Source organism: Gopherus evgoodei, chromosome 9 (assembly GCF_007399415.2).
Source record: "Gopherus evgoodei ecotype Sinaloan lineage chromosome 9, rGopEvg1_v1.p, whole genome shotgun sequence".
Classification (NCBI taxonomy): domain Eukaryota; kingdom Metazoa; phylum Chordata; order Testudines; family Testudinidae; genus Gopherus; species Gopherus evgoodei.
In genome coordinates this window covers 46,264,696-46,382,479 of record NC_044330.1, presented here as the reverse complement: position 1 = coordinate 46,382,479, position 117,784 = coordinate 46,264,696, and the positions used below count along the sequence as shown (strand labels likewise).

At 43.0% G+C, this 117,784-nt stretch overlaps 2 protein-coding genes across 7 annotated transcripts; one reads left to right on the top strand and one right to left on the bottom strand.

Moving 5' to 3' along the window:
• The first annotated feature begins 5,589 nt into the window (after positions 1 to 5,589).
• On the top strand, positions 5,590 to 79,265 carry YEATS2 (YEATS domain containing 2). 6 transcript variants are annotated; one of them, XM_030574553.1, is made up of 32 exons: positions 5,590 to 5,651; positions 6,165 to 6,409; positions 7,796 to 7,913; positions 11,945 to 12,042; positions 12,148 to 12,240; positions 15,943 to 16,221; positions 21,268 to 21,383; positions 23,196 to 23,357; positions 25,309 to 25,420; positions 27,361 to 27,405; positions 28,954 to 29,140; positions 38,195 to 38,434; positions 40,352 to 40,510; positions 42,444 to 42,547; positions 45,191 to 45,298; positions 46,980 to 47,153; positions 49,456 to 49,714; positions 50,108 to 50,269; positions 52,391 to 52,533; positions 53,911 to 54,069; positions 54,801 to 54,974; positions 58,341 to 58,539; positions 61,213 to 61,347; positions 61,612 to 61,710; positions 62,664 to 62,775; positions 64,228 to 64,301; positions 65,652 to 65,731; positions 66,810 to 67,011; positions 71,244 to 71,470; positions 72,206 to 72,280; positions 73,088 to 73,161; positions 76,052 to 79,265. In XM_030574553.1, the coding sequence occupies exons 3-32, from the start codon at positions 7,814 to 7,816 to the stop codon at positions 76,158 to 76,160; spliced, it is 4,260 nt and encodes a 1,419-aa protein (XP_030430413.1). In that variant the 5' UTR covers positions 5,590 to 5,651; positions 6,165 to 6,409; positions 7,796 to 7,813; the 3' UTR covers positions 76,161 to 79,265. The 6 variants fall into 6 exon arrangements, with proteins under 6 accessions (XP_030430413.1, XP_030430414.1, XP_030430411.1 ...); XM_030574554.1 differs by having other exon boundaries at positions 6,165 to 6,448; positions 15,943 to 16,185; XM_030574551.1 differs by having other exon boundaries at positions 6,165 to 6,448.
• Positions 79,266 to 89,180: 9,915 nt separating this feature from the next.
• MAP6D1 (MAP6 domain containing 1) lies at positions 89,181 to 116,918 on the bottom strand. Its single transcript, XM_030576600.1, has 3 exons — positions 116,446 to 116,918; positions 96,363 to 96,480; positions 89,181 to 91,419 (listed from the first exon to the last, which is right to left on the bottom strand). The coding sequence occupies exons 1-3, from the start codon at positions 116,913 to 116,915 to the stop codon at positions 91,342 to 91,344; spliced, it is 666 nt and encodes a 221-aa protein (XP_030432460.1). The 5' UTR covers positions 116,916 to 116,918; the 3' UTR covers positions 89,181 to 91,341.
• Positions 116,919 to 117,784: the final 866 nt, after the last annotated feature.

The following is a 117,784-nucleotide window of genomic DNA, read 5'->3' as shown; positions in this document are numbered from 1 at the left end:
CTCTGTTCAATATCTTCATCAACGATTTAGATGTTGGCATAGAAAGTACACTTATTAAGTTTGAGGACGATACCAAACTGGGAGGGATTGCAACTGCTTTGGAGGACAGGGTCAAAATTCAAAATGATCTGGACAAATTGGAGAAATGGTCTGAGGTAAACAGGATGAAGTTCAATAAAGATAAATGCAAAGTGCTCCACTTAGGAAGGAACAATCAGTTTCACACATACAGAATGGGAGGAGACTTTCTAGGAAGGAGTATGGCAGAAAGAGATCTAGGGGTCATAGTAGACCACAAGTTTAATATGAGTCAACAGTGTGATACTGTTGCAAAAAAAGCAAACATGATTCTGGGATGCATTAACAGGTGTGTTGTAAACAAGACACGAGAAGTCATTCTTCTGCTTTACTCTGCGCTGGTTAGGCCTCAACTGGAGTATTGTGTCCAGTTCTGGGCACTGCATTTCAAGAAAGATGTGGAGAAATTGGAGAGGGTCCAGAGAAGAGCAACAAGAATGATTAAAGGTCTTGAGAACATGACCTATGAAGGAAGGCTGAAGGAATTGGGTTTGTTTAGTTTGGAAAAGAGAAGACTGAGAGGGGACATGATAGCAGTTTTCAGGTATCTAAAAGGGTGTCATCAGGAGGAGGAAGAAAACTTGTTCACCTTAGCCTCCAATGATAGAACAAGAAGCAATGGGCTTAAACTGCAGCAAGGGAGATTTAGGTTGGAATTAGGAAAATGTTCCTAAGTGTCAGGGTAGTTAAACACTGGAATAGATTGCCTAGGGAAGTTGTGGAATCTCCATCTCTGGAGATATTTAAGAGTAGGTTAGATAAATGTCTATTAGGGATGGTCTAGACAGTATTTGGTCCTGCCATGGGGGCAGGGGACTGGACTCGATGACCTCTCGAGGTCCCTTCCAGTCCTAGAGTCTATGAGTCCAGCTTGCCTGGGTGCCAAGATAGTCTGCAGTGCCCAAGGGACTGCCTGTGACTCCATGGTAAAACTGTTACAGTGATCCAGGAGTTAACATTTGTTACTGGGTTGGTGAAATCTAATTATAGAACACACCATCAGTGTGGAGTGTGTGCCCTGCTTTTTGACAGTCTGCTCTTAGGTTGGCACTCACAATCTTGAACCACTCCAGACAGCGTGAGATAGTATGAGGTGAATACTATTTGCTTAGTACAGATATTTATTCTTAATGTTGGCAAGCGGCTGGCAAATAACCAAAATGTGCCAGTGATGTATGTTAAAATTTGTTCATGCTTATCATTTGCATTATGATTACACCGATGGGCCCTATCATGGATCAGGGCCCCATAGTGCAGTATAAACACAGATCAAAGGATATGTCCACACTACCGGCCGGATCAGCTAGTAGCGGTCGATCGATCTATCGGGGATCGATTTATCGCATCTCATCTAGACGCAATAAATCAATCCCCAAATGTGCTCCCATCGACTCCGGAACTCCACCAGGGCAGGAGGTGGAAGCAGAGTCAACGGGGGAGCTGCGGCCGTCGATCCCGCGCCATGAGGATGGGAGGTAAGTTGAAATAAGATACATTGACTTCAGCTACGCTATTCCCGTAGTTGAAGTTGCGTATCTTACATTGACACCCACCCCCCACATAGACCAGGCCAAAGAGTATACCTGCCCTAAAGAGACAATGAGTGGTTACAACAAATAGACAAGTTGTCATAAATAGATAGTTAAAGGTTAATATCTCTTTCACCTGTAAAGGGTTAAGAAGCTCAGTAAACCTGGCTGGCACCTGACCAGAGGACCAATGGGGGGACAAGATACTTTCAAATCTTGGTGGAGGGAAGTCTTTGTTAGTGCTCTTTGTTTAGGGGGTTGTTCGCTCTTGGGACTAAGAGGGACCAGACGTCAATACAGGCTCTTCAAATCTTTCTGAATCAGTCTCTCATGTTTCAAACTTGTAAGTAACAGCCAGGCAAGGCGTCTTAGTCTTATTTTTGTTTTCTCAACTTGTAAATGTTCCTTTTTGCTGAGAGGATTTTACCTCTGTTTGCTGTAACTTTGAGCCTAAGGCTAGAAGGGGTTCCTCTGGGCTATATGAATCTGATTACCCTGTAAAGTATTTTCCATCCTGATTTTACAGAGATGAATTTTACCTTTCTTTAAGTAAAAGCTTTCTTTTTAAGAACCTGATTGATTTTTCCTTGTTTTAAGATCCAAGGGGATTGGATCTGGACTCACCAGAAATTGGTGTGGGAAAGGAGGGGGGGATGGTTAAATTCTCCTTGTGTTAAGATCCAAGGGGTTGGATTGGTGTTAACCAGGAACTTGGTGAAAAAGCCTCTCAAGGCTGCCCAGGGAGGGAAAGGTTTTTGGGGGACAGGAAGTATTCCAGACACTGAATTTCTGGATGGTGGCAGTGTTACCAGATCTAAGCTAGTAATTAAGCTTAGAAGTGTCCATGCAGGTCCCCATATCTGTACCCTAAAGTTCAGAGTGGGGGAGGAACCTTGACACAAGTGCTAAAAAATGAGACAATACTGGTCAACAGTGGAAAACAGTCATCACAACACAGTGGTTACCTAACCACTGTCCTGTTTTTGTATGCTTCATGTCAGAAGACAGTTTAAGGAGGGATTGGAAGGACAATGAACTAGCTTTGCAGATATTTACAGGGAGCTCCTCCCATGGGTGGGGGACAGCATGGGAGAAAGCAGAAAGGTGTACAGTTTTTCTTTGGGGAGAACTCGTAGTGCAGAAATACAAGCCTCCTCTAACTTGATCAGCTCTGGAATAGATACATACATTTTCCAGAATGATGAAAACCTTTGTGCTGCCTGGTGTCTTCACCAGCTCTCCCTCTTGACAAGAAAATATAAATTACTATCCTTATCTGAAATGTATCATCTGTCTCCCCTACTTTCCAATAAATACATTTCATATGATTCCAGTTTATGCTGCTGATCCTTTTAAAGAAAACATATCCCATGTTGTCAGCCTTAAACCCTTTTAACCAGCTTCGCAAAATGACTTCTCTTTGGCCTGGTCTGCACTATGGGGTTAGGTTGAATTTAGCCACGTTAGGATGATTTAAAAATGAATGCGTCCACAAAACCAACCCCATTCCGCCAACCTAAAGGGCTCTTAAAATCAACTTCTGTGCTTCTCCCTGGTGAGGGGAGTAGCAGTAAAATGGACTTTACTGGATTGAATTGGGTAGTGCGACTGTATTGGCCTCTGGGAGCTATCTCAGAGTGCTCCATTGCGACCGCTCTGGACAGCACTTTGAACTCTGATGCACTAGCCAGTTACACAGGAAAAGCTCTGGGAACTTTTGAATTTAATTTCCTGTTTGGTCAGCATGGCAAACTCAGCAGCACAGGTGACTATGCAGTCCCACCAGAACCCCTATCATCTCTGTCTCTGAGGTTATCGCAGATTAGAAGGCAAAAAAAATGCACTCGTGATGACATGTTTTCCAAGCTCATGCAATTCTCCCACACTGATAGGGCACAGCTTAATGCATGGAGGCATTCAGGGCAGAAGCCAGGAAAGAACTGAGTGCGAAAAGCAGAGGCAGGATGCGATGCTGAGGCTAATGGGGGAGCAAACAGACATGATGAAGCGTCTGTTGGAGCTGCAGAAAAGCCAAGAGCACAGATCCCTGCTGCATCCACTGTATAACTGCCTACCCTCCTCCCCATGTTCCATAGCTTCCTCACCCAGATGCCCAAGAACATGGTTGTGGGGTGGAGAGGTTCTGGACACGCAGTCACTCCACTCCAGAGGATGGCCCAAGCAATAGAAGGCTGTCATTCAAACAGTTTGATTTTCAGTGTGGCTACAATAAGCAATGTGGCCTTGTCCTTCCCTCCTCCCCCACGTCACCCAGATTACCTTGTCTATTCTCTCTCTCTTTTTTTTAAATTAATAAAGAAAGAATGCATGTTTTCAAAACAATAGTTACTTTATTTCGAAGGAGGGAGGGTGGTTAGCTTACAGGGAATTAAAATCAACAAAGGGGGCAGGTTTGCTTCAAGGAGAAACACACACAACTGTCACACCGAAGCCTGGCCAGTCATGAAACAGGTTTTCAAAGCCTCTCTGATGCACAAGCACACCTTGCTGTGCTCTTCTAATCACTCTGGTGTCTGGCTGCTCAAAATTGGACGTCAGGCGATTTGCCTCAACTTCCCACCCCACCATAAATATCTTCACCTTACTTTCACAGATATTATGGAGCACACAGCAAGCAGCAATAACAATGGGAATGTTGGTTGCGCTGAAGTCTGACCAACAGCGCCAGCGAGCTTTTAAACATCCAAAGGCACATTCTACCACCATTCTGCACATGCTCAGCCTATAGTTGAACTGCTCCTTACTACTATCCAGGATTCATGAATGGATTCCCCAAGCTTGTCGCTGGGGAGCAGGAGAGCAGAGTTGCAGGGGAAGTGGTGGAGCCCTGCACCATGCCCTGGAGGTTGCTAGGAGCTGGGTAGGGAAGACTTTTCCAGAACCCCTGGCCAAGCTACATGTCTGAGGACAGTTAGCAGTTCTACTGCACCGTCTGCTGCCTGCAGCATCCAGGAAGACCAGTACAGATCCCCTGAGCTTGTTGCTGGGGAGCATCAGAGCAGAGTTGCAGCGGAAGTGGTAGATGACGACGGTTAGCAGTCCTACAATTGTCACTGCACACCGTTGATTCTAGTATGATCCCAACAATACAAAGCTGGATTAGACATGGGACAGGTCAAAATCAGACGTCTGGCTGGCAGCCCTGCACATAAGCCAAATGTCTCTTTTCTGAGCAAAATATTTACTAGTTTCCACTCTGCCTTTCAGACAAACAACAAATCCCAACGTCTCCTAATCCCTCCAGCCTCTTCCAGCAGAGTTCCTCCTGCTCTCCCCAAATGCGGGTACTGATCGCTTTCAGAGGGGAAAAACTATGAGAGAGTGGAGCCGTTATTTTTAAAAGAACATTTCACTTGATCAGTGTGTCCCTTGGTTGTAGCAGGTCAGCCAGAGTGAAGGAGGCAGAGTTAAAAAGTGATAAGCCAGGCTGCCGATGGCTCGTTGACAGACGCAGCAAGATGTTTACTCCCGAGAGAGAAACTGCGATAGTTCCCTTCAAATCAGTCTCCTGTGTGACAAGGGCGCTTTGCCTTCCAGGCGCTGTGCAGAGCCGCCTTACCCCTTGCAGGGCCCTTCCTAACACAGAGACTGGGTCCCAAACGCGACCCTGGCCACAGCCCGCCGGTGTCTGTCGGGGGCTTTTCCTGACCCGTCCCGGGGGTCTCCAGCTGGGCAACTCGAAGGTCACCCAGGAGCAGCGGCCCCGCTGGAGAACGCCTGGCTGCGGCCCAGGCCCCAGCAGGTCAGGAGAGACCGGGGCCGCCCTCGATCTGCCCGAGCCACAGGCGAGCTGGGGCTGGCAGCCGCTCAGCTACGCCCGGCCCGCGAAGGCCGCCCCGCCCCTTCGCCGCCGTCCGCCTGCGCGGCTCCCGCCCCTCGCAGTGACGGGCGGCCGGAGCCGAGCCAAGCAGGTCGCTGGGCTGATGGCGGCGGTCGCTGCGGCGGCGGCTGCTGCACAGGGCGGCCGGGGGCCGCGCTGAGCGCTCGGGGCCGGCGGAGGCGAGCAGCGGACCCCGGCAGGCGGTGAGGCTGCCGCGCGGGGCTGGGGTAGCACGGCGCGGGGACAATGCGGGGGCGGCCGCATGGCTCGGGGGCAGCGGGCGGGGCCTGCCCGGCGCTCTGCCCCCCGTCCTGCCCTCCGTGCAGGCTCTGCAGGGGCAATAGCCCCCAGGCCGCTGCCCTGCACCAGAGGGCGCCCCGGCTCCAGCCCCCCCTCTTGCCCCGGGGCTGCGGCAGAGCTAGCTCCCCCCTGAGGCTGGGTCGGACGCGGGTCGGGTCCCTGAACGGGCAGGGGGGTTGCGGTACGTGTAGCTGGGGGGATGCGCGAGCCCATGAGCACCCCATAGCCAGGAGACACAAAGGTGGCACGTTTGCCTCCTCAACGGGAGACCTGAGTGGCGGAGGAGGGTCATGCCCTGTTTGCGAGTAGCCACGTTCTCCCCAAATCCAGGGGTCCCGATGACCGCGTGGGGCCCTCGCTCTTTCCACATAAAGAGCACCTAAGAATTTTTCTTTCCTTTCTCATTTCAAATTCAGGTCTTGTCTACCCTGCAAACTGTAAAGGCACCTGGAAGACTAGTGGCTACACAAATCACAATTGAAAGCTGAGGAATTGAAAGAAAATAACTTTTTTATTCTCACTGTTTAAAACGGCTTTTGTTAATATCCGTTTAACTGTAGCAACAAAGAGGACAGCTGTTTGAGATTCAACACTCCACTCCTTGAAAAAGGGCAGAGAGTTTAAAACCTTCATTGGACACCTCCCACACTCCCTAGCAAAGGCAGGGGAAACCAGACTTTACATTCCTGATATCTCAAAGGTAAAAAATAAAAGCACGTGCAAAATGTTTCTCAACTGTACCTGATTGTGAAAGGCACTTTTTTTAGACGTAGTTACAGCTGACATAAGCATACTTGCTGTCATATCATTTTTTGTGTAAATTATTGAATGAGAAATGCAGACTTCTATGTTAAAGCAAATCCTTACATAATTTCAGATTTTTAATGTCTTGTTTACATGGGAAACTTTTCTAGTTAATACAAGTATAACTCACTTTGTGAACTCTCTTATTCTGGAATAAGAATGGCTTTTTTGGGTTTAGTTTAAACCCCATCCAAAGCAACATAAGTGAAACTGGAAAAAGGCATTCTCGTTCTGGAATAAAAGTATCAAATTGGAGAGTTATACTTGTATATCTGCGGTGGTTTACATTCATACCCCAACTCATACCTGTATAACTTTCCTAGCTTTTTCTTCTGGTGTTGCTCTTTTTTTTTTAATCTTTGTTGCATATTTGGACCTCAGCAGACTCACAATTATGCTTGCCCAGTTTGTTGATACCAAAGAATGAATCAATTTGCGTTGTACAAATTACTGTATAATAATTAGATGATAAAGAAAGGGCATGACAACTAACATGCTGCTGATATCCTAGCTTTACTAGAATTTGGTATTAATCAATTAATCCAGACAAATGTGGATGTTCACTAAACACTGAAGAAGCAGAAACTTCAGTGATAAGGGATTGAATGATTCAGAGGACTAGAAACAGGATTTGGTGCCTTCACTTTAGTTGGTAGCGAACATCCCTCACTAGCTTGTGGGAGAAAAGTTGGTAGTCTCAGATTACGTCTGACTGGGCAAATGTCCCTATTGTAAGTCCATTACAACTGGCTTCTTTGTTAGCAGTCTTGGCGAAGGGGCCAAGAAAAAAAAAGCATGGAAAGCGAGCTCCACTCTCACCTGTAAAGATGTTCCCTCCAGGTGGGGGATGAGCTATCTTGCATTGCTGTAGCTGTTCAGTGGCAAGACAGATAACGTCCGCTTTCTGGCCTGCCATCTCAGTATAAAATTTACTTTTAAAAGGTATTACTGACTGTGTTTGTAGAGAGAAACAAATCTGGAGGTGGAGCTGCACTCTTGGATTGTATAGTAGAATGTAACAAAATTGAAACAGGAACGATGCAGAGTTTTGGGACCAGCTGAGCAGTTCGATAAATCACAACTAGGAGCAATAAGGGAAACAACCATTCAAAACATAGCCTTTCCTCTCTTACTATTTGTAGGGCAGACTTCCCCTATTAAATCATGTGACTGCAGAGGCCTGAAGTCAGTTTGAATGTCAGTGTGGGTAATAACATATGAGATTCTCTTTTTCTCCTGTCAGTGAAGCAATCAAACTACCATGTCTGGAATCAAGAGAGTGATTGAGGAGAAGGACCCGGACTATGAGGAGATTTCAGTCACACATCCAAATAAACGTCACAAAGCAGCTGAACAGTCAGGTAGGAACTCTCCGTCATGGAATCTTACGGAAGATAAAACTCTTCATATACTGTATCCTGTGGAAAACTGGAGGCATTGAGCTTTATTAGCTGAACAGACAAACTAGCATTACATTAGAGTTACAGTGACTACAGATGATAAGGAAGCAAATAATGAATGCACAGAATCTGGGAGAATTCTTCTGTCGGCTTAATGCTGTCTGTACTGGGGCTTATGCTACATCTCTGAAGGGTGTGTATATTTTTGCACCACTGAGTGATGTAGCTAGACGGACCTAAGTTTTAGGTGTAGACCAGGCCTAAGTAAAGAAACAAGGCAGTGCTGACAGACAATGCATAAGCTCACAGGATGTAATTGTATAGCAAACCATAGCTGGGAAGAGAAGGTTGTTGCCAATGTTTAGAGGTCTGACTCTTGCAGAAGGGTAGACAAATGATCATAATTCTGGGCAGGTGAAGCCAATGAAGTGAAACTTGGAGAAGCCATATAGGGGAGAGAGACATGGGAGAAAGAGGCAGACAGGGAAGGTAAAATTAATAGAGGAAAGCTGGATGGATGGAAGAATACAGTGGAGAGTAGGGAGGAAGCAACAGGATGAATGGGTTTTCATTCAGCACAATGGAAAATGCTCAGTTTGGGAACAATCCTATTGCCTGGCAGCTCTGGACAAGTTCAAGTGTTCTCTGGGCAAGAGAATGTCACAGGTTGTGGAGTGGGCTGAGCAGCATCAGGCATAGCAGCTCTGAGCTGCTAGTGGGAGGGCAGGGGATCAGAGGGGATGAGTGGAAGTAGAGCAGAGGGAACAGAACTGTCTCTGGGATATGAGGAAGCTAAGGAGCTGGAGCAGAGCAACAGAACTGAGCTGTTGGGAGGGGGAAAGATGTTGACAGCTATATAAGTAATGCCTTGGAGGTGAGACTAGGGGAAAGTGCACTACTGGGCATGTCTGAGGCAGGGATTTAGTTTGAATGTACTTGTCAGGTCTACTTCATTAAACTGGTGCAAACCTCTGTGTGGACAGTCTCCTAAATCTAGTTAAACCTGGATTATATTGATTTTTAACTTAATTTGGTAAGCAGTCAGTGTCAGTTTAGGAATGTTTGTTTGCACTGGTTTAACTAAGTTGGGTTTTAAATGGATTTACATTAAACTAGTGCAGCTTTGAATATAGACAAAATTTGAATGTTCTGATCCGAAGTTTGGGTGAGTGGGCGGAGGAGAGATTGATCTGGGCTTTCAGCTACTGTCAGTTAACTTGAACCCAGTTACTTTTCCTGGAGGGTACTTTAATTTTCCAGCCAGGCAAGAGTGCCGTGTTCCATTTGTAACATATTGCAGAAACTGAGTTGTGGGCTGATGTGATCTCCTTACGGGTGCCCTTAACTCCAGCTACATCAGCCCAATTTGTGGGCACCGTATTTCCCTGATGAACTCACTCACCATTGTGGCTGAAGTCTCTAACTTTCAGTTTCAAGGAGAGTAACTCTTAGTATTTGAGGTTTTGCAAAAATTAGATGTTGCTGTGCTGAGACTTGCATTAATGAAAGACTACCCTGCCCTTTATATCCAAAGTTAAATTACTTTGACATGTGGGTGTCTTACTGTGATACCGAGCATCTGATGCCCCATACTAGCGATTAAGGTGTTTGAGTGGGTCTCTGGTATCACAGTGAACTATAGTTCTAACTGATCATTGGGCAGTAGTGAGTAAAACTCCCCCAGTTTCTTTTTGTGAACCATGTTAGTTAAATTGCAGTTCAATCACTTCCATTTGCAGAGAGGCAGGGATATTATCCACATTAGCAACAAAAGGATTTTGAAATAGTCGATCACCTGTGTGTGACATTTAATTCAGAAAATCTGGCTTCAGAATTCTCATCCAGGAGGTCCAGTAATTTTACCATTTGGGCACATGGAACTGGAACACTAATGTTTTCATCCCAACTAAGTTTTTCACAGGAAGGAAAGTGAGATAGTGTTCCTCTATTGTCGCAAGAGTTTTGATTTTGATTTTGCTTGAAAGGCTTTCACATTTGAGTATAATGGGAAACAAGCCTTTTTTTTTCCTTACAATTTCAAATTGAGATAATTCAAATGGCTTGTTAAATCGGATCTGAGAGTTCAGATACATTTTTAGACTACTCATTCATGAAAATACTGATTTCATTCCACAAGGTGAAGAAAAGTTTGAGCACATTTCCACGATTAAGCCAATGTACCTCACTATAGTACATCACATCCTCGTATTCTGAATCAGTTTTCTTCAGGAATGTTTGAAATGAGCAGTGATTCAACCCGGGTGCTCTAATCGAGTTTACAATGGCCTCCAATTTAGAAGTTTTCCACACTGAGAATCATGGTGAATAATACAATGCAACGCCATTGTCCTTTCAGCCAATTAGTCCAACCTTGTGGCTTACCACGTTCTTAGTGCTGTCCATTGTTATTGGAGCAAGCTGATTCCAAGACAGACCAAGTTCCCTAATAGTATGGGCAAATCTCCAAAACAAGTCTTCACCAGCACTTTTCCCATGAAGTGTCTGGAGCGCCACAGACTCCTCAGTGACTTGAAATGCCTTATCTATTCCACGAATGAAAATTAGCACCATCAATAATGTCATTGCTTTCATCCAAAGTCATTGAAAAAAATCTCACAATTTTGGATTTTCTCACAGAGCTGTTCTTTTAAATCTTCACCAATCTCTTCTGTTCTTCAAGTAAAAATCTGGTGAGGCAGACTTACTGCTTCAATAAGATTCCTTTTGTCAGGACACATTTCCTCCATAACCACATTCATACAATTTTTTATGAACTCCCTATCAGAAAAAGATTTACATTTAGTGCCCAGTATTTACACAATATGGTAGCTTGCCTTCACTGCTGCTGCATTCTCTTCTTCTTGTATTCTTAGCATTTGCTGTAAACTTCCAATCGTTTTTCAAAGACATGATCTTTGTAGTTCATTGTGCATCATACTTTTCTCTGTGTTTTGTGTCATAGTGTCTCTTGATGTTATATTCCTTCCATTCGGCAACTCTTTATTTATACATGAGACATAATAATTTGCCTTGATGAGGACAAAAAAGAATTGATGGGTCCACTTACCTTGAAAAACATGACATTCAACGTTCATTTTCCGTTGTTTTTGTTGGAGGCATTTTCACTCATCATCTGCATTTACCTGCCAATCAAAAGTATTGCATCTGTGGCAGACTACAGCTAATCTGTGCATGTCTGAAGGTGTCTTCCTGAATTTTTGTAGCAAAAATCACTAAAGAAGTATGTGTTTAATTGGTCTGGTTAGTCTACAGCTGAGCTGTGAACGCAGAGTATTATGTACAGGCTTGTGCTTATATGAAACATGACACTTTTTTTTAATTAAACCCATTCTTTATCACATTTTTTGTTGCTTCCTTGTGTAAACTTAAAATGATATATACATGACAAGAAAGGCTAATAAATCAGCCGTTAATATATTATGTTGAAGCAGGCCATGGACCTTATGAAATGTTCTGGTGGGCCAAAGGTTGGGCAGCCCTGCTGTTTATCATAGTAGGATGCAGCCTTCCCTTTCCCATCTATAGACTTCCTTTTTGGTGTGTGTGTGTATGATTCTGCCCTTCATCCTCTCTGTATTGTATTTGCATATTGATGTGTCTGTTGTATTCTAATGACTATGTTGCAGTGTGTGTGGCATTTTTTTCTCTCTTAATATTTACTTCTTTTCAGATCTCATAGTAAACAATGTCTCATGACTCATTTCCCACCTCAGTGCTTACAAAAATAAAAAAAAATCCTTGTAAAAACCAACTTATGTACGTATTTTAAGAGAAATTATGTTCTGGTGCAGACCAGAAATAAAAACAAATTGGCACTCAGTGCTCGAGATCTCTTCCATTGTGTTGTGCTCAGTTACTGTAACCTATATTTTTCCTCCTTTAACATTTTCTTTTCACGTAGGACCTTTAGGATTGAACTATAAATCCTTGCCTCTGAAAACTTTTTATTTTAATGTGCTTTTTTTGAACAGCTCGAGATGCTGCTGTACAGAAGATTGAGACAATTATTAAAGAGCAGTTTGCTGTTGAAATGAAGAATAAGGAACATGAGATTGAAGTCATAGATCAGGTATAAAGGTCTCTCTCTTAAAAGGAGAGAAGTTAGAGAATCAGGAAATATTAAAAAGTGCTGCAATTGCAGTGCTTTATAATACAGTTTCTCTTCTTTTTATAGCGCCTGCTTGAGGCAAGGAGGATGATGGATAAGCTTCGTGCCTGCATTGTGGCTAACTATTATGCTTCTGCTGGTCTCCTTAAAGTTGGAGAGGTAAAAATTTATTTTTGGAACAATAAGACTGGAGAATATTTGCAAAGTTAGACTGCATAGTTTAGCCGCTGTGTAGCTTTCCTATTTTGCTTTTGTGGTACAATCGTAAATGCTTGAAAGCTGAACTGCAAAACAAACGTGGTAACTGAATTGCATGCAACTTGTGCTGCCACATAACAGGCTGCAGGGACATTCAGCACAGACAGATTTTAACTACGCCGTTAAATTCTTTTATTCCAGAAACGCTGTTGCCGCCTCTCTCTGAAAAACCATCACCACCCTTGTTTAACTTTCTGAAATTTAGTGTCTCGTCTAGAGTGCTCATTAGTACACAGGACTTTGCAACAATTAATGAATTTATCTGTGGAGTACTCTTTAGAATAGGACAGTATTATCCCATTTTACAGATGAGAACTGAGGTAGAATAGGGATTAATGATTTATCCAAGGTCACACAGAGAATCTGGGAGACTTGGGAGCAAAAACCCAGATCTCCTGCGTCCCAGTCAGTGCCTTAAATTCAAAACCATCCTTCCTTTCACACACGGAGTCCACTGTATTTATGACTTCACAGAATGATACCTGCAGTGAACCAGGGAGTACCAGGGAGATGTAATAGATGGGAGAAAATGAATTTAGAAGCAGCTAGTTAAAACTTACTTCCATGCTATGTGCCCCTATGGGCTAGCAAGTTGGAGTGTCAGGATATGTGCCTGGGTTTAACCTAAGTTTTGTTTTTAACTTGCAGTTCACCTTTAAATTGCTAATATTTGGATCTGAGTTCAAATAAAGAATGGAATTGCTGTGTCAAACTTCAGGCATGTGGATGGAAACCAGTAGGTTTGCCTTACCTGCCTAGAGAATACACAGATGCATGGTTCTACTCAGCAGGGATTGCTTTTGTTACATTAGTATCCTATTAGCACTTTCAAGAGGCTTTTTAACGTTTTTTATTTTTAAAATCTAACTTGCTTTTTGCCTCTTCAAACACATGTTGGTCAACTGGTGTGGGCAGAGAATTTGGTGGTGATGGGAGGAACGTTTTTTCTGGATTTCTGTGTTGACTATTCTGAATGGCTGAACTACTTCTGATCTTCAAGTGCTCCCTCTAGTACCAGGGGGAGGCACATTAGCAAGGGGTTTGTGCTGCCCCCCTCCTGCTTTCTGTATCTGCTCTATCAGATAGAGAGTTTTTTTCCCAATTTATCTATGTCTGACATGCTTCAGAAATATTACATTCACTTCAGAAGTTACTCTTATTCTTAAGATATCTTCACAAAAGTACAGCTATGGTCCCTGTTTTTTTTTCTACAGCTTTTGAGTTTGTGCTGGGTGCTGAAGTTCGGGTACATTTCTGATTGAATTCGAGTTTCATTCAACAGGTCTAACTTGCATGTTGGCTAAACCAAAGCTCCTTTAATTTTACAAGGCTGATAGATTTTTTTGCCATCCATGCAATGTTTTTAAGTAAGAGTTAATACCAGTTTGGTTTTATCAGCAGCTACCATAGTTTCACTTTTATGTCTAGTAAAGTGTGTCAGTCTGTTGTAGTTTAATTCATTGTGTTCACTTTTTAAATACCTATGAACTTCCAGCAAGTTGTGTTTACAACTTTATTGATCTGCTGTAATTTAAAAACAAAAAACAGTTTTTCTGACCATGTTAACTTACTGCAGTACAGATGGGTTTTGAAGTTTATGATTAAATATGGTTTCAGTTATTTACTTAACTTTTTTTCCTGAAAATTAGTATAATCTGTTTGCTTATAGGAGAACAAACAAAATGGGTTTTTGGTTATTTGCTCTTTTGATGCACAGAGAAGGCCCAAAAGTTTGTTCATGGAATATTTTGTGGGTAACTGGAGAAATAGTAGGATTATTACATCGCAAATACCATGGAAGTCAAAGGTCAGGATTCAGGAGGGGAAGAGATTGCCAGTCAGAGTCAATTTCTACACTAGCACTTTTGTCTGTGTAATTTATGTTGCCCAGGGATGTGAAAAAAACATCCTTCGGAGCGACATAAGTTACACTGACAGAAGCACCGGTGTGGACAGTCCTCTGTTGGCAGGAGTCATCTCTCCCACTGACATAGCTACTGATGCTCTTTGGAGGTGGTTTAATTATGTCCACGGGAGAGATCTCTCCCATTGGCATACAGTGGCTACACGAACGCTCTTACAGCAGTACAGCTGCATTGGTATAGCTGTGTCGCTGTAAACTCACTATTGTAAACGTGGCCAGACTGTCTGAAAAGTTTGTTTTAATTAGTGAGTATTTGAGGGAAGTGATTATTCCCGTCTATTAGGCCCTGGTGAGGCTACATCTGGAGTATTGCATCCAGTTTTGGTCCCCCCGCTACAGAAGGGATGTGGACAAATTGGGGAGAGTGTCCAGCGGAGGGCAACAAAAATGGTTGGGGGTTGGGGCACATGACTTATGAGGAGAGGCTGAGGGAACTGGGCTTGTTTAGTCTGCAGAAGAGAAGAGTGAAGAGGCATTTGATAGCAGCCTTCAACTACCTGAAGGAGGAAGGAGCAATGGTCCCAAGTTGCAGTGGGGGAGATCTAGGTTGGATATTAGGAAACACTGTTTCACTAGGAGGATGGTGAAGCACTGGAATGGATTACCTACGGAGGTGGTGGAATCTCCATCCTTAGAAGTTTTTAAGGCCCAGCTTGACACATCCCTGGCTGGGATAATTTCGTTGGTGTTGGCCCTGCTTTGAGCAGGGGGTTGGACTAGATGACCTCTTGAGGTCTCTTCCAAACCTAATATTCTATGATTCTATTTAACGCAATTTCCTAACAAACAGTTGGGAGGAAAGAGCTTTATTAGCCATGGGATTTTTTGGAAACACTGGAATGCTCCTCACTGCCCCTACGCGCTGTTGAAAATCCCATCCCCCAAAGATTCAAAACCCCCACCTCCTACCTCTTCAGTTCAGGGCTGAGAAAATTATTACTCCAGCTCGCTCTCTCTTCCAAGGAGACCTCCTTGATGATGCAGTTTTATATGCTAAAAGTTAAATGCAAGCAGGAAAAAACCTCCAAGGCTGCCTTTATACATAATAAAAAAGCCAAAAGAAGGGCATTAATCCATTGTTGTCCTTTGCAGGTCACCTATAAAGGGACTCTGTTAAGGAAGGTAGGTCTAAGATGAGATCTAGTATGCCTGGTTTGGTTTGCAGGCATGAGCAAGCATGTGACTCGTGACCCTCTGATTACATTCTGTGAGCAGGCAGGGCACTGATGCATGCAACTTGTCTCTCATTCATTTGAAGAATGCCAGTTGTATGAAGAAGAGGAGTCTAATGCATTTAAATACCCTGCCTGACCACAAGAATTGAGCAGCATACACAGTGTGACGTTACCACTTGTGTTATGAGAAAGTACATGCCTGCAAGCCTAAAGAAGCCAGTCTTGGTTTCATGTCATCCTGCAAAGTAGTCTGGGTACCTTGCAGTGCTCAGTTCAGGGACCAGATTTTTACCAAGGCATCTGTAGTCTTGGTGAAGGTTATTTTGGTCCTCTTTCCTTGAGCAGTAGTCAGTTTTTCAATATCTGTGGTGCATGCTTTGCCTGTGATTAAATATCGGTTCTTTGTTTCTATACGCTGATACTCTGCTCTTATTTTCTGGCCTAGCCCCAGTTTTATTTAAACTGGAAAAAAATAATGGATCTGCCTGGACTTTATTATTGCAGGGAGCCAAGACATGCGACTCTATGGTTTTTAATCATCCTTCAATCAAGAAGTTCTTGGAATCGCCGTCCAGATCCTCATCTCCTGCTAATCATGGATCAGAAACGCCATCTGCCAACCATTCAGAAAGTGACTCATTATCTCAGCACAATGACTTCCTCTTGGAGAAAGACAATGGCAATCTGGACATGGAAGAGCGATTGGCAAACAACCTGTATCAGAGACCAAGCAGAAATACCGGACGGGTAACGTTAAGCTGTGAAAAGGGGGGTGGACAGAAGGTGTGTGTGGTCCCAGAAATTCCTTCCCAACTACTGGGGTGGGGGCTGTCCAGCGTCGGCAGGGGAGCAGGGTCAGGAGTATAGGTTTCTCAACCTTGCTCTCTGGGAATATGTCTATATTGCAATAAAAACCCGTGGTTGGCTTGGGTCAGCTGACTCAGGTTGGCAGGCTGCAGGGCTATAAATTTGCAGTGCAGATGTTGGGACTGGAGCCCGGGTCTCAGTGCCCAAGCTTCTTCCCAAATGTCTATACTGCAATTTTATAGCCCTGCAGCTCGAGCCTTCTGAGCCTGTGTCAGCTGATCTGAGCTCTGACACTTAGTATGGAAGATTTTTTTTATCATGCTGTAGACATACCCCGGGGGTCCTTCCATGTCCCACCAGCAACTTGTTCTGTTGCCTTCAGCTGATCGTGCAGACTTACTGAGGATAGGTCTTCACTGCAGAGTTAACTTCTCTCAAGTTAGTCTAGTCCCAGCGAGAGCAGCCTCGCTGCGAAATAATGCTTGAACTGCACAGAGTGATCGGATTGGCAGCTAATAAGTTAGATCAGTGGTTCTCAACCATGGTACATGTGCCCCTGGGAGTACTCAAAGATTTTCCAGGGAGTACCCAACTCATCTAGATGGTGTTTCTCAAGCTGGGGGTTACAGCCCCCACAGGAGTTGAGGGCTGGGTTTAAGGGAGGTCACAAGTGCAGGGCTAGCGTTAAGGGGTGGCAAGCAGGGTAATTGATCCACGGGGCCCCAGGGTTGCATGCCAGAGGGGGCCCCGTGAGGCTAAGTCACATGCTTCAGCCCCGCTGCCTGGGTTCAGGCTTCAGACAAGGCTTGCAAGTGAAAAACAGGCTCAAGTATCACATTGAAATGTAAGTACAATATTCATATTCCAAATAAATTAATTTTATAATTATATGGTAAAAACAGGAAAGTCACCAATTGTTCAGTAACAGTATGGCTGTGACGCTTTTGTATTTTTGTGTCTGAGTTTTATAAGCAAGTCGTTTTTAATTGAGATGTGCAAGACAAATCAGCCTCCTTGAAGGGGTACAGTAGTCTGGAGAGGTTGAGAACCACAGAGTTAGGCTACAGATCCAGTTAGCACATGTTCTCTAAGGCAGGGTTGCAAACTTTTTCTTTCTGATACCCCCCCGCACACACATACAACATGCTATAAAAACTCCAGAGCCCAGCAGGGAATGGGGGGCTCTGGGCCGGGGTGGGGAGGAGCTCAGGCATAGGTCTAATTTGACTCTTATTTTGGGTGGGTACAGGCCAGCGGGGATCGAGCCAGCTCCACATGGCAGGGTACGTGGAGAGAGCGCCACCTCCACCCCCAACTCACCTCAGCAGGCCACCTACCAGTCTTGGTTGGGGGTGGGGCTGCAACCAAAATTTATAACTCAGAGGTGGAGGGCTCAGCTCAAAAAGTTTGAAAACAGCTCAGGGTGCAGGGAGAGAGGTACTTAGGGGCTGTGTGCAGGCGCAGGGGTAGCTCAGGGTGCAGGGAGAAGGGTACCTAGGGGCTGTGTGCAGGCACAGAGGTAGCTCAGGGAGTAGGGAGGAGATAGGGGCTGTGTGCGGGCAGGGGGATAGCTCAGGGAGTAGGGAGAAGGAGTCAGCCAGTTTGATTTAAAAGCACCACCACACTCAAGCTAGGAGGTTTGTTTGTGAACCGAACTCAAGTTAGTGGCAACACTTGAGTTAACTGTGCAGTGAAGACAAGCCCTGAGAGAGAGGGGGAAGTTTGTGGTTCCCAGCAGCGTTGTATCCAAGTGAGCATCCAAGTTGTCTTGCCAGCTGGTGGCTTTCTGTTGGCTAGTTGCTGGGACCCTCATTGTTTTGGTTATCTGTCAGTGATGCAGCTGCCTGGCTGCTAGTTGCTATGGGAATTGCATCACTTACAGCAATTCTGAAGACTTCATCTACTGTATCTGAGGTTTGGTCTGCTCAGCACCCCTTCAGATAATATGATACTGACAGGGGGGACTTCATTGATTAAATCGTCCTGAAGGTGTTAAAGCAAAAAACATCTCCTTCCCTCAGAAAGGGAGGGAAGGGGAAAAAAGCTCTCTTTCCTATAACAAGCACCAATTGTTCCCCTGTTTTCAGAGTGGTCAGTTGTCAGCTCACTTCCTTCAGAGGAATAGAAACAAATTAATTCCCTTGCTCATGGGGGTTGCAAGTTAACAAATTAACTCTTCTCTGAACAGTAGCAAACAGTCCCTTCTCCGGGGAAACAGATTCCTCATAAATAGCCTCAGTTAACAACCCTGCACAGGAGAACGGGGAATCGTCTTGTCTATACCCAGCTGCTCCTTTAGGAAATCATTAATTCGCCTAACTTGCCATCCATTTCCTTTCTGGCTGCAGCCAGAATGCTGCCAGCAGGATGGGATCTGTGTTTTGTTTTTTTGTTTTTGTTTTTTTTCCCCACTGTTCCCAGGAAAATGTACAACTCTTTTATAAATTCCTGGACTTAAGTTTATGAAGAATCTATAGCATCTTTTCACCTGAGGATCTCGCAGCCTTTTTTCAAATAAGAACTAAGACTTACACCATGCCTGCGAAGCAGGCAGTACTTATTACTGCACCCATTTTACAGAAGGGAATTCTCAGACTTGCTCGGTGCCTCACAATGAATTGGTTGCATAGCTGGCAAAGAAACTTAGGAGTCTTGATTCCTGGTATCTCCCTCTCCCACCACACATCCCCAACCATTACACAGCATTGCCTGAACCAAGGCATGATGGGTTAACAACATATAGACTAATAGAAATGTTCCAGATTCACCAGAAGAGTCATGTAAAGAGTCTCTCGATTTCCAGCAGGAAAAAAATCAGAGCCATGTAGTTACTATTATAGCAGAATCTCATTAATCTATACCAGTGATGGGTTGACCCATAGAAGATAATTGAATTCTGCAGTTTGGCATGTAGCAGTAACCAGTGATGGAGATAACCGATTCTGTATCACACATGAAGTTGAATAATGCCCAGTGGAATGGAGTAGTATGCTGAGCATGCAGGGAGGCAGACCAGCACCACCAGTCAAGTAGCAGGGCCCCAGCCCTGTTTTGGAGAGTTACTGACTGCCAGAGAGTAGTCAGATGGTGACTGAGTGCAACCCCCCCCCCCCATTAGGCTGCAGTAAGCCCCTTACTTTCCATGTCAGGATCTCACTGGTCTCTTCTCCAGTAAACTCAGCACAGAATCCTTTTTATTGCAGACATGGTTTGTCAGATTACTGAAGACCCTAACACAGCGATTCTCAACAGGGGAGCCAGCAAGCCCTTTCATGGGGGCCGTGGGACCTTGCAGCTAAAACCCAGAGTCTGATCCCCAGCACCTCCCTCAGGGCTGAAGCCAGGAGCAGTGGGGCTGGAACCTCAGTGCTCCCCACAGAGCAGAAGCTCTGAGACCATAGGCAGAGTTGGGAGGCACGGGGATATTCTCCCCCTCTCCCCCCCAACAAAAAAAACCAAAAAACAAAACCACTGCATGAGCAGGGCAGCTCTACAAACATCCCCCATTCCCCTCCCCCCTCACATACATCTTCACCTCCTTCTCTCTCTGCCACCTGGCCAGGTGGAGGCAGGAAGCCAGAGCTGGGTAGTGCGGGACAGCTGGGTGCTATGGAGCAGGCAGCTGCGGCATTCCCTTGTCTCCTGTTACTGCTGGTGCAGGGGGTTGAAGCTCTTCCTCAGCTCCCAGCCCCCTTTGCTCACGCAGCCAGTAAGAGCCACAGGCGTGAAGGACCTGTGGTTGACAGAGCCCTCAGGGAGCAGGGACCACAAGAGAGCCCTCCCGGCACACAGCCACTAGCTACGCAACCACCCCTTACACTCTGAGCTACCTTCCTTCCTGCACATAGTCCCTAGCTACCCCCTCCCTGCAGCTTGAGCTACTCCCCTGCCCACACACAGCCTATGGCTACCCCTCTCCCTGCACCCTGAACTGTTTTCAAACTTTTTGAGCTGAGCCAACTCACCTTTGAGTTATAAATTTTGGTTGCGCTTCCCTGCCGCTCCCCCTCCCCCCAAAAAAAAGACTGGTAAGTCGCCTGAGGTGAGTCGGGGTGGAAGTGGCGCTATCTCCCCATACCCTGCCATGCGGCACTTGCTCAATCCTCGCTGGCCCGTGCCCACCCAAAATAAAAGTCAGACTACACCTATGCCTGAGCTCTCCACCCTGGCCCAGAACTCCAAGTCCTCCCTCCCCAACTGTGCCCTGGAGCCTGCTGGGCCATGTTGTGGGGGCCCTCAGAAAGAAAGAAGTTGAGAACCCCTGCCCTACCATATTCTCAGGACAACATTTTTTAGCCAATCAGAGCCCAGAAAAGTATCTCCAGTCTCTTTGCAAATGACACTGAAGCACATACTGGTCCTGGACCTGATTACAATCCTACCTTCTCGTGTAGATTTGTCCTTCAGTTAATAAAAGATTGGTACAAGGTCACTTGGGTTGTTTATGGTTATACCTGATAATTGCTGTATATTCACTGGCTTTATCTGGATGTTGGTGCTCTGTTGTTATAGACCATCATTCTAACTGGAGTGGGGCCAAATTCTTCCACCAGACGTATATCTGGCACTTCAATTGAAGTAATTGTAGAGGCCCTGAGGGGCAGAATTTGGTTCTAGAGATCAGGGCTAAGATTTTAAAAAACAGCTAGTGATTTTTGGATGCCCAAGTTGAGACTCCTTGATTTTCAGACACCAGGTGCTCAGCACTTTCTGAAAATTAAGTATCTCTTTAAGGTATCTTGAGGTGGCCATCCAAATTAATTAATTGCTATTGTAAAATATTGGCCCAGACTAATTGTGTATATCTGATAACTGGACCCCAGCTTTCCCATATAGTGTTTATTTGCTGTATACATAAATAACTTGAAAATGGGCAGTTAGCAATTTGTCTGTTTTAGATTATTTTTTTTTATTGGTCTCTCGTTTTAATTGTGTGGGTTTCTTTTTTAAACATCAGCTTACTTTCTAGTACCAAAGAAGTGTGTGTTTGCAAAGTTGATTTTTGCTTTTTTCGTCGCTCAGGACACTTCTGGTGTTACAAGCTCTCATAAAACAGGCCAGCGAAAGGCCGGTCTGTTAAATGATGAGACTTCACGGCTCTATGTGAAGAAAACAATTGTGGTTGGCAACGTCTCCAAGTTAGTATCTAAGGTCTTAATTGTCTTAGTTGTTAGCCATTGAGTTGATTTGTGGATTAAAGTTAAGCAGCAGCTAAAATTGAGGCACACTCCAAATGATAGCTATATCGGCACTCCTAGTCCAGTCCCTCCTTATTGGCTTTGGGATGTGAGCAATAGCTGTGGTGGGACCCAGAGCTAGTGCTTTTCGTAATAACAGTTGCGGAGAATGATTCTGCACTTGCTTCAAAAACTAAGTTTTTAGAAATTATTTTGATCCATTCAGTACTTCCAGCCCTACCACCTGCAGCACTAGGCCCTGATCCTACAATAGGATCTGCCTGAGAAGCCCCTGAGACCCCACAGAGCTCCAGCTGCAGGATCAGAACCCTGCTTTGGTGAAGGGATGAGTCAGTATTTGATGGGATGTGGTTCAGTGAAGCTAGGATAGAGCTGAACTAAGACAGTAGCACTGAGCCGCTACGTGATTCCCATCATGTAAGAGATGCAGGCTTAGTTAGTACCATAGTGCTGTATGATAATTTTTTGAAATGTCATTGAATTAAGGTGAAGACAAATTAAGGAAATGTAATTTCATGTTTTTTGTGTTATTTCTTTCATAACTTTTACAAAGCCATTTAATTTTGTCAGTAAAGTTCTGGAAATGGGTGTGGTTAAGCATAGTTCAGGCATGCACTGTGCAAATACTCTTGCATCCTTTTGCTAGTGCAGCTCATCTCTGGTAAAAGCTAGTTAAAAAAATGAACACAGTCACAGAAATTTTGACAACTCAAAACTTCTTTTTAATTCCATTGTTTTCCAAAACCATTCCATTTTTCATTTTCCAGAACATTTTAAGTATTTTTTTTCCAAAATCCGAAATTTTCAAAAATGAGATTCCTTTATTCTGGATTTGCAAATCCCCCCATGTTAATAAAATGACCAGTCAAAAATTGACAGTATAAAAAGGATGAAACCAGCCCCAAAATGGGGGAAGGGAGAGAATATACCTCATTTAGCAGAATCACCAAAAGTCTCTTTTTGTATCTAGAGTTTCAGGAGACATTTTTTAAAAAATGGGAAATTAAAAAAAAGAATTTAATGTTTTCTCAACGTTGAAGGCTGAGCTTTGATGAAAAAAATGTTTTCATTTTGGAAAACTTTGAACATCTCTACTTCTGGCCAGCAGCACTACACATGTCAGAGTTTTTTTTTTTCCAGAGTAGAAAGTATCAAATTAGTGGTGAATGTTGGATGTTGTTTTTTCTTACCATTAAAGATGGGTTCTAAAAACACCCGTAAACAGCGAGAAATCTGGGTCCAGATCTTGACTTTGTGGGCCAACCCCTGTAGTTTATTATAAGTTAAGATTTATGTATATATTATGCTTGACTCTTACCAATCTGGTATTTGAAAAAGATTCTTCATGGTGATTTACATCTCCAAAACTGTATGAAGCGGATTTGATAGGTAAATTTCTCTCACTAGTGAGGGGTTAAAATTAACCCCCCTAATTAGGAAACAAAGATTAGATGGTGGAAATTTACAAAGAGCTATTTCACACAAAGGGTAGCATGTATATATTGAGATACCAAGGAGTGCAGTTAAAGCAAAGAGTATAAATGTACGTAAGAGCCATTCAGATTGTTTCTGGATGAGGGGGGTTGGAGGGTTTGATGAAATGTTGGACGATGCCGTTAAAATGCATCAAATGTGTCCAATAGTATAGGCATAAATTATCCTTTTACTGTTTCTAAAACTTTTCCAAAAAGAGGGGAGCAAAATCTTTTGTGTATGTAAATATATTTATTTATTTTTTACTTTTTCTGCCAGGTATATTCCTCCTGACAAGAGAGAGGAGAACGATCAGTCAACCCATAAATGGATGGTGTATGTACGAGGCTCACGGAGAGAACCCAGTATAAATCATTTTGTCAAGAAAGTCTGGTTCTTCCTTCATCCCAGTTACAAACCTAACGACTTGGTGGAAGTCAGGTAATCAAGAACTATTTGAGTCTTTGAGTTTGTCAAGATTGAAATACTGAAATTCTCAGAAAGATAGCACCTTCTTTTTATGGCTGCATTGTTGGTATTGTAACTTAACTTCTATCTTGGCTTAACTAGCTAATTCTCCAGGTGTTTGTCAGCACTTGCTAGTTGTTATGCTGCAGTCTTGCGAAACACATACCAAGTTGTTTTGACAGATTAAAGAGAGCCTTTTCTATTGGAGAGAAACTTAAAATGCTGTATTTCATATTAGCAGCATGGATTTCTGTATCCGTTGTTTTCATTACATCACTTTCATTGCAAGTTTGGCTGCATGCCAGACTAAACAGATGTTCTTTCCCAATGTGAAAAGTTCATTTTCTTTGCCAGAGTTTTTAGAATTCCCATTTGCTTAAAGATACTTGTGTGTTTCAGTAAAGAGTTTTTTTCTCAAATGCTTTTCTCCTGCTCTCTCCTGTGGCTAACTCATAATCTTGGGTTTAACCTCGTGCTTTGAGGAATGACTACAATAACAGCATGGCTGTGTTGACACTAGAGAAACACAGTGCCAAATGTAGCAGTGTCAACATTCCCTCCCCAAAAACATTGTTGAAAAATATTGCCCCACTGAGGTTAACAAAGTAAACTACAGGATTTTCCCTCCACAGTAGATTTCCACTCTTCTTTCTGCCACTAAGTTATGGGCATAACACACTCAGACTGATTAGGAAAGTAACTCCGATGTACATTTGCCTTAGTCCTTCTGCAGGACTTGTCTAAGCAAATTTTAAAACACTGATGTGAAATCACTGTAGATGGGATTTTTATAGGATCTGTTCCTCTCCCTGTCCCTTCTCTCCATGTGTGGGGCTATGTCTACACTACTGTGGTAAGTCGACCTACGCTATGCAACTCCAGTTACGTGAATAAGTCAGCGTACCTTAGGTAAAATTACCATGGGGTCTACACCACGGGGGGTTGATGGGAGAAAATCTCCCATCAGCATACCTTCCTCTTCTCATCTACCTTACTCTTTACTAGACCTGCTAAATTGCCTGCCAGTGTATTGATCTCAGAGCGTCGATCCCAGCTGTAGTGTAGACCTGCCCTTAGAACGAACTATCTGATACTATTTTCCCTTTTTTTCCACACTCCCTCAGTGAGAGTGCTGTGAAAATGAGGTTTGGGCAAATAGCATGCACTGTTCATTCCCTGCATTCTTTCCCTACTAATAAATTAACAGCCCTCATTCCCATCATTGATTTGTGACCTGGAAATCTGCATACATGCCAGAATCCTTGAGACTGCATTGCTCCTGAGCAGTCAGAGTTGAAAGGGGGTGGGAAGGCAAGGCTGGCTATTTGTCCCAACCTCAGGGACTGATATAAATTAAATAAAATCCCAGTCTGATATAAATTCCTATAGTTTCTTCTTTTATAATAACCTCTCTTACATGCATCCCTTCAGCCGGGACATACTTCCTATAAAAGGACAAACCTGCACTGGCAAGAGTATTGGTCCAGAAGTATGCAGGGAAGGTGGTGTTCAAAATGTTGCTTTGGTTTTATCTACCAACACTATAATAATGTCTTTTATGACTAGATAGATTGTAGGAGGGAAAGAATGAAAACTCTGCATTGGAAATTCAGCTTGTGACAGCGTCAAATGGTACTGATTTTCACTGGTACTGGCCATCTGGCATCATGCAGCCATTTATTAAGGAACTGACTCTACTACTTTCTTGTCTGGCACTCACCATTTTGGCATCATTTTCTTTTACCTTCCCACATGCACAGTGAAGATGTCTCTGTGGCTGTCTATGTAGACCGCATGTTCTCTCTCTGGTGGAGAGTGGGATTGAGGATAATTAGCAGCCAATCGGGAAAGCATTCTGTTTGAAAAGATGAATGTGGAAGTTGTAGTGCGGGTGTCTGTAATGTGAATTTCTGTTTGTTTCTAGAGAGCCTCCATTTCATTTAACCAGACGAGGCTGGGGAGAATTTCCAGTGAGGGTTCAGATTCACTTTAAGGACAGCCAGAACAAAAGGATCGATATCATACACAATCTGAAGGTACTTAAACCTATGGAATGTGCTGTGTTTGTGGCCTTCCTCTATTGTGTTTGTGTACCGCTGACATCTGGCTAGGGGGCATATGAGATGGAGATGGAAAATACAGCAAAGTAGTTGACATCAGCCATATAGAGGTGACATTCCATTGGGGGCTTCCAATGTCTAAGAAGTTGGAATTGATTCTGCCCAGAGAAGAGAAGTGTTCAGCTGCTCTTCCCTGTGATTTTGGATTTTTATGCTCTCCTCATCAATTTTAACTTGCGAGGCTTTTAGTAGGGGCATCTGCATAAGGAGTGGTTGTTCTGTTTAGTTCCTTCCCATGGTCTTACCTGCAGCTACCAAGGATCTTCAGCCTGACAATTTGACTTATCCTGTTCCTGAAGGATGAAGAGGGAAAATCCAGAATCTTCATTTGTTTCTTCTGGGCCTGACTCTTCCAAAGGCTCTCGAGTGCAGAGGATTAATGGGTTCACAGCACTTCTGAAAATGGCCATTTCTTTTCTTTTCGTTTTAATTACTTGAGCTCAACCCCAGCAGAATTAAATTATTACCCTTTTTCACTATTTTTAATTGTCCTCAGAACTTTGTCACTGCATTATTATTAGTTAGACTTTGGTCTTGTCTATGTTAAGGAAGGTCTCAGCAGTGTAACTACATTGATGCACATTCATGTTTTAGGCATATGGGCTGGTTGAAAACTTTCCATCCAAACTGGTTTTTTATGGAAAATTTGTTTTTTTTGACTAAATGAAACTTTTCGCTGAAATCTTGAAAAATTGAAATAATGCAATTTTGAATTGACACTGCTGCGCCACATGGGAGTTGTAGATAGGATGCCCCATGTTCCCCTTCTCTGTGAGCGGGCTCCCCTGCTGCACTGCATCACCGTGGTGGATCCTGGCCATGTGACTGCCCTTATGCACCGTCTCCCCTTACCTCGGGGAGAGACCCTGGTGCTTTCTGGAAGATGTCATGTGTCCAGTGAGCCTGGCCTACAGAAGGGAATAGGAGCCTGAAGCTACTGAACTACAACTCTCTTGAGGCACCATGGCGGTGTTTCAGAATTGAAATATTTCTGGCTTTGTCCAAAATATTCTTGATTTGACTTTTTAACAAAATCTCATCTCCACCTAGCTCTAGTAGACTTGCTACACTGCTGAAAAGTGCAATTTACGGTGGTGCAGCTTAATCTGGTAAATGAACCAGTTGATTGGTATCAGTGTAAACCCTGCTTTGTGCCAATAGATATGTTAAGAGTTGACACGCTGGTGCATATGTCGTTAATGTAGAGAGGGCCTTAGTCTGCTAGCATGAGTTCTTCTGAAGTTTGTATGGCTCAGGCAGTCTCTGCTACTGGGTTCTTCTGGTGGCTGGTGTCAGTTTTCATTGAAACTTCCTGTCTCTTATCTACTGATGGGACACTGGGTAAGGTAACCTCAGTGGTTTAGTTGGCCTGAGGATAAACTAGCTAAGCAGTAACAAAAATCCCGTTTAATGATCCTGCTGCATATAATTGAGATTGTTTCATGTTTATTTGGGTTTATGCAAAGAATAAAAAGGACACTTGTCTAAGGCTAGAGACACATGTACCTTACATTAATTTTATGTAATTAATTTAAATTAATTAGGATTTATTCTAATTAATGCTGAATACCAGTCTCCCCTCCCCCACAGATTTTATCCTCTTCTCCCCTCCCCCTGCAGCAGCATGTTTTTTCTGCTCACTACAAAGTGCAAATGTTGCTTCTTGCCAAAGAAAATGTGATATCTAGCTTTGGTAAATTTGCCCTGTCACTGCTTTGCTACGGAATCACAGTTTATTTTCGTTAGGAACTTGCTGCAGTGTTACTATTTCATGAAAGATTAGTTGTAAACTTCAGCTAAAATATTAATATTTTAACATGTTGTAATGTACTCACTCATCTAATTGTTTTCCACAGTTGGACAGAACCTATACTGGCTTGCAGACACTTGGTGCAGAAACGGTGAGTTACTGAGCTGTAGAATGGAAATGCTTTTTGTTATAGAAAATCTTTCATGGACTATGTGTCCCAGAACGCTTTGCAAAGTAAGGAGTTTAGTACGGGAATTGCAGTGACTGTAGCCAAGTAAAATTGTACCATAGTTTTAACCTTTCATAATGAAAGCACGAAAACTCTTTAAAAATGGCTGCATAGGAAGTAAAAAATTATTATGCTTGTACTGAACCCACAAACTCTGTTCCACCTTTTATTTAGTTGTGACATCCGAGCACCTTTTTCCAAACCTGAAGAGCTCTGTGTAGCTCAAAAGCTTGTCTCTCTCACCAACAGAAATTGGTCCAATAAAAGATATCAGCTCACCTGCCTTGTCTCTCTAATATCCTGAAACCAACACAGCTGCAACAACCCTGCAAACTACCTTTTCTTGTAACCATAGATTAGATTTGTATTACAACATGAAATGATAAAGCAATTCTGGAAAGTGACTTGGCTTGATGCAGTGCTCATTCCCTTAAGTCATTGATGTTTCATCTTCATTATTTTCAAGAGAAATGCATTCAGATATTTTTAAGAGAAGCAAACTTTCCACATATAAATAGTCTGTGTATATTTGTTAGATCAGTTGAATGAGCTTAACATAAAAACAGCACACAGAAAATCTAGCACACAAGTATAAAATTGAGTTACAGAAAGGAATGAATTTAGAGGTAATAGTCAAAATAGAGAAGAGTGAAATCAGTGGCTAGCAAATGAACTATCCTCTTGATTCACAATGTTTTTATGACTTGTTCACTTTTAGCCATAGTTGGGTAAACTCCTTCCTGTTGTGCTTAGCTGACTTTTCTGCAGTATAGATGGCAATGTAATCTAGTGGTTAGAGTTCAGCAATGTGGGATTAAAGACAAGATTCTATTTTAGACTTGGGATAAGTCACTTAACCTCAGTCATAGTCTATCATCTCTAATTTTGATTTTTCCCCTCTGTTTTACTAAGTCGAAAGATTTTCTGTGGGGTTGCATGATCTCAGCTTTTCACTCAGCAAAGTAGATTTTAATATGGGTTTTCTCAAGATAGTGAGGAACATTTTTGAAGAGTTAACAAATGCTGTAGTGTATGCTTCAAGGGATTTCCAAACCAAGCATATAAGGTTAGCCATTAATCCTGCACTGAGATCTGATAAACACATACCCCTGCACCTATGTGGAATCCCACTGACTTCAATGCGACATCACCCGGATTAGTTGTTCAGGATCCTGAGTTTGTGGGATCTTTGCCTGATGATGTTTACTGTTGAGAATTCTGTGCAGAGGTAGATATGTGCTATTTTGTTGTGGATATTTAATATCACAAATCATTCTATTTTTCTAGGTTTTGTTGTAGGCCTGATCCTGCAAGACATTTGCCCGTGCAGCCTCTTTTGAAATCAATGGTAGTTCCATGTGCAGAGGGCTTGCAGGTTTTGATCAAATTAAGGCATCGTAACTCATGATATTTGGGCTGCCAATTGACAAGTGCATAACTTATCATAATCCTTTCCCCTGTTTCTGGAAGGTAGTGGATGTTGAGCTACATCGGCATTCTCTTGGCGAGGATTATCTCTTTTCCCAGTCTTCTGAATCTGACCTTTCTGATGTCCCCACGTCTTTACCATTACCACTAAGTATACCAGCGCCAGTGAAAGCTTCTTCACCAATTAAACAGTTACTTGAGTCCATTCCAGATGCTTCTGTGGAAAAAGGTAAAGAAAACTCATATTTGTCTATTCTAATCTTGTTTAGAATATGTGGCTAGTACTGATGCTGGGGCTGTCACTTTTAATGGGTTTTTGGTTTACAAGTTACCACACACCTACTTCAAGCAATGTTGAAATAGACCGTAAATCATCTGACTGGCACCTGACTGCCAAGTGTATTGAGGAAGCAACAGGCTTGTGACAGAAATTGAATTCAGAGAAGTATTATTTATTGAGTTCATTGAGTAGGCCGTTCTGCCAAACTCCGGAACAGAAAAAGCTTTATGCAGCACATACACTTGGAAAAGGCGACTTGGTGAATAGCGCTTTCAGTTATGATCTGTGCATTTCAGGTAATTTAGACAGGTGGTGATCTCAACCTGTTTAAATGTGTTTCGGGCATAAATGTACATATATGAGTGCTGGGATTGTCTGGTATCTGCAATTGTGTTGGCTGCAGAAAAGGACTGCCTTAGGGGAGTGGGAAGGCTGCAGTATTTATATATACCCCATCGTTTTAGTATCTGAGCATCTCCCATCTTTAATTACTTTTATCCTCACAACATCACTGTGAAATAAGTGGTGTTATCCCCATTTTACATTTGCGGAGCTGGGGGACAGAGAGACTAAGTGACTTTGCACAAGGTCCCCAAGGAAGTCAGTGGTGGAACAGGGGAGTTGAAATCAGGACTCCTGATTCCCTGGCAAGCGCCTAATCACTGGCCCATCCTCTAGTGCAGTGATTCCTAAACTTTTTCATGCCATGATCCCCTTTGGCTCTCACCTCTGTTAACACAACCCCTAGTGGTTACAGAAAGGAGGGAGGTTGATGAACGACCCTACCCTGCACTCACCCCACAACAGCAGCTCCTGTCCTGCTGGGCTGGGCCCAGCTCTCCGCTGTCGGTGTTTCATCCTAGCCAGGTTAGGCACATACGCCTCTCCTTAGATGGAGACAGGGGAACTGATGTCCCAAACCAAAGTGGCATAGCGACCCCATGTGGTAGGTCACAGTGCCAATCAAATGTGGCCCTCCGCCCCTCTGTCTCTGAATTTGATTGATGTTGCAACCTAGCACATGGTGATTCAGTGCCACCAAGTTTGGGACATTTGCCCCTCTCCATCTATGGAGGGGTGAATGTGTCAAGCTTCAGTGATGTTTTCTTTCTTTCTTTCTTCTCTCCCCATCCCCCACCCCCCCAAATGTACCATGACCTCCCCTCGATCTGGGGGTTGTAACCCACAGTTTGAGAAACACTGATCTAGGGCCTTCTATCCAGGGATGCTGAAACACTTCACAAACATTAATTTTGCCGCATTACACCTCTTTGAGTCGGGAATTATTATCTTTGTTTTACAGAGGTTAAGAGAGTTGTCCAAGGAAATGTGTCAGAGCTGGGAATAAACTCAGTTTTCCTAACTTCCAGTCTGAGCCTTAGCCAGAAGATCCTCCCTCTTTGTAGTAAATGCCTTCACTAGGCTTAAATAGAGCAGTTTTTGCCTTACCCTCCACTCTACTGTACCTTCTGTGTCAGTCATGATTCTGTTACTGTTGATAGGGAATTTCAAAGGAAAGACCTAGACTTTTGTTACTGCTTGAGCAGGAACATAATTCCCACTTTCAGGGGCTGTTCCTCTGGGATAATCTTTTAAGAGTCCCAAGCACTTTCAAAAATAGCTACCACCTTTTCTCTGAACATTTGAGCAATCTTTATTTCTGTGTGTCTTACAGAAACTTCCATAGTCCACATAGCGTAAATGAAAACACTCTTCCTTAACCATGGTTTAGTCTTATTTAAACACCAATTTTTTGCACCATTAAAGTAGAGTTATTTTCTGTTATATAACACAAGCTACCATGATCCTGCCCTATATTCAAACTCAGACTTATAAGGCCAGAAGAGACCATCATGATCATCTAGTCTGACCTTCCTGCCCATTGCAGGCCAGAGAACCTCACTCGCCCACTCCTGTAATAGGTTCATAATCTCTGACTGAGTTACTGAAGTCCTCAAATCTTGATTTAAAGACTTCAAGTTACAGAGAATCCACCATTTATACTAGTTCAAACCAGCAAGTAACCTGTGCCTCATGCTGCAGAGGAAGGCAAAAGAACCACACGGTGTCTGTCAGTCTAATCTGGGGGACGGGAGAATTCCTTCCTGACCCCAAATATGGTGATCAGTTAGATTCTGAGCATGTGGACAAGATCCACCAGCCAGATGCCTGGGAAAGAATTCTGTAAAATCTGTGTGTATTTGTAAAATCATAGTGTATTTTATCCCAGTTACCATTTACCTCTGTCCTTAACTACTTACTTTCAAAATTTGTTCTAACACCAGGTATACAATTGATTTAAAACTAACAGGCCTGTAGTTTCCTGGATCATCTTTTCTCCCTTTCTTAAATATAGGTACTATATTTGCAATTCTCTAGTCATAGGGCATGACTCCTGAATTTATGGATTCATTGAAAACTGATGCTATTGAGCTTGTAATTTCATGTGTTAGGTCCTTTAATATTTTAGATGAAGATTATCCAAGCCCACTGATTTGGTCCCATTAAGGTGTTTTAGTTTGGCTTCCCTTCCCGGTGTGGTAATTTCTGCTTCTGTATCCTCGTTCCCATTAGCCATCCTGTCAGTGCCCCCAAGCTCTTTATTACCCTGAGTAAAACTGAGGCAAAGTAGTTGTTTAGGTGTTGGGCTATACCTCGATTATTTTTAATCTCCAACCATACTGTGTGTTTAGCACTCCCACTTCTTTCCTCATTTTCTTTTTATTTGTATGGCTAAAGAATCTGTTATGTTGTATCTAATTTCATTTTCAAGATCCAACTCTGCTTGACTTTTGGCAGGTCTCTCTTTTTCCGTACACTGTCTGATCTCCGAGGGCATGTCTACACTGCAGTTAGGCACCCACAGTTGGCCTGTCCCAGCTGACTTGAGCTGTTTAATTGTGGGACAGATGTTCGGGCTGAGACTGCAATCAGAACTCTGGGACCCTCCCTGAGCCTGAACTTCTGAATAAGAGTCTAGAGCTCAGGCTGCAGCCTGATCCCTAAAGTCTGCACTGCAGTTAAACAGTGCCTGAGCCCTGCATGCCATACTCAGCTGGCATGGGCCAGCTATGGGTTTTTAATTGCAGTGTAGAAATACCCCAGGAGAGAGCCTACAAGGAATGGATCAGCAAGGAAAGCTTTCTGCTTTTTCCTAATAACCTGTAAAAGCAGCAAAGAATCCTGTGGCATCTTATAGACTAACAGACATTTTGGAGCATGAGCTTTCGTGGGTGAATACTCACTTCTTCAGATGCATGTGGTGGAAATATCCAGGGGCAGGTATATATATGCTAGCAAGCAAGCTAGAGATAACGAGATCAGTTCAATCAGGGAGGATGAGGCCCTGTTTTAGCAGTTAAGGTGTGAAAACCAAGAGAGGAGAAACTGGTTCTGTAGTTGGCAAGCCATTCACAGTCTTTGTTCAATCCTGAGCTGATGGTGTCAAATTTGCAGATGAACTGAAGCTCAGCAGTTTCTCTTTGAAGTCTGGTCCTGAAGTTTTTTTGCTGCAGGATGGCCACCTTAAGGTCTGCTATAGTGTGGCCAGGGAGGTTGAAGTGCTCTCCTACAGGTTTTGTATATTGCCATTCCTAATGTCTGATTTGTGTCCATTTATCCTTTTCCGTAGAGACTGTCCAGTTTGGCCGATGTACATAGCAGAGGGGCATTGCTGGCATATGATGGCGTATATTACACTGGTGGATGTGTAGGTGAATGAACCAGTGATGGTGTGGCTGATCTGGTTAGGTCCTGTGATGGTGTCGCGGGTGTAGATATGTGGGCAGAGTTGGCATCGAGGTTTGTTGCATGGATTGGTTCCTGAGCTAGAGTTATTATGGTGCGGTGTGCAGTTACTGGTGAGAGTATGTTTCAGGTTGGCAGGTTGTCTGTGGGCAAGGACTGGCCTGCCACCCAAGGCCTGTGAAAGTGTGGGATCGTTGTCCAGGATGGGTTGTAGATCCTTGATGATGCGTTGGAGGGGTTTTAGCTGGGGGCTGTATGTGATGGCCACTGGAGTCCTGTTGGTTTCTTTCTTGGGTTTGTCTTGCAGTAGGAGGCTTCTGGGTACACGTCTGGCTCTGTTGATCTGTTTCCTTATTTCCTCATGCGGGTATTGTAGTTTTGAGAATGCTTGGTGGAGATTTTGTAGGTGTTGGTCTCTGTCTGAGGGGTTAAAGCAGACGCGGTTGTACCTCAGTGCTTGGCTGTCTACCAAAAGGAGGCCGCCAGACAACTCTCCAATACCAAATTCTACAGGCTACTTCCCTCAGATCCCACTGAGGAATACACTAAGAAACTACAGCATCTACTCAGGACACTCCCTACACTAACACCAGAAGAAATCAACATACCCCTAGAGCCCTGACCAGGGTTATTCTATCTACTACCCAAGATCCACAAACCCGGAAATCCTGGATGCCCCATCATCTCGGGCATTGGCACTCTCACTGAAGGACTGTCTGGATATATGGACTCTCTACTCAGACCCTATGCCACCAGCACTCCCAGCTATCTCCGTGACACCACTGATTTCCTGAGGAAACTACAATGCATTGGTCACCTCCCAGAAAACACTATCCTAGCCACCATGGATGTAGAGGCTCTCTACACAAACATCCCACACACAGATGGAATACAAGCTGTCAGGAACACTATCCCTGATGATGCCACAGCACAACTGGCTGCTGAGCTCTGTGCCTTTATACTTACACACAACTATTTCAAATTTGATGACAATATATATCTCCAGATCAGTGGCACTGCTATGGGCACCCGCATGGCCCCACAATATGCCAATATCTTTATGGCCGACCTGGAACAACGCTTCCTCAGCTCTCGTCCACTCACGCCCCTTCTCTACCTACGCTACATTGATGACATCTTCATCATCTGGACCCATGGGAAGGAGACTCTGGAAGAATTCCACCATGATTTCAACAGCTTCCACCCCACCATCAACCTCAGCCTGGACCAATCTACATGGGAGGTCCACTTTCTTGACACCACGGTGCAAATAAGTGATGGTCACATTAACACCACCCTATATCGAAAACCTACTAACCGCTATGCCTACCTTCATGCCTCCAGCTTCCATCCCGGACACATCACACGATCCATTGTCTGCAGCCAAGCACTGAGGTACAACCGCATCTGCTCTAACCCCTCAGACAGAGACCAACACCTACAAAATCTCCACCAAGCATTCTCAAAACTACAATACCCGCACGAGGAAATAAGGAAACAGATCAACAGAGCCAGACGTGTACCCAGAAGCCTCCTACTGCAAGACAAACCCAAGAAAGAAACCAACAGGACTCCAGTGGCCATCACATACAGCCCCCAGCTAAAACCCCTCCAACGCATCATCAAGGATCTACAACCCATCCTGGACAACGATCCCACACTTTCACAGGCCTTGGGTGGCAGGCCAGTCCTTGCCCACAGACAACCTGCCAACCTGAAACATATTCTCACCAGTAACTGCACACCGCACCATAATAACTCTAGCTCAGGAACCAATCCATGCAACAAACCTCGATGCCAACTCTGCCCACATATCTACACCCGCGACACCATCACAGGACCTAACCAGATCAGCCACACCATCACTGGCTCATTCACCTGCACATCCACCAGTGTAATATACGCCATCATATGCCAGCAATGCCCCTCTGCTATGTACATCGGCCAAACTGGACAGTCTCTACGGAAAAGGATAAATGGACACAAATCAGACATTAGGAATGGCAATATACAAAAACCTGTAGGAGAGCACTTCAACCTCCCTGGCCACACTATAGCAGACCTTAAGGTGGCCATCCTGCAGCAAAAAAACTTCAGGACCAGATTTCAAAGAGAAACTGCTGAGCTTCAGTTCATCTGCAAATTTGACACCATCAGCTCAGGATTGAACAAAGACTGTGAATGGCTTGCCAACTACAGAACCAGTTTCTCCTCTCTTGGTTTTCACACCTCAACTGCTAAAACAGGGCCTCATCCTCCCTGATTGAACTGACCTCGTTATCTCTAGCTTGCTTGCTAGCATATATATACCTGCCCCTGGATATTTCCACCACATGCATCTGAAGAAGTGGGTATTCACCCACGAAAGCTCATGCTCCAAAATGTCTGTTAGTCTATAAGGTGCCACAGGATTCTTTGCTGCTTTTACAGATCCAGACTAACACGGCTACCCCTCTGTTCCTAATAACCTGTTTGAGATGCTTGTTCATCTAGTTTGGTCTGCAACCCTTCTCTATGAATTTTTTCCTGTTGCTTGGGATGCAGGCTCCAGATAGTTTCTGCAACTTTGGCCTTGTCTATACTTACAGCTAGATTGGCAGCATGTCAATTTAGTGGGTCTGATGAAGTCAATGGCAGAGCGCTCTCCTGTCGATGCCTGTACTCCAGCTCCCGGGAAATCGTCAGGAGCGTCTCCTGTCAACACAGCTCAGTGTAAACTTACTGAGGTGCCTACCTAAATTATGTGGACTTCAGTTACAGTAATTTACGTAACTGAAGTAGTGTAACTTAGGTTTACTTACATCTGTACTGTAGACCAGCCCTTAGACTTAAAGTAATTCCAAGCCACCTCTACATTCAGATCCTTGAGTTCTTCAGTCCAGTCCACTTTCCCTAACTAATTTCCTTAATTTTTTAGTTTGCCCTTTTGAAATCAAGGACATTAGTTGCAGACCATTTTTGTTTTTCCTTCCATTTAGTTTAAACTGGACTAGGCAGCTCTTGATCACTCGAACCAAACTTGTCCTATACAACCAGCTCTTCTATGAGGTCCTCACTACCACCAATACTAAATCTAAAATGACATCACCTCTTGGTGGTTCAGTGACTATTTGGTGAAGAAATCTGTCGTCTATCACATCCAGGAATATCTGAGTCCTTCCATTATTAGTAGCGTTTGTCCTCCACTCTATATCTGGGAAATTAGTGTCCCATAATCACACAATTCCACTAGTATTTACTTTGTTAAAAATATTAAAGAGGTCTCTATCCATATCCAGGTCGGATCCTGGGGGTCTGTAGCAGACCCTGAGCGCTATCCTGGTGGAGTCTCTGTTGCCTTTCTTCCCCACACTGATTTTGAACAAGATTCAGTTTTACCCATTCCATCACTTCTAAATGTCATTAATGTACAGTGTCTTTCCTGATCAGCACATACCTTTCAATATCTGTACTCCAGTCATCAGTACTATTTCATCATATTTTTGTTATCCCTGTAATACCTAGTTTCATTTCCTGCAACTGTAGTTTTAGTTCCTCCATTTTGTTACCCAGGCTCCTTGCATTGGTGTACAGACATCTTAGTTGTTCCAGTGTGGCTTCTCCCAGATTCTTTTCTTGCTTAGACATAGTAATTTAACTGCAAGTATTGCCTACCTGACTGTTACTGTCAGTGATATTGACATTGTCTTCTCTTCTTATCCATTCTCCTGCCCTCTGTTATTCCTTTCTTCATTGCTGTATCCTCTTTTACTTGATTTTCCTTCCACTCGGGTTTTAGAATCAGACTTGGAGATTAGATGAGCATCTCCCAACCATCTCCCCCAAATTCCTAGTTTAAAGCTCTTTTAGTCAGTTGTGCCAGCCTCTATCCCAGAAGTCTGTCTCCCTCCCTACTCGGGTAGAGTCCATCCCATGAAGACAGTCCTGTGTCCCTGAATGCCTCCCAGTGGTCAAACATCCGAATGCCGTTCTTAATAGCAGCACTGCCTGAGCCATCTGTTGATCGTCATAATCTTGTGTCGCCTTCGCTATCTTCCTTTAGGGACAGGTGGAATCCCACTGAGGATGTGAGCCTCCATTCTTTTAAGCATCTTCCTTTAATTGTCATGTGTGCCCTTTGCAGTGTTCCAACAATTGAGATTTTAAAATCATTTGAATTGGGGGCAACAAACCATTCTGAGGTTATCTGAGCCCAGCAGTCTGGTCTTCAGATTGCATAACAAAACAAAGGCCGACCCTGCTGCCATTTTACTTTTTCATGGGTGTTGTGATATCTGGTCTTGTGGGACAATTATTTTTATTAGCGTGTAGTGAGAGGGAGCAATTTATGCCCCACAAAATGTTAGAATATGGAGCATTGGCTTGGCTCTGGTGGCTGTAGCTCTGTGGCCTTATTTATTCTGATATCTCTGGAAAAATCTCCTGAAGCAGCTCTTCCAGTTGTGGGAGTGCTTGTGTTTATGTGGCACAGCCATCCTTTCCACCTGTGCCATCTGCTTCCGCAGTGTGCTGTGGCAGTGGTTCTGAGTTAGAGGGGTGGAGAAGGCGAAGGGGGAGACGGCTCAAGGTTTCAGTGAGTGCTTTTGATGGTCTCACACCAAAAAAGGAAAATGCTGGCCTCTGAACTATCAATAAACTAGCATTTTTCAGACTTGAGCAAAGACACTAAGTACATCTGGATGGACAGCCCATAACACAAATAGAAAAGAGAAAACCTACTTTTCAGCCTCTGGGGCCTCTACACTGGCTTCTCGGTTAATGGCCTATTATCCATGAGTACCTAAGCTCCTCAGTAAACAGTTTCTGCCACACCAGAGTAGACTATGGGCTAATACAAGAAGGCGGTAGTCAGCATCTTCCCCTAGGTAATCACTCGTAAATACGCAGGGATAGGGATTTTCTTCAGGGGAAGCTTCCCCTCAGCTACATTGATCTATCTGTCTTATGGACACTCAAAACTTAATAGTTTTAGGTAAGTCAATGTGACTTATGAAAAATATGCCAAAAACTAATGTGCAGGGCTGCATATTGGGTAAGATAGTATATGGTTAGTCTGGGTCTTAATTTTTTGTTCGGGATGTATCCAGTAAAATAAAACATGAAAATGCAAAAAATCATAACCGGACCCTCACTTTCTTATGCTTTATATTTGTGGACATGTTTGTCATATCTTAATTTTTGTCTGTGTAGAGAAATGCAACAAGGAATTTGATGAGTCAGCCTGAGAAACATTTCTCTTTTCCATATTTTAATCAGGATTCCCTGTGAATGCTGAAACTGAAAGACATACCACTTTTTATTCCCTGCCATCTTCAGTAGAACGGACTCCCACCAAATTGGCAACACAGAAAGTAACCTTTGGCTCTCATGGAAATTCAGCTTTTCAGCCAATTGCAGCTAGTTGCAAAATAATACCTCAGGGTCAGATCCCGAGCCCCGCAGAATCTCCAGGAAAATCCTTCCAGCCCATCACCATGAGCTGCAAGATTGTATCAGGTACATTTTAGTTTCAGTATCATACTTCATACTGAACAATGAGATTGAACTAGCTGGTCTTGTTTTGTGTCCTTTCCTGATTTTCATGCTAACATTACACGTTAGGCAATAGGGAGATCCAGTGTAATGCACTAAACAAAATTCCCTCTTTTAAAAAATAACAAACCTATACAAAATGTTTAATTTGTGAATTCAAGATTAAAAGCAGGATGGGAATTAGTTTTAGTCTCTCTCTGGGCATAAATACTACCAGCAACCCACTTGAGATCACTCTTTAATAAGACTGCTACTGCTGCTAATGGGCTCAGGAATGAAAATTGTTAGTTCAAAACATAATGTTGAAATGCATCTTGCATGTAAGGGTATGTGATGGGAAGAAGGGCTTCTTCTCTTTGCAAATTGCCAAACTACTGGGCTGGGTGAAGTGGGTGCAGGTTTTTTCCTTTCATGTTATCAGGGAAATTACAGGGTTTAAACTTGTATATAAATTGTTCTTCTAGTAACAAAGTCCCCTCCTTAGAATCAAACTGCTTCCTCCCTTCCCCCTTAACAGTAATTACCTGTTTGTTTAGATAAGCAGCTGATTGCAGTTGGCAAAATGATTTCCTTTTAGTAGCTTCTCAACCAGACACAATGATGCTACATTTGCCTGTACTGTTAACTCTTTTCACCTCTAGTCCCTTGTCTGCCAAACATAATATGCATTCTCTTCACTGATGCAATACCTTGCACTGAGCTGTATTGTTCCATCAAAAATCTTTAATGGCCAACCCTACTGGGTCACTTGGGAAACCGAGAGCCTCACCTGTAAAGCCCCATCTTCATCTGAAGTTCATATAGAGAATGAAGAGCCAGGGTACCAAGCTGTGTGCTACTGATGATCTCTTCCCAACTTGACTTCTCCTGTGCATGGTTGTATTTTCTCTTCTGCCAATAGTCGTGCGTGCCATCTTATAGTAGTACCCAGGGCTCCAGCAACTTACGTTTGAATGTGTGTCAAGCTCTTATCATCCGAACATACTGTCCCACTGCTCTTCTTTTCTTTGTCGCATGAGTGAGAAACTGGTGCTTTCCAGTGGGTGAGAGTTACAGAACCATCTTGCCTTCCTTGAAACCCTTCAGCTTTTCTATATCAAGCTTTGCTGTTCTAGATGTTCCCCTGTTTAAACATTTCTTAGCATGAAAAAATTAGCAGAGCCTAAGTCACCGAACCCTTTCCGATTGTGATAGTCGCTGTAAATCATCACACTCTTCCTGGATTGAGTGTTTCTGCTCCTTGTTAGCTGGCAGTCCTCCCTCCCTCTCTCCCAAGAGAGCAGATTATTAGGATTGCCTTCTCCCACACAGAGTCCTCTTGATCTGTTCCCTGATGCAGTGGCTGCCCTCTCTCTTTTCTGTCTACATTCTCACTCTTCCATCCTTTTATCTCTGCTCTTCTTTTAACTCATCTGCTTTTTTGGTTTTTGTCTTCCCCTCCCCTCACCCCCAGTTTAATCCCCTTTCCACTTACCAAGAATCCACATGGTGATACCATAACAGCTCTTAGGGGCTCTTGCATTTGAGCCAAGTGTGGGATAAAATAGAGGCTTGGCCTAGTGGTTGATTGCCTGAGCCTGCAGCCCTTTATTCATGAGCTGTTCCTGTGGTTGACTGTAAAAGGGGGCACTGTAGGCGAAGGAAGATGAACGGCGTCAAAGAGCTGTTCAGCACTTCACCCTCATCTACAGGAGCGTATTGACAGCACGAGTGGGGAGATCTGGGGTCATGCAGCTTTACCTGTCCCTGCAGCCCTGGCACCCCGCTCAGGCTGGAAGTGCACCTTCAGCTAAATGTCCAAACTACAAGTCATTTTTTTATTATTGCATTTTTATGCCCGTATGAAATTTGAGATGGAAGTGTTGGACTCTTTTCCTTAAGGTTCTCCAATATCAACCCCAAGCCCATCTCCGCTACCTCGTACCCCAACCTCCACCCCAGTGCACATGAAGTTGGGGTCTGCTAGTTCAGTCATTAATAACCCATATGTTATTGTGGACAAGCCGGCACAGATGATCGGAGCAGCAGCCACAAACACAGGTGCGTAATTTGATCCGTAGAAGGCAGCAGGTTAGTTTTATACATTCATGCCTATCTTCACTTAGATCTGTGAAGATCTGAAAGCCTTTTACAAAAGAAGATCAGTATTATTGGTTTGTATAATTAATGTACAGAATGTATCTTTTTAACGTCAAAGGAATGTGCTTTCGGCCGTGACAGAAAAAGCAAGGCCAAATAGAAGTCACACATTCCTTTCCCCGGGGAGTGTACGCATTTCAGAGATGAGGAGCAAGGAATGTGAGGCTGTGCTACACACTGATAAAAAGCAAGGACACTTAAAATGAAGCTGTGCCTTTGCCATGAGCAAAGTGCTCCCCCGCCCCCCAGTCTTTAACCCAGAAGTGTAACCTGCCAGTACTAGAGATTCCAGCATGCATTTCTCTGGCTGTATCGAAACAATAGGTCAATTGGATTAAGATGGTCTGGAGAGGAGATGAATCAACCTTTGTGCTACTCTGGGAACCTTCATTCAGCTGCTTCTAGCTGGTTGGCCTTAGGTCCACCCCAGACTCATTTAACTAGATTCCCGTGGTGCTTCGGAGGTGACGCTAGGGAAACTGGTGCAGTCTGTCTGTCTAGAGAGTACAGATTACAGGAGACAGGTGGAAGGCAATGAGAGCCAGCTGGAAACCCTTGCCTATATGTTGGAGGGAAAATCAAGTGCTTGTGAGTCCATTATTAGAGACAGGTCAGGAACTTCCTATCTGAACGCACGTATATGTAATTACATATAGGTATATGTAGTAGCTTTTCAAAATGACACTTGGAGCTGACAAGTGTGTTCATTCTGGTTACAGTGATCTATACAGTATGTGCCTTTCACTTAGACCTAGTTGAAAAAGGGGGAAGATCGTCATTAAAGTGTGTCCCTTTTTTTGGCCAGAAATTCACAGTTTTTCAATGAGCACCTCCCTACAACTGTGTGGGAGGAAAACCGAATGGTGGGAAACCACTGTATGTTTGCAGTAGCTGAATTTCTTTTAATCTCTGTTTTTAAGCTCTCTTGTTGGGTAAATCCGATGCAATTTGATAGTGGAATTTTCAAAAGCACCTAAGTGGCTTAGGGGCACAAGTTCCATTGGAAGTCAGTGAGGACTTGTACATCAGAGTCACATAGGTGGTTTTCAAATTCCCACCCAATATCTTAATTTTTTTTAAAGAGGGTAAAACAAAGAAACACTACTAAGTCAGGTGAGGTCTGAAACAAAGGTTTTGTAGAAGCCAGCTTTCACAAAGCCTATCTTCAATAGAAATATCTGTATAGTTTTGTTTTTAATATAAATGCAAACAGTTTATAAATAAACACTGCAAGGGGATATTACATGTGCAACCCACGTGTTGCAGAACTGTACTTTTGATTGAGAATCAGAAAGTGAAACTAATTCTGTTGAGTGTAGTACAAAATGTAAATTGTTCAAACAGGGAAGAAGCAGGTTTTTAAAATGTCTTTTAATATTCAAAAGTACTTGAAGAAATGAGATTTTTAGCATTATGTTTAGCGAGGCCTTGTTTCTTTAAAAAAGGGATATTTAGTTTGGTGTTTTTGACTATACGTTGTCTTCTATAACAGAACACTGATGTAACTTGTTCCCATCCTGATCTCCACTGATCATGTCTTCCTTGTTTGATGAAAGCTGCATTTATTTAATGGTACCAAAGACTGAACACTTATGCTGAAATCTGCCTTATCTTCCAGTAGGGAGAAAGGTGGGTGAGGTAATATCTTGTTGGATCAGCTTCTGTTAGTGAGAGAGACAAGCCTTTGAGCTTCTAGATAAGCTTAAAAGCTTGTCTCTCTCACCAACAGAAGTTGGTCCAGTAAAAGACATTACCCTCATCCACTCTCTCTCTAATATCCTGTGACCAACATGGCTACAACAGCACTGCATAAAACTTATCTTCCAATACCCAGGAAGCCCAACAAGCAAACTGACAAGTGTCTCTCAAGCCTCTCATGGAGCCAGCTCTCCGGTCTCAAAGATCCACGGAAGCAGCTTGGTAACGTCCGCTGTCAAGGTAACATTCTTGTTAGGTTGTCTGTTTCCATAAAGAAATAGCTTCATATGGAGCTGGCTTTTTCAGCATCATAAATGCTGATTCCAGACAACTTCATGTTCATTAGTTCATTTGAACATTTCCTCTGTCTAGCCACCATAACGCTATTGTTTATGTGGTATGATAGTATAATTTCATGCAGCTCTAATTAGAGTCGTGAGTACTTCTCTGAAAAGTGCCAGTCTTTTGTTAGTGTATAAGGAACTCTTTGGAGGGCACAGATACCAGTACTGTCAAAATACTTTTCAAAGAGCCTGTTCTATAAAAGACTGATCTTTTTTTGGCTTTGTTGGTGATAATATCAGATTTAACAAGAGGTGCATATTTTTAAAATCTCAGTTCCAAATTTTCTGCACGACTAATACGTTCATATCAGGCCAATAGCTGACATTCAGTGGCTTTTCAGCTACCTCCATCAAAAGAATGTTCATGTCAACAACAGGGAGGTAAAAAGAACACCAATGAGCTAGCGACATTGGAAGCTTTATCTGCAAAAAAAATATTTGCCCCAGACAGATGTGGAGTCACTGACTGTAAATTGAGAATGAGTAATGTCTGAGCTTTGCTGGAAAGCTCTAAAGGTATGGAGCTGGGTTAATTCAGACAAAATCTTTCCCATTTTCTTTACCGAGAAGGGTATTTTTGGCAGACTTGTGGCATCAGTGACACCCCCTTTTGAAAGTGGTTGGTGGAGCCTGGGGTGTGCTGGAGCCTTGTCAGCATTAGCCTGTTCAGCACATGCAAGAATAATTGATTTTAAGCTGCCTGGATAATTGCCATTCAGTCCACAGAGAAGAGCCTCTTATTTTTTAATTGAGATTCAGAACGTTCCTTTACAACCAGGTCTGTCTCTGAGAATCTGTAGTATAGGAATTTTGCCACATGTGTACATGTGATAAGATATACTAAGTAAAATTAAGCGCGTATTCCCATCTTGTATTTTTATCATAGTGAGAGATCCAGTCCATAGGCTTGTCCTATAGTGATCTTGAGTATCATTTCTCTTAGGAAACAAATTTTTACATATTTGAGGCAGCAAACATGTAGCAGCTTTTTTTTAATTGTGGTTTTTTGCACCCCTTATTTATTTAAAAAAAAACAACAAAAAAAGAGTGAGCGTGTTCACAATGACTGCTATTAACAAGGTTAAGGATTAACTCTTTATTTCACTGGTTTGGGGCAATTACCTCTCTGTAGTGTCAAACAAATCAGAGCTGATCCAGAGATGCATACCACCCTTATTGAATGAATTACATACTTTCAAGGTGACATCATTAAGAATCAAAAGTTAATCAGAAAAATAAGTGGAAGTCTGTTCCCTGTAAGTCTCAGTCTCTCTTCGACTGGGTTGGGAACATGTAACTTTGTAATGGTAGAAAAAAATTCAGTTGTATTAAAACAATCCAAGCTAACATTTCAAAGAATCGTTTGTTCAGCATTTTTGTTCATCTCTTCAATAGTCTCTGGCAAAGTGCCTGAAAATAAGAATTTACATTTATTAAGAGTATGGAACGAGTCCAAAAAAAAAAACGGAATTTGATTCATCTACCAACCTCCCCAGCTGGAATGAAAGAAACAAAATTTTGCAGATCTAGCTGTGTCGCATAGATAATTTACATAATATAGGTAGAAAATATTGCTACTTCTGCAAGCCCACCAGCTCTACTATGAAGCTTGCATGCCATCAGAATTTTTTACTTAGAGGGAAGAATAATGTATCTGAAACCAAACTTTTTGTTTGCAACTTTAAATCAGCAAATGGTTTTCCAGTGTTATCTTTTAAAATGTGTTCTCAACTTTTAGATTGTGTGTTCCAGTTTTAGCCTAATTTAAATTTACAGCATTTAAAGAATGGAAAAATCTAGGTTTATTATAAAAACACTTAGCATGCCTGTGACTGTAGCTGTCAGTCCATTTCTATCAGCTAATTGCCATACAATAATAAACATTGTTTTAGTTGCTGATGATATAACTTACAACAAAAAAGGATTTGGTGTTCGCAAGTGCTTATATTGTTTGGCAGAATTCCATTGTATTTATGTCAGTGGTGGGCAGCCTGTGGCCCACAGGCCGCATGCGGCCCGTCAGGATAATCTGGCCGAGACAGTTTGTTTACACTGACAGTCTGCAGGCACGGCCACCCACAGCTCCCAGTGGCCTAGGTAATATCTTTTACTGGAACAGCTGCTATTGGTGGAAGGGACAATCTCTGGAGCTTCACAGAGCTCTTCCTGAGGTCTGTAGAGGGTAACTAGAGTGTCTACGCTAAATACCAGGTGGGGCTGATTGTTAAGCATAAGGGGTTCACACATGCTGTAGGAGACCACTTACAATGAAGTAGGTAATTAAGGGTTCACAGGCAATAGGGTGAGTTACAAATTGGTGTTGGAATGAGCCATAAAACCAGCATCTGTCAATAAACCTTAGCTACCTTGTGTCTGTCTCTCTCATGTCCTGGGATCAATATGGCTACAACAAGTAATAAGTAGCAAGATAAGTAATTCAGGGCACTCTGGGTTATCAGTAATGTGAATACAGGAAATCATCACTTTGTTTTATATTGCATGTTCCACCTAATTGTGTGCCATATGTATTCATCCATAGCAAGAGGATTCTCTATTTGCAACCATGCCGCCCCTTTGTCCAATTGGGAGTCATTCTAAGGCACAGAGCCCTAAGTCTGTGACAGGTGGACTTGGAGCTTTTACAAAGGTATTTGATTTATGTTCTTGGCGTTGTACATGGATGCATGCTGTGATAGTATCTCTGCACCCGGTTTCATCACAAAGCATGTAACTTTTCTAGTGCATATAACTGTACTGTTGGGAGTGAGTGTCCTTGGGGCCTGACTGCCAGTTCCCTTGTTATGTGAGTAGGGAAATGAAAACTTTTACAACTGTCAGCAGATTAGTCTTGATTTCCATTCTGTTCTGTTGGCTCAATTGTTCCTCTTTCCCTTGTCTGTCTCCATTCTTCCATCTTACTCATTCTTTTCCTTGATGAACCACTGCCATATTCTAGGAAATCTTAAAGAGCTGTGCTTTTATCGCATAATACGGTGGAACCTCAGAGCTACAGACACCTTGAGGAATGGAGGTTGTTCATAACTATGAAATGTTCATAACTCTGAACAAAGTGTTATGGTTGTTCTTTCAAAAGCTTACAACTGAACATTGATTTAATACAGCTTTGAAACTTTACTATGCAGAAGAAAAATGCTGCTTTCCCTTTTTTTTTCTTTTTACATTTAACCCAATACTCTCCTGTATTTGCTTTTGTTGTTGTTGTCTCTGTGGCTGCCGCCTGATTGCGTACTTCCAGTTCCAGATGAGGTGTGGGCTTGACTGGTCAGTTCGTAACTCTGCTGTTCATAACTCTGAGTTTCTACTGTACATTAAAAATAAACTGTGGTAGTCTGAGACTCTAGGCTATTTTCCCACCTACTAATACTTTACCATGATTTCTGAATGTCAAATATTGGCATTTAAGTGCATTTCCCTAAGTGTCACTTGTCCAAATTTCTTTTTAACCAACTGTAGTATCACATGTCTTCTTGTGAGCCAGTACTCTCCCCACCCCTTACAGGGGAATGAATAGGATGATCTAATAGAAAAGGATTTCCATTTCTAACTACTGACCTTGGCATCCAAAATCAGGTGTTTATCCCAGAATTCTGAGTGGCTGCCTTAATTCCTTTAAATTATGAGTTAATTTCAATGAGAGAGGAAGGGTGGAACAGTGTTTATGATGCTAGTTCAGGGCTCAGGAAACCCATGTGTAATGATGCCCTGCTCCACAAGACTTCCTGCACGATTTTGACCTAGCCACTCAGTCTCTGAGCCTCAATTCCCCAGATCAGGATAATTGCAGTTAGGGGGATAAATACATTCAAGATGTTGAGACCCTCTGGTAATAGAGGTTGTAACTGAAATGAATAAGGCATACCCTTTACATAATGAAGCAGGATAGAAAAGGACTTATCAAAGGTTGGGGTTTTGTGTGGGGTACAGGCCATATTTGGGACAGGATGGGAAATTAAAAGCCCAGAGTACTACTCAGCCCCGAGCAGACTAATGCATAGTTGCAGCTTCCAAGCAGAACAAACACATATTTAATATTAATAATGACACTTTGCATTTGTGGCCTTCCCATCACTTTGCAAACACTAACTAAGCCTCATAAGGCCCCTGGGAAGTTGGCAAGTATTCGTCCCATTTGACAAAACAGGAAGTGTAGTCAGAATGGTTCAGAGGCTGTGCAGTGGGAGTTTTTGGCCCTCTGTGTCGCTCTCAGCCCGGAAGCTTCTACTTCTCTCTGAAGACCGATGCTTGCAGATGATGATTTCTTTTGGAGCACAAAGCAGTTTGTTTACTCCAGTTTTCCTTATGAAAAGGTTATAATAAAGCAGGAGCCTGGAGAGCTGCCCCAGCAACCACAGCTGCCGGTGACTGGGACAACCTCGCAGGCCTCTGGGCAGCAGTATGTCACTGTGAAGGGGAGTCACATGATAGCTTTGTCACCTCAGAAGCAGATCGTGACCACAGGAGAGGGGACCACCCAATCAAAGGTATTAAATGTTTTGATGTCATAAACTGCCTGGAATCAGTGTGGTTTCACTGTCGCATCTCCACGCTGCTTCTAGCACAGAACTTGGGGGTAGCAGTCAGCAGTCAGTGCTGCTTCTCTTAAAGCCATTGAGTTTGGGGGAGGTTATAGGAAACAAACTACCTCTGTGCTGCTACCTTAGAATGCTGGAGGTACTATATGTAAGGGAGTGCTAGGCCGCAGGTTCAAGTCCAGCTCTAGGGGTAATTCTTGTTCTTTTGTTTTTCATAGGTAATTTTTCTTATGTGGGGAAGTTAAAGGGATGGAAACAGTTGCATATTTTTGCCTATAAGGAACAACCTCCTGCGTCCTATTTACTTCTCCGTTGCAAAGGTTTAAGAGAGAGAGAAACAGGAAAAACTAGCCCAGAATGGAAACTTTATTTTGCATCAGTGGAATGAGAACTACAGTAGATTTCAGTGTGATGTGTCAGTGAGAGAGAAGCAAAGCAGCTGGGGCATGCTTGGAGCTTAGCAGCTCCATGTGTAATGGCTCAACAATCCAGACATCAAAAGGGTTAATTCCTGCCTTCTACCCACTCTAAGGTGTATACAGTGAAATGTACCTGCCAAGCATATGGATCAGTGTATGCAAAATATATTTACATATATATATTAATATTTACAAATCAGTTCGTTGTTCTTTAAACTACCTTTTTGCCTAGTCTGGCAAGTGCATAAATGTGATTCTTCCCTGGATGCGTTGTCTGTGTATAAAACTGAGGCTGTTTGTTAGTTCAACATTGGGGCCAAAGTTTCCAAAGTATTTTCATGAGTCAGTTGAATCTTAAGTTTCTCCAGAACCGTAGGTCAGCATGTTACCCCCACCGCCTCAGTGAGAGAGACTTGCTGGTGCCAAACTGTCAGTTCCTGGACGCTCAGTCAGCTAGCTACCCCAACAAACTCATCAGAACCCTGTCTAGCCCCTGTCACTGGACACTCTCTCAGTAATTGCCAGGTATGCTGTCCACAAAGAGACTGTGCACACACAGCTGGAAGGTTACAACTTTGTAATAATACATCACTGTAATCTATTTATGATGAAAACAAAGAGAAGTTGTTTAACAAAGAGCAGAGTGTCATAGATTCAAGTGAGCATTGAGCAAGAATAATGGAAACAGAAATGGTTACCAACAAAACAAAAGTATAACGCTTTCTAGATATTAAAATTTTAGGCTACAATCCTTGTCTAATATAGTCTCTCACCAAAGCTATTTGCAGAGCTTGCTATCTTCCAGTTATCATCACAACCCAGACTTTTGTGAATACCCCTATGCCCTCAAAGGGGGTTTCTCAGCAAATCTATAATAGAGGTTCTTTTTCCTTCCTCTCATGGTTCAGTAAACCTTTGAAATGCATCATTTTGAAGTGCCTCCCCAGATAAGACTCTTTGCCCCTGTTGATTGCTCTCCTGTGTGCTGTCGCCCATGCTGAGTCCAAATTCTCCTCTCCACTGCCCTCACATGAACCTGTTTTTTTCCTGTTGATGCTACATGCGGCTTGGGCTTCTATTGTGTCAGCTTTACCATACTTAATTTATATTTGACAGAGAGCTAACTATCTTCCCTCTTGGTTCTCCCTTTGCTTGGTTACAATCTTTAAGGCATAATATCAATAGGTACACATAACTCCTTCTATAGTGTTAATATAGGCATTTCACAATGATATCAATGACCAGGGTGTCACTGGCTTTCATTTGATACCTCACGAGGCACTTTTTAGATAAATACTATGAAAGCAGTATGTTGGGTGTTGTGAGTTTGTCTGTCCAGATAGGAGTTTACTGACATAATAGTGAGCCCTTTGCCAGTAGGCATTGAGTGCCGCCTTGGGTCACATGGCTCTCTGTACTTCACTAAGGCAAACTTCAGGTTCTTTCTGAATAAAGCAGTTTCCTGTTTTGGGAAATATCCAGGGTCCTTGAATAAGTGGGTCACACTCAAATCTTTAATAGGCATTCTGAAATCATGGTTGATTTTACAGTCATTTTCTCACTGGTGGACTGAACAGGAATGGTTGTGAGTTTGATCAGTTTTTTTTAATAGTTTCTGACTGTGTTGGTCTTAGTAACATTTGAATGTGTTTGAGTCTCCCTTACATTGTTTGTTTCAGAAGGGCTAATCTGTTAGCTTGTTTAACCTCTGAAATGCCCTGAAATAGATACCAACTTCTTGGTAGCCCACCAGGTGGAGGGTTTGTTCTCTTCAGGTGCTGTACCAGGGCAGCCCTGCCTGAAGAGTGTCATCGCTTGCTTATTTATTACAGGTCGTTGGGGTTCCTGTCAGTTCTACTTTACAGTCAACAGTGAAACAAGCTGTGGCAATCAGTGGTGGTCAGATACTTGTGGCAAAATCCAGCTCTTCAGTAGCAAAAGCTGTTGGTCCAAAGCAGGTTGTAACCCAAGGCGTAGCAAAAGCCATTGTGAGTGGAGGTGGTGGAACAATTGTTGCCCAACCTGTGCAAACTTTAACGAAGGCTCAGGTGACTTCAGCGGGGGTTCAGAAAAGTGGATCTCAAGGTTCAGGTAAAGTAACTTTACAACTTGGATTACAAAATTCAGATTAGATTCATTTTGGAACTCTGTCATGCTCCAGTGTTACTCCAAACACTACTATATTTCTGAATGAGAGGGAACATCTAGTCAAAATAACATGCTAAGAGATCTGTAGTAAAAACTTATTAGAATTAGGCTAGTGTAGTAATAAATAACGCTTTATATGTAAACTGTCTTCAACAGAAGAGATGCCTAGAGCTGGATAAAGTGCTGCAAGCACAGCATTCTCATTGTTATGCACATTGTTCTTTGGTTAGCCACTATTTTGTTGCGACTTTATTTTAATTGCCCAGGTTTTATTATGAATCCTACTCTGCAAAACTGAATTTTAACATGGTTTTCTGTTTTTTATTCCATTTCTAGTAATGGCTACGCTGCAGTTGCCAGCCACAAACCTGGCAAACTTGGCAAATTTACCACCTGGCACCAAACTGTACCTTACCACCAACAGCAAGAACCCTTCAGGAAAAGGAAAACTGCTTCTGATACCCCAAGGAGCCATATTGCGAGCCACAAACAATGCTAGTTAGTCTTGCAGGGAAATCTAATGAGTTAAATAATGTAATCATTTTGTAATTAATGTGTTAAGCATTTTGCCTTTTATTCTGGTACCTTGGGAGTTAGTAATAGGACAAGTTTCTTTGTTCACCCCAAAAAAAAAAGTCAGCCTAGTACTGTTCAGTGAGGAGACCCATGAGAAGTCTTTCATGTGTCATCCCCTGCTCCCCAGATTTTTTTAAAGCAATAACTGCAAATAGTGATCAAATAAGAAAATTCCAGTCAGTATGCTTTTTTAACCCTTCATTGGTAATCTGGGAAAGGGAGTATACAGCACTTTCCTGAAACCTGCAGCTGACATTAAATTGAAATCAGTTGTGAAAACTCGTGACGAATATTAGAAAGGGACTGATAGAAACTGGAAATATGAGCAGAAAATAACAAAAAGAAGATTCATTTTGGAAAAGGGCAGGCTCTTCTGGCTGAGGGGGAAATAATCTGAAACATAAATGTTCAGATAGGAGTTGATCCAAAGTCCAGTGAAGTTAATGGAAAGATTCCCATTGAGTTGAGTGGGCTTTGGATCAGAGCCATAGTGAAAAAGCTAGGACACAGTACTGCAAAGAGTATTAGCTTGTTGATTAAATAGATATTAGTTTGCAGTATGTCGTGGCTGCTATAGAAAAGCCCAATGCTTTGCATAAGCAGCCTAACAGAGATGTTGCATAATGTATATGACTCTGGAACAGTTTTGCCTAGGATACTCCCTTCAGTTTTGAAGACAAAATTAACAGAGAGAGAACAACTAGAGGGAATTGGTAACAGGCAACAAAAATGGCCAAGGAGCTCAAGGAGCCAAATTATACAGAAAGCTCAAAGGGATGACATAGGGATATCTTAGCTATGCAATGCCTAAGAGAGCCTGGTGTCGGGGAGTGGGGAGATCACCTTGACAAGTTTATGAAGGGTATTGACTAGAGCTGGTCAAAATTTTTTTAATGGAAAATAAGGGTTTTGACTAAATGAAATTTTTTTTTGCAGAAAAGTGCCTGTTTTCATTGTTAGTTTTCAAATTTTCATTGGAAAACCAACAAAAAAATCAGTTTTTGAGAGGGGTGTTTGCCCATTTTCTGATCAGCTGTGGTATTGACACCATGAAGGCAGAGGAGGAGTTTGAGTGTGATACATGAGGCTATAACCAGAAACAGTGGGATGAAGTATTTATTAAATGTCAGTGCTGAAATAGACCTTCCTAACTGAGGTGTTTTGGGCCGTGGTGTATTAATGGGAGCCCCATTGCTTGGGACTCTCAGAGCGAGGTTGGGCACAATCCTACACTGGCAGGAAAATGGACAGTATAACCTCATGGACAGTATAACCTCATAGGCCTTAGGTAAAACAAATGTCTGATTCTTTGGAAAAACAGTAACCATTTTGCCCACTTCATTGCTAGATAAGACTGAAAATAAGACTGAGTTCACGCTGCTCTCAGTGTAGGCTTAGTAAGAGTATCCAATTGCAGCCCTAGATTATTGCTCTTTGCAAAGTAATCATTGGTGAGTGCTCTGTAACGACTCTGAAATTATATTCAAACACTGGTGAAGTGTATCTGATGTAAAAGCAAAATCAGTAGCATGCAGGGTCATTGGTAGGATTTCACATATTCATAATCTATAAGAGGCTTTTGAAAGAGCTTTTAAATTGCTGGTTTGCATCTCCCTCTGACTGTAGAGACAGCAGAGCAATACAGAAAAGACTTCCGTGTGCCCACAAGCAGCCTCGATTCTTTTCAGTTTGTTCCCAGAGTGTGCTTAGGTGGGAGAGCACAATACCACCCCCAGAATCATGCTGTGCCCGCTGCATTGGAAAACTAGTGCATAGATGCTGTTCACTTACGAAGCACATGGCAGCCTGTGTTGCACAAGGCCTTTAAAGTTATGTGCACCCAGATACCTCAGCTGCTGCCTCTGTGTACCTGTTGAAGAGCTACCACAGAACCCACCCGTCTAAGGACAGACGTGCATAAAAGGGGAATGGGGTGTCATTGGAAAGAAGTGAATTTCTGTGTTGTTTCACTGTTGAAATGGTGTGGCTGCTAAGCCTCTGATGCCGAACTCTGCAGAGTCATTGTTTTGATTTTTGTTACAGGTCTCCAGTCAGGCTCTTCTACAAGTGCAGGGGGAGGAGGAGGGGGAGCAGCTGCAGCGGCAGCAGCCACTGCCCAAAGCACAAGTAGTGGCTTATCCCAGCATCTAACCTACACGTCCTACATCCTCAAACAAACACCACAGGTCAGAGTTGTACAGCATTTTAATTGATCCAGGGATAACAAGACCTTGTGCTAGCTTCTGTGATTCTGTAATAGATAAGTTTCAAATTAAGGGGGAGACCCTTCTGGGTTGCACACCCACCTCTCTGCCCTGCTGGCCACTCACTCTCTTCTCATGTCTGCAGCAGCTGACAGTATGTTCTGTGCCACTCCCCCCCTGCGAGTTGTATAGTGCAACTTGCTGCTCCCTGCGGGCTGCTGCATGATGCAGAGAACACTATTGTTGTAGCACAAGGGAATAGGAGGAGGAAAGAGAACATGCACCAGTGAATGACTCCAGGGTGCAAGCATATTCCCCAAAAATGGGGGAGGAGGGGTAGAGGAAACCTCCAGAACAGAGGTGGGGCAGGAGGGTGTTGAGGGGAACACATTGGAAGAGCTAGAGGTCAGAGAGGCAGCCCCAAGGAGGAAGAGAGAGCACTAGGGGATAATAAAAGTTGTAGGCAGGGAGAGCACTAGAGGTGGGAAGATGGAGGAGGGAGGTATTGGGGAGAAAAAGCATGGGTGAGCCATGGGAAGCAAAGCTGGGGGTGGGGGAGGAGAGACAAAGTAAAAAGCTAACAGAGAATGGACAAACAAAACAGGTGAGAGGTGGCAATTATGGAATTGTGGTATGTGGGGAAGGACTATGGGGGCCACAGGCTAGTCTGTTAGAGTAGGATCTCCAGCTGCTGTTGGGTCTAGAATGGCTTCAACTCTGCTCTAGATGTGGCCTTTGAGGAATTAATTAGGCTTCAGAGATGAAGGGAAAACTGCCCCCCACTCCTTTTCTCTCTGTCCAGCTGTCTGAACATTCAGAAGGTAAATTGTATTTGTCACAATGAATAAACTGAAGTATGTGAGGCTTATTAAATTACAGTGGACGTGTCTGAGCAGATTGGAACCTGGCTTGTGACCTTTTCTTCTGGGGTTCTCACTTCCAATGTGTCACATAATGTCTCTCTACAGGGAGATGAGAGCACTGCCTCTAGCAAGAATGTCCACTGTAAATAACTGCAAAATGCTTTTTTTTTTTTTTTTTTTTTAATAATCTTGGTGGTAGGAAGTGCTTTGAGCCCTGTGTACTCTCTCACTGCTGCAGAGAGCAAAGAGTTCCTCTAAGACCCTTTGAGGTCAGCAAACAAGATATATGGGCTTTCATATTTCTGTTAATTCCAAATGAAATCTGATTAGGTGTGCAACCTGAAGGACAAGAAATCTTTGTTTAAAATAAAATCTCAGATCACAGACAGCAGTTACAAATGTCACTGTCATGTTACTAGTGCAGAATTTAATTCTTTTCATACCATTTGATTTCCACTCAGAGAGCCTAACCTAGGTAACTTTTATTTTTGACCAGGGCACATTTTTAGTTGGTCAGCCATCTCCCCAGCATTCTGGAAAGCAGTTGACACCAGCATCAGTTGTTCAGGGCAGTGCAGGAGCTGGAGCATCTTCCACTCAAGGACAGCAGGCATTAAAAGTAATAACTGGACAGAAGACTGCTTTATTTGCCCAGGTAACTTTCAAATACCATGTTGTTCAAACTATATGTATTGTCTTGTGATGGGGGGAACAAATGAAACCACTTTTACAAAAAGTTCAGCTGTCCTTTGGATTTAGTTAGGCAAGCAACAGGTTTGGTATTTATTTCATATTTTCACTGAAACAGATTGGTTATAAAAAAAAAAAAATCTAACTAGAAGAAAAAGCTCCAACCTTAGGCTTAGCCTTTCAAAAAAAAAAAAAAAACCAAACAGAAACGATACTTGTACTGTATGTGAAATGTTATGCCAGGTTTTCAGACGGTGACCCCTGCAAATGCATAGTACAAATAATTGGACACAACATTGCACCTTGTTTTATTTGGATCCACAGGTTGAGTCTAGCAAATGTCCCATGTCTCTGCATTGTAGTCCTGCTCAGAAACTTCTTAGTAACTTAAATTGCAGGTGCAAATAAACTCAGGTTCTCTCTCTGAAAAGTAGATCCTTTTAAGGTGTCTCACGTCGGGGACCCAAAAATTGAGAGACCCATAATCACTGGGTCACTTCTGAAAAAGTAGATACTAATGTAGAAAATGAGCAGCTTATAAACAATTATCTCAAAGTTAAGCTTAGTGATCTGGCTTCAAAAACCTCTTCTTCCCTCAGAAATATTCTGATTTTTTGCTGCTCTGGTCCAAAAAGCAGATGTTTTAAAAATGACTTCATTGGAATGCTTTCCCTTAAACCGAAGTCTCTTTCAAAGGCGGCTCCTGGTGGACAGACGTCGCTGATGAAAATATCAGATGGTTCATTGAAATCGGTGCCAGCTTCCTCACAGCTCTCCAAACCCGGCACCACCGTGCTGAGAGTTTCAGGAGGGATGATCACTGCGGCCACAACCCCAGCCATGTCCCTCCCTGCAAATGGAGTTTCACAGGTGAGAAGCAGCATTGTTAGTACATGGTCACAGGAACCTATAAGTCAAAGCAAAATTTCCAGGAGACATACATACATACAAGAAATGTGCACAGGAAAGGGACGAGCATGATGTTTGGCGACACTTCTGCTCTAATTATTGTTGTCTGTGTGCTTGCATGAGTAAAGCATGAATTTGGCATGGAGTATGCTATGCATGTGGACTCCTCCTAGTTCAGTTGCTCATGACCTCTAATGGGAAGAGAAACAAACTTGGTGTTTTGTCGACGCATGTGCACTGACGTACACACCTAACCAACTTTGTGTTGGTGCAAAGATGAAAAACTTTACATTCAGATCGCTGCTGATGCAGGTGTCTATAACGATCTGTAATGTTTAGTTCCTAAACAATACAATCTTTAAGAAATGATTTTGCTGTTTTTTCCCATCAGTAACCTTTTTTTATTTAACGTTATTAGCTCTCTTGTGTTTTCTGACATCTGCTTGTGTCCTTGCCCAATTTTATGCTTTACAGGAAACTCAACTAATTTCTATTGGATTTTTTGCCATTTGGGCATATTTTGTCATTTTATCTGTGGCAGCAAAAGAGGAAGAAAACAGCACAAAGATGGACAGAAGTCATTGTAACTAATCCAGCTTCTGTTAAAACTTGCACTGCCTCTCCTTTGAGAGTTCCAGTGCTAATCATCATCTGTTCTCTATCGTGGGGTTTTCTATAATATCCATCATTGTAGTGTTTGAGCACCACACTGGTAAATTACAGCTGCATAGTGAGGTCCCCAAAAGACTGATATGGAGTGATTTTGCTCTCTTCCTTTTGTAGGTTCTAGGGATATATAGGTTGAATGTATCTATTTTTGAAATATAGAATAAATCCAGTCATGATGGAAAGGGTTTGTCAAAAAGAAGGATCTTGCAGCATGCCCTGAAAAAGGTCAGACTTTGGATTACTCTCCTTTCAAGTACACATACTGACTGTGAGTGAGAAGAGACAGGAAGTTGCAAAGTGCTTAAAGGTCTCTATACAACAGGGCAACAAAAAAACAGAAGCTATGACTTAAGTATTGGTCTTCTGAGATCCTTGACTCGCTATGAGCTTTTTGGTCTCTACTCTGTTGTGAACAGATGTCCTTGAGGGGGAAAGCTTGCAAGGTCTATGGTCCTGTGAATTTGGCAGCATTTGAAGTTTGACCCTTCTGTTTGTCCCTAAGTAAAGTGATAACAATGCAGCCCTGTCAAGAGAGGCATCCCATAGTGGCACAATGAGCCTGAAATAAGGCATTTAAATTCCAAAAGTGTTGGGAAAGAGATGACCGAACATTTTGGGGTTCCCTCTGGACTTTCTCAAGTATGTGTGGTCCACTGCCAGTTATATTCTAATTTATGTAGTGTAAACACTGCTGGTCAAAATTTCAAAAACACTTAGGTCCTATTTTAAAAAATGACTGAGGCATTTAGGAGCCTAGATCTCACTGAAAGTCTTTGGGACTCAAGTTTCTGACTGCCTGAGTCATTTTTGAAAATGAGACTTAGCTATCTAAATCACTTAGGTGCTTCTGAAAATTTTACTCTACATCTTTTTTATTCTTCTTTCAGTCCTGCTGAAATTATAGTACTTGTGCTAAGAAGGACACTTAAACCTGTCCTAATATGGTCCTGTCAGGAAAATAAACTTTAACCCTTCTATTCACTCGTCCCTTACGCTCCCATTCCCATTGTGTACTACATGATATAGCCAAGTAGGTGGAACCCCAGTAACATCAAATCTGAAGCAAAAATTGGCAGTGATAACTCTGGCCAGGGGAAGAATAGGGAGATATTTGGCAAGCTTAGTGAAAGAGACACAATCAATTGGCAATCAAGTCAGTTTAAAAAAAAAAAAAAAAGTTGAGTAGTAACTCCTCACCTGCCCCTGAGCCGAGACCTCTGCCATTTTATAGTTTAGTTTTGTGTGTGTGTGTGTGTGTGTGTGTGTGTGTGTGTGTGTGTGTGTGTGTGTGTGTTTTGAATCTCATTTTCTATTGTTTAAAAGGATTTTTCTCTTCTGTCTTGCTGTGTGAAAGATCCACACAAACAAGGCAAACTAACTTCACAAAGGAGTGAAACTGGCCATAGGCAAAGTGTTGTCAAATGCACAAAGAAAAAGCTATATGTTTTTCCTCTAATCTTTCAGTTATAATAATCTTAGGTGTCACTCTCCACCTTTGCTAGACTCACATTCACAACACCACCCACAGTTTGTCTCCAAAAGGAAGAAGAGCCGGAGACTCTATGAAGTCCCGCTAAGGACTGTGCTGTTGCCCGTCTATTTTACACTGAAGCTGCTCAGATACTGTGGTGAATGGTGGCAGTACAAAACGCTAAGATCACGAAAGGAACAAATCACACTTCTATCTGAATTTCTTTACCCACAATTAAGTTACCAGTGTCCCTTTTTAAATGAGTCACCTGCCTGAACCATGTACTGTTGCTAAGATGTGGATAAAACATTAACAAAACCATTATCTGTCATTTGAGCCAGTGGAGGCAGCTATAAGATGTAACTGACAAAATGTGTTCCCTTTCTCTACTGATAGCTCTAAAGCAGTGGTTCTCAACCTTTCCAGACGACTGTACCACTTTCAGGAGGCTGATTTGTCTTGTGTACCCCAAGTTTCACCTCACTTAAAAACTACGAGCTCACAAACTCAGAAATAAAATAACAAGTATCACAGCCACACTGTTACTGAAAAATGCCTGACTTTCTCGTTTTTACCATATAATTAAATCATGACCCCCAGCTTGAGAAACACTGGTATAGAGCAATATACAGTCATTGTCTGCATGAAATTCTAGTTTGTACTGACTTCGCTAGTGCCTAGTGCAAATACCTAGATGAGTTGATGTACCCCTGAATGACCTCTGTGTACCTCCAGAGGTACGCATACGCCTAATTGAGAACCACTGCTCTAGAGTTCTGAGTAGCTGTGAAATATTCAAGATTCTTGTCAGCTTATTTGCTGTGCTAACTCATCTCAACAAGGAAGTAAACCTCCTGCGTGAATAGCGGACTTGGTTCCTGAGAACATTGTTTGTGAAGTTCCAGTAGCAGCACAGTAGTTCTTATGTGGATGGTCTGTTTCATTCCTGCTCAGAACTCCAGGGCAGTTGCAGGGAAACTGACCCGAAATGCATATGTTTTGGAAATATTTTTAAGAGCTTTGCTTTGCATGATAGTTACCTAAAGACAGTAGGCTTGTGGATAGGTATATATGCAGTTGCTTTTATTTCTCTTAAATGCTCCTCTCTAGCAATATGACAAATTGTTTTAAATGCTCAGTAAAATAAAAAGGAATTTGACACTGTCACGTCTCTCCCTTTAATACAGCAAGTGGATGGTGCAGGTTCCAGTTCATCTTCCACTGTGGGTCCTGTGGCAAAGACATCAGGACAGCAACACCAAATTTGTATAAACCAGGGGCAGTCTGGTTCATCAGTAGCTAATAAAACTGCTACTTCTACTGTTGTAAGTGCTGCTTCCTTGATGACTACGCCAACCCCTGTTTCTGGCAAAGCTGCTGTATCAGGTAATAAACTTCCTTTCTGCCTTTTTGTTACTAAAATTTCGACTTGGACTATAACTCCTTCAGATACCTTGTACAGTAAACAGTAGAATTCAGAGCACTTGCCTTTTTGAGTACTTACCAGAAAATTACCTGTAGATTTTAGCAATTTCCTCTATTTTCTAAAACTTGTCTTAGTAAAATGACTTTTTGATTAACAGAAAGAAGGTTGCAAAAAGAACAATTTGAAATTTGACTTCTTAGGTCATTTGCATGTTGAGTGTTTCTGGTTAGAGTAATGACTTTAGTGGTTAGTGAGGAATCTCAGTTTGGATGCCAAGTTTACTTTCTTTTTACAAAGATGCATCCCATTTGTCCAAGTACATGGTTGTATCAAAGGGAAAACACTAACGAGATTTGAACGCTGATACTGCAAACATAGGACAGTTTGTAGCCAGACCATCAGTTCACTACCTTCGGCTTGTATTTCCTTGGTTTAGTAATTCAGTTAGTCCTAAATGCAAAACATTTCAGGAGACAATTTTTTTCTTATGCATCCCAGCACATTTAAGATAGTTTCATTTTATTTAAAAAAATATGTAAACTGACAGTTTTGTGCGTTCTTAGTTGAACTCCAATTACCATCCAAATGCAGCTTTACGCTAATCCTAATTAAAAAGAAAACTGTCATCTAGTAAATAAGGAAGGAGTCATTCACCATTTTCTAATGTTAAAAAATGTGTTCTAAGCTAGAGAATTGCTTAAATAAACATGTATTGATATAGTGTATTCTCCTGGTTAGCAGACAGAAATATCGACTTTTTAATGTAAAAGCTATACTTAGTTTCAAATCAACATGTTTTAATGATTATTCCAACCAATGAGAATGGACTTCTCTTCAGGAAAATTCAAATGAAAAACAAGAATTGAATTATTTAAATCAAGGTTTCCTGCTTGCTTACTTAAATCATGATTAAAATGATAACTTAAATCAATCCCCCTTGTAAATATGCTATATGCTTTTATTAGCTTTGCTTCTGAAGGCAGTTAGTATTTATTGTTAAGGGGCTTAGGGAGACCCAGGTTCAGGTCCATTCACTACAAACTTCCTGCCTGACCCTGGGCAAGTCACATAGTCTCTCTCTGTCTTAGTTCCCCATCTGTATAATGGTGATAATAGCACACCCCTGCCGCACAGGGATGTTTTGAGGAAGACTCTCATAGACTCATAGACTCTAGGACTGGAAGGAACCTCGAGAGGTCATCGAGTCCAGTCCCCTGCCCTCATGGCAGGACCAAATACTGTCTAGACCATCCCTAATAGACATTTATCTAACCTACTCTTAAATATCTCCAGAGATGGAGATTCCACAACTTCCCTAGGCAATCTATTCCAGTGTTTAACTACCCTGACAGTTAGGAACTTTTTCCTAATGTCCAACCTAAATCTCCCTTGCTGCAGTTTAAGCCCGTTGCTTCTTGTTCTATCATTGGAGGCTAAGGTGAACGAGTTTTCTCCCTCCTCCTGATGACGCCCTTTTAGATACCTGAAAACTGCTATCATGTCCCCTCTCAGTCTTCTCTTTTTCAAACTAAACAAACCCAATTCCTTCAGCCTTCCTTCATAGGTCATGTTCTCAAGACCTGTAATCATTCTTGTTGCTCTTCTCTGGACCCTCTCCAATTTCTCCACATCTTTCTTGAAATGCGGTGCCCAGAACTGGACACAATACTCCAGTTGAGGCCTAACCAGCGCAAAGTAAAGCGGAAGAATGACTTCTCGTGTCTTGTTTACAACACACCTGTTAATGCATCCCAGAATCACGTTTGCTTTTTTTGCAACAGTATCACACTGTTGACTCATATTAAGCTTGTGGTCTACTATGACCCCTAGATCTCTTTCTGCCATACTCCTTCCTAGACAGTCTCTTCCCATTCTGTATGTGTGAAACTGATTATTCCTTCCTAAGTGGAGCACTTTGCATTTATCTTTATTGAACTTCATCCTGTTTACCTCAGACCATTTCTCCAATTTGTCCAGATCATTTTGAATTTTGAACCTGTCCTCCAAAGCAGTTGCAATCCCTCCCAGTTTGGTATCATCTGCAAACTTAATAAGCGTACTTTCTATGCCAACATCTAAATCGTTGATGAAGATATTGAACAGAGCCGGTCCCAAAACAGACCCCTGCGGAACGCCACTTGTTATACCTTTCCAGCACTCTGATGTGCTCAGGTCTACTGTAATAGGAGCTATATTGGTAGAACCTAGTTTACTTCATTTACAGGTTACATTTATCAGATCCCTAAGGATAAGTTCAGGAAACGTGTAAGTCAAGACTTTTTTGTCTTATTCTGACAAGAGTCTTTTGTTTTGAGTATCTGGCCGTGTTCTTTTAAAACTCTAAGTATTAACACAACACCTCAGTCTCTGTTTAAGATTACTGTATTCTTTCTAAATCTTACCTCACAAATATCAAAGCCCTGTGCAATATAGTTATATAATGTGTCAGAGTGTGTTGGCAGCCATCCAACTCAACAAAAAACTTGTTTAACAATTCAGTGTGAGCGTGGGCTTGCTAAGAGGATAGCAAAGCTTAGCTTAAATCACCTTATTTCGTGCAGAAAGGGAGAGAAATAGTAGGGGATAGACTGAACTAAGCATTATCTAATGTGTCTCTTTCCCCCTTCTTTTAGGATTGTTAAAGATCCACTCAAACCAGTCTAGTAGTCCCCAGCAGGCTGTGCTGACAGTACCTAGCCAGATCAAACAGCTCAGCGTAAATACAGCACCTGGAGGTGTTCAGACTATACTGATGCCTGTGAACAAAGGTAAATGCAGCAGCATTAGATGGTGTTTGACGTAGCAAAGAGCGCAGCCATTCTTGCCATACAACAATACAAGGTTTATAAATACCCAAGAAGAAAGCATGTAGTGGGTTTCAGTTGTTCCCAAGCTCTCATGTTGCACATACAATATAACTTGCTATTGAGGGTTAATAAAACTATCCGTCCAAAAAAAAGGGTGACGCATTAACTGGGAAGAGTATTTAGAAGTATGCAACAAATCTTTTTTTTTTTCCTGTTGTCTTTCAGTGATACAGTCGCTGTCTACCAGCAAAGTGTCTGCTGCGACTGCTGTAACTTCAGCCAGTACGGTTGTACCCATCTCCTCCACAGCATCTGTCACTAAAGGTAAAAAAAATGAATTTATCACTTGTCAGTAGCACTCTCAAAGAAACCAATTGTGCATGAATGAACATGGCTGCCATATGGAAGTGTTCTGACCCTGTTAATAGATCCCATTGTGTTTGGTTCTGTTTTCTACTGTGTCCATCAATTAAGTTGTTACAGGAATAGAATCTGGGGGTTGGAAAAGTGAACAAAGATGCTATGCCCACAGCGTAGTCCATGGGACAGACATGTACAGAAGAGCATAAAAAAACTTAAAGGAGGATACTTTGGAAGGTTCCCATAGGTAGTAAAACTTGCATGGTGCCAACCCACCACTGTGGAAACGTATGCAGTGCTACACTATTCATAGCAGTGTGTGTTAATCAAAGTATGAGCGCTGCCCTAAGAATGGTAATTCAGTGGTGGGATCATTGGGCTGTGTTTTGCAGCAGCACTAAATGTCAATGGCTGTGTGATCCCAGGCCTTGCAATTGACAGCTGCAAGCAGTTCAATTGAAATTGGATCATCCTCCACAAAACCCACAAGCACCTGATGCTCCAGACATGAATATTTCTTACAAGAAGACAACTAAGTGTTTTTGGGTATGGAGTGAAGTTATTTCAGTGGTTCTCCCTCCACTGGATGAATGATGAATTGCCAGCAGGGCAGCGTTGGATTGTGCTGAAAGTGTAGAATACACAATCAAGGTGGGGTTGCAAGGTGCGGGGAGAGCTCATCCACACACGCATAGGTTGACTTTATTCCCTGTTTAGTACTGGTCTTTGGAATGTGGATGTGGGTATTTCAGGCAGTTTTAATCATTCTTTCCCCCCTCCCTCCTGCTCCCAAATAGAGCCAGTCTGATCAAATGCATAGCACTAGTTTTACTGCACTCTGCTGAGTTTTATCAGTTTCCCCAGCTGACTATCAACAAGTCTGTCATTTTAAAAATTTGTTCTGTGTTTCTCTGAAGTTAAGATGGAGCCTGATTCAGCGGGACAGAACTGCAACTCTCTGGTCTCCCAAGATGGTCAAACAGCAGTAAAAACAGAAGAGAGCTCAGAACTCGGAAATTACATTATCAAGTAATTGTTCTGTCTTGTCTAAAGAGCTATGTAGTTTAGTTTTGGGGCAGGTTGTAGGACAGTACACAACAATATCAGAACACTGGCTGAGGAATCGAGTGATTAAAATCTGACAGACACTGATACATTCTGTAGAATACTATAATCTAGATAGTCTGTTGGTTGACATTCATTTTCAGACCTCAGTTACATCCATATCTCCAGGATGTAGTATTAAAATACTGATTTTGTGAATGGGCTTGTACTCGGAACAGCTAAAGATGAAGTTGTTTAATGGTGCTTAATCATTTTTGGGATTTGCTAAACATTTGAATCTTATATCATCTATTCACTCATAATTCCCACTGCAGTTGCGTGTTCTGATCAGTGCCGGGCTATGGTCCTTGAAATACAGCTGAAAATAATTGGGGAAGGGAAAATTTGATCCTCCCTCAACTTCTTTTTCTTTTGTAAACTCTGTGCATGTGTGTTACCTCTCTGTATGTTTGTCTGGTTATGAATGTTATTACTCACATATGGCTGTAATTGTCAAGAGATCTTTCCACATTCTAACTTGGGAGAGGGCCTGAGGATGTGGTACCTGATCCCTTGTGTCTTAACAGCATTTACACTTCTGACATTGTGGAAGAATCTGAATACTTCTTTGTGATGCCATCACGAGTGCTTTTTGGAAGTTCTTCACCCAGAGCTTTACCAGCAAAATAACTTTCTGTAGAAATCCCTGAACGTAGGAGATATCTCCTCTGCTCACAATCCTGTCAATAACTTACATTTTCCTGTTACCATTTTTTAAAATGTCATAGTACACTCTTACTCTGGTGGAGACTTCTATAGGGATGCCTATATATAAATCAATCAGAAGCCAATATGCTCTTTGAATTTCACCAGTTGGTCTTAAATAACTTCAAGGAAATACTAGGGAAAGGTGTTTGGGGTTTTGGGAGTTTTTTTGTTTTTAATTTTACTGGTTAAGTTTGTACCTCACATCCTAGTGTTGATCATCATGTGCCTGATGTCCCTTGTCTTTCATTGTAATAAAGCAGTGTAGAAGAGGGATATGAGGACCAGCAGCATCGAGGAGTTTTATAAAGTATAAATCTTGCAATACTGTTAGCACATTCCTGCTGTGAGAACTTACAGAAATAGCATCTTGCTATCAGACATATTTGAAGCAATGGTGTCATACAGCTCCTGTACTGTTAGTAGACATTGCTTAGGCATTACTGCCAGGCCAGCTCCTGAGATTCCATCCCGGCAGGATGCAAACCAAAAAGACACAATGACCTGTTTGAGTCCTGATCCTGGTGGGTGGAACTTTATGCCCACATTGAGACGCCATTTGTTGATTTCAGTGGGACTTTTTTTTTAAATTGATAAGGATGTTAGAATCCTGTAGATCTGATTTATCTCTTCTAAAAAGTAATTACTCTTCACTGTGATCTTTCTTTGCAGCATAGAACATTTGGAGAATGTCCAGCAACTTTTAACAGCGATAGTGAAGAAAGTTCCATTAATTGCTGAGAAAAGTAAGATCTGTGTGAAAACAGTTTGTTATTCTGATAGCACCAAAGATATGCATGGCACTCTGCAGCTGGGAAAATTACACAAAACAGAATGAAGTGAAACCCATGTCCCAGAAAGCTTCCTTTTGGGGTTTGTTGGTAGCAAAATACTTAGGAATCTAAATCAGCCAAGTCCTGCCAACAAGATGGGTTGCTGTTGGCAGTTACTGAGGGCCAGTCTAAACTACAGCTGTAAATCGACCTAAGTTATGCTACTCCAGTTTCGTAAATTACGTGACTGAAGTAAACGTAACTCAGGTCAACTTACTGCGGTGTCAACACCGTGTTGTGTCAATGGGAGATGTGCTCTCCCTGACTTCCCTTACGCTTCTCGGGGAGTTGGAGTACAGGAGTCAACGAGAGTGCGCTCTGTCCTCAACTTAGTGAGTCTTCACCTGCCCCACTAAATCGACACCACTTCATCGATCGCAGCACTGCCGATCAAGCCATAAGTATAGACAAGCCCTAACATTCATTGTCTTGCGTGTATGAGAGAGATAGGGTAGTTTGCACTAGAATATTGGTACTTATCTAACCAGCGATGGCAACTTTTAGGCAACCATCAGTCTGTTTTCATCTGTCATTGGTTAGGAAAAGATCCTTTTTAATTGCACACCCACATACCACCCATATATGTGGTTGGGAAACATACTGCTACTGATGTTTCCCTAGTAACGAATATACTTCAGTGAGGAGAAGCTGCTGGAAACTGGTTAGGACAGACTGAATAAAATCAGTAACATGAGCAAAATGGAGGTAGTAGGTTGTGCAGTAAAGCTTTCAGTGCTTCTTATTTTAGGAGTCCTATATAACACTCACAGATCTGCTGATTGGGCGTTAATACCCTCCTAAATTTGTGCCGGTGAAAACTTCTTGAGATGTCCTTTGCTTTGTTTCATTTTCTATTTAATGTTTATATTTCTAATTGTTAGCCAAATAAGTGTTTTCAGAAGGAAATTACGGCTACTTTTGACAATAGCAAAGCGCTACTGAACTTCTTCAGTCATGTTTTGTCTTTTGGGAATTTAAAACATGGTTGTTAGGCTGACACATGTGATACCTTGACAAAGAGAGAGAGTGATTGTACAAATAAGAACGTATGTGCTGCGCACAGGAAATGCACACACTCTTTGTAAGAGAATAGAATTCTTTATGCTGTGGGGACTGCACACAGAGAACCCATTTTTCCCATTCTCCCCACCAAGCACAGTGTATCCAACAAAAACCTATTTGAAGTTTTCAGAAATTGCCAGCAGCAAAGATTTTATAGTTATTAAAATTTAACTCCAGTTTTTTTGGCTGTGTGCTCTTTAGGTGAAGATGTCAGTTCTTTCCGTGCCAGTTCAGTGGAACAATACTACAGCTGGAATATTGGAAAACGAAGAGCAGCTGAGGTAATCCGTTCTTTACATGTTTGATGAGCACTGGTGATTAAAACTGGGGAAACTTCAGCATGGTGAAACCTGGAGCCACTCCAAAGTTCTCAGCTATGACAAAAAGCACTCTGATATATTAGAAATGGAGGCATGTTTCACAGTAATATGCACTGGCTTCTTTCCATGTAGTACCCCAATTTACTGTTGCAGAATAAATTAAATTTAAATAACCTTAAAGTTCAATTTTCAGTTGCTTCAACTTAAAATCTTTTTGGAATATTTTTAAATTGCTGGGCTGTACAGTGTTTGCATAGCCTCCTTCTTACACATTGTTCCATATGCCATCGTGGGGCATAATATTGTCTCTAATTTCCCCCAATATATTTTCACTATGTTCCCTATCCCCGCATTTGCCTTTCTATTATAATTGCTCTGTGTCGTGTTCACTCTTTTTGTGGAAGGACTGAGTGAGATCTGGCCTCAGGCAGAGCCATTATTGAACTAGATTCTTATTTCATTGTGGAGAAATATTTTGTGTAATTGTTTTGGAGCTATTTTTATGGTGTTGCAGTTGCATTTTCCTTAATTTTCCATAATTTTTCTCCCTTGTTGCTTTGTGAAGGACCTGTATAGGAAACACTGAGGCTGACTAGATGCAGTTCGGTTCTGGTGCACAAAATTAAACAAGCTGCAAAACAGTAGAGATACATATTTCCCTCTAATAGCTTTCAGTTACTGTAATCATAGCTGTTGCTTATAACAATAGAAGGCTGAAGTTCAGACAGAAGTGTGATTATGTTGACTATGTACCTAACTTATCCTCTGTGAAGTAGAGATCTTTTAGTTTGACACAGATGGTGGAAACAGAAGCAGAGTTTAAATTACCTGTCCAAGGCTACAGAATGACTCAGAATCAGGACCACCAATCCATGCTCATTCTTCCAGGTCGTGCTGCTTTCTGAGGAAGTACCTGGTGTAGTTGCAGTCTCCATGTTCTTAGGACCCTGCATTACTGCACTTGGCCGTGTTCTGGTCTCCTGGAACTCAAACATAAAACACCTCAGCTAAACAAAGCTCTCACTTTGATTTCCCACAGTGGCAGCGAGCAATGACTGTGAGAAAAATCCTACAAGAAATCATAGAGAAGCATCCCAGATTTCACAACATCAGCCCCCTGAAAACCAAGCATGTGGTACATTGGTGTCGATGCCACGGCTACACTCCGCCTGACCCTGAAGCCCTAAGGAACGAGGAAGATTCAATAGAAGATGTCCTGACTCAAATAGACAGTGAGCCAGGTGAGCATTTAAGGGAGGCCAGCTCCAGTGCCCCTTACCCCTAAAAGACATTGCCTGTTAAACAACCCCCATCTCTCTCCCACTTTATTCTCCAGTACATTCTTGAAGCTATTTTCACTCTGTTGGAATTGCAGAAATTAGAGATCAGAAAGGCCTAATAGTACATCTACCTGTTCCTCCTACCAACCAAATTGTTCCTTACTGTTTGTTTTCAATGCTTTGTGCAGCCTAGTTGTTGACATTACAGTAGCATGGAGAGGCCCCAGCCAATGTCAGGATTCCATTGAACTAGATCCTGTACCAGCACAAAGTGAAAGACAGTCCCTACCCCCAAGGAGTTTACAGTCTAAGACAAAGTGGGGGAATGCTGGGGCGTCCATCGCTGCATTGTGGATAATATTCCACAGCTGAACACATTTCACTGTCAGGAATCTTCTCCCTACAACTGAGCAAAATTTCCTTTTTTTGAATTTCATACTACTCTTTTCCATGCTGCTCCTTTGTAACATTTTCAAATAATCCCACTCCTAAAGCTGATTCCTCCCCATTCTGATCTTACAATTTTATTGATCTGTGAAAAGACTGATCCTGGGTTGCGCCCCTGGCAATGCATTGTGCTGGATCGGGTATGCCTGGCTAAGTGCAGCTGAGACCTCTAACCTCGTTCATGATCAGGCATGTTACAGAAGTGATGTGCTTGTGGAATAAAGGGAGTAGAGACTGAAGGGTCTTCAGATTTATCTTTGCTTTTTGATCACTTCCTCTTGGCCAGCATGATTCTGGGATAGTAGTCTGAGGATGTTAGACCTTACTGGTTCTGCCTTCCAGAATGGAGCATGCTTTTCCAACATGGACTGAGTGAGACACACAGTTACAGTGGGCCAGGGAAGAGGGAGCTGTCCAAAAATTAGTGAAACAATAGACTGTTATTTGACATTAAGAGCAAGGATGCAACCAATGGTGGCAAGACAAATAGTGAAATTGAGTGTTAATAAATCTTTATACTCTTCTCCCTCAGCAGACTGCAAGCTCTGCATATCAGAGCCAGCTCTCTTGGTTTAAAGAAACTCCATGGAGGGTTTTAATTTGCATAATTAGACTCTGTGTCTTTGAGAGGAGATTTGTTCAGAGCATGGGAGGTTGTTCTGCTGCTGGAAAATAAACCTAGGGTGAGAGTATGAAACTGGCCTAACTCAGGAGATGCCTCGGGGAGAGGAACTGCTTACACCTGCACAGAAATCAGCCTTCCACCTCTCTGCCACCAGGCTGTCCATAACCACTGGACGGCCCCCTAGTGGGACTTAACTGCTTGGATTTTACACCACAAATACCACTTGTGAAGATAAAATACCAGCTGTCATGGGCACAGGAGTAAGTGCACATCTGTCCTTTTCATGGACTCCAAGCACAGCCCCTGCAGTGTCAGGCCTCAGGCCTTTACCTCTCTATCATGGAATTCTGCAGTTCTCTCACTCTCAACCCCAGGCCCTGGGGTACAGTGTGTATCAGCTATGCTTGTCTGGCAGGTCCAACTGGGATCAGACACCATGGTTCTTCCCTTTGGGAGTCTGTGACTAGTGGTATACAGTGACCAGGACAGCCTTCTCAAAACCAGCGTATTGTTTATTTTAACATTAGGACGAAGCATTAGAGAGTGTTCAGAGTCCACGTGTGTCTATTTTACCTCACAGCTTACCATCCTGATGGTAGCTTGGGCAGGCCTAACTTCTTCAGACACCCCCACAGAGCCTGCATGTCAGTCTGATCCCCCAAAACAACACCCCAGCAGCTGTCTTCTATTGAGAGTGAGTCCCTTTTAATCCAGCCACAGTTCCTTTGCTCTTGTCAGCTCTCAGGCTTTGGTCGTACTTATCAAAACCAGTTTGGTAGGATCAGCAGGAGGTTGAGACACTTCTCAGAATAGGGGTAGTCAATTGGCGAACCGTGGGCCCAATCTGGACCGACAGATGCTTTTGAATGGATCACAAAATCTTTTTATTTCCTTGCTCTTACTTTTATTATTATTGTGGTGTGAAAAATATTTCTGTAGAGTCTGGACCTTGACAATATCTTGACTAAGAAATTTGGATCTTGACAAAAAATAATTGACTATGCCTGCCTCGGAGACTGGCTCTGCCATTGTTCCTGTGATAGTCCTCAAGCCTTTGCAGCTTGGCAGGTGTATCTTGAACAGTTCTTCTTCCCATCCTGCTTGTTTTTCCTTACTGCCTGCTGTTCAGCTAAATCAACATATTCGTACAGTAAACATCCCAATAACCAGGTCAGCATACAGTATTTATAATTTACCGCAGAACATCTCTCCATGGCCATCCCACGATTTAACCACCACTGCCCATCTTAGTCACGTAAATGCTTTCACTGTGTCTCCTGTCTTCACTCATCAGTAAGGCTATGTGTCTGTCACAGAGGTCACAGATTCCATGACTTTCCGTGACTTCTGCATCGGGCGCTGCAGCTGGCTCCAAAGCTGCCTGAGCAGATCAGGCAGCCCTGGTGCCAGCCGCTGCTGGGGCAGTTTGGGTATAGGAGGGGGCTCAGGGCTGAGGTAGGGGGTTGGGGTATGGGGTGGCATCTACCTCAGGGAGGAAGGGGCTCCCTGGAAATGGTCAGCATGTCCCTGCAGCTCCTAGGAGGAGGGGTCAGGGGGCTCTGCACACTGTCCCACCCAAAGGCACCACCCCTGCAGTTCCCATTGGCTGCACTTCCCATTGGCCAGGAACTGAAGCCAATGTGAGCTGCAGAGTCAGAGTTCGTGACAGGGGCAGTGCACGGAGACCCCCAGCCTTCCCTCTCCCTAGGAGCTGCTGGACACGCGGAGCTGCGTAGGGAGACTGCCAGCCCTGCCAACCGTCCCCCCAGCACTGGTGGGGGTCCTGGGCCACCAACTCCAGCACCTGCGCTGCCCCTGCCAGAGTACCCGCGGCCCCCCGGCCCATGGTTTAGTTAGGAGTATATAGTACAAGTCATGGATAGGTCATGGGCCATGATTTTTTGTTTACTGCTTGTGACATGTCCATGACTTTTACTGAAAATACCTGTGACTAAAACGTACCTTATTCATCAGTGACGTTCATGGAGCTAATAAAAGAGCAAGATTGTACTGTTCTGTTCCTCACTCTGAAGCAGGTCACAGTTGAGCCAGCTTTGGCAGCTACAACTTGATGTTTTGTAAAATTTGTGCTCATGGAGAGAAATGTGTTGTGCTTGAGCTGGAAAATAGGGTTTTTCTTACCACAATCCTATGATGGGGCTTTTTTGTGTCAGTTCCACATGTAGTTATGAATTGAGTTCAGTTTGGACATCTAATTGCTTTCAGAAAATGCGTATATTCTCCAGTTAACAAAATGACAAGTTTGTGATGCTTCTGAGGGTTTACTAGAAGTGTCAGACTTTTAAGAGGTAGAAGGGCAGTGGGATTAAAGAATGGAATGAAGATATGGATTTTACCAAAGAGAGAGAGGCAGCTATGAAACCATGCGTGACTTCCAATCTCTCCAGACAAAAATCAAAGCAGTAGTGAGCTGTGAGCAATGTTGAGTAGGGCTGGAAAGCATCTGATGAGTAGAAAAGGAAAGGTCAAAAATTTATGCAACCTTTTCAGTTACTAATGACTGGCTCTGAGGGGGAATAATACATGTAGGAAGGGGACTGGATAGTTCAGAGGAATGGTAATGAGAGGGTTCAAAAATGACTGTCCTCTTCGGCAGGGCTGTGGCTAGATTCTCATGCAGAGAAAATAGAGAGATGCGCATTTACACCAATTGAGAATCTGCCCCTCTGTTTACCTTTATTTAATTAAATCATTACATTCAGCAACATGATTAGTATTCAGAGCTGTGTGGCATTTCCATTTCTCAAAGCAGTGAGGGGAGTATCCGCTAGTTTATCAGACTTTTCTACAAAAGAACTGCTGGAAGACTTCTAGTAAATCCACGTTAGTCTGGTAATATTTAAAGTGCAGCCTCTTTAAGTGGCATGATTAGCAGGAACTGGTGAGTGAATTCACTTTGTATTGTAAACTTGCACTTGATCTCATTAAAGAGAAAAATCTTGGGTAATATTTGTTCTTTCTTCAGCCTTGTGTTCTTAAATGTTGAGGACCAACGTGTGCCCTTTAATTATCTGAATTTCTTACTAGACCTTGGGCATGTATCCATTTTTAAGTGCTCTTCTCATCATGTCTTAAGTAAGACTGAATGCTTCTCTTTTAGAATGCCCATCTTCTTACACCAGTGGTGAAGAACTCTGCCGAAAACTGGAGGAGCTTCAGCAGTTTCTGAAACAAGAACCAGAGAATGATGAGGAAGTGGATATCCTCAGCTTTACTGAGCCACTGAAAATAAACATTAAAAAGGAACAGGAAGAGAAACAAGAGGAGATGAAATTCTACTTGGCCTCCCTGCCTGCATCAGAATTTGTGAGGGACATGGCACAGAAGGTAGTGAAACATGATTCACAAAGCTAATGAACTGCTACTGAGCTAGTAATTACCTCATATTTATAATAGTGTATTTTGTCCAGGTGGATCCTGTGGTGCTTAGTTGATGAACAGCAAGCAATGTATTTCTTCATAGTAGCAGACTGGGGAGAAAGGGGAGATCCTCTGTGTAGCAGCGGGGGAGAAAAGAGAGCTTTTCTCCTTCCAGTCCCATCTGCCAGAGGGGGAAGAGGGTAAAACTTTTCCTTCTTGCCAGTATCTGAGCAGTACTCCATATGCATACCACGTGCAAGCCACGGCCAGCACAAAAGGCAGGATGTTAGGGGCTGAAACAAAACTATTTAATACAGATTCAGTCTTCACAGCCGAGGGGGCAGAACATGAAACTAGTCAAGTAAACATAGGTACAAATTTAACAAATGGCAGAGGGGCTTTTGCTCCCCAGAGTGCCCCCAAATCAAAATTGATTTTACTTTTTCTGTGTTTTTAGATATGTCCCCACAGCCATTTGTATGATCGGATTTCACTTGCACTGGATATTCTTTCAAATCTAAGCCCTGAAATTATATTGTACTAAAATTTTACAGTGCTTGTTTTTCATTGTAACTGGTTATTCCTGAAGTATTGTTCACTGTCATGTCATCCATAACAAAACATTATCTGTTCTTGGTTATTTTATTTGATGTAGTAATCTGTCAGATTAAAAATTCTCTCTCCCTCTCTCCTGTTTTATAGATAGGGATTTCTTTTCAGCCTGTTGAGCTGCACAAGAACATTTATGCATCAGTAATAGAAGATATGGTTTTAAAGGTAAACTATTATCCGACAGTGGTTAAATTTCTGTAATTGTACTAGACCCAGTAATACAGAATAATGATCAGTTCAGAAGACTTGCACAGAATCAAGTGTTGCATGTGTTTAAAACCTCCTAACTATGGTCTGGTGGGCTGGAGACAGTACTATAATCTAGAAACACCTAAACTCTAATCCTCTATTCTGATACTGAATCACTCTGTAACATTGAATATGTCACTTTGAGTTTCCCAGTCTGTTTAAAAAAAAAAAAAAGAGAGAGAGAGAGAGACCTACCTGCCTACCCTATAGAGATGTTGAAGATTAATTAGTGTGTGAAAAGAGCTAAATATTTTTTTCCCCAAGTATTGCTGTCCCCTTTTTGGCTGCGGTGTTAGGACATCTGAATGTTAGTCTGCTGGATACCTGAAATTAGTGATAGTTCTTCATACAAGAGTGTGATACCAGTATCTGTCATTTGCAACTTCGGATAAAGCAAAGAATATACTATTGATCACCAGTGCCCTTTAACAATTTGAAACTGGGGAGTCCTAGTGGTGTTATATTTAGGACTCATACAAATCACTTTTAAGAGGGCTTTACTGGTCTTAGGACAACAGAATCTTTTTCAGGTTGTTGGTAGAGTTTATAGTCTATTGGCTGATCAGTTTTATAAAAGCTAACTGATTCTGGAATTTAAAAAAAATGAAAACCAAACTTTTTTTGACCAAGCTGCTGCTTATTTATGAAATTGAAGTCAGATAAAAATAAAATCCATTGCCTAATCTTTTCACATGTAATCCCCTAACACTGCCTTTGTCTTAGGCCACTGAACAACTTGTTAATGATATCCTAAGGCAAGCACTGGCTGTTGGGTACCAGACCGCTCCTCAGAACAGGTACAGTGACCAACCTCCCTTTTATCATTTGTTATTTATATAAAAGTTTTACCTGCTTTAAGAAATTATTAAAACATCACAAGGTTCAAACTGTGTAAGCAATGAACCCTCAGTGTATAGAAGAATCACAGAAGTGTAGGACTGGAAGGGATCTTGAGAAGTCAAGTCCAGCCCTCTATGCTGAGGCAGGACCAGGTGAGCCTCGACCACCATCCCTGACTGGTGTTTATCCAACCTGTTCTTAATGATTTCCAATTATGGGGATTCCACAACCTCCCTAGGAAGCCTATTCCAGAGCTTAACTACCCTTACAGTTAGGAAGTTGTTCCTAATAACTAACTTAAATTTCCTTGCTGCAGATTAAGCCCATTACTTCTTGTCCTACCTTCAGTGGACATAGAGAACATTTGATCACTATCCTCTGTATAACAGCCCTTAACGTATATTAAGGCTACCAGGTCCCTCCTCAGTCTTCTTTTTGCAAGACTAAACATGACCAGTTTTTGTTGTGGTGGTTTTTTTAATTTTCTCAGAGGTCAGATTTTCTAAACCTTTTATCATTTTTGTTGCTCTCCTCTAGACTCTTTCCGATTAGTCCACATCTTTCCTGAAGTGTGGTGCCCAGAATTGGACATATTCCAGCTGAGGCCTCACCAGTGCTAAATAGCGCAAGACAGTTACCGCCCATGTCTTGTATATTACACTCCTGTTAACATACCCCAGAATGATATTCACTTTTTTTGCAACTGTATTGCACTGTTGACTCGTATTCAATTTGTGATCTACTGTAACTTCGAGATCCTTTTCAGCAGTACTGGTGTCTCACCAGTTATTCCCCATTTCGTAGTCATGCATTTGGTATTTTCCATCCTAGGTGTAGTACTTTGTACTTGCCTTTATTGAATTTCATCTTGTTGATTTCAGACCAATTCTCCAATTTGTCCAGGTGATTTTGAATTCTAATCCCATCCTCCAAAGTTCTTGCAACCCTTCCCAGCCCGGTGTCACCCACAAATTATATAAGCATATTCTCCACTCCATTATCCAATCATTAATGAAAATATTAAATAGTGCCAGACCCAAACAGATCCCTGAGGAACCTCACTAGATACACCATCCCAGTTTGACAGTGAACCATTGATAACTAGTCGTTGAGTACAGTCTTCCAACCAGTCGTGCACCCACTTTACAGTCATTTCATCTTGACCACGTTTCCCCAGTTTGCTTATGAGAATGTCATGTCAGACTATGACAAAGGCATTACTAAAATCAAGATACATTACATCTACCACTTCCCCCATCCACTAGGCCAGTAATCCTGTCAAAGAAGGAAATTAGGTTGGTTTGGTATGACTTGCTCTGACAAATTCATGCTGGCTATTCCTTAAAACCCTGTTATATTACAAATTGTTTAATAATTTGTCCCAGTATTTTCCCATGTATTGAAGGTAGGCTGACTGGTCTAAAATTCCCTAGGTCATCTTAGTACCTATATTTAAAAAAGGGTGCAATATTTGCCCCTCTCCAGTCCTTTGGGACCTAACCCATCCTCCGTGAGTTCTCAAAGATTATTCCAGCTCTTCCGAGATTGCTTCAGCTCGTTCCTTAAGTACTCTGGATGAATTTCTTCAGGCCCTGCTGACTTGACTACATCTAACTTATCTAAATATTCTTTAACCTTTATTCTTTCCCTATTTTGACTTGTGTTCCTTCTCCTGTGTTAATATTAATTGTGTTGAGTAACAAGTCACCATTAACCTTTTTAGGCATTAAATACCTCATCTTTCTTGATGTCAACAATTTATTAGCTCTCCTTCCCCGCTACGTAGAGGACCTACGCTTTCCTTTGTCTTATAGCATGCACACTTTTGGTCTTTGCAGGATGTCTATTACCTTTGTTAATAAAAATAAAATTATAAATAGTTTATTACTAGAAGAATTACTGAACAAAAACCTTCACTCCGTTGCTGGCTTGTGTGAGGGGTCCCACTTCCATTGAAGGCTGTCTTCCGTTAAAGATGATCAGTACATATGATGATGTAAAGTTATTAGTCGCCTGAAAACTAACTTTAAAGTGATCAGCTTAGACTGTAAATGTTGGCCTGGTATTTTCACCAGAAGCACTTCAGTTTTACAATGGTTTGCATTACATTCTTATGGTTCCTGGGCTGGCAGGGGCATGAGTTTTCTGTAGAAGCAGCAAATTTTTCCTCAGTCAGTCGGGGGGGGGGGAAATGAGCAAAGTGCTGCTTTTGAGCCAAGTGAAGGGGCAGCAGTGACTGATTCCTGTCTTCTCTAGTTTCTGTTTGGAAGGATTGCTGCAACGCAAGGACTTACAGATGAAAATTAAGTGGGAGGCAGCTGTCCTCAGGGTTTTGGGATGGATGTGGAATATTCTCCACCCTGATCAAAACGAGTTGACCTACAAATGCTCTGCCAGTGGCCTGACAAGACCCCAGTAGCCTACTTAGTAGCATGGAAATCAAGTAGTTCTTACAGTAACTCCTGATCCAAACACTATTCTCCTTTTGTTTAGGGACTTCTTCACCTGTCTTCATGGTGTTCTAGCAGAACTTGAAATTGAAAAACAAGGCCTTAGTGTTTAATACGTGCAAGCAAATGGCTTAATTAAAATATTGCCTGTTCCACAAAACTGATACTCCAGAACTTCCCTTTAATTTTCATAAGCTTACGCCCAAGGAGTATTCCTCCAAATTTTCTGATAGCATCCATTTTGTGCTAGGGCATTTTAATACCTTGTCTCTGTAACTGTAACACTATACTGTCATTTTTTGGCTTTTCCTCCCATTAGTCAATTTATTGGCTTGGCACTTCAGAGAGAGTTGGCTTTTTGCATACTATAATAGTTTCTTTGATTTGTTCTCTGCAGGATTCCAAGAGAGATCACAGTGATGAATATTCACCAAGCCATCTGCAATATTCCCTTTCTTGATTTCCTCACAAACAAAAATATGAGGATATTAAATGAGGAACAGTGAAATAACCTGAAGATGCTGTAGTAACAATGGATTGAAGAGTGAAATATTTAATGACAATTCCACTGTCTCTGTAGGACGCTATTATATACATTTTATAATGTTGGGCTACTAGATCATTACCTCCAATTAAAGATGCACCTTAATGCAACAAAATGATGCTCTGTTCCAAATCAAGTTGTTAGACTGCAGTGTTGTTTACTCAGTAAGTGATGAGCGAACTTTGTCAGTTTGTGTTCAGTTGCTAGCTGAAAAAGACTTGGCAACAAAATAGGCCTCCTCCAGCTGATGACTGGATAGCTTGCTGAGGTGATGTATTTTTAAGATGGAAATCCACAGCTCCCTTTGAGGCAGTCCACAGATCAGTACAGATTTTGCTGTGAGCTGGGGGGGCCATTGGAGACCATTTTTCCAAAGTATCGCGAATACATGCAAAGCAATAGGTAGCTTTGGAAGTTGGTTTGTTTGGAGGCTGATGCTTGTGGTGAGCGACTTGTGCAGATGTAGTTGAACGCAATGAACATGGCTCCAGTTACACAGCAGGACCAACCATGCAGCTAACTGTATGGTAACAAATATTTCCTTCCTTTAGGAGAGACTGAGTGAGCACCTCAGACATCCTGGTGATGGTAGGTTGGGGGCATGGCCAAGATGAATGAATAACGTCAAATTTAAAGGATTAACTGAGCATGTGACCTATGTGAGGGGAAAAGTAAAGTGACTTGGATGCGTGGCTTATTTCACAGAGGATTGTGTCAAGATTTCTGGGCGTTAATTGGCAAGATCCTTTACTTCTCTAGCAAGTATTGACCTTGACTGCTGGAAGAATTCCGATTACTGAGCTGGAGAGCAAGCCACTAGCTCTGTAATACTTGTTTAAATCTTTGGAGAACATTAGTCCATGATCAGCACAGATTGTGAGGAACTGACTGCAACAAAACTTTGGTTTAAACTCTGTATAGCAGAAAGGTACCCAGCAGGATTAGGGAAAACACAGGCACTTTGGACATGGCAACATCTGATACCATGGCTGTGGGTAGAACCTTTACTTCCGGTCCCACCACTCACCTGCTTTAGGTATTGCTATGTTCTCCTCCTTGTGAATGCCACATCTGAAGGGCACACTGCAGCCTTGCAAATGTTTATTGACATAAGAAGGTCTAACCGGCAATATAAAAATCTTCCTGGTATGTATTTGGCAATATTGTAAACATGCTGTCAATGTTGAGGGGCCCAAAATTTGACTATTACTTTACCAGGCTTTCAAAGTCCTTGTCTTTTTGAGGCAGTACCACATAATAGGTTGAATGAGGGCCTGAGAGCCGGGGACTCCTGAGTTCTGGTCCCATCTGGGTCACGCATTTGCTGCTTGGCCTGGAGGAAGTTGCATCACTGCTCAGTGCCCCAGTTTTCCCATATGCAAAATTGGGAATAAGGGTACCTATCTCATAGGGGTGTTCTGAGGCCTAATTAATATTTGTGCTGCAATTTCAAAAAGTAAAGCATTTTAGAAATGCTAAATAAGCTTCTTTTGTTGGGGAATAGGGTGTATTTCAAAACTAATACTTGAGTGCTTTCTTCACTAGAAAATTAATAAACTTGATACCAGGAGCTCTGCAGTTAAACAGAACTATGTGCATGCTCCAGGGAGAGTGATTCAGCTGAAAAAAGATGGTTTCAGGCTTTCAAGGAGCAGTTACAAACCAGAATAAAATTAAATTAATTTTTAAACTATAGACCCTTGACACTGTCCTCCTCAAGCCAGAATCGGCCATTGGTGCCCACCGCAAAGAGGACCTTCATCTGCAGATAGCCCCATTGAAATCAACAGGACTGGAGTACAGTGCTACTCAGTTTGCCCTTAACATTGAAAATGGGACTGATGAGAAGAAATTTGAGTCGGGCTCTGAGATGAAGAGCTTTGATGGCATTGGCGTGGATGTTTTAAACACTCGGGCCCAGCTGTGGAATTCTTACTTGTGCTGGTGAGCACCCAGAAAGGGCAGTTGCATGAGAGAGCACTCGCTGGCTTGAGGAACAGCTGCACAATCTGGCCCTTGCTCTACCATAGTCTGAAGTAGTCTTGCTGTGGGGAATCTTGCTAGAGCACAGTGGCTGGGCCAGTGCTGAGAGTGGAGAGGAATCAGTTGAATTTAGGAATATCAGGCCCTATCTTTAACTTCCCTGTTGGGGCCTGGCAGCCTCTTTCCTTTGTTTGGTTTGCAGGCTGTAGGGAAATCAAGCCTCCTACACCTTTTAGATACACTTGTACACAATTTGTAAGTTAGGCTCTGTAGTCCCATCCCAGGCTGCATAAAACCTTCCCTATGTGGCAGTTAGTTGCCCTTTGGGGCAGCCAGTGCACTAGTATTCTGGAGCGACACATGCACTTCCGTCCCTTAGTACTAAATAATTCATTGGTTGCCTGGTTTTCAAAAGTGCTGAGCACCCAGCAGCTCCTATAGATGTAGGATCCCATCTTTGGGCACCTGCCATTCAAAATCTTGGCACCTGCCAGTCAACTGCTTGAGCCGCATGATTTTCAGCATTTGAGTTCTAAAAAGTCCCCTAAACCAAGGCATCTATTCTGTAGTAGTTTGAAGGAGCTACAATGATTGAGTCTCTTGATTCATTTCTAAGCAAGCCAGGTTAATATAGTTACCCCTAGGAGAATAATCCGATGTGAAATTTGCTAAGAACAAGCTATCCATTCAAACCAAAAGCAGTTACCAATAATATTTGTTTAGTTGTCCAAATGTAGGACATTTTTGCAAGAAGGTTTTTGAATTCCCAAGAGTGGTGGGAGAGACATTTCTTCATGAGAAAATCTGTTCCATCAGAATTGAAGAGAAGAAAGTTATGTCGCACAACAAGGGGGAGGCTGTAAAAATTGGTAAACCAAGTTAAGTGTGAAAGAAATTGGAATATTTCAGAATATTCCTCTATATGCTCTGTGGCTTTTTAAAAAGTCTTAATGTCAGTCAAAGATCTCCTTACAAACATTGTCCATATTTGAAATATTGAGTGTTAAATCCTCCACATTCTGTATTATAATGTAAAATTGTGTAATATACATAAGTTTACAATAAATTCTTTTATTAGTTGTGATGACATTGTTTCTTTTTGCACACCTATTTTATGTGACGTGCAGTGCAGTGGAGTATGCTGCAAAATGACAGTTTAGAAAAACTGTATTTGGGTGACAGGTGAATGTCAGACAAACTCCTTTGTGCCTGAAGCTAAACAGGAATTTTATCTTTTGTTGGCTCTGCAGAAAACCTGAAAGTTCTTAAACTTGGACAAAGCAAAAGGTAGTTTTTGCCTTTGAGGTTTTTTTATGGTTTATTATGAAGGTTTCATTCTTTTGAAAGAAGGAGCTAGGAACTGAGCAAAAAAAGTTTAAGCTACCCTTGATGTGCCTATGCAAACAGCAGCAGACTTATTTGCCCTTAGAAAATGAGTGAAAGTTGACTGAGGCCTGGTCTACACTATGTGTTTATACCAAATTTAGCAGCGTTTAAACTGATTTAACCCTGGACCTGTCCACACAACTAAGCCCTTTATATTGATATAAAGGGCTCTTAAAACCGATTTCTGTACTCCTCCCTGATGAGGGGTGTAGCACTGAAATCGGTATTGCCATGTCGGATTAGGGTTAGTATGGCCGCAATTTGACGGTATTGGCCTCCGGGAGCTATCCCACAGTGCAACATTGTGACCGCTCTGGACAGCAATCTGAAGTTGGATGCACTGGCCAGGTAGACAGGAAAGGCCCCGCGAACTTTTGAATTTCATTTCCTGTTTGCCCAGCATGGAGAGCTGATCAGCACAGGTGACCACGCAGAGCTCATCAGCACAGGTAACAATGCAGTCTGAGAATTGAAAAAGAGCTCCAGCATGGACCACATGAGAGGTACTGGATCTGATCGCTATATGGGGAGAGGATTCCGTGCTAACAGAATTCCGTTCCAAAAGACGAAATAAAAAACCATTTGAAAAAATTTCCAAGGCCATGATGGAGAGAGGCCACAGCAGGGACTCAGTACAGTGCCGTGTGAAAGTTAAGGAGCTCAGACAAGCCTACCAGAAAACCAAAGAAGCAAATGAAGATCCGGGGCAGGGCCGCAAACATGCCACTTCTACGCGGAGCTGCGTGCAATTCTAGGAGGGTCCGCCACCGCTACCCCACCCCTGTCTGTGAATTCCGAGGTGGGGATAATCTTAGCCTTGCCTGAGGATTCTGCGGACGGGGAAGATGAGGAGGAGGAGGAAGAGGAGGACGAGCTTGCAGAGAGCACACAGCACTCTGTTCTCCCCAACAGCCAGGAGCTTTTTCTCAGCCTGACCGAAGTACCCTCCCAGCCCTCCCAAGCCACTATCCCAGACAATGAAGCCATGGAAGGGACCTCTGGTGAGTGTACCTTTGTAAATATAAAATATGGTTTAAAAGCAAGCATTTTTTAATGATTAATTTGCCCTGAGGACTTGGGATGCATTCGCGGCCAGTAAAGTTACTGGAAAAGTCTGTTAACATGTCTGGGGATGGAGCAGAAATCCTCCAGGGACATCTCCATGAAGCTCTCCTGGAGGTACTCCAAAAGCCTTTGCAGAAGGTTTCTGGGCAGAGCAGCCTTATTCCGTCCTCCATGGTAGGACACTTGCTACGTGGATGGCGTGGTCAAGTAATCTGGTATCATTGCATGACAAAGCGTAGCTGCGTATGGTCCCGGTGTTTGCTGGCATTCAAGCAACATTTGTTCTTTATCTCACTGTGTTATCCTCAGGAGAGTGATATCGTTCATGGTAACCTGGTTGAAATATGGGAATTTAATTAAGGGGACAGAGATGGTTGGGCTGTTTGCCTGTGGCTTAGAAGAAATCCTTCCCTGCATTTAGCCAAGGGGGGGGGGGGAGAATTGGCGCTGAGCTTTCACGTTTGGCTAGCTGGGATCTTCCCTGCTACCGGCCACACGGTGGTGGGGAGGGTGGCTGGCAACGATCTTCCATGATACCAGCCACGCAGTGGGGGGAGAGGTAAAGCGATCATCCCAGAGAATTGGATGGGGGCGATTCTGGTGCTGCACGTTAACAGGAAAGAAGCAGCACTCAATGGTCTTTGCTTGCTATTTGGGAAAGGAGGGCGCTGGATATATGAAGGCTGCAGAAGCCGAAAGACTGTGGCTTACCATGGCCGCATGCAAGCCGAATACTGATGCCCGGACCTGCGTCTGTGATCTCTCAAAGCCGCAGGCACTCAATATTAAGATGCAAAATGCGACCTTGTAGTGAGAGCACATGTGCTATGTAAGGTGAATAGTGTTGTTTACTGTGAAAGAGTATAACCATTGTTCTGTATAATGTATCTTTTTAAATATTTCTTTCCCTTTTTTCCCTCCCTCCTGCAGTTGCAAATTTTTCAAATCTCCCTCCTCCATCCCTCAGGGTCCAAAAAAAGACACAAGACAAAATGTTATTGGAAATCATGGAAGTGACCCGCAAAGAAAGAGCTCATCTGAATGAGTGGAAGGACGTGGTATCAAAGTACAGGAAAGATGCCAGTGACCGTGAGGGACCAACCTGAGGATAGGAGGGACGAACATGAGGAGAGGAGAGACGCTTGAGATGAGAGGTGGCGGCAGGAAGATCAGAGGTGTCTGGATGCAATTCTGGGGCTGCTGCGTGATCAAACGGACATGCTCCAGCATCTGGTGGAGCTTCAAGGATGGTAGCAGGATCACAGCATGCTGCTGCAGCCCCTATATAACCACCCTCCCCCCTCACCATGTTCCTTAGCCGTCTCTACCCACCCGATGACTAAGACCGCATGTGGGGAGGCTCCGTGCACCCGCCCATTCCACCCCAGTGGACAGCCCAACCAAAAGGCTGTCATTATTGTGAAATTTTTTTAGTGGCCTTTTCCTTCCCTCCTATCTTCCTCCCAAACCCCACCTGGGCTACCTTGTCAGTTCTCACCCTTTTTATAATTAATTAATAAAGAATACATGATTTTTAAATGAGTGATTTTATTTCATTAGGAAGCAAGCCGTAATCAAAGGGGGAGGGTGGGTGGCTTACAGGGAATGAGTCAGTCGGGGGCGGGGGGAGGTTCATCAAGGAGAAACAAAACACAACAGTCACACCGTACCCTGGCCCGTGATGAAACTGGTTTTCAAAGCTCTGATGCACACCGCTTCCTGGTGTACTCTTCTAATCGCCCTGGTGTCTGGCTGCACATAATCAGCGGCCAGGTGATTTGCCTCAGCCTCCCACCCCGCCATAAAGGCCTCCCCCTTACTCTCACAGAGATTGTAGAGCACACAGCAAGCAGCAATAACAATGGGGACATTGGTTTGGCTGAGGTTTGAGCAAGTCAGTAATGTGCGTCAGTGCGCCTTTAAACGGCCAAATGCACATTCTACCACCATTCTGCATTTGCTTAGCCTGTAGCTGAACAACTCCTGACTACTGTCCAGGCTGCCTGTGTATGGCTTCATGAGCCATGGCATCCAGGGGAGGCTGGGACCCCTAGGATAACTACAGGCATTTCAACATCCCCAACTGTTAATTTCTGTCCTGGGAAGTAATTCCCTTGCTGCAGCTGTTTAAACAGAGTAGTGTTCCTGAAGAGGTGAGCATCATGAATCCTTCCCAGCCATCCCACGTGTATGTTGGTGAAACATCCCTTGTGATCCACCAGTGCTTGCAGCACCATGGAAAAGTACCCCTTGCAGTTTATGTACTGGGTGCCCTGGTGCTCCGGTGCCAAGATAGGGATATGTGTTCCATCTATCGCCCCACCACAGCTAGGGAATCCCATTGCAGCAAAGCCATCCACTATGACCTGCACATTTCCGAGTCACAACCTTTCGTAGCAGCAGCTTAATGATTGCTTTGGCTACTTGCATCACAGCAGCCCCCACATTCAATTTGCCCACTCCAAATTGATTCCCGACTGACCGGTAGCTGTCTGGCGTTGCAAGCTTCCAGAGGGCTGTCGCCACTCACTTCTCAACTGTGAGGGCTGCTCTCATCTTGGTATTCTGGCGTTTCAGGGCAGGGGAAAGCAAGTCACAAAGTTCCATGAAAGTGCCCTTACGCATGCAGAAGTTTCGCAGCCACTGGGAATTGTCCCACACCTGCAACACTATGCGGTCCCACCAGTCTGCTTGTTTCCCAGGCCCAAAATCGGCGTTCCATGGCTAGAACCTGCCCTATTACCAGCGTGATCTCCAAAGCACAGGGACTCGTGGTTTGAGAGAATTCTGTGTCCATGTCCTCATCACTCTTGTCACTACGCTGCCGTAGCCACCGCCTCCTCGACTGGTTTAGCAGGTCCTGGTTTAGCATTGACTGCACGAGAATAAGCGAGGTGTTTACAACGCCCATGATTGCTGTCTTGAGCTGAGCAGGGTCCATGCTTGCCGTGGTACGGCGTCTGCACAGTTCACCCAGGGAAAAAGGCACGAAACGGTTGTCTGCTACTTGCACAGAGGGAGGGGTAAGGTTGTACCCAGAACCACCTGCGACAATGTTTTTAGCCCCATCAGGCACTGGGATCTCAACCCAGAATTCCAATGGGCGGGAGAGACTGCAGGAACTATGGGATAGCTACCCACAGTGCAATGCTCCGGAAATCGACGCTAGCCTCGGTACATGGACGCACACCACCGAATTAATGTGCTAAGTGAGGACACGTGCAATCGACTTTATACAATCTGTTTTAAAAAACCAGTTTCTGTAAAATCGGAATAATCCCATCGTCTAGACATCTCCTGAGAAGGGAAGAAATCAAACTGGCTTTGAGCAGGTTATTTATGAATTTTCTTGACAGGAATGGTAAAAATCGTCAATCATTATGTAGCTCAGAAGATGAGAGCCTTGTGCTCTTTTAGAGTACTGAAGTCCTGATTCTCATTTATAGTAGAGTCTTTAGCATGAATGAGAATCAGGCCCTGGAAGACTAACCAACAAATGGACAAAATTGTCAGGTTACCAATCTCTGTTATTAACACACTAGGAATATTTTAGCTAAAGCCTTCCCACATGCTGATTGACATATTTGTAAACATATTTAGGGAAATAAACCCTCAGTTGTAGAAGATGGAAAATGCATTCATGCAAAACACTTACCACATGTTTGTATTGATCACGCTTTTCTGATTTTCTATTACCACCATCCCTTCCAGCAAGGAGGGTCTTTCCCAAACACCAGCCATCTGGCTGCAATTGTACGTGATCATCGCAGTGCTGGGGCAAGGGCCTGACATCGCAATGGAATCATTACACTGACTTCTAATTGATGCTTTACCCCAACCCCTTAAAGTGACTATGGTGCTTGCAAAGGGTGCTAGATTGCTAGCCCTTGAGAAATAAGTCCTTTGTTTTGGTACAGAACAGGTACAGCAAGGCACCAGCAGTGTACATATTCCAGTGTGCCTCCTTCCTGATGTGGAAGGATCACCTCCAAACATAGGCAATTCAGTTCCTCTGGATGTTCAGCCCTTGCCATCTGTGCTACAAAAGCAAACAAGACTCCTCTTAGACAGATATTTGCACTGAAACCATGAACTGGACTGATCCCATGAATGTACCTGACAATGGTACCCTCTATGGAGAAAATATGAACTGTTAACCTAATATGCCCCATATCCTGTTGCCAGTCAAATGAGAAATTCTCATACAATACACAGGGAAAGTAATTTAGCTATAAGGAAACCTTTTTACATCAAAGATCATTAAAATGTTACTCGACTTTTTAGGTGATCAGATCAAGTTACCAGAGTTCAATCAAACAACTGAACAGGCAAGAAAAGTCTATTCAGACATGTAGAAGTGCAAATGTTCCTGGCTTCCTGACTAGAACAGTGAAGACAGTGTTGCAAAATGGAAATACACCTCTCAGCCTCCATACAGGTTGGGTGACAAGCCAGCAGAATGTGGAACACCTGTGCTTCATTGCACATCATGCTATAGGGCCTGGATTATAATAGTCATAACTATAAAATCTGTTTTTTTTTAAGGGATATTATTGTGTGACTCAAATAAACCACTCTTGCAATATGATTCACAGAGAGAAAAGACCATCATGGATTTTATAGTTAAAGACTTTATAATCTGGATATTGTGGCATAATGTATAAAACCAGCACAGCTGCCACCTTTTGTCTTCTCCTCTGCTTCACTCCTCTTACAAACAGCACTCTTTATCCTCTCCTGCTTTCCCCTGCTCCCACCTTGTCCCCCATGCCACTCTCTCCTTGCTTCTGCCCTTGTGTCTTCCCCCTCTCAAAGAGCCTCTGTCTCTTCTCCTGGCTTTCCCTAAGGTTGGAAGGACACCCCATAGAGTCCCCCACTAGTTCTGCTGTTGATTATGCTTCAGGCTGTGAGCAGGTGGCTACTCACAGCAGCTCATTCTACAGGCACCAGTATGTATGGCAATTCTATGCGCTGCTCGGGGGATGTCTCCCTCCACACCCACCCTCAGCCAGCACCTGCTGCCTGCGAGAACATGGAACCTCAGATGGCTTCAAAGCAAAATGTACCATTCAGTGGGGTAGGACTTAGGTGTAAAGCCCAAGAGCAATTAGCAGCTGCACACCTGGAAGAACCTTGCTGAGACAAACAGTACAGAAACAGCCCTTCCCCCTACTAGTTCACCCTATGAAAGTTTTCCCTTTTATAGGAACTTTTTCCCAGCATGCTTTTCTGGCGCTGGCCCTTTAAATTGGGGAGAGAGAAGTTGCTCTAGCCTTAAAGCAGCCATTTTGCAAGGGACTACTGCTGACTGCATTTCCCTTTCTTCTCTAGTTGGGAAGTGCCTGCTAAGTTTTCCTCTGCTTTTACTAAAGATATGGGGCCCTCTCATACAGGATACCTCTGTGGGCAGTTGCAGCAGGACTGTATTTTGGTGACCTTCAGCATGCTTCTGGGGCTCAATGGAAAGGCTTGCCCTTTCAAAGGTGCATTGTGAGCCTCGCCCAGCGGACTATCCCAAGAGCTTGTTCCAGTATAAGTGTGTCCTATGTAAGAGTTTGGTGGTGTTGGCTGCCATTATAAAGCAATGATCACTGTAAAATTCCCATGTGGTAGTGTGCTCTCATGATGCAGGTGGGACCACAAGGTCTGTGAGGTAAAACCAAGCAGCTTTTTTTTCTTAGTGGGAATGTGATACTCTGTAGTTAGTGTGGACAAGGTGCTGGCGGGAGCGTGTGTGTGTAGCTAGAGGGCTAGATCTATGATTATTTACGTTCCCACAGTGCCTGGGAGCCACAGGCCAGGACCCCAAATGGAACAAAAAGGCAGCCCTAAAGAACTGACAGTCTGAGTGACAACAGCTGGATACAGACAGATCGACTAGGTAGTACAAGGAAAGAAGACAATATGGCCTAGCTAGACCAGCCACACATTGGGTGGGGGAAGAGTCGAACACACAAGTAGAGGGAACAATGTGGTGGCAAACTTTTAGTTCTGTGATTTTATTTATTTGAAGTGGGGGGAGGGGTGTTACTTAGTAGGGGATCTGCTAAAGGGGAAGGTAAGGGGGAGAGAGAGAGGGAGGAAGAACAGCTGAGGAGTGGAGCTGAGGTAAAAAGGCAGGGAGGAAGGAGGGCTGAGCAATCAGCAAAGGACAGAGACCAGTGTAGCATGGTCAGAGATCCTGGCTCCTACTGCTTCTATTCCTACCAGCGGGAGTTTCTGGCTGGCTCCTCTCTCTACTGCTCTCCCAAAAGCACATGGTGGGGGGCACTGCCTGGATCCTAATGCCCTCAGAGTGGGGGGGGGGTGTCTTCCTTGCCCAATTCTAGGTTCAGAGAGGTTCTGGCAGAGGGGTAGCCCTAGCTGGGCCCCCTTCTACTCTCTCCCTATCAGCAGGAGTGTCTGGCTGTCAAAGCTGTAGCTGAGGCTGCAAACCAATCTCAGGGATAATCCTGCAGTTCACACACATTATTTTCTGAAAAGCTCACCAGTAGATTTGAGGAAAATCCCATAAGCTGCCACAAATTCTGCAGCTCAATGTTTTTCCTTTTTGAAAAGAATTGTTACCCACCACACCTAGTACACAAATGCTGCAGCCTTGAAACATGTAAATAGTTCTGCCAGCGGCCTTGGGTCTGTATCTAAGCTTGAGAAAAAATTGGGTGGCTGTTGATCGTTATGAATGATTGAAAATCAGCTGGGAATGCACAGGGAAGAATTGCACTGATCCTGAGATGCTATGCTGGGATTCACTGCTTGTACATATGCTCTCTCATTTGTGGGGGTGGTAGGGTTGTCAATTTTGGTGGAATAGATTCCTGGCAGTTTCATCACATGACAATCTTTAATTAAAGATTAATCTTTAACTCCTGTCAACTCTAGGCTAATCCTCGAGGGTTGGCAACCCTAGGGAGTGGAGGGGTGGAACATTTGTCTGGGTCTGATTTAAGCATGTGCACATCTTAGTGGCATTGAGCCCTCCTGCAGAAATAGCCCTAGGAGAGGACATGAGAGAAAAAAAGCCATGAGGATCTAGTCATGGACTTTCCCACACATCGTTCCATTGGGAGAGGGGAGGAGAGGCTGTTCAGGGTTCTTCTCCTAGTGGCATGAGCCACACACAGGCCTCAGCCCCAAACTCTGCAGGTGCTGAGTACTTCCCTGACTAGGGATTCTGGTGCCTCTCCTCTGCTCTCTGGTTGAATTCTCCCTTCCCCCTCCAGATCTCCTGCAGCTGTGCAGAGAGGATCAATATGGACCTTAAGGTGGCTGACATGAATGTGGTGCCTCATAGCAAGTTGGTGGGACTTTCACCTGTCTCCTTTTTCAAAGAAACTTGATAGATAAACTGTAAAGGTTGCATAGTTAAAATAAGTCAAGAAATGCAGAAGTGCTGTTTCCTACTGCATGTGGACTTGGCCTTGCTGTACATATGCACTATTTTTAGAGCTGTGTTAAATATCTGCAATAAATTAGTATCCATGGCCAATGTAGGCAGATTAACAGACATCAGGGGATCTTAACTTCTGCATTTTCTGACTTTGAACTCTGCATCTGCAACATTCGCATTAACAAAACTAATTTTCAAGGTACTCAAAACTGGCAAAAAAAATTCAACTTATTACTATTCCCACAGTGTTTGAACTGCCGAGTATTCCAGTGCTCAGTCACCAGTAAATATTGTGAGGTATAAAAATATTGTGAGGTATAAAGCAACTGAATTACATGGGAACATGTTATATATGTTATATACATGAATATAATTGAACTTGAATCTGAACTAACCAAGGTGCTTTAAAAAAATAAAAAAATTTAGTCATCTGGTCAATTTTTAGCTCAGTGCAGTTACAAAAAGGGCAGAGAATTAAGTCTGAATATTGCTTACTAGAAATTATAACACGTCCTTAGTGCTAGTTCAGTGAAGATGCTCTTGGGCAGGGGCGGCTCTAGGAATTTTGCTGCCCCAAGCACGGCAGGCAGGCTGGCTGCCTGCCTTTCGCAGGCAAGCCGCCGAGGGCAGCCTGCCTGCCGCCCTCGTGGAGCTGGCAGAGCACCCCCTGCACCTTGCCGCCCCAAGCACATGCTTGGCGTGCTGGGGCCTGGAGCCGCCCCTGCTCTTGGGTGACTTGTAAAGTGGTGATTTTGTTCCCACTGCCCATGTAAGTTGTGATGCCTTTTTTTTTTTCTTTTCCCCTTAAGGATTTCTGAGGGGTTCTCATGATGTGGTGCAGGATGTTTTTTTAATCTTTCCCAGTCTGATAAACTGCAGCATCCAAAGACAATGATAAAATCGACAGTGATTCCACCTCTCTCAACCAGTCTAATACTCAGTGTCGTCGTTCTACGCAGGCCGCCCAAGTCTATTATTTTGAACTTCTCTCTTTGTTTTGAGTGATTTAGGAGACAGCCTAATGTGACTGTCTTCTGGACCAATGTCTAAGTACACAGCTACACAAAAATAGTTACAGATCTTTTTGTTGAAGGTCAATGTGCAATGCTATGTTTTACATTAAAATTAAGATTAGAAGAAGAACCAGTAGCCAAAATACATTTTATTAAATTAACTTTCAGTCCATTTGATAAAATACAAGCTTCATGTATTACCAGTTTGTTTACAACTGTTTTGTAGAAATATAGTAAATTAAGAAAAGAAACTGAGTAGGCAGTATGTGTTGGGTTTTTTGCTAATAGTAAAATCCAAGAGTGAAATTAACTGAACTGTTGAAACTGAACAGTTTAAAAACTTTATAAACAGATTGATCAAGCAGACTATACATTTTTTTCCTTAGAAACATTTAACATGCAAAACATTTAGTGCAGCTTGGAATATTTCAATCAGTTTCAAAAAAAAAAAATGATTTCCTCCCACAAAAAAAACCCTAACAAATATATATATATAAAATATCGATTTTTTTTCTGCAAGTACTGATGTTAAATACTGCAAATTCATCGGACAATAATCCCAACATAAAATCTGAAGAGTGCAAGAAATTTCATCCCCCATCCCAAAGAAACACACATTAATGGGCATATTATCTTTACTCATGGTTGAGTCTCAGTGGCTGAATCGTACCAGTTTTAATGGAAGCAGCTCCCTTAAATCCCTATATAATGCAATGTACTTTCTAGATAAATTTCAAAAATAGTCCACCAGCCCCCAGTTCAAGAATCGCTCTTACGGAGATGCTCAGCAATGGGAGTGTGTTTGTATAGCCCAAAGGATCATTAAACCAGCCTTTGACTTGAGCTGGGAAAAGATTAAGAGAAAATTTCTGTAACTTCCCATTTTATCAGTTACTCTCATTACAGATGAATGAATAACTGATTACTGTTCAAGTTTGAGGGCAACATTTCCTTTCATTCTAACAGACAAATTTCTAACACACAAACTGTAACTTTTTTCTGTGTGATATTTTCAGAAGAAAATTAGGAAAAATGTTAAATTAGAAATAGATTTATTATATTGCATAAACCCTTTAGATAAAAACTCTTAAGTTTATCACAAGCTAGATGAACGAGCACTAGGAAATGATTTATTAAAACAGAATGAGTAAAAGTTAAATCCACATCAGTTATCTTTTTAAAAAGGTAATCTTTAGAATGACTAAATTTAAAATGGTCCATCTTTAAAAATGAAGGTATGAATTACATTCTGCTTTTTTTTTTTAAAATAGATTATCCATGTAACATTCATCTCTGGTTATTTTTAGCACTAGCATTACCAATATACAGGCAATAATTCAAGATTTCAAGGCAATATATTTTTCATCTTGCATAAGCAAACAGTTAACATTTAATAAAAGTCTAAGCATATCCTTTTATTAAAGAATCTTCAGATTCCATTATGCAAAATCTATGTACGCTATATACATACACCTTAAGCATGACCATTACAAATTACATCCATAAACATTTTAGTTTCTGGTCCATACAATCCACAGTTATCTGAGCTGACCTAATAAGTTTACGGTCAGCCAAGAGCCAAGTTGAGGTGTTGTTTTGTCAGGACTTTCTTGATTCTCTCTCATGCTATTGTTGTTCATTCTTCAAAAATTCAAACTCCACCTAAGGTGGCTTTCCAACTTTGAAATATTCAGCTTCAGCCATGAAGCCCCAGTGACTTTTTGTCTGATTTGTTTAAAGAGTATTATCATGCCAAAAGACTTCTAAAAAACCACTAAAATCAATGCCAGCCACGAATGCTACACTGTTTGGTGTAGTATTCCAATGTATTAGTGAGATGCTTGCTTGTGTACTTCAAAATTTAAAAAAAAATAAAAACAAGTTCAAAAGTCAGCTTGGGTCATTCACCAGCTCTTTCACTGACCTACGGCAGACAGGTCTGTTAGATAGCAGTGGCTTTAATTTTAGTTATTTCCATTTGTGATTTCCCCCCCACAAATGCAGCTAAGTGTAGGGGCATTATCTGCAATACTGTCTTTGCTGCCCAAAGTCAATCTCCTAATGTGATACCAGCTGGCATAGTAATGAGCCTGGTTCTACAAAAACTAGGTCAGTCTGTTTTGCCAGTTCCAAATCAAGTGCTTTGCGCTTTGTTTATTCACAGATATTATGTATATATTATTACTCACTGTAGCTGCTTTTGATATTGTCTCTTTGATCTTAACATCCTGCATGAAAGTTGCATAGCAGGACATTTTTACTAACAACCCACATTTAAGCTGCCTGGATGTGAACTGGATCCAAGTTCACACGTTAAGGATACGAGAAGGAGCCTGGAAAACCGCAGAAGGGTTGGGGGAAAACTTGGTCTTCACTTCTGGAATCTAAAGGGGAAAATAATATGCATTAGCACCACTTCTGGGTACAGTAATCATGGGGGTTCTTGGCCCACAGATCTCTGGTCTCCTCTCTACTGTAAAATAAAACACGTCGCAGGACTGTGTCATACAATAGGCCCCTGACACAGGTTGGTATGGAACTGTACATGAACTGAACCATTTTTATAGCACAATTCCAGGGCACTGTAAAATAATTTGTTCAATCAGAGCCACACTGCAAGACCAGAACAGTTTGGATGGGCTGCTTCGTTGTAACTGGGTCCTTCAACACAGTTAAAGGTTAAGGTGCAGGTAGGACTGGGGATGCTGTCTACAATAGCAAGACAAGCATGTTTGAGCGATTCTTGCTGGCAGGTTGCTAATGGATTCCCAGCCAATGTGCACAGAGAGAACTGCTGACCCTTTCACAAAGCCTTGCTAAAATTTGTTTCACACAAACATAAAGGCAAATATACCACTAGACTAGTGATTGATTAAAGTAAGAGGCTGGAGGAGAGATCTGCATGGTGCAAAGTCTGAACTGCTTGGAGAACACGAACAAGAAACCGCTCTAAAAATGTCTAAGCTCAGTGCTTTATGGAGTAGCAACTGTACTGTATGTTTTGCAACCTGGGCGCACACATGCAGCATTCAGGAAGAAAAGTTAACTATACTGAATATTCTGTATGCTCTTCAAGTAGGGACTGTGAGAGAGATGGCAGAGATGACTCCAGAGCAAAATTCCTATTGACTTCAATGTAGCCAGGATTTCATCCTAAGTGTAGCACTGTGGTGAACAGATGGTACCTACTGACGCAGAGTAGCTGAAGAGCCTGTCTCTTACCATAATAAGAGACTAACTGAATTTAAATGGAATTGTCTTTACTTGTGTCTCCTGCCCAGGGTTCAGATGATAGCTGCCCTCAAGCATAACTGTCTTAAGTTTTGTTTGGTCCTACTTGCTCTAACAGAACTGCTGGAGGAGTGAGGAAGAGGAGCAGGGCCACAAGAACAGGACATGGAAAAAAGGCAATTAGCTAATAATCTGGTTTTTTTCACATTCTTCTGGGGATGAGTCTTAAATGCTGGTGAACAGAATAATATCACAAGCAAAGCCACTGTGGAGATCAACAGCTGGAAAACCCTAGCTAAATCCTACATACAGGTTATTGTAAAACAACCTGTGGAACTCATTGCTGGGAGATATTGTGAAGGTCAAAAGTATAACTGGGTTCAAAGAGGAGCTAGACAAGTTCATGGAGGATAGGGCCATCAATGATTTAGTTGGGGTTGGTCCTGTTTTGAGCAGGAGATTGGACTAGATGAACTCCTGAGGTCTCTTCCAACCCTAATCTTCTATGATTCTATAACTGTTAGCCAAGATGGTCAGGGATGCAACCCCATTCTCTGAGTGTCCTTAAGCCTCTCACTGCCAGAAGCTGAGACTGGATGATGGGATGACTCACTCAGTAATTGCCCTGTTCTGTTAATTCTTTCTGAAGCATCTGGCACAAGCCACTAGACTAGATGTACCCATTGGTTTGATCCCATATGGCTGTTCTTATGTTACCGAATCACACACATGTAACCCAGTTGGGGCTTGGGCAAAAGGAAAAGCCTGAATGGTTTTTAAAGGTCTTCTAGGGCCGAGTAAACACAAGTGATTTCAAAATGTATCTTCACTCTGTCTAATCTAGCTGTTTCCAAGCAGCATCTTCATGCCAACTTATTGCTTTGCTCATAGTAATGCTGTTTGCTTTGCTGGATATGAGAGAAAAGCCTCTGTACTCTGCTGTTCTGGGAGACAGGGCCATTCCTGGCTCAGTCTGGAGAGTCTCAATATTTTGTGCCTTTGGTGGTTTCTCTCTATGCATGTGTTTCAGATTTTATCTTTGCCTCACATCAATAACAGCATGGCCGCCGGCGGGCGAGAGGCACTGGGGGAGAGGGGAGTTGGCTGCCGATGGGTACTAAGCATCCGCTAATTTTTTTCCATGGTGTTCTAGCCCTGGAGCACCCACGCAATTGGCACCTATGACTGGAGTAAGTGCTGTTTTGAGTCTGTAATTGGTCTCTTCCACGACATCCATACGTCATGTGGAAGCACTGGAAGTTCTTTTTTGTTTCACTGCAACGTTTTGGTCAGTTCTGTGCTCTGTTTGAGTATTATAACCTATGCTTGCGGGCAGGGAGATTCTAACTGGTCTTTTTCCCACCAACAATCCTGCTGTCTCTGTCCATCTCTTTCCTCTTCTTTCACCAGGCTCAGAATTCTCCACTTCAGCAACTTATGCCCCTGTATCTTTGCATTCCATAAGAATGTCAAGACTTGTAATAATGTCTGGTGGGGATCACACAAGCTGTGGCCAAAGTTTAATATTCAAACACATCATGAGTTTGAACTCTGGCTTATGAAAGACTCAAACAAGGCAAACTACTCTGATATTCACTTGGAGAGTTCTTTGTGGATTCCACAGCCACTTGTTTTCTCTCTTCTTTAATCTCTTTGAGTCCTACTGCTGATACCACATCCCAGACATTGCTTCTCCCCTCCAAAAAAAAGATTGGCTGTATTGAAACACTTTGTACTTTGCTGAGAACAGGACTGACGCTAACACAACTTTGATATTTTAGGCTGAGATATTTTCAAGCCTGCTCAACTTTCCATTAAATGTTTTGGAAGTTAGTAAATTGTTTCAGCTTCAATCCGGTTCTCAGCAAAGCACCAGATGGTCTAATTCAGCAAGAATCACGATATGGAATCAGCTAATTAGTGGGAACTGGAAGTCCAAATCCTCCAGGTGGCTTTGAAAATCTTCACCTTCCTATTGTGCACCGTTCTCTTCTCCTCCCTTGCTAAGCTCTTGCTAGGGAAAATCAACGGTCTGTGGCGCTCAGCTGTAATGCTTTCTTCTCTTTTCCCCTCAATCATTGATCGCACAGCCCCTTGTGATGAGTGCTTCCTGTGGTACCATTTGCCTGCTATTCTGACAGATTCTGTAGTCCAGGCTCCTTGTACTCCCATGTCCAATTTGACCTAAATTCTCCTGAAATGCCTGTTCATTCTGCAGCACCCCCAGTGCAACAGACTGGAGATTCAGTGGCAGCTTAAGTTTTTAAAGGGCTGGAGGCTGCTCTTGAATTAAATATGAAAATGAATAATGCAAGCAGTACTGTGTCCCTTGTGTGGACTTGATATTCAATTCAATTTTATGCTGTTCCTACATTTATCATTTTCAACGTCCTACAGAATTTTGTACTGCAAACATATAACTGCACTGCAGGGGTTGTCTGAGGCAAGCTGGATGTTTAGGTGGCTCAGAAAGGGGAAGGGGAAGGGAAAGGCAGCTTGCAATTACAAGATAAGCACATTAGCTGTATGTTCCTGTTAAAATAATCTGCAGTGAAATGGTTAAGAGTTGACATTTAAATTGCCCCCATTTGATTTCTAAGTTAACATCTCCTGGAGATGAATGGGACTGTCACCACCAGGGAGACCCCACTGCAGTTATTTAATTGGGTTCACAGCAGGAAGGCTTTCTTTGCAATGATTAGGGCTAGAAACATATGTATTTATTTACTTTTAATCAAAGATGGAGAGCAATTCTGTGGCCAGGGCTGGATTCTGCAATGTTGCACCAACCATTTCTTCACCTAGCTTTCCAAATAACCCATCCTCAAATGGCGGAAAGGAAGAAAGAGCCGTACGGAGATCTGCTGGGGTCCACTTTGTGTTTAAGATGATCAGATGCCACCGTACCAGTGGACTCAGCAGAAGAGCAGACATAGATATAAGCCCTGCAGCACTACTTGTTGGCACCCCTACCACCTCTGCCAGGTTTAGATTTCTCTACATGCTGTTGATTTATGGCCAGTGTCTCAAGTTTATGGCCAATGCTGGTTGTATTTGAATGTGACAGTGATGGATGAAATATGGATCTGGGCCTCCTACAGAAATAAAACATAGAGCAGATTTTTGAAGTTTGAAATTTTTTTCCAAGCTCTTTGGCTTTTAATTCTAGTTCTAGTTGTTGGGGTTTCTCTAAGCTCAAGGCCTGGTGGAGGGAGGACTTTTGGTGAACAGGAAAAAAGTAACTTCATCTTCTCCCATCCGTGAGATAGGAGGGATTCCAGCCTTAAAAATGTATCATTTTAATGTGTCTGCATCACTGGTCCCTCCCATTTTGCCGCACCATAGAAACCAGAGGAAACCTTCCTATACCCCTCAGAGCAAATGGAAGAGAGCAAAGTTGACCAAGTGGGTTTGCCTTGCAGCAGTGTTGAGGCTGTCTTGCCTGTTAGACCATGTCCACCGACTGTTCAAGGTCGATGGTGCAGCTTGTGGCCAGCTTTGCTGCTGCAGCATTGCTGAAGGCTGCAGAGTAGGGTATTGCTCACACGTAAGCCGTTCTCAGTTGGTGGGATGCTGTTTGCCTTGCACATTTAAGGAGAGACTCAGGAAAAGTTCTGAACAGAGAGACTACACTGCACAAGTACAGATGGTATTAAATTGATTGTATACAGTAACATAATACTACAGACCAAGAAGATGTTTGAGTCGAGATTACTGTGGGAACCATAATTTTGAACTTCCTGACTCCTATGTAGTTTAAAATCTTGTCCTTAGCATTGAATTAAAAGTTATGAATACTCTCTGCCAGATCTCTCTGAAAACAAGAGGTGACTAGGGTGACCAGATGTCCTGATTTTATAGGAACAGTCCCGATTTTGGGGTCTTTTTCTTATATAGGCTCCTACTACCCCCCCAGATTTTTCACATTTGCTGTCTGGTCACCGTAGAGGTGATTGATGTGCAATGAGGGAAGAGCATTTGCTCAAGTCATGGCTTGGTTTCTAACCACAATGCATTGGTAATATGTAAGGGGTATGGAATTTTCTTTGGGGTCTCTTCAAAAGGCCTCCAGAGTTTGTAAAAAATGTACAATTACCTTAAAATCTGCCCTGTAGCTAGTCTCTTGCACAAAATGATCTTCTGGAATAATGAAGCCTTGCTTTGTCTTTATGGGCTTTGACGGTTTGGCTCCAGTCCATGGACGATACTCCTGCCTGAAATGGGTTGGTAAAAACAGAAGGACCCAGAATACAGAATTAATGCAGTGTACAGACAGCAGGCACCTCTGCTCAGTGTGAGAGCAAATAAATGCAAAAGGCAAGTTTGGGAACTGCTTGCTTATAATTAGGGTGATCATATGTCTCAAAATTAGGGGCTTTGTCTTATATAAGACTACCTCTGTCCTGATTTTTCACACTTGCTATCTGGTCACCCTACTTACAATTTTCAACACAGTTAAATCAAACCAAATCTGCTAAGTCCATTTGTACTCCAACACCTAATAAAAGTAGACTCTTAAACCAGCTCTGCATGCTGTATTCCTTAGAAAGCTGGAGCTCAATGAAGGGTATAGACAGCCTAGATGAACTAGCTCTGACTGCACTGGTTTCATCCTGCACCTACTTGCTGGAGCTTTCATGCTCCCTTTTAGAGCTGCTTGCTGATTTCCTCCTGGACAAAAAGTTGTTTTTCATGCCTTGAGCATTTTGATTCTAGATATCAGCTCCATGGCGTTTCACTTGCTTTCAGTGAATGATTTTCTTAATGTTTCTTTATCTGGTTTTACCCCTCTTGGCTGCCGTCAGTCACATCTGCCAGTGTGCAGTGTTCTACCTATTCATGTGTCAGAGCTGCACCTCCTCTTTGCCCCATTATGGACTATCTGATGCTTCAGCTGATATTTTCATGTGGCTAAGAGGTTGGAAAGCTTGGCTCCTTAAGACAGAAGGAGAGGAAAGAAGAGATTGTGTGAGCCTGGAGTATGGCTGTGTTTGGTAAGATGGGTGCAGAGGCTTCCCTACCTTGCTTGCAGCGATCAACCGTATTCAAAAGTGGCTATCAGTGTCTGGCTTATCCAGTAACTTGGCCCTCCATTGTGGTCCTCTGCAGCTTTGTCACAGGGTTAACTAGTGCTCTCAGTTAGGCCATTCTGGAGGCTGCAGAAGTAGCCAAATGTGTCTGCTTGTTGGGGATAGGATTAAGGGAGTCTGCTGTGTGTCCCCTGCTGTAATAATGGGAGATCACTGGCCTGTCCCAACCGTGCGTCTAACTGTGGAAAAGCAGCTAAAGGCTTATAGGTGATTGGAACACTACACAACAATGAACAGTGATGGGTAAAGGTACGAACATGGACACAGACTGAATTAGCCCAAACAAAAAGGGCCACTGATATAAGTCATGGACTGTACCAGGCAGAGCCTCTGCAAACAAAGGAGTGGGAAACTGGAAATCAGAGGACCAAAAATTGGTGGGTCATAAATTAAGCCTGACTGGTGAATAAAATAATGTGAGGATGGACTATTCTGCTCCTCACCCCTTGCCTTGTGTGTCCTGCGTATCCTCATCAATACGTTGCCAAAGTTGGCATGGATTTTCTAGTGGTTTTTGCCATGATATTAAGCAGGCCAAGATGTCTGAACTCAAAACCCTGAGCCTTGCTGAACTATTTAAAGTTGTACAATGACATGATCATGGACTCCCTGGGCCCATTTATTCTATCAAAATCAATACAACAGTCATAAGCAAAAACTACGCTAACTGCTACCGCAGCAAAGGCTTGGAGAATAGATTGTGTTTTAGCAGGGAGCCTAGGTTTGATCACAACCAGCCAACTCTTTTTTTCAACATGACTGCCCTTTAGATATTAGTTGGGAAGTGCTGTTTAAAAAACTGATAGTTAAAATGTTTCTAAAGCTCTGTCTAGATTAGGATTTAAAGGTGTGTTTTTAGAATGTGTAGATCTATCTTGCTCAGCTAAGCATGTGATTAAAATATACACTGCCTAGTCTACACTATACTTTTAAATCTAGACAGCCTTAAAACACTGCATGTTTTCCTAGTCTCAGCATGCTATAAAGTCCTAGGGACCAAGGTACTTCAGTGCTTTCCTAGCCTACATTTCATTGCCTGGTGGTTATTCAGATGAGGTAACTCTGCAATGAGTTCTTAAGTCTGTTCAGGACCAGCGGTGGGTCTCGTTCGATAAAGGATCCTGAGGTACACAACTCCCTCCCAGGGAAGGGATACCTAAGTCTGTGGAATCTCTGTTTCCAAGCTTGTGCTTGAGCGTCCACACCGTCTTGTAAACTTAGGCTTCCAATTGCTGGAACCATGTCTCACAGCCATGCTAATGCATCCATGCTGCAATACACAGACCTGCTGACTGGGGTCAGGCTTGAGCTGCGTACAGACTCAAGCTCTGACCAAGCCCCCCAGTAAGGTCCTAGGACTAGGGTCCTGAGTGCATACTGACCTGAGTCACACTGATTTGTGTGTGGATGGAACTGGCTCTTGGGGTCAAACTTGAGTCAGAGCCTGAGTTCAGTGTGCACTGCATATGTCAGCTATTTTAACTGGTCTGGTCTTGATGACTGGATTCTGGGCTTTTGCCTTGTTTTAGCACCTATTACCCACTCCACCCCTTTTCCATAGCCCTAGCACCAGTCACCTAACAGAACTGCCCTGGTGGCAGATATTTCGATGATACTGGGCTGTGTGTTTGGGCTGGCCTGTTCTCCTGTTAGGGTATGTCTACACTACCTGCTGGATCGGCGGGCAGAGATCGATCCAGAGGGGGTCAATTTATCGTGTCTAGTCTAGACACGATAAACTGATTCCCGAGTGCTCTCCCGTCAACTCCTGTACTCCACCACTGCGAGAGGCACAGGTAGAGTCGATGGGGGAGCGGCAGGAGTTGAAGACACGACGATAAGTCGATCTAAGTACTTCAACTTCAGCTACGTTATTCGCATAGCTGAAGTTGCATAAATTAGATCGATTTCCCCTCTTTCCGCCCCCTCCAGTGTAGACCAGGCCTTAGACAGTTGCTGGTCTGTATTTGGTGCTTTGTTACCTCTGGAGAGGTCCCTTATAAAAGGCTTAAATATGTATTGTAAACAAAAGCTATTAGCCAAGGACAGCCAAAACAAAACAGAACTTTCCCTAGGGAATCTCAAACAGTTGTGAAAGGCTAGCTGAATTCAAGCTCTATACAGCTTTGCAGCCAGAGGGGAGAACATAGGACATACTGGGCAAAGTACCAACGGACTCTTACTTAACCATTAATTATGTCACAATAGTTTCCAAGTACTTGAACCTGTTGTCTCACATAAGGCTGACTTGCCTTAAGGATACAGATTGCAATTGATTGCTAACCTATCTATCCTAATGATGGCCCTATGCCATTACACCATAGAAGCGAAAAGGGGCTCAGGGTATTCCCAGCTTTGAATAAGTATCTGAGACTCCTCTTTCCAGGATCGAGTTTGTTTCATTACTTTATAATAAATCATCTGCTGATTTGGCATCTCTGAAGAAGTATGGCTTTGCATCATGGTATCCTCAGTTTGGCTGGAAACCAAATAGCTTGCTGCTCAGTCTGTACACCTGGGCCAATGTCCGAGGAGCAAAAAATGTGATAGTGTCTGGGCAACATTCTGTTTTCATCCATCAAATCAGAAAGGTGAGCAAAAATAGAATAACTATCCTATGTCTGGTGCTTTTCTATTGCTCAGACACTTAACGGACTCCAGAGGGGTTTTCCTCTGTAATTTAGAACCAGGATTTTCAGATTTTTCCTTTGCTCACATTGATGGGAAAGGTCTTCATGAGAGCTGGGTGAATCTCTCGTACAGGTCCCACTGGCTTTAAGATGGCCCAGTCCCAAACAGTGGTTGATACAAAAATTTCCTTCCTCCTTCCCTCCCTGGCTGCCTTTTAAAGTAAATTCTGTCTGACTTTCAGCTTCTAGGACACACATTTGTTACTAGTTGTGCAGCCTAGCAGTAAACATGATGAGAAACAAATGTTTGTGTGTTAGCAATCACTGTCCTGTCAGTCAATGCAGGTTAAAACACAACTAAACATTCACTCTGATTAGAAGAACTGAGAGACTAAGTACAAATATTGTTTCTATCTTTTCTCAGTTTACGTACTTTGTGCAATTGATAAAGCTATGTGTGGGGTTGTTTTTCCTGTAGTTGTACTTATGGGTTTTCCCCAGAGGAACAGGAAAAAGAAATACAGTTTTAAAAACAGGCAAATATGGATGTAAAAAGACACCAATTAGCAGGGTGCTTTAGGTGAGCAGGTGTTGTACCTTTGTAATAAATGGTTTCACTGTACCGCAAAAAAAGTAGCTCATGTCTAGGCTTGGAAAGATTAGATTTTATTGGTAAAAATGTCATTAAATGTAGATTTCACTGTACACACAGAAACCAATGAAAAAATATTTCCATATCTGATGATAAAAATTTACAGAATAGCAAAGTGAAAAAATGCTGCTTGAGAAATTATTAGCATTTCATTTGAGGGTATTTACTTTGTCTATTTTGATATGTGATGTTGACAATTTGTATTTTAATGGTTATAAAGCTTTAACTTTTAGACTCAACATCTACTCTTATTAAATATTTGTCTGACACCCACATAATTTGCCACAACTGTGAACATTTAAATCAGATAAAACTCAGAAAAAAATTCTTAAAACCCATAATATCACAAAATTGTTAAATCATTAAAAATAAAAAATGCTTAACCCTCCCCATGGATATTATCCATCAAAACTATAAAAAATAAAAATCAAATTCTGCCAAGCCTATTCTTGTCTCATTGGTACATCTAATTATCTGAGCTCTCATGCGGTAGAACTACCTGATCTAGCATGAATGATTGCAAAGCCAGACCAGGGTTTCCTCAAGCAAAGTTCAATTGACACACTCAAGAGAGCAGAAACCAACTGGCTAAGCCACTGCAATGTAACAGTTGACATACACTCTCTGCAGCCTCTAGTCTGTTAGGTTTTTTTTCTAAGTTAAACTGAAAACACTGACATCCTGATAGGTGATCTTCTGTGATCCGTAGGGATATTATTAATAGTCATGTAGTGCCTGGGACCCAACTCAGATCCAGGCCCTATTGTGCTAGGCACTGCACGATCACAGACTAGTAGACGGTTCCTGCCCCAAGAGTTTATAATTGAAATAGACACACCACACAAAGGGTAGGGGAATGGGTATAAAATACAGTGCATGGTCAGCTCCCAGGAACCAGGCTACCTCCTCGCTAGGTAGGATTAGAGCTGGTTGGGAAAAAGGGAGGACATTTTGCAAACACTTTTTGAAGCACCCTTCCCTTTCCTTTTTTAAACACATTTGAAAATTGTTGACCTGCTTTAATTAGGCTCCACAAGAAGGGTGGCCATTAAATGGTTAGTTGGCCATCTGCTTTTGAAAGGAGGTAGTGAGAGCAGTCCCTGTATTGTGTGTGCTCTCCAAGTTCAGCTGATTCTGTGTTGTTACTTCACTCTTTTGTGTTTAACCCACCACCATACATTCAGAATCTCTGACAGTGGGCCATGGCAAACAAGCCATTCACAAATACCAAAATAATGGTTGCACTATCTAATTTTGCTGAGTGTAGCATTCTGCACAAAGTGCAGCTCATCAGCTATAGATTCTGAAATGTATTTTCTAATAAAGTGTCAACCTTTCTGGGTCTACTACCAGCCAGACCTGCAAAGTAAACACCGGTGACAGCAATAATGGAGGAGGCAGAAAGCAGTGTCAGAGACAGTAACTTAAGCACAGATCCTCCTTTAGGTGCCCAACTTCCATTGATTTCAATGGGAATTAGACATCTACATACCTCTGAGGATCTCGGCCTTAGAATCACAGCGGCTTTAATATCAGTAGTTTTACTCTCTGTTGTTTTGGAGTAAGGGTGAGGTATTCAGATCTCTATAAATGGAAATGACCCAAAACCATATTTGTAGGCATTGCTAAAAACTTGCGTTTAGGGCTAGAAAACTGGCTCTTGAGTTGATGGAAGGATTTAAAATAATTGGATTCCACCTGTAAAATGTAACACAGCCTCCCTGCCATTCCTTGACAGCTGAATTGCTGTCAGGAAGTGGAATTAAGAGTTGTTCCACAAAGGAGTTTCAGGAGACCAGTCTGGTGTTTTTCCAAATGGTTATCCAACAGGAGTTCTGGACAGATTGTAGCTCTGTCACAATTATCCCTCTCTTCATCCTTTAATTTGGTTAGCACACATTGTGGGAAGGGAATCTGCAAGACTCATCTATTACTGTTATGATGTGTTAGGACAGGGGCTCTTAAACTGGGGGGGTCAGGCCCCCTCGGGGGGGGGTCGCAAGGTTATTACATGGGGGGGCGTGAGCTGTCACCCGCCACCCGAAATCCTGCTTTGCCTCCAGCATTAATAATGGTGTTAAATATATTTAAAAAGTGTTTTTAATTTATAAGGGGGGGTCACCATTAAAAAAGTTTGAAAGCCACTCTGTTAGGACAAGCGTTACCTGTGGAGGGAAGCCCTGAATGCACTTTGAAGGGGTGAAAGGCCCTCTATGGACTAAGGCCTACATCCAGGGAGGAAACCTCAAATAGGATCCTTCTGTTCTGGGACAGACGGACCTCATTCTAGTGATTGAAAGGGCAATAAGATGGGCCAGCAGAGAGGGATCCAGTGTATATAGACACTGTTGTAGTTACATAAGGCTTGGTGTGAATTCCAATTTTAAGCCTGATTAGAAATGTTTCAATGAACTGGTTAGTGTGTACCATGGCCACCTACTGAACAGAACAACCACAGCTTGAGTCATAGGACTCTATGGTGCTAACACCTACTAGCCCTTCTATAGCCCATGTGAGAGGGGGGTTGCTTTTGGAAAAAGGGATTTGAGTTTTCCCTCTATTACTGTCATGAAGTTCTGATGGGGGGGTAGGAGATGGGGTGATATATAGTACAGTGATGAGTGAAATCATCTCTGCATTGGTATTTCAATATTTGGCTTAGATTAGGCCCTCTTACTTATCTGGTCCAAACCCTTCCATAGCCAGTAGAACAGTATATGCTGTCAGACTGGCCTGATGTGTAGGCAAGATTAGCCATTACTGCTGCTAGGAAGGAGGCTGTCTGTAGCCCACAAAGAAGTGGTATTATTAGTAGCTAGTTTCACTGTGTCCTGGGCAGTTTTGGAAGTCAGCTGTCACCAAGGCTAAACTGTCATCTTTCTCACCTGGCAAATCCCATTTCACTTAACCTGACTTGCTAGCACAAGGAGTAGCAGGATTCAGCCAGGGCATAATTGGAACAGGGATTTGGAGCTGTGTCATACTGGAAATTCAGTGCTGTGTGTTGGACTCGGAATGATTTGAGAATGGAGTAAGGAAGAGATGACCGTTATGAAGTCAAATGAAAACTCAATAACCCCCACATTTAGGGATTTCCCAGGATGAGAACCTGCCAACTTCTATACCTGCTGCATAGCTTATGATCCCTTCTTGTCTTTGTGAGCAGAGTATTTAGTGGCCACGCAACAGAATTTTTAACACTAGCTGACAAGGCAAAGTCACCCTGGGAAGTGGCTGCATACCAGTGCACTTTTAGTAAACCATCTGCAAGATTTCACCATATGCTTTTGAAATAATAAACAGGCTTTAGCTGTGACATACATAGAAAGGTTCTACCATTTGCTCAAAATGTAGGGCATCATGGAATTTCTTTATCAGGTATAATAATCCACTGAAATATTATGTTAGATATTCATAATTACACATCTGCTTTTAGACACAGTGCCAATGTCTGTGTATTAATCCTCTAATGTATGTCCTGCCTCACTGATGCTGTGAAAACTATATGTAAAGACTATTTTTGTTTTCACTCTTTTTGGGAGCAGAGCATTTTTAATATTACTGCTGGTTTAAAAAAATACAAAACTGAAATATTTTATGCATGGATTCTATTATTGTGATGTTGGGATTGTCTTTTTTTTAACTTTGTTTTTCTGTAGCATCTGAAGCACAGATTTGACACATTACATTCCTATCACACCATTCACAGTTTACATTTGTTTTCAGTAGTATGCCAGGTACACTGTTCTTGTTTCACTGGTTACTTGGCATGAATAATTTACCGGTGTCATTCACAAATGTCTCATTAAAATTAGCATTGCTCAACTAAGGAATAAAGAGAAAAGATCACACCAGATGGGAGAATGTGACACTCAAGTAGTTGCAATATGTCTGTTCTCTTCTGCATAGGATTTTACACTGCCTCCTCAATGTAATATCTGAGCACCTTCCAGCAGAGCACTAAGTGACATGATTAGAATCTGTCACCGGTGGTTCATTCTCTCTCATCTTCTCCACAAAGGAAGAATTGTATAGGGGGTTGTTTTGGTAGGGTTTGTTTTTTAAATGTACATGCTGGTCTTTGTTTATATTAGCAACAGCAGGTTAAAGTGTGCGCCTTGCACTTGGAATGGAAGATGGCGAGGTCTGTGATGGTCCTTCATGTCTGGTGGGGGGAGTTAATCCCACAGTCTCAGACTGGTCCCCGAGGGAGTTCTGTCTTCTGCTTAGATAAGCTTTGCCTTATGGTATAAATAGGAAATTCCAGGGTGCCTGAGCAGCACAGCTGCGACCATGGTCTTCACTCTGGAGTTTAGGTGATCTTTGTAATATGCTGGCTTCAGGCCATTGAGCATCTTGAAGATAAGGACCAAGATCTTCCGCTTTGTGGAGAGTCAGTGTAGAGAGCAGAGGATGGGACTGACGTGCTGGCAGTAGCCTGTGTTGCTTAGGAGACGTGCTGCAACATTCTGTACTAGCTGGCATCTCTAAAGGCTGACAGTTTCACATCCAGGTACACTGCATTGCTACAGTACAGACAGGAGGTGGACAAAGGCATGTATAACTGAGGTCAGGTTGCTGTCTGTCAGGATTGGATGTAGTCTCCTAGCCCATTGGTGATGATAGAAAGTGTTACTCCTTGATGCTGCTGAAATCCAGGAGCACTCCTAAACTAATGACTTGCTGACATGCTCTTCTAACAAGACTAATTCAAATACCTGTAAAATTCAAAGAGACTTGCCAAAATCTCTATTAATTACACACACAAAAAAAACCTATGTTAAAAGAATATTATTAAGATTGCAAAGTTGAACACTCAAAAGTTTGAGTGGGATTGTATGACAAAGTTGCTTGTGATGGTGGGGCAGGAGAAGCCTAGGGCTCACTTCTGGTTTATGTCTTATGTTCCTAAAAGCTCATGCTTCAGGGTTTTAACTGGCCACCTGCAGGGGTCTAGGGTGACCAGACAGCAAATGTGAAAAATCGGGACAGGTAGTGGGGGGTAATAGGAGCTTATATAAGAAAAAGCCCCAAATATCAGAACTGTCCCTATAAAATCGGGACATGTGGTCATCCTACCGGGGTCAGAAAGGGATGCCCCTCCCACCACACGCATACCCAGGAAGCAGTTTTTAAATCTTCTTCCTCTGAAGCATCAGGCTGGTCATGGGACATTGGGTGGAGTGGGCCAGTACTCTGAAGTGGCACCAAGCATTCTCTCTCTCAGGTGCTTGATGGGCTGGTTCTTGTTCACATAGTCAGGATCTAACTGATCATCCTATGTGGGGTTGACCAGGAATATTTCCCTAGATCAGATTGGCAGTGACCTTAGGGTTTTTTCTTCTTCTGCAGCATGGAGTGCAAGTCATTTGCCAGGATTATCTGGCTATAGCTCACTTAATCACTTCCCTGCCTTTGGGGGGCGGGGGTGTCAGGCACTTATATACCTCGGAAACTCCTGTTCTCTCCCTGGGACACTAGTCTGTTGTGGGCTGAAATGTGCAGCTGCTGGGTGGTGTGGGTTGCCTGTGATATACAGGAGACGGGGGTAGTCAACAGGCACTGTGGGCCAAATCTGACCCATCAGGTGCTTTTGAATGGATCCTGAAATCTTTTTATTTACTCGTTATTATTGTTTTTTATTATTTTCTCTGGAGTCTGGACCTTGACTGTACCCTGACCAAGAAATATGGACCTTGACAAAAAATAATTGACTATGCCTGGACTAGACTTACATAAATCTCAGGACCCTGCCTCATTCAGTGCACAGGATGGATGGTGCTCACTTAATGAACAGCTATTCAGTTTTTTGTTTTGGCTCATTGTTCAATGTGTGGCCCCAGACCTTATTTATTGCACACTATTCAAACCCTGCTCTGATGACTCAAGTATTAATTCCCTTGTGGACTTTTCTATAGCACTCATCACTATTGTAACATCACAAACACTAATTAATTTATTTTCATGACACCCCTGTAAGGTGAGGGGGGATTATCCCCATTTTACAGATGGTGAACTGAGGCACAGAGAGATTAAAAGTGTCCACTAATTTTGAGTGCCCAATCTGTGACATCTAGGATGGGATTTTTCCGAGTATTATATAGCCCTTTGTATGTTCAAAGCAGAGCTCCCATTTATTTCAGTTGCATCGCTTGAGTGCTCAGAACTTCCACAAATCAGTCCCCAGGGTCTCAAATCTCAAGAAAATGAGGAACACACAATTAGTGACCACTTATGAAAAGTTTAGTTTATGTGACTTGCCCAACATCACACAGGAATTCTGTGGCAGAAGCTGGGAAAGAATCCAGTTCTCCAGAGCATCATCATTCAACTGCCTTAACCATGAGACTCTCTTTTCTCTTCCTGAAATCCCCTGCCTCACTCAGTGTATATCTTCCAACTGCTGCAACAAATGAGGTAGGGGTCCTACAGACAACTATCCACTTCACTACACAACCCTGATGCATCCGCAAAACAAGTCCTTCCAGTGCACTGAAAGAGGCAGGGATCCTATGGAAAAAACAGTATGTGACAATGTAATTAGAGTTAACTGTATCAGAATGCATATGCACAAGGGGGGGGGGTCAAATTAAGGTTTCACGGAGTACCTTAATTTTGGCATTTCCTAACTTTTGAGTGTTTGTCTTTGCAGCCTTAGTAATGTTCTTTTAACACAGGGCTTTTGTGTCTAATTTGCTAGGTTTTTAAAAAGGCAAACTGAAAAACAGAAATTCCATCATGTGGCAACATATTGATGATATTCAGTTCATCAGCAGGCTTGGAACCTTTCTATCAACCGCACATATCTCTGCCTCTGGGGCTAATAGAATAACTGATAGCAACAGTAGATTATCTTCTATGTGGACCAGCATTAGAGGGGGGGGAAGATACTTTGCCAGGGGGTTTCAGATGTTGGCTTGGGTTCCTTTCCCAAGCAAAGCCTGGGGATGGGAATGTGCTCCAGTCGGCACAGAGTCTTCTGCCCATTCCCCCCAAGCTTCACCCCATCTCCTCCAATCTATCCCAGTCCTGTCACTATCCCACCACTGGCTCCTTGTCCCAGTCCCATTCTTCTCACCTAGTCAGTCCCAGTCTCCTTGCCCAGTAAATTGTAGTCTCAACCCTCCAGATTTCCCATCCTAGTCACTCTCGATCTCCCACCATCTCTTGCTCTCAATCTTATTGCTTAGCCATTGCCAGGTCCTTGCAGCCCAACCCCCATCTCATCCCCAGTCTCTTTGCCAACCCAGTCCCAGGTCCTTCCTCTGCTCCCTGATCTGTCTCTTTTTCTCTTGCTGGCTTCCAATCACTTGTCCACACCCACATTCCCCATCTCCATTCATTCCTGAGGCTCTCAACCAATCTCAGTGTTCACATTTCTCTCAGCACCTTGTCCCAGTTTCTTTGCCCAGATAAGCCCAAAGATGGGGGGAGGGATAGCTCAGTGGTTTGTGCATTGGCCTGCTAACTCCAGGGTTGTGAGCTCAATTCTTGAGTGGGCAATTTAGGGATCTAGGGCAAAAATCTCTCTGGGGATTGGTTCTGCTGTGAGCAGGGGGTTAGACTAGATGACTTCCTGAGGTCCCTTCTGACCCTAATATTCTACAAAAAGAAAAAACAAATAATCCCAGATCTGTTTTATGTCCCTTCTCCCCCATTGGTTCTCGGTCTTTTTGCCCTGCCAGTCCCAGTCTTCCCCTCCCCTGCTCCCAGATCTAGTCTACTTACCCAGACAGTTGGTCTCAGCTCCCAGTCCCAGCCTCCACCCCCTTGTTCCAAGCTACACCCCCAGTCCACCTTACAATTACCTAGGTCTAGCTTTTGTCCCCTCTGCATTGTAACTCAGATGGTTTCCTCCTCCACACTGCTAGGATGTCAGCCAGGGGTTACTGACAGCATGTGGGATCAGGCTCCCTGCTCTCAGTTCCAATGCCCAGCCCCACCCCAGCCTGGAGCAAATAGGAGCAGCTACTGCAGTGAAAGTTTGGCTTTGCCCCTCCAGCCCTAGGCTGGAGCATGCTCAGTCAGTCTACGGGAATAGTCTATGTGCAGTCTGATCACACCTAGGAGCTATGAGAGGCTGAAGCATGCTCAGTGAGGAGGGAATCTTCAGAGATTTCAGCTGCTAAACTCTAGCAATTCTCTACTAAGCATGTGTGAACTTCAACTTTTCAAAGGCTTATAATTGGGCCAAATGTGGGCAGACTTTCACAGGGTTGGCAAAAAGCCAATCCCTGACAAAAAAGACCATCTCCCTGCCTAATTTCAAGTCCCTGTTCCAAAGCATTGGGGGCATTAGCACTTTCCAAAGAAAAGGTTACCAGAACGTTTGTAACATTGAAAAAACAATTTATTTACCCCAACCTCATTTTCAGAAATGGCTGAACCAGTCTGGCTAACATGTTCCAAAATAAATAAAATAAAAATCGACCAGAGGCAGAAACCCAGCATGGAAAATTTCAGGCCAAATAGTTAAACTCTTGCAACCATAACCAAGATATAAGCAACTGAAAACAGTGACTGATAATGGGAGGTATCAGGCAACCTTAATAATAGGCAGTGGGTAGCATATTAAACGCTGCCCTCTTCTGGATAGAATGTCAGTCTAGCTCCAGTAAGAAATATCATGGTGCCCTCTAGTGGTTGTAGCATAGAGCTGCAATCTTCAAAGAAATCCAACCCTAAGGAATGGAGGGAGGTTGGCTAGAGAGAAAGGAGGAGTGATACAGGAGGTGGGAAGGAGAGGTGAAGGGAAAGAAGGAAAAGGAATAGCCAAGAAAGACGATAGTGGGAGGAAAAGAAAAATGGATGGCAATAAAGGAATGATGGTCTAGTGGTTAGGGCACTAGCCTAACATTCAAGAGACATCAGTTCAAGTCCCTGTGTAGCCACAGACATCTTTTGTGACCTAGATCATGTCCCTTAACCTCACTGTGTCTCAGTTCCCATCTGTAAAATGGGGCTAATAGCACTTCCCTATCTATTTCATATAGGTTCTTATACTGCACTCAGAGCCATACTATCTGAGCACCTTCACAGGGATATTGTGAGGCACTCAGACACTATGGTAACTGGGGCCATGTAAGTATTATCTAGAAATGGCTGGGAAGGGTTACCTTTATCACAACAGCATCATCCCATGGGTTACCAGGTAGTTTCCTTGAATTCACTGTTGGATGTTGGGTCAGCAGGTGGATTTAGCTGCTGGGGAGCTGCATTACCTTTCTCAATGGATTGTATGAAAGGACTATGTGGGTGGATGACCCCTGCTGTTTGGTTTCTGTAACGATTCTTTTATCCCCACCCCCCACGGCTAATCCAGGCCATAGTTTTGTGTGTAGAATGGGGAAGGGATCTGTTCCTCCCAACAGCATGCAATAGAATCCAGTTCTCCAACCTTTCCATGCTGCAGACCACTTTGTAACAGAAAGATCCTCTTGTGGCCATCTGCCCTCCCAGTGCCTTGCTGTGATCTGAAATCCTGTGCACTTAGACTGCTGAGAAGGTTTTCCAGATCACAGTCTGAGAACTCTTGCAACAGAGCACCTGGAAGCTTGCATCTTTGAAGCCCTCATTTTGATGCTATTAGTATTATGGCCCCATCCAGCAGATGACTTAAGCAAGTAAAGCTAACGTTAAACATTGATTATAATGGGACTATTCATATGCTTATGTGTATTGCTGGATGAGGCTAAAATTTCCCCCCCAGCTACGTTAATGCTGCTTCTCAGGTATCTGTCTTGATCACACAGTGTGTGTTTTTCCACTTAAAAGACAATGTTCTATTTAACATGAAACAGCCCCCACAGTTCACCCTGTTTACACCATACTGCAGAAGCAGTATTCAAATGCAGGGGAATAGCATAGTCAGTACAACAATATGCTAACCCCGTGCATCCATAGTTACAGAGAAGAGCCCTTCCTCTTCATTCTATTCCATCCCGTTTGCTGAAGAGCTTGTCCTGTTGCTCTGTTCTGTGTGACAGTGCAGCGACAGAATACTCTAAATACTCCCACACTAGAAGGCAGGGGTTCAGATACCCAACGGGCCTTTAACCCTGACATTCCTGATGTATGTGTGATTAGTGCAGCAGGCTTAGCCTTTCATTACTCTACTTCTCTGCATATAATTTCTGTTTTCCCCAAAGATAAAAATTAAAAGGCAGTTCCTGCTCAGTGCTGGTCACTTTAAATAGACAACGGTACATGCTGATACTGGGATCCCATAAAGCCCTGCTCTCCCATGCATGAGTTTCCTCTGTGATGCTAGTCTGCAGATAAGTACCAACTCTAGGATGATGCAACATTTAGTTCCCATGGGTCGTGGAGATTATTATTTGTCTTCCAGTCTCACCAAGAGGCTCCATGTGCTCGCTACTATACTTACACAGAGATAATCCCTGCTCCAAAGAGTTTATAATCTAAATAGATGAGATGGGGAACAGACACAGAGAGGCAAAATGACTTGCCCAAGGTCATACAGCAAAACTGGGACTAGAACTCGTCTCCTGATTCCTAGGCCAAGAGATAAGACACTGGACCGCATGGCCTCCCCAACATAGAGAGTTACCTCCAAACTAAAAAGATGACGGAAGTCCAGTACCTGACTAATGTAATGCGTATATTGGGTAGAATCCTGAAACTCCAAATCATTCCTGCTGCTAACTTCTATCATTGCAGGACACTGTGAAGCTAAACAATAAATTCACATTCCTTTAAATGCCTGTAAAATGCAATCAAAATGCCACATCACAAAATAACTGATGTGTGAAAGCCTTCACTGTGTCAGTGTGGATTTAATGCCAGTGGGGGAAGTACCTTTACTGTGACAAAAAGGGCCCTCTTTAAACTGGAAGTCACCTCTGGGGAACTGTGGAAAGAGTAGACCAGGCCTGTCTTTTATCTCTGTTAAAACTAATAAGATGTGGTAGCCACAAAGATCTTTTCAAAATCGGAGCATGTCCCACTCCTGCCTTTTTATGTGTGGTTTATATCGATCTGGCTTGAGCTACATGCTGGAAGTTCAATTTGATTTTGAGTTCATTTGGGACCTAATCCAGTGCCAACTGAAGTCAATGGAAAGACTCCCACAGAAGTCAGTCTGAGTTGGATTGGCCCTTTCCATTGATCATTGTTTCCATTGGTTGATTTCTTCTGCAAAATAATAGATCAGGATGACTTGGTTCATACTGTAAGGAAAAGAATACAGCCTGTGTTGGTATGGTGCTGAATTTCCTTCTGTACTCAGTAAGAATCTGCTCCTAAAAATGTGGGGAGAGACATGAAAGCAGAATTTGCCGAGTAAAGTTCCTCAGGAGATGAAATAGTAGCATCAGCCTGGTGCACACAAAACAAACCATAGAATATTTCATGTTTATTGTCATGTATTTGAAAAAAGTATGAAAACTAATCTACCGTGAAAATTCCACAAGTCCCATTGAAATGTGATGCCGAACTTTCAGAATCTTCAAAAATAACTAAAATTTCAAAATTTACAATAATAAACCAACCAGAAAATGCAGGACACACTGAGTACAGGGAATAAAACAAGCTGAATCTGAACTCTTCTACAGTATCTGTTCAAATCAACTCTTCTTTCCTTGGGATGGCTTCTCTCTCAATACTGAGCAGGCCCAGCCAGCTGCCTTCAGCTTCTGAGAGCTGACAGTCACTCCCAATGGCAGTATGGTTGCTGGTTACTGACTTTGTCTTGTTCACTTTACAGCAGCCATCTGTGCTTGCCTCGTGAAGTCTGTTTCAGTTTGACCTGGTGTGGTACAGAGTTGTGCTAGAGCATCTATGATGGGGATGATTCAAAACAGTGTTCACTGTGGGTTGCGGGGAAGAAGAAAAAGAAGAGACCTATGGAAAGGGACTCTATTCTCTGAGTGGGGGAGATGTGGGATTATTCCTGTCTGAGATCCCCAGCCCCTGAAGGAGAGAGAAGCATTTTGCTCAGAGACCCTATCTTCAAAGCCAAGGAGGAGAGAGAGGCCCTGGCCAGGAACCCATCCGTCAAATATGAGACAAGAGAAAAACCCCACCTTGAGCCTAGGAAGAAAGTCCTCTTCTCCCCATTGCCCTGGACAAGCCCCTCCCTGTAAGGTGTCAGTGGCTCTCCTTTAATCCCTCCCAGGCCAGGCCTGTACTCTCTCCTGACTCTTCCCCTCATTTCCCCTCTTCTATGGGTGGCCTAGTGATCCTCAGTTCTCCCTCATTCCCATTGTCTATGTTTGGGCAGGAAATACTCACCTTTCCTGAACGCTTTGGGGGAAGATAAGGTCCAGTGCCATCTAATCCACAAGGTCAGTCTTCATCAGGTGACTAGGTCACCAAGCTGCTTCCCCATTCAGCAGAAACAAGGAATGTGTTCTGACTCAGCCCACTGTCGCTACAGCAGAGCCGTTCATACTTCACTATGGAAACACTAGTGTCACTGGCTTCCTGTAGCCTAGAGGTAACCTCACCCACTGGGATGAGCTGCTAGGCAGGCTTTCCTGAGCAGAGCCTACAAAACGCAGTGAAGTAAGAGCAGCCAGCAGGAGGCTGGATCCACTATAGGAGGATGGAGGAACAGGTGAGGGGTGCTGCCATGAAAATTAACCCTATGAACTAGGATGGAGCATGCCTGACCTTATTGTCCTCCCTAAAAGAAGAAAATGCAGGAGACCACCTGACCATCTTGGAGGTCAGGAGTGGGGAATGAGGCTTGCCAGCCATGCCCTGAAGACAATAGCAGGGAAGGAGTTAAAAGGCCACCAAGCTGCCCTCAAACGACTATAAAAAGTATGTAGTGTAGGAGGCTGGAGAGTAATGGTGATGAAAATAACCTAGCATCAGGGGATGGGCAGTATGGCAGAGGGGTTCCTCTATTCCAGGGGTAGCCAAACTGTGGCTTGCAAGCCACATGCAGCTTTTTTACAGTTAAAGTGCAGCTTGTAAGCCCTTCCCCTGTGCCCCCCCCCGCCATTCTCCACCTACCAGACTGGGAGGGGGATGCTCAGGACCTCTGCCTTGTAGTGGGGAGGGGGATCTCGGGGTTTCAGCGCTGCGGGGCACACCTGCTGGGGCTCAAGGTTTCAACAGAAGTGGGGCTGAAGTCCCTAACCCGGGCTCCTGGGAGGTGTGCCCCGGCTCTCAGACTTCTGAATATTATCATATGTGGTTCAGAGTGCCAGTACGTTTGACCATCTCTGCTCTATTTCATGCAGACTCTCCTGACTGGGAGAAAAGGGGTGTATTTCAAAGCTTGAAGAAGATTTCACTATTTGTCTATGAATTGGACATGCTTCGCCCCTGGTTTTACAACCAATCACTGATAAAAAGCACTGCCCCAGTCAGAGTCTAACAATCAGACTAGACCACTAGCCATTAACCCATCCAAGCTAATGAAGCCCAATCCTGTTAGCTTTAAAAACCAGACATTCATGAACTATTAAACGTTCTGCTGTCAAGCAACCGTTCATTCTCTCTCCTACTGTCATTTACTGTGAATCCTATAATTTATCTTCTAAAGCACGTAGCTATCTTTAATACGATCTGAATGTCTTATACCTAGTAACTTTAATATGTAATCAGTTTTGTGCAGATGACAGTTGGAGACTATAGAGAAAATTATTGTAGCAGGATGCAGGCTGAGCAGTGTTTCCCTGAGTAAAACTAATAAGAGAATATATAAACTTGCTGTAGGACTATATTGGGAAACAAATGTGCTGGCTAATGTATGGGTAGATCTGTTTGTACCATTTGATCTCTAGTGGATAACCCTAAAACTGCTTAAACATTTCATAAAAGTCTTCATACTGATGCAACTACTACAGTAAGAGGCTGTGGCTTTGGGGCAGTGTGCCTTATCACTGCAGCTGTCATGAAGTTCCTAGACATGGATTTCTTATAATATTGCTGTTTTGGTTTGCAGGTTGGTCTATCCCCCTTGCTCCCTGACTACCTACTGAGTCTTAAAACGTTCACGCTTTTCTGCATTTGGAGGATGTTATTTGAGGGCCCTGCACAAGAATCAAGCAGTCAGAAAGATGGTGTGAAAGGTACAAATGCACTGACAACTGGAAACAGTGCAAATCTGTGATTGTAATGAGTGCTTACTATGCCCTTGGTTTTGGGGTCAGATAGAATAACCAGAAAAATATTTTAAAAAACAGAAATTGAAGATGGATGAGTTTTTAATTGGTCAACCTTACCTATGTCATTTTATAGTGTTTGCTGGTCTAAGGCACTTTTTGTTCTGTTTCAAATTGCCTTTATCTATTAAGAATTGTCATTTTGCAGGGCCTTTTTCTATATTATGTGCTGGGCTTTTTGCTGTTTTTAATAAGCAAGAAAAGATGCATGATTAATGTCAACTGCTTCACAGTTGTTTTTAAAGACAATTTTTTATATGCACATCTATATTGTGGCAGCTCTCCAGGGTAGGGAGTGATAAGGTAACCAATATAAATGCACATGCTGGACTATAATCACTCCAAGGGATTCAAATATTTTTGTCTTAAAAGTATTTCCTGGCATATTTATCTAATCTGTTGTAACAGAAAGCAATATGTCTGGTGGGTAAAATGTACAAATACCTGTTACCCAGTTATAATAAGATTAATTACTCTATCAATATACCTAAGAGGCATGTTTAAAAACTGCCATACTTTGTGATTATTCGAGGCCATGAAACAGTTCCTCAGCGCCATTCTAGTGAACTTGGTACTTTATTTAATAACCTATATTATTTTTAAAGGTTCATATACCCCAGGGATAGACATGGAGGGAGAACTCCAAAGTAGAACAGAACTCAGAAGTAGCCAGTTTCATCTCTTGTTTCCAGTAAATAAATGTTTATAATAATTCAGGAAAGACAAAAGGAAAATAAAACAATCATTTAAAATCATGTAAATATAGGTGGTTTGGGACATCATTTTAAATAATTGTGAACTTTCCTGGCTTAAATATTAACAGTTTAAATATCACCTTGTGTGACCTTTTAGACATATGCCAATTACATTCATGTTTCACAAATGTTCTGAGACTACAGCATGTGGCCCCCAAATTCACAGTAAATGCAGTGCCCCAGGAGTTAAACAATTCCAATATTTATTATGTGATAATCCTAACGTAGTTCAGTGTAACCATTTTGTTGATGGTACCTATGGGTCCTGGTTATGCTCACTGTCGTATTGTATTTTAAAGTACAACACTTACGGTATTGCAATTGTAGCTGGCATTATGAGTTCTGCATCTGTTTATACTAGTGCTTTTCTTACTCCTGTTATTCTTTCGCAAAAGCCAGAATCAAATACACACAGTGCCTTGACTTGCAGTTCTCGATGATCGTACTACACATACTGTACTGCCTCAGGACAGTGCACATTAGTACTGCAAAATAAATAAATATAGGGCTGGCCCCTGCGCCTGAACAATTTTTATAGTGAGGGGTGCTGAGAGCCATTAAACCAAACTGTAAACCTTGTATATGATGGAAACCACTTCTAGCCAGGGGGTGGTGCTGCACCCCCAGCACCCTGTTCCAGCACCGATGGGGCTGGCAAAGCCTGGAAGAAGGTGAGAGGAGATTACTAAAAAAAACCCTGAGATTTTTCAGGGCCACATTTCCAAGAGCAACTAGACATTCCGGGTGGCGGATTTGAGCCACCTTGTAATGATCGTCAGCCCTTTCTGAACAGCATCTCTTAGGGGTTTCAAGCCGGGCACCCCAAATCCCCCGCCCCCATGTTTCCCTGACAGCCGCTCTGCAGCCCCCTTGCGGGGGGGGAGCCCCAGGGCACTGGCCCCGCCCCACTTTACCTGTAGGAGGTGGTGGTGGCAGCGCCGGGCGGGGAGGCGCTCAGCCTGCTGCTGGCCCCCGGCCGCTGGTCGCTGCCCGCGGCGGGCAGGACGTACACGGACCTGGCCGGGCCGGGGGGCCCGTCTCGCCTCTGCAGGGGCCAGGCGCGGAAGTCCTGCTGGTACTGGGTCTCGGCGGCGAAGGGCTGGGGGCCGGGCGGCGCCGCCGGGCCCCGCTTGTGGCTCCCCCCCTTCCAGGACCGCTTGATGGGCAGGCTGGCCTGCGAGTGGGGGGGCCCGGCCGGCAGCTGACCGCCGCCCCCCCGGGAGCGCCCGTCCGCCGCCGCGCCCCGCGCCGGGCTCGCCCCCTCCTCGGGCTCCTCGAGGTCAGAGTAGCTGTGGATGGTGAGCGGCACCGAGAGGTCGGACTTGTCCAGCTGGCTCCAGAAGCGGGCGAGGCAGCACACGCGGCTGATGCAGGGCCAGGCCATGGAGCGGACTGGGCGGCGGGCAGCGCTCGCCCGCTGCGGCGCGCTCCCAGCCGGCCCTGGTGGATAGTGTCAGCCCCGGCGAGCCCCCCTCCCGCCCCAGGCTCGGGCTGACAGCCCGCACACGTGATCCGGCCTGCCGCCGCAGCTCTGCAACCCCCCCACTGAGTCCTAGCCCGCTGGGTCTGCCTGCCGGGGGCAGGGGAAAGCACCCTGCCCTGCTGCATCCTCAGTCTCTGCTGGGAGTGCCCGCTTGCCCGCCCCTTGCAGCGCCCTCTCCGAGTCACCATCAACCCCCGCAAAAAGACCCCCTCGAGCTTTAACCTCGATTCTAATCAATAGGAGCCCCCCCTCCGCATTCCTCCCCTCTAACACTCAATCGGCACCAACATGCAAACAATCCCAGACAGCAGTGTAACGAGGAGTGAGTGCTTCCATCTGTCCTCATTCACTATTACTGCTTCCTTGCAATGTTAGGTTGGCTATAATAATCTGTGGTTACACTGTTATATGATGTATAACTATGATAATATGCATGAAATCATATGGAGAATAAACAATAGCTGGGCATACAATAAGAGCCATTTCTTGTTAATCCAGGGTCTTTGCAGATACTATAGAAAGAACCACTTCTGGCACAGAGATCACAGGAAATGGAATAGTAAAATTAATAATATAGCCAGTAGCCCACCATTTTTTCTTTCATCTTTGGACTGCCTTCTATCCTTTCCTAATTTACAATGTGTTTCAGTGAAATATTTAAGAATAGGGTTTTTTTCATAGTATATGTAACTTGTTTGCATTTTATATTTTGATACTTGCCTATAAACCAGATCTAAACATGTAATGTATTATACTTTGTATGCAGCAGT

What these genes read in the sequence shown, in the direction of transcription:
- MAP6D1 (XM_030576600.1), bottom strand. Translation starts at nt 116,915, where the DNA reads ATGGCCTGGCCCTGCATCAGCCGCGTGTGCTGCCTCGCCCGCTTCTGG. An exon ending in GCCACCACCACCTCCTACAG is followed by an intron (nt 96,481 to 116,445) that starts GTAAAGTGGGGC and finishes AACCCATTTCAG; the next exon opens with GCAGGAGTATCGTCCATGGA. An exon ending in GCTACAGGGCAGATTTTAAG is followed by an intron (nt 91,420 to 96,362) that starts GTAATTGTACAT and finishes TTTCCCCTTTAG; the next exon opens with ATTCCAGAAGTGAAGACCAA.
- YEATS2 (XM_030574553.1), top strand. Translation starts at nt 7,814, where the DNA reads ATGTCTGGAATCAAGAGAGTGATTGAGGAGAAGGACCCGGACTATGAG. An exon ending in TGGCAAAGCTGCTGTATCAG is followed by an intron (nt 58,540 to 61,212) that starts GTAATAAACTTC and finishes CCCTTCTTTTAG; the next exon opens with GATTGTTAAAGATCCACTCA. An exon ending in TCCATTAATTGCTGAGAAAA is followed by an intron (nt 64,302 to 65,651) that starts GTAAGATCTGTG and finishes TGTGCTCTTTAG; the next exon opens with GTGAAGATGTCAGTTCTTTC.